Raw genomic sequence first — 144,179 nt, 5'->3', positions numbered from 1 at the left:
ATTAGATGTCAAATAATAGCTAAATACTTAATGAAATTTTAAAAGTTAGCATTAAAATTACACAGAAGCTTTATAAAATGCTCAAAAGAAACATGAATGTAGGTCAAAGGAATGGAAGTAGTCTTACTAGGTTGCTGGATGTTAGGATGAAAGTCTATACTGCTTTTCCACTTCTTTCATGGATAGAAAAGCCATTAACAGATTTGGTAAAGGACATAAAAAATTCACCTTTTCCTTTATCTAACACACATGTGGAGACGAGAGAGAGAGATGAGAGAGGAGAGAGAAATAGATAGGATAGATAGAGAGAGACAGAGACAGAGACAGAGAGACAGAGAGAGAGCCTTAAAGACTTAAAGAAAGATGAACTACTTCTGGCACAGGAGTGAGAATAATTTACTTTTCTATAGTGAAGAATGGAGAATTCTCACACTCACTGGGTTTACTAAAAGCCACTGCTCTGGTAAAATGACAGAGATTAATTTCTCAGAAGATATAGGGTAATTTTAGAAGATGAAATAGTCAAATGAAATTAAGAAAATGCTTGAACCAGTAGACATAGTATCAAGATTGATAGCTGATAAAATATTTAGCTTGCCTACAGATAAGTCAGTAGTGATAGTATAAGCTAAGCAAACAAAGAAAAAGCAGTAATAAAAATACAATTTAATTGCTAAGAATTTCAAAAAATAAAAATAGCCAAAGTTACAAATAATGTTAAATATCAAATATATTTTACTTAGAAAACAAAGATACCTAGATCTAACATATTCAAACTTTTTTAATAAAACATATAAAAAATCTTGAAAGTACCCACAGGAAATAAAGAAAATTTTTATAAAATGAGGAAAAAGACGATAACTCTATGATTAAAATGCTTCCTTATTGGCATAAGCAGAACCTTTGGTTTCTCTTCATATGCGAAGAGAACCAGGCAGCCCTTCTGTTTGAAGGTCCCAAGTGAAGGAAAATAATATAAAATAAAAAATCTTAAATCAAGTGTTCTTACAGAAAAGTCTATCAAAGATTCTAAGTGCAATCAATTTAAGAAGTTAGTAAAATGATAAAACAATAAGGATAATTTTTATATTATTAAGAAAAGGGACAGAGCTATAATATCACAATTTAATTTGAGGTCAAAATAGCAAGCAAAATAAAAATACTTTTAGCAGACAAAAGCAGATTTAATTTATTGCTAGGAGACAGTGCTAAATGTAATAAAATATTATTTTTTGAGGCAGTAAAAATATAACTTTTCTAGAAATTTATATTTATAGAAAGGAATTAAAGATTTCAGTTATAGCAAACATGAGGATGAACAATAAATTAGTTTTCTGTTTCAAGTTTTACAAAAAAAGTTGGCAAATATTTTGCCCAAAACAAGGAAGAACATAATGAGAAGAAGGTACAGTGTACAGAACATACAAGTAAAATTTATATGGACAATGGCAAAATAATTATGAGACTAACAATATTGATCACATTCTGTTGCATGTTTATAAAACTAATAGGAAGTAGTAAAATGTTATTTTTAAAGTAGACTATTAAATCAAAGATATCTGTGGTAAATATTAGATTAAACACTAAAATTTAAAGCAAAGGGATATAGCTATAAGTTTATTTGATAGGTAATATGAAATAATAAAAATTCTATTACCAAGGAAATAAAAGCAAAGTGAGAATTAAATTAGACAAATAAAAAATTTCAAGTTATTAAAATACAAATATAATTATAATTATATTATACATAGTATTCTAAGCAGGTAGTGTCAGATTTAAAAATCACTGAACTATAAATAATACACATAAGATAATATTTGACATCTAATATATGGAGATATAAAAAAAATAACTATACAAAGGGCCGGAGCAATAGCTCAGCGGCAGGGCAGTTGACTTGCATGCATTTGACCCTAGACGGACTTGGGTTAAATCTCTGGCATCCCATATGGTCCCCCAAAGCCAAGAGCGGTTTCTGAGCACTTAGCCAGGAGTAACCCCTGCGCTTAACCTTGTGTGCCCCCTAAATAACCTATACAAATATAGAAACAAAAAATATCATACCTTAAAAATAATATTATTCAAAGCAAAATTATGCCAAAAAGTATATAATGTTCTACTTCAGGAAAAACCGAAGGCAGAGACTGGGAGAGACAGCACAATATTTAAGTCCTTACTTGCAGTTAACCCACATTTGTTCTCAGGAAACTCATGTGATGTCCTGAACTCTGCCAGGAGTGATCTTTGAAAGTAGAAACAGAATAAGCACTTCTAAATTTTTGATCTGCTTTTGATTTGATTTTGGGTCACACACATGTCTTACTTCTGTGCTCACTCTTGGCGAAGCTCTGGGACTGTGGGATGCTGGAGATCAAGGATCAGATCCTGGTGGACTATGTGCAGAGCAAAAGTGCTAACTGCTATGGTATAGATCTGGCTCTGATTATTGAACATATAACCAGGATTACCTACAACACACAGCCCATTCCCTTTTCCCCAAATGGATAAAAGTAATAGCTAGCTGAAATGACAGTTTTTTGAAAAACGCTTCTATGTTCTATATTAAAAATATATCATAAAGTGTTTCTCAAACTGTTTTTCACATGGGCTCTGTTTGAACTATTATTATTCCTTGCTGTGATCTATTGGTTAGCCCTGTAGTTCTGTGACCTAGCCTATAGGGGGCCATATAATCTCCGTTTAAAAAAGCTAATTAAATAAATTACACTTGTACCTAAAAAATATTTCCACAAATAATACTCTAATTCTAAATAGTCTCACTAATAAATAACACAAAACATTTCAAACAAATTCTACACAAATTCCATAGATGAAACACTATGCTCTTGAGATCATAATATTCCTGATATAAGTCTAGATATAAAATATTATATAATATTTGTATTATTATTTATATATTATATAAATATTACCTCCAAATTAAAAAAGTTTAATATAACATAAATGCTATATTCTTTATGTAAATGTGTACAAAAATAACGTGGTATATAAAATGGTAACATCATAAGAAGATTAAGTTCATCTCTAGTAAACAACAGTAATTCAATATGTGAAAATTAATTTAGGTAACACTCCATATTGAGATAATATAAAAGAAATGGCAATAAAATGGCAGAATAACACATATCAAAAATAATGGAGTTATCCAAGCTTATCAAGGAATATGGTATCAAATAAATTTTTATTGTAGGTAAGAATGTCATTTTCCATAAAGCTATCTATAGAAAACATTGTTGGAATTATGTGCATGAGAAACCATTATTAACAGTATGTATTTAAACTACAAAAACTCAAATCAATAAGAAAATAAAATTAAAAAATGAATGTTTAAATAAAACAAGTTTAGTGATTTTGGGGGGAAATGTAAAAATAGAACTTTCATAGGATCCAGTATTCTTGGTATTTAAATTCAAATCACAAATACATCAATTCAAAAAGATATATGCGCATGTACTTGTACTGTATATTGTAAGAGCTGGTATATGAAAAGTACAGCAAATGAAATATCTACTTAGCCATGAATGCTAAACAAAGTTGAGGAATATATATTTAATTGAATATTATGTAACTACAAGAAAACCTTGAAATTTGCAATTAGCTGCAACACAGATGGAACTAGAAGGTGCTATATTATGTAAAGTAAGTCAGAGAAATATTTTATATTTTATATTTTATTGAAAATTAAACAAAAATATCAAATAATATTAAATCTTTGATCATAGATTATGAAACTGAGATCACCAGCAAAATGGTATAGAGAGTAGCCTAAAGACCATGGTAGAAGTTCATGGGTACATTTTTGGTGGTGGATACAGTAATTGTCCTGCAAAAGCATAAATGTTAATACTATTGTAAAGGGGCTGGAGAGATAGCATGAAGGTAAGGTACTTGCCTTGCATGCAGAAGGACGGTCGTTCGAATCCCGGCATCCCATATGATCCTCTGAGCCTGCCGGGGGCGATTTCCTGTAGAGCCAGGAATAGCCCCTTAGTGCTGCCAGATGTGACCCAAAAACCAAAAAATAAAAAATAAAAAAAAATACTATTGTAAAAGAAAAGTAATTAAAAGTAAACCAAAAAATCTTCATAAATTGCAGAAAAATCATTTGATAGAATTAAATATCCTGTGGTGATAAAAATGTAAAGTGTTATATTCATTTATGATTAATAATGGTCCCACCTAATAAAAATCTACAGTTAACATCATACTTAATACAAATCAAATAAATTTTCTTAGGATCTAAAAGATTTCCCTAGGACTGGGGACAGGTTCAGTCAGTCATGACAAAGAAAATAAAACCAACAGTTAAAGAAGAAAGAAATAAAGATATTGGGGGCTGGGCAGTGGCGCTGGAGGTAAGGTGCCTGCCTTGCCTGCGCTAGCCTAGGACGGACCGCGGTTCGATCCCCCGGCGTCCCATATGGTCCCCCAAGAAGCCAGGAGCAACTTCTGAGCACATAGCCAGGAGTAACCCCTGAGCGTCACAGGGTGTGGCCCAAAAACCAAAAAAAAAAAAAAAAGAAATAAAGATATTTATCATCCCATAATTCCCAGTGAAGCTATCAAATGTTTATATAAGTGTGATGATAAATAAAACAACAATATCAAGAGTTTTATATTTGTGAGCAGGTAGTCTCAAATGCAATTCAGTATGATCTAAAAATGTATTCCCCACATACAAATGTATGATTAATTGATACCACAAAATAGTTATAGAAATGCTAATAGAGATATGGAGAATGGTATCTTTTTATCAAATACTTTAGGGGCAATTAAAAATTCAAAGGAAAAACTAAAACAATATACAAAACATTAATCCCTACATAGTTTAATAACAAAATTTAACTCAAATTGTATGGCCCAACCCTCCTAAAATTAAATTACAAATCTACCCTTGTAAAGTCTATAAAACATTTAGAAGAAAATACAAAATAATATTCTCATGACTTTGTTTAGACTTGGTATTTAAAAAGCAGTTAAATAGGAAATTGGACATTAATAGTAAGTCATTCTTTTTTAACATAAAATTTCCTTATGTATATTATTCATTCAAAAACCAAGTGGTACCAAATCTAAGAAACAATATCCTAGCAAAAAGGGGCTCTGAAGAACTCTGTAAGGCACGATATTTTTAAAGAGCCAAGTCAGTAAGAACAATGAAGTTTCGCTGGCTCATTTTATTTTAATAGAGCAAAGAGGAATCGTGAAGTCCTGTTAAAAACTTAGTGAGTGACCAAAAGTTCATGCCTGTCTTGAAGACAGGCCAGGGGTAGAAGGAGGGAGGAAATAGGGGGACAACTGTGGTGGGGAAAGTCACACTGTTGAAAGGGGATGTGCATTTTATGGCTGAAACCCAATTATGAACATGTTTGTAACCATTGTGCTTCAATAATTTATTAAAAAAGTAAATTCTATATTAAAAAAAACACAAAAGTTGATTGGCTGACCTTATACAGAAGCTTAGTTAAGTTTCTTTGCTGACATGCTTAGCATGTACCATCTTGGGACTGATTTGGTAATTTACATATGTTGAAAGGCATTTAAATAAGGCAAATACAAATAAAACTTGTAGAAAATTATAGAAGAGCATAAATTTGAGGAACTAGCAGAGTATATTTACATTATATAGAACTCTTGCCACTCAGAGAACATAAATAGATATGCAGATAAATAAAACAAGAGCAATTTATGTAGATAAATAGAACAAGAACAATTTATGTATATATAGATAAGACCTTTGAGCAGATACTATAAAAAGATACTCTTATATATAATTTTATTAAATAAGCTGACTCTTATTCCAAGATTTTAATTATTAGTCATTAAAAAATAAATGAAAACCTCTACACACTTTGAGAATGGCTAAAGCAAATTAAAAAATAAAATTGACAGTAGCAAATGATACCAATTACAGAAAGCATTTGGAACTGTCGTATATTGCTGGCTAAAATAAAAAAAAATAGTACAGATACTCTGTAAAAATGTTTGGAAGTATCTTAAAAATATAACCATAGTTGTCATACTACCCAATAATTTCCCTTAGCCAAGTTAATAAAAATATATTTCCATGAAAAATAACTTATAAATTATTTATAAATACAAGTATTTTAGTTGCTATATTAATTTTTCATAATAACCTTATATTATTTTCTCTTTATTAGCCTGGTATTTGGGTTAATATGACAAGTTATCTCAAACTTGGTGATTTAAAAGTTTTTTTTGTTTGTCTTGGGGCAACACCCAATAGTGTTTAGGGCTTAATCATCTTTACTCAGGAGTTGCGTTGTGTTGCTTTGTGTTTAGAGACAGTGTTCAGAGACTAGATGTGTTACTGGGAATTGTACTCAGATTTAAAGGCAAATACTATATTCATCACTATGATGGAAAAATTTATTATTTTATAATTGTAGATGCCAGAAAGCCTACATATGACCACAATTGGTTCATTCTGAAGTTCTAAGGAATAATTCCTGTCACCACTGTCTCTCAGATTTGTATTGCTTTTGGCAATCCTTATAGACATTAGTCTAGTTCTTACACCCATCTTTACATGACCTTGTCCTTTGTGTCTCTGTATCTTCTCTTCTGTCTCTTATAAGAGAATTCACTATATTTAGGTAAATTTTGTGCCAGTGTCGAATTATTTTAGTCCAGTGTATTAAACTTAATTACATCTTGCAAAGAAAGTTTAAACATAAAATTCAACTTCTGAAATTGTAGGTAGAAACGGCTATTTAATTAATTTTAGTAACTTTACTTATAATAAAATTAATTTGATTATGGAAAAACCCTCAAGTGAAAAATGAGTAAATAAGTTGTGAAATATTTTTATTACTTGTCAACAAGGCAAACAATAGCATATATAATAAAAGAGATGGATCTCAAAGGCCTCATGGCAAGTGAAAAATTTCAGCTACGATTCAATTTATGCAACTTCCTGGGTAAAACTAAAAATTAGATTCAAAATCAGATATTGGTAACTCCACCCTGGATTTAGGTGTAGCTACCTGAGACCTGCCTATTTCTGGGAGGGGTCTTGGGAACCAGATATTATGTGTAACCTTACCTGCAAGACCCCTCCCATTCTGGGGAGTGTTCTTGGAATATTATATAAAGCCTTTGACCCAGGGGATTAGGGGCTCATGGTTTGGGTCTCGCCCCTTTAGGCCTTTTTGCCTTTTAGTCTTTGGCCAGCATGGAGGTCAAAGGGAAGATGGCTGACAGGAGTTAAGATGCAGGGCTAGCTAAGAATAGCAAATGCTTGAAAGGTTATGATAGAGGCCACACATGTGGTGGAAAGGGTATGAATAAAGTTGATGCTTCCTGATGCCTGCCTGTGAGTGAGTTCAATACCCATCGCTTTCCTGGACCCCAGACCCGCCGGTTGATGGGGGATGAAGCCACGTGGCAGGGGCCTAAGGACAAAGGCCTCCATCTATCACCATCCAGCACCATCGTTAACTATTTAACACAACATCTCGAGAAATGTTGTTTTTGAAAAGGGCAGTCTCAGGTAGGTACACCTAAATCCAGGGTGGAGTTACATCTCCCCCTTCTCTGAAATATAAAAGAACCTTTTGTAATTCTGACTCCACCTTTAGCCAAAGGTGGGTTAATATTTTCATGCAACAACGTAATAAAGTGCAAATTAACATACCAGCCCTTTTTAAAAATATAACATTTCTGCAAAATATACTATACACCTGTAACTTAATATTCTCTTAATGCTTTTTTACCAAGCACTATTCCAGAACTTTCATGTTCCTATACTTTTAAACTATATTGGGGGAACTTTCTGTTCCTATTAACCTTCCCTATACACAAGTACTACAGCATAAATACATAACATACATTTTAAAAACAGGCTAAGTACATTAAAATACACATAGTAAAACATTTTGCAATTGAAAATATTAACTATGAAAAACAAAACATTTAAATTATAAAGAAAATGACTTAAGACAAAGATGCAGGCGGTTAGAAATCAGATCTTTAAATGGGCTAAACTGATATTACTCCTTCTTTTTTACACTACTACCTAATTTTTTCCCATTACCAACACCAATTGTGAAATTCCTTCACCTAAAACCAAATATCCAGATGATTAATTTGTCCCATGCTGTTCTTTTGGTTTATGGTTTTATGTTTTTATGCTGTTTTATGGTTTACTTCCATAGTCCCAGGCCCCGCAGTCGGTTTGCTCGCGTTGTTGACCTTTGTGATCTGGAGGGTGGATTCCAGGCTTGCCGCTTTTCCATAGCAGAGCCGAGTCGAGCTGAGCCAAGCCAAGCCTCAGGTGTTGCCGTTTCTGGGATGATTAGGAGTTTTTTGCCACTTCTTTGCAGCAGGACGGGCACTGTTGGTTGATCACTGCTGCCACAACACAACTTGTTTGCAGCTTTTTTTCCGCAGGGCATGTGTAGATGTTGAGTTCAAACAAAAGGTCCAGTCCAAAATTTCCAAAGTCGAAATCCAAATTCAAGCCGAAGATCATTCTGAGAAAATCAGTCCGCTTGTAGAAGCTTTTTCTTTCTGAACCTTTTCCAATTAAGGCCCTCCATCAGTATCTGAAGATACTGGGTCAGCTGCATGCAAGGCAAGCACTCTACTGCTGTACTGCTGCTCTATTCCTCCTATTTGTTTTTATAGATATAGAAACATATGACTTTACCACCAACAGTGAATGAGGATTCATTGCTCGTCAAAGCGCTATAGCACAGCTTTTATTCCCTAGAATTTTTGACATGTGCCATTTTCTCTATTGTGAAGTTAAGTCTTAATGCTGTTTTTATTTGCATTTCACTAATTATGTTATTATGAGCACTTTTTTACAGTCCTATTGATCATTTGTATGTGTTCTTTAGTGACATAGTAAGACTGTTCTAGTTCTCATATTGTTGGATGATATGTAGAATATTTTTGTTGAACTAATTGAGGGCTTTTTATCTTGCATTACAGCACTTTATTTGATTTATTATGTGCAAATATTTTGTCCCATTAAATAGGGTATCTTTTTAATCATAGTTTACCTTTCTTTAGCTATGCAGAAGCTTTTTAATTTGATAAAGCCCCACTTGTTTATTTTTGCTTGTGTTGTTCATGCTTCTCTGATTATATTGTTGAAGACACCACAGATTCAAGTTTGTAAGTAGTGTGAGATAAGCTTCTAGTTTTATTTACATTCACTTTATTCAACACCATTTTTTTTTTGTTTTGATTTTGTGACACAGGTGGGGTAATTTTTGGCTCTGCAATCAGGAATCATTCCAGGAGGCTCTGGGGACCATGTGGAAAATCAGGGAATTAACCTGAGTCAGCTACATGCAAGGCAAATGCCTTACCCATTATACACTATACTATTTCTCTGGCCCCATCCAACATCACTTTTTAAGAGATTTTTCTTTGCTCCACTTTACATACTTAGTTCCTTTGTTTTAGATAAACTATTCATAAATATGGGCATTTAACTTCAGGCTCCCATTCTGTTCCTTTGGTTCATGGCTCTGACTTTGTTCCTGTATCAGGCAATTTTATCATAACTTTGTGATATAGTTCAAATTCGGGAAATGCTATGCTTCACATATTCTTTTATCTACCTATTTATGGTTGCTTTTGCTATTTTGGGAGTCTTATGTTTCCACAAGAAATTTGTTGAGCTTATTAATAACATTGTATTAAATCAATACAAAACAGGTTGGAGAAATAGTATGGTAAAGAAGCTATTTACATTGAATACAGCCAACCCAGGTTCAATACTTAGCACCTTATTTAATGCCTCAAGTCCAGCTAAGTGTTATCCCTGAGCACAAAATATCAACAAAACAGAAATCCTTTCTGATGATTTTTCTTATGCAAGTATTATTATACTAATATAAAAGAGAGTCCATAATAATCTATTAGACCTGCAGCCAATATCATCTCAATGTTAAAAAAAAAATTGAAAAAAACTACCAGCTGAGATCAGGCAAGGTGTCCTCTGTCACCATGCTTATTAAACATAGTGTGGGAAATTCTAGCCACAGTAATCAGAGGTGAAAAACATCTCAAATGGATTCCCTTAAGAAAGTTTTTCCAATTAAATAGCACCATTTGCAGATGACATTGATTTGCAGATGTACATGGAAAGCCCTAAATCAACAAAAACCTTTTAAAAATTATAAACCATTTCAGTAAGGTGCTATTTCTCAAAAATAATAAACAAAAATATTTATTGTTTCTATATGCTTTATAGACAATCCCTTTCACAATACAATAATGACAAATCAGAAAGTAAGGCACTTGTTTTGCATAATGTTGGCCTGATTTTGATCCTTGGCACCCTTTATAATCCCCTGAGCAGAGCTAGGAGTCATCCCTGAGTACAAAGCCAAGTGTAAATCCAGAATAAGTAAAAAAAAAAAAAAATAAAATAGTACCCCACAAAAACCCCCATAGGTATCAACTTTCAATGGGAAGTAAAAGACATTTGCAAATGAACAACATAAATTACTGTTAAAAGAAATAGAAAATGACACCAGGAAATGGGAATATATCTCCCATTTATGGAGCAGAATAATTCGTGTTTTCATTATAACATTCCTACCCAAAGTATTAAACATATTGTTTTTCTTTTTGTGCTTAAACAGTTAACAAAATGAACATTGTTAAGAATTGGTCTGTGAAAAATAATTAAGGTATATTAGACTGATTAATAGAAGTCTCACATCAATATGTAGTACAGGTCATCCATAGTACCAGAAATCATGAGAGTGTACATTAGAAAGAACAAGCAGAACAGCATGAAATTCAGCCAGAAATGCTTACTTACTCATACAAAGATTTTCTCAGGCATAATTGGGAGCATCACCTGTAAAAAAAACAGTAAGTACTATAAATCTAACTTAGTTATTTAATTTTTTCTTTTACATGCTGCAGATGTTGACTTTTCACTTGATTTCAGGATATAGAAGTAGCATGTGTTTTAGAAAGTCAATGTATTTATTTATTTATTTATTTATTTATTTATTTATTTATTTATTTATTTATTTGGTTTTTGCTCCACACACAGATTTTCTCAAAGATTACACTTGACCTGTGGTCAGGTATAATTACTGGCAGTGATCAAGGGAACACATAGAGTAATCAAATCAGGGTTTCCCACTGCAAGGTAAGTGTCTTAACCCCTGTACTATTTATCTAGCCTTAGAAAAGCAATGTCTTTAGATTTACATATTTGCAAACTTGAGTGTAGATTCAATTAGAATTAGAATTCAATTCAAATTAGAATTTGCTAAATCTCAGATCTTAGTCAAATTTCCTGTTATTTGAGACTATAGAAATGCATAAGATAGATCTATAATATTTTTATATATTTTGTAGAATTAAAATCACTTTCCCTAGAGTTCCCTAACCTTATTCAAAGAACAATTTGTATAATATTTATGTTATATAGAATATTTCACTTTTTGGTGAAGTGGGACTTGGGTCATACCCTGGGAACTTCATGGAATACTCTGTGCTCAGGGATCACTTCTGGCAAATTTAGGGGGATCATAAAGAGTACTGAGGGTTGAAACCAGATCAGGAAAGTGCAAGGAAAGCACTCTACAAGCTGATCTATAGTCCCATCTCCAAAGAAGCATTTCTTGAACTCTCTGAATGCCCTATTCTTTTATTTTATTCAGTCATTCATCTGTGTTGCAGCATGTGTCAGAATTTTCTTTCTAATGTAATTTTCAACTTTAAAGTCTATATATATATTCAGTTTTTGGGCTAGATTACTGTTTGTTAGTTTCATTTTTTTAATAATATATTTAGTTAATTAAGCACCATGGTTGCAAATATGTTTGTCGTTGTGTTTCAGTAATGAAAAAGAACACCCCCTTCACCAGTGTAAAATTCCCACCACCAATGTCCCCCATAGTAGTGAGTGAGAAAAGTAGAATGCCTGTCTTGAATATAAGCAGAAGGTGAGGGGAGAGGTGAGACAGGGAGCATTGGTGGTGAATAGGTTATTCTTAAATCTATGTAGTTTAATATCTTAGCATTATGATATGCACAGACTACAAATTCAGATTTGAAGAACAAAATTTAATCTTAGTTAGTTGAAGTACTATATTTAAAATACTATTAATTATAGAGTTTCCAACTATGGATGAATGAATCAAGAAATTTTAGAATACACAATAGTGTATTATACAGTGTAAGATAGGACAAGATCGTTCAATTTGCCACAACTTCAATGGGAGTCTAGAGTATTAAGTTGAACAAAATAAGTGCTAAATGAAAGGATAGATCCAGAACTGTTTCATATCTGCTACCTGGCCAAAGACAATAGAACTGGAGCTAGTCCCAATAACTTACTTGGTATGTTTTTTTTTTGGAAGTGAGGGTGTGGGATTGGAAACAGAGAGGCATTTGGCACCATGGTAGAGGGAAGTAACACACTGATGATGGGTGTGGTGCATGCTTGAAACTTTTATTAACAGTTTATAAATCCCAATAGCCTTATCAATAAGGATAAAAATTATAAAAGAATTTTGAGTACAAAAAAGTAACAGGATTTAATTTCTACTCTGTTCAATTACTATATCCACCACAAATTTGTTTCACTCCATTGTTGTATCAGTGTCCCCTCCAACACATTACAGCCACCTCTGTTAACTCAGTTCTGCAAATACTTCTTAAATTCTGTTGTCTTTGAATAGTTATTTGTTATTACCATCTATTGCTTTATATTCAACACATGAAATTTAATTCTGTATACTTCCCTATAATTCTATCTCACTTCAAATTGTATAATATTAAGTTCCAGCCCAGAAACAAATTGCAATATTTACTTTTATTACATATATTTAGTATTTTATTGGGTACACCAAAGAAGCATCTGAATTTGATGTACTTTAATTTGTTTAACTGTGCCTTAATTCACTGAGAAAATACCAGTGAGTTATTATGATGCCTCTAAATTCAGTATCTATCACAAAGCCTTTTGCTTTGTTTTTCTCAATATTATTCTTATTATACGTATACTTTACTCTACCAAATTTCTTTTTCAACTTCTAACAGATTTAAATTCTACTCTCAGTTATTCAATCATTTTAGTAAAGTTGTTATTTGTTACCATCGTTGCAGTTTGTCAAATGCCACCAAGTAGTGTATGAGGAGGCTTTGATCGAGAGTTTTCTCAGAGAACATGTTATAGAAACACGTTCATAAATTAACCTCCTAGCAACACTTATTTTTACACCTGATACTGTCTATAAACAAGAGAACGCTCTAGTACATATTGGAAAATTTTTGGTACTTCTTTGTTCTGACAGCTTGTCAAGTCTTTCCAGATGGGTTCCACAAATGCTTCTATTCTACTGATTCTGTATATTTCTGTTCTACAGTTCCTATGACACATCGCTACAGATGTCTAAGAATTAGCCCACTATACTCTATATTAACAATACAGAGTCTTGGGATCAAAGATCTAATGCAGTGTTAAGGTGTTAGCCTCTTGCAAGAGGCTAACTCTGGTTTGAATTCCAGTCCAGTATAGGATATAGTCACTCTAGTACTGCCAGGAATTAGCCCTCAGTGCCAGGTGGAAAGTCTTGAGATTTGTTAAGTGTGACTCAGAGATTAATAAACAAACAAACAGTTTTGTGAACTAGAATAACTAATCAGGAAACTGATATGCAGAAAGGTTTTCTTATAATTGTTGGTCATTGCTAAATTAGTTCCAGGAAAATATAATCAGCTCCTCATTAAAGGTCTGTATGTTGTTTCCACAATGGAGCTTTTATTCCATGTGACCAGTAAATACAAAGGCCCAAAGGACTATATCTGCTGGAACTCCTCTTCTTTTTTTATGATTCAGGAGTTGATTTTGTGATACAACATATGAATTAGTTCAAAGAAGCTTATTTCGTCATTGGATAGATAATTGTAGACTGCATAATAAATAGTTCATTGTAAATTTGGTTTGTATGTGCGTAACCTGGCTTGGTATTTGTAGAAAGATTCAGTCTTGAGTCTCTACTTACTCTCTCACAAGCATAAAATTCACTGCCAACTTTGTTCTTGGGACTTTCCATAAGACATATGCCTAAAAATCAAAGTGCATATTGTAAGTAATTATGCAATGACTTTAAGTGTATGTGTTCTTTTATAATGTTTCTGTTTTTTTAGAATAGAAGCATAGTAATAAAATCAAACTTATATAAAAGCTCTATTATTAAATTTTGAGAAGTCTACAATCATTTTACAGAAATGCAGAAGTAGGTAAATGTCCCATCAGCAGTGTATGAGAGTTTCTTTTTTGCTTCATCTCCATCAATACTTATTTATTTCAGACTTTAATATAAATTGTTCTTGTGGGATTATAATCTCATTGTTGTTATAATTTGAATACTCTGTTAATCAGTTGTAAAAATTTTTCCATATGACATGGGCTACATTGTCTCATCTTTGAAGAAAGTCTATTTATCACCTTTCCCTATTTTTGATAGTATTGTTATAAATTGTGCTATTATTGTTTTGTTATTGCTTTTGTTGAACTTTGAGTGTGCTTTAGATATCTTTAAATAATCAATAAAGAAATTGTGGTACTCGTACACAGTGGAATACTACTCATCTATGGAAAAAGTAAACATCTTTTTTTTATAATAATATCTTTATTTAAACATCTTGATTACAAATATGATTGTGATTAGGTTTCAGTCATGTAAAGAACACCCCCCTTAACCAGTGCAACATTCCCACTACCAATGTCCCAAATCTCCCTCCATTCCACCCACCCCCACCTGTACTCCAGACAGGCTTTCCAGTTCCCTCATTCATTCACATGATTATGGTAGTTGTCTGTGTAGTTATTTCTATAACTGCACTCACCACTCTTTGTGGTGAGCTTCATGAAGTGAGCTGGAAGTTCCAGCCCTCCCCTCTCGTCTCTGAGGATCGTTGCAAAATGATTTTTATTTTTCTTAGAACCCATAGATGAGTGAGACTATTCTGCATCTATCTCTCTCCCTCTGACTTATTTCACTCAGCATAATAGATTCCATGTACATCCATGTATAGAAAAATTTCATGACTTCATCTCTCCTGACAGCTGCATAATATTCCATTGTGTATATGCACCACAGTTTCTTTAGCCATTCATCTGTTTAAGGGCATAACTAAAAATCTTTCAATATCTTTTGTGATGGAAGTGGAGGTAAGCCTTACTAAGTGAATTGAGGCATTTTTCATTATGCACAATAATTTAATGACAATAAGCTGATATTCATGTTCACTGAATTTAACTACTCACTTATTTTGAAATATCAATATCATGTCTTACTCTTTATAAGCAATATAAAGACCAACCTACATGTACATACTACCACCATTTTATCACCTCTTTCTGTCTTGCAAAAACTTAAGTCTTTCCTTATCAAAATAAATTGCATTGTTAATTATTAGCTTTATCACGTGTGTTTATTATATGTTCAAAACTACTCTATATCTTTTTTTATTTTATTATTAAATGGCCAAATCAGTTAAAATTTAAATCAAGGTGAACCTGTTTAAAAGATTGTACCTAACTGAAAAAGTAAAACTTCACTTCATCTCCCTATAAATACCCAGTTCAAGAGAAAGTATGTGGTGGCAGGTAACCAGATAGTTTGTTAATGAACATGCAACCTTTCCCTCTTTTTTTGGACCACCTTTATCGATGCTCAATGTTACTCCTGGTTCTGCAAAAAAGGACCACTCTTGATGTTTCTTGAAGGACCATATGAGATGCCAGAGATTAAACTTGAATTAGTTGGTGCAAGGCAAATTTCTTCCCCATTGCACTATGTCTCTTGTCCTCATATCCTTTCTTTTAAAACATTATTTTATACTTCTTTTTCTTTCATACCACTTCCACCTTCACTGAAAGTGAATCCATTCCTCCTTTGATTTTTATCACAGGATCTCCTTTCTACTCTTTCTGTTTCTATTTCTAAACCCTATAAACACTTCTCTATATAGAGCTCTTTAAAATATCTATAAATCATGCAGGACCTTCCCCCCAATTTTCTCTAATGGTTCTTTACTTGATTCAGTTAAAAGTTTATGTCAAAAGACCCATATCTCTTTTCCCTCCCCAATAACATTCTTAATTCACATACCATTTCCTTATCTCTCTTCATGTCTTCAACTCATGCCAGTTTCTTTGATGTTCCTACATATCCCATTACATTCCACTAACTGGCACATTTCATTATTTCTGTTTACCATGTTATTCTTTCAGATACTCTATGTCTTTGTTTTTCTTTTGCTTCAAATAAAATAACTGTTCAGAAACTTGTCATAGATGTTCTTTCTCAGTTTACATAAACATAGCCACTACATTCTCTTATGTGTCTCAACTTTTTTTCACGAAATTCATTAACATCTAACCTATAATGGAATTATTTACATATAGTTTACTATAGATCATAAAATTCCTACTTGATGAGAGTAAAACATTTGCTTTATAAAAATTTTTATAAGTGGAACAACTTGTTAAAAATTTTATTTGTAGAAAGAATTCTATTATAATAAAAATAATAAAATGGGGCTAGAGATATAGCACAGCAGTAGGGCGTTTTCCTTACATGCTGGCTGACTGAAGACGAACCTGAAGTTGATTTCAGACATTCCATATGGTCCCCTAAACCAGGAGTGATTTCTGAGTGCAGAGCCAGGAGTAACCTGAGCACCACCGGGGATGACCCATAAACAAACAAACAAAAAAAAACTTTTTTAAAATTAAATTAAAATATAAAGGAGAAAGGAAGAAGCTAAAAAGAAAGGAAGGAAGGAAGCTAGCAGTGATTAAAAAATTTATTTACAGGCTTGAAGCAATAGCACAGCGGTAAGGCATTTGCCTTGCAAGCAGCCAACACAGGACGGATCCCTGTTTGATTCCTGGCATCCCATATGGCCTCCCTAACCTGCCAGGAGAGAATTCTGAGCGTAGAGCCAGGAGTAACCCCTGAGCACTACTAAGTGTGGCCTAAACCTCCCTCCCAAATCTTCACAACAATGATCTGTGTTTTATATCAAAAAGACTGGAAACAGTCAATATTGGCAGGGTTAAAATATGAACCTTTAGTCACTGTTGCTGGGAATGTCATCTGGTTCATATTTTCTGGAAAGAGTTTTGGATATTTACTTAAAATATGTAAGAATAAATTCCCATAAAACCTAGTGATATCACTCTTGACATTTATACCCTAAAAACAAAAACATGATTTCAAATGATAATTGCACACCTATGTTTGTTAAGGTGCTTAATAAAATATCCAGAATTTGAAAGTAATCCAAATTTTCATCTATAAATGAATGAATCAAGAAATCACATATATATGTATATGTATATATATGTATATGTATATGTATATATACATATATATAGTGGAATATCATGAAACTTTTACAAAAGATGAAATTGGGGCTGGAATGATAGCATAGCGGTAGGGCATTTGTCTTGCACACAGTTGAACCAGGATGACCCAAGTTCAATCCTCGGCATTCATATGGTCCCTCAAGCCTGCCAGGAGCAATTTCTGAGTGATTTCTGAGTGCAGAGCCAGGAGTAACCCCTGAGCGCTACTAGGTGTGGCCCTAAAAACAAACAAAAAAAAAAATGAAATTGAGCAGTATACTACAATTTGGATGGAACTGGAGCGTATTCTCTATTAAGCAAAACAGGTCAGAAGGAAGATAAATACTAGATGATCTCACTCATCTTTGGGATATAATAATCAAAATAAGAAAAAAGAAAAAACACTAGGTATTGTAATTATTAAATTATTATCAACACCAATTTTCAAATACTGTAAGGAGATAATGAAAGAAACCAGATTAGAAGATTTGGAAACTAAGAGTCTAGGATACTTTAGTTATGGTGGGATATGGTAATTTTGCATGTTATTACTATGTCTAAACCACAAAGCTGTGTTTACCTGAAAGGAAGGCATTGAGTGGTAGAGGCCCTCAGTCATTGGTGGGGTCTGGACACTCTGGTTCTAGGTGTGATGTGGAAAATGTATGCATATAGTTGTTCATTAGCATTATTGTAAATATCAGTATCTCAATAAAAATGGAGGAAAAGATCTTTCAATATATTAAGATCATAAATATATTCTCCATTTTAGTGCCCAGAATACAAGAGCCACCCACTGAGTGGGAGAAACTATTCCCCCAATACCCATCAGATAAGGGTTTAATATCCAAAATATACAAGGCACTGACAAAACTTTACAAGAAAAAATCATCTAACCCCATAAAAAAATGGGAAGAAGAACTGAACAGACACTTTGACAAAAAAGAAATACAAATAGCTAAAAGGCACATGAAAAAATGCTCCACATCACTAATCATCAGGGAGATGCAAATCAAAACAACTATGAGGTACCATCTCATGCCACAGAGATTGGCGCACATAACAAAGTTTGAGAACAAGAAGTGCTGGCGGGGATGTGGAGATAAAGGAACTCTTATTCACTGCTGGTGGGAATGCCATCTAGTCCAACCTTTGTGGAAAGCAATATGGAGATTTCTCCAAAAGCTGGAAGTTGAGCTCCCATATGATCCAGCTATACCACTCCTAGGTATATATCCTAAGAACACAAAAATACAAAAATCCCTTCCTCATACCTATATTAATTGCAGCATTGTTTACAATAGCCAGACTCTGAAAGCAGCCTAGATGTCCCTCAATAGATGAATGGCTAAAGAAACTATGGTACATATATACAATGGAATAATATGCAGCCGTCAGAAGAGATGAAGTCATGAAATTTTTCATACATGAATGTACTGTATTTTCCGGCATATAAGATGACTTTTGAAACAAAAAAAAAAGTCAACCAAAAATCGGAGGTCATTTTATATGCCAAGTATATCCCGAAAAATGTTTCAATATGCCGCTAAAGGAAACAAACCAAAAAAAAAAAAAAAAAATCAAGCTGCAGAGTTTCCAAATCTCTTTCTTGGGGGCTCCCAAACAGTACTCAGGAGATCTGGGGGACACTTCTGGCAAAAACCAGCTAGCCGTGTTGGTGGTTCAGTGCTAGGGTCTGAGGATGGGGTGTTCATGTAGTGGGGGAGATTAACTGACGCCAGCAGGGAATTGCCAGAAAAGGTGCCTATGATAAGGGTCCAATCACTGCAAGGCTGCTCGGAGCGCTTCTCTAATTCAGCCAATCCAAGCAGGCTTTTTATGCATGCAAATTAGACAATGTTTTGGACCTGAAACTGTAAAAAGTCTGCTCAGATTGGCCAAAGTCAGAGATGAAGTCTATTACAGTATAACCTTTGAACCTTTGCTTGTTGTGATTGGCTCACTGTGGTATATACAGTTGCAGCACAGGAACGGTCAGTCTGATACAGCGAATATAGGCTGAAACCTATGTTTTAATTGCAAAATTAGGGGGTTGTCTTATATGCCCAGTCGTTTTATATGCTGGAAAATACGGTATATGGAATCTATTATGCTGAGTGAAATAAGTCAGAGGGAGAGAGATAAACACAGAATGGTCTCAATCATCTATGGGTTTTGAGAAAAATGAAAAATATTTGTGTAATGATTCTCAGAGACAAAATAGAGGAGGTCTGGATGGTCCAGCTCCCGATATGAAGCTCACCACAGAGATTGTTGGGTGCAGTCACAGAAATAATTACATTGAGAATTATCATAAAATGACTGGATGAGGGAAGTAGAAAGCCTGTCTAGAGTACAGGCTGGTGTTAGGTGGGGATGAGGGATGCTTGGAATTTTGGTGACGGGAATGTTTCATTCATTCATTCATTCATTCATTCATTCATTCATTCATATATATATATATATATATATATATATATATATATATGGTCATGTTAACCAAAATAAGAAAATATATATTCTCCATTTTACTAATATTTCATTTATAATCTTAAGTTTAAAAACTACAAATGAGGCAAAAGCTGGCTCCCTGTGTGTGACACCAGGCGGGGAAAATCCGCGAAAGTACACCGGCCCAGTGGGGCTCAGCTGTGAAAGACTGTGAGTGTGACCTGTCTATGTCTGTCTACTGTCCTCTTGCGTGAAACTCTTGCGAGTGGGGCAAAAAGAGGCTCAGAGGAGCACGGCCGCTCCGCTTCGCTACGCGGCCGTGCACTCTTTCTAAGGAAAGAACTCCATTGCAACAAGAAGGAAAAATCACACTAAGAACGGCGCTATATCACAGAAGCAAACATTTCTCTCTGGACTGTCTTCTCTGTTGCATGCTCGGGCCTAAGATTTGACCCAGTGTGAGGCTTCATCCACGGAGGACTCCCCTCCCTTAGAGGCAAGTCAGCCCATCCAGAAAGGGAGGAGCCAGGGAGTGTGCTGCCTACATCATATAGACAATGAATACCACCACAACACGTAGAAAAACCCACAATACAAGTGTGACAATGGGGAAACAACGCAGGCCAGCATCAGACATAGAGAATGAAGATGACAACTCTGAGGCCCAGATAATGACTGAACAACTAATCAACCTCTCAGATAAGGACTTTAGACTAGCAATATGGAAGGTGCTCAACAGACTCCAAGAAACCATGGATCGAGTTGAACAGAACACTAATAAGAACCAAGAAAATATGAAGGCAGAAATGACAAAACTCCAAACTGAAATAACATGTCAACTAACAGGACTGAAAAAGTCAGTAAACGAAGTGAATGACAAAATGGATAAGCTCTGGGACAGGGTATCAGAAGCTGAGAATAGACTTGGTGCTGTGGAAGATGAGATACATAACAATTCCATACAGCAGGAGAGATTGGACAAAAAACTTAAAGCAAATGAGCAGACAATGGAAAAATTAGTCAAAGAATGGGAACAGACGAAAATAGAAGTCTATGATAAGATCAACAGAAACAACTTAAGAATCATTGGAGTCCCAGAGACCCAGGAAGAAAATTTCCAGGAAGAATCAATGGTCAAGAATATCATTAAAGAGAAACTTCCAGAGCTAAAGAATATATGTGATCAAATCCTGCATGCCCGAAGAGTACCAACCAAAAGAGACCCCAGAAAAACCACCCCAAGACACATCCTAGTCACAATGACAAATCCCACAGATAGAGACAGAATTCTGAAAACAGCAAGATCAAAAGGGGAAATCATGTTCAAGCAAGCTTCCCTGAGATTTACAGCAGACCTGTCACCAGAAACACTCAATGCCAGAAAGCAGTGGTGGGATATTGTGACAAGACTGAATGAAATGAATGCTTCACCCAGAATACTATACCCAGCAAAACTCACTTTCCGGTTTGATGGAAGAATACATGGTTTCACAGACAAAAAACAGCTCAGAAACTTCACAGACACAAAACCAGTCTTAAGAGAAAAAACTGAAAGACCTAATCTAAGACAAGACTACCCAAAAGACACACCAAATTTTGAAATAAAGATGGCGTTAAATCCCAGGACAATTCTTTCTCTCAACGTCAATGGACTAAATGCACCAGTTAAGAGACACAGAGTGGCTAAATGGATCAAAAAACTCAATCCAACCTTCTGCTGCCTACAAGAAACGCACCTGAATAGTCAGAACAAACATAGACTCAAAATAAAAGGCTGGAGAAAAGTTATCCAAGCAAACAACACCCATAAAAAAGCTGAAGTGGCCATACTAATATCAGATAATGCAAACTTTATACTCAGGAAGGTTGTAAGGGACAAAGACGGACATTTTATATTAATCAAGGGGTACGTAGAGCAGGAAGAATTCACTCTCCTAAACATATATGCACCGAATGAGGGGCCAGCAAAATATTTAGTACAACTGTTGACAAATCTGAAAAATAATATCAATAACAACACAATAATTGTGGGGGACCTTAACACGGCTTTGTCAACACTGGACAGGTCAACCAGACTGAAGCCCAACAAGAATATACTAGACCTGAGGAGAGAAATGGAAGAAAGAGGCCTAGTGGATATATATAGGACACTCCATCCCCAGAAACCTGGATACACATTCTTCTCCAATGTACATGGGACATTCTCCAGGACAGACTACATGCTGGCACATAAAACATACCTCCATAAGATCAAGAGGATAGAAATTTTGCAGACTACCTTCGCTGACCACAAGGCTCTGAAATTATTTGTGAACTCCAAAGGGACTCAGAAGAAACACTTTAACACCTGGAAGTTAAACAGCCTCATGCTCAATAACCAGTGGGTCCGAGATGAAATCAAGGAGGAAATAAAAAGGTTCCTGGAAACAAATGGCAATCAAGACACAAACTCTCAGAACTTATGGGACACAGCAAAAGCAGTACTGAGAGGAAAATTTATAGCTTTGCAAGCACACATCAGGAAGGAAGAAGGAGCTTACCTGAGTAGCTTAATGACACAGCTAATAGAACTAGAAAATGCTCAACAAAAGGACCCAAGAATAGGAAGACAGAAGGAAATAACAAAGCTGAGAGCAGAAATCAACGAAGTGGAAACTCAAAAAACAATCCGAAAGATCAACGAAAGCAGAAGTTGGTTCTTTGAAAAAATAAACAAGATTGATAGACCACTGGCAAACCTAACAAAGAAAGAGAGAGAGAGAAACTTGATAACTTGTATCAGGAATGAAAAAGGAGAGATCACTACTGATATGACAGAGATTCAAAGGGTAATCAGAAACTACTTTGAAAAACTCTACGCCACTAAAAATGAGAACCTGGAAGAAATGGATAAATTCTTGGACTCTTATAATCTTCCACGGTTGAAGGAAGAGGATGTAGCATATCTAAACACCCCCATCACCATTGATGAAATTAAAACAGTAATCAAATGTCTGCCGAAAAACAAAAGCCCAGGTCCAGATGGATTCACTAATGAATTCTATCAAACTTTCCAAGAGGAACTACTGCCAATCTTGGCAAGACTCTTTCATGAAATTGAACAAACAGAAACACTTCCAAATAGCTTTTATGAAGCCAACATCACCTTGATACCTAAACCAGACAGAGACGCTACCAAAAAAGAAAATTACAGACCAATATCACTGATGAATGCAGATGCAAAGATCCTCAACAAAATCCTGGCAAATAGGATTCAATGCCTCGTTAAGAAGATCATCCACTACGATCAAGTAGGTTTCATCCCAGGAATGCAAGGCTGGTTTAACATCCGTAAATCTATCAACATAATACACAACATCAATAACAAGAAAAATAAAAACCACATGATCATATCAATAGATGCAGAGAAAGCATTTGATAAGGTCCAACACCCATTCTTGATCAAAACTCTCAGCAAGATGGGAATGGAGGGAACCTTTCTCAATATAGTGAAGGCCATCTACCACAAGCCAGTGGCAAATATTATCCTCAATGGAGAAAAACTGAAAGCCTTCCCTCTAAATTCTGGCACAAGACAAGGCTGTCCTCTCTCACCACTCCTATTCAACATAGCACTGGAAGCACTTGCTATAGCGATTAGGCAAGAAAAGGATATCAAGGGAATCCAGATAGGAAAGGAAGAAGTCAAGCTCTCACTGTTTGCAGATGACATGATACTCTACTTAGAAAACCCTAAAGACTCTATCAAAAAGCTTCTAGAAACAATAGACTCATATAGCAAGGTGGCAGGCTACAAAATTAACACACAAAAATCAATGGCCTTTCTATATACCAATAGTAATAAGGATGAAATGGACATTAAGAAAACAACCCCATTCACAATAGTACCACAGAAACTCAAATATCTTGGAATCAACTTGACTAAATATGTGAAGGACCTATACAAAGAAAACTATAAAACTCTGCTCCAAGAAATAAGAGAGGACACACGGAAATGGAAACACATACCCTGCTCATGGATTGGCAGGATTAACATCATCAAAATGTCAATACTCCCCAAGGCATTATACAGATTTAATGCCATCCCTCTAAAGATACCCATGACATTCTTCAAAGAAGTGGATCAGACACTTTTGAAATTCATTTGGAACAATAAACACCCTCGAATAGCTAAAGCAATCATTGGGAAAAAGAATATGGGAGGAATTACTTTTCCCAACTTTAAACTGTACTACAAAGCAACAGTTATCAAAACAGCATGGTATTGGAATAAGGATAGGTCCTCAGATCAGTGGAATAGGCTTGAATACTCAGAAAATGTTCCCCAGAGATACAACCATCTAATTTTTGATAAAGGAGCAGGAAATCCTAAATGGAGCAGGGAAAGCCTCTTCAACAAGTGGTGTTGGCACAATTGGATAGCCACTTGCAAAAAATTAAACTTAGACCCCCAGCTAACATCATGTACAAAGGTAAAATCCAAATGGATTAAAGACCTCGATATCAGCCCCAAAACCATAAGATATATAGAACAGCACATAGGCAAAACACTACAGGACATTACAGGCATCTTCAAGGAGGAAACTGCACTCTCCAAGCAAGTGAAAGCAGAGATTAACAGATGGGAATATATTAAGCTGAGAAGCTTCTGCACCTCAAAGGAAATAGTGCCCAGGATACAAGAGCCACCCACTGAGTGGGAGAAACTATTCACCCAATACCCATCAGATAAGGGGCTAATCTCCAAAATATACAAGGCACTGACAGAACTTTACAAGAAAAAAACATCTAACCCCATCAAAAAATGGGGAGAAGAAATGAACAGACACTTTGACAAAGAAGAAATAGGCATGGCCAAAAGACACATGAAAAAATGTTCCACATCACTAATCATCAGGGAGATGCAAATCAAAACAACGATGAGATACCACCTCACACCCCAGAGAATGGCACACATCACAAAGAATGAGAATAAACAGTGTTGGCGGGGATGTGGAGAGAAAGGAACTCTTATCCACTGCTGGTGGGAATGCTGTCTAGTTCAACCTTTATGGAAAGCGATATGGAGATTCCTCCAAAAACTGGAAATCGAGCTCCCATACGATCCAGCTATACCACTCCTAGGAATATACCCTAGGAACACAAAAATACAATACAAAAACCCCTTCCTTACACCTATATTCATTGCAGCTCTATTTACCATAGCAAGACTCTGGAAACAACCAAGATGCCCTTCAACAGACGAATGGCTAAAGAAACTGTGGTACATATACACAATGGAATATTATGCAGCTGTCAGGAGAGATGAAGTCATGAAATTTTCCTATACATGGATGTACATGGAATCTATTATGCTGAGTGAAATAAGTCAGAGAGAGAGAGAAAAACGCAGAATGGTCTCACTCATCTATGGGTTTTAAGAAAAATGAAAGACACCCTTGTAATAATAATTTTCAGACACAAAAGAGAAAAGAGCTGGAAGTTCCAGCTCACCTCAGGAAGCTCACCACAAAGAGTGATGAGTTTAGTTAGAGAAATAACTACATTTTGAACTGTCCTATTATTGAGAATGTATGAGGGAAATGTAGAGCCTGTTTAGGGTACAGGCGGGGGTTGGGTGGGGAGGAGGGAGATTTGGGACTTGGGTGATGGGAATGTTGCACTGGTGATGGGTGGTGTTCCTTTTATGACTGAAACCCAAACACAATCATGTATGTAATCAAGGTGTTTAAATAAAAAAAAATTATGCATTAAAAAAAAAAACTACAAATGAAAAAAATAATGTTTTTTCACATAGAATACTATTATTCTGTGTAATGGTATATATAATTTAAGACTTAATTATTAAAATATTTATTAAAATATTTAAAATTGTATATGTACATAGAAAATAAGAAAATGTGCAAAATGCATATCAGAGCCATTCCAGAAGGTAATAATGATGAAAGGGTTTTTTTGAAGGAGTGGGTAGCTTTACTTTTTGTTTATGTTATTTTCTTCAAAGTAACAATCATTATTTATACCTGTGAAAAATGTTAGTATATGTGCTGCCAAAGCTAGCATGTCTGCCTGTGAAAAATTATAAACAAAACAAAGCCCTTAAGAGAAATGAGGGATATGAGCAAAAAAAAAAAAAAATCTGGATACCTTAGCAGTACTTCAAGTACAGCTCCATATCTGTAGTTTGGGCAAACCCATTAAGAGAAACAGCATGCATTCAGTAGTGGCCTGACTGAGATCCAACTACAAAAGAAACAGCATTCTGGTCTTCAAACAAGATATATATTTTTTCAGGGAAAGCTACTGAGTCTGCATTTGGAAAGTAACACAATCTCAGCCTATATATGTGTCTATTTCTGCTGGAACACAAAGTAAAAAAGAACTAGTCCCGCTTCCTAGGGTAAAGCCTTGGGCCTAAGTAGATTCCCCTCTGCACTGTAAATCCTCTACTCACAGAGATGTTGCAAGGATACTGAACAAAATTTATTAACTGCAACACAAAGTTAGCGTTTCTTATCCTCTCTTTCTCTCTGCTGGCTCTGGACTTTCAAATATAACCTTTTTAATTTACACATTTAAAGAAATATCTATAGAATTTGGAGGTCTTTAACTTTATAGGAAAAGGTGGAGATTTTTGAAGTAGTTCTGTTTCTAAACAACTAAAATCATAAATTTATTATTTAGTTAAATTTAGGCTTATTTACATTTAGATATCAAAGTCTGTTTCCTTTTCCATAAAGTAAGTGGTTTTGTGAGTGTTGAATATATTAAAAATATAACATGTAAAACAAGAGTATATTTTAAAATTCCTTATATTGGTTATTCTCTTTGTGAAAGCAGCCTTTCTCGACAGCCAGTACTTCTTTCTGGCTTACAGGATCAAAAAGAATACTTAAGTACCTTGGGAATTTACCCTACAGCCTTTTCTGCATAAGCATAGATCAATTTTTATGTGAATAGCAAATTTCTCATATAATTGAATCTCGAATATCAATTTCATGTCTTTGTGTGTGAGTGTGTGAGTGTGTGTGTGTGTGTGTGTGTGTGTGTGTGTTGTGTGTAAACCCATGCATGCGCGGGCTTATTCATCGCCATCTTTGATTGTGGCTATCTAATTTTTTTATGTATGAAATGAACTGCTTTAGAAAAAAAAAACCCACATCACAGCCAGCACTATTATTTCTGCTCTTTGACATAGGCCAGTCTCACTCATATAAAGTGACATCGCACTATAATTTTGATTTCATTTCTCTGACAAAAGGAACATTTATACACTGCTCATGGGGATTTCACCTCAGTTTCCATGAAAATCAGTGTAGAGACCTCAAAATTTTAAGGATTGATTTACTATGCCATTTCTTTCTTTTGTTTTTTTTTTTTTTTTTATTTTCTTTGCCGGTGGTATCGCTGAAGATCACTGAAGATACTATTCAAGTCCAAATTTAGAGCATTCTAACTATATTTTTTACAATGTACTTTAAAGTTTCTGTTCGTATCTCTAGGACTTTGACCCATGGTGAATTGACATTTCTGTAAGGTGTGAAATGTGGATCTCACTTAAATTTTATACTTGCAGTTTTCTATCTAATTTTCCCAGCATTTGCTGAAGAGGCTACCTTTATCCCATTTCATATTTTCTGCTCCCTCATCAAAAATCATCTATCTATTTGGAATTTTGTCCTTGGTTATTTAATTCTGACCCACTGATCAGAGGGCCTATCTTTTTTGTAGTATCCAGCAGTTTTTATCTTTATAGCTTAAAAATACAGTTTCAAATTAAATTTCAAATTTCAAATTTCAAAAGAAATTTCCTTTTCAATATTTTGAAATTTTGGATGTTCGTGGCCTTTTGATTTTATACAAACTTTATTATTGATCTTTATAGACCATTTAAGAATGTTATGTAAATTTGGGCCTAAATTTCTAAATTGCTTTAAATCTATATAAAAGTTTAAGTAGGATAGTCATAGTCGTGATTCTTCCAAGTCATAGCCATGGAATATTTTTTATTTCCTAAGATCTTCTATCACTTAAAAGATTTAAAATTACCCCATAGTATAGATTTCCTATATCTTTTGTTGGTTTCTAAATACTTGATGTTTTTTGGATATTGTTTTAAATAGATTAAACCTCTTGATCTATTTCTCTTCTGATTTATTTTTAGTTTATAAAAGTGCAACTGAGTTTTGTATAATAACTTTGTAAATAGTTACTTTATTTTAGTTTATTGATTCTAGGAATTATTTGATAAATTCTGTAGGATCTTTTATGCTTATCATAGAATTATTTGCAAATAGTAATTCTTTTCTAATTTGAATCACTTTGATTTGTTTATCTTGCCTGATTGCTATAGTCAGGACTTCTAATACTTTCTATATTATATACAAGTAGAGATTGTGTACATCCTTGCCTTGTGTCTGATCTAAGAGGAAAATGTTTCAGTTTCTCACTGTTAAGGATGATACTGGCTGTGGGTTTGTTTTAGATGGTCCTAATTATTATGAGAAAAATTCTATCCATTCCTATTCTGTTGAGAAATTTTTATCATGAATTTACATTGGATCTTGTCAAATGCTTCATCTGTACAATTGATATGATCATATGGTTCTTATGTTTTATTTTACTGAAGTGGTATAGTGTGTTTATTAATTTACATATGTTGAAGTATCTTTGCATCCCTGGGATAAAACCCACTTGTTCAAAGTATTTGATATTTTTTAAATGTTTTTGGTTTCTGTTAGCTTAGATTTTGTTATGGGTTTTTGCATTGAGGTTCTTTGGGGAGAAAGCTCTGAAAATATTTTTTCTGGAAGTGTTTCTGTTTGGGAATAAATGTAATATTACTTGTATAGAAGGTATTAGAAAAGAGTCCTGTGGTTTTTATATTTCAGAAGATATTAATAAATAAAGGTAGTAAGTTTATGAAGGTTGATAGAACACACCAGTAAACCCATATGAACTAGGACATTTTTTCTTGGGGTATTCTCATTTACTGTTTCTATTTTCTTAATTGTGATTGGTCTCTTTAGACTTTTTCCTCCCCCCTTATTCAACTTTGAAAGATTACATGACTAGAATCTATCTATTGTTCTCGGTTTTCTAGCTTAAAAGCAAATTAAAAGATAGTTAAATAAATGGTATAAATATTTGCATTCAATACTTCAAGATATATAAAGTATCTAATACATACCAACAAAAACAAATTTTAAAAGTACTATCAAAAATAGAAAGAGGAATTAACAGACACTTCTCAGAAAAAAATAAGCAGATATCAAACAGACACAAAAAAAGGTCCTCAGGACCACTTACTGTCAAAAATTAAGTCAACAATTAAATATCTCATACCAATGAGAATGACACATTTCAGTGGTAGGAAGGGATGTGGTGGAAAATTAACACTCATCACTGATTGTTGGAAGGTCTGCTTCAATACCTGTGTAAAATATCATGAAGAGTTCTCAGTAAACTAGATATTATTATCCAATTATCTTTTATTTTCTTCATATCTCATAAATAAGTGAGAATTGTCTATGTCTATCAATCTCCCTCTGACTCATTCCATTCAGCATAAAATTCTCTAACTAAAATTCCCCAGTATAAACCTAGTAAAATATTGACAAATTTATAAATTTTGAGTCTAGGTCTGCAAGGTAAACTGACTAATGTTTATGGTATGCGTTTTTTACGAATGTTGATTAACCTTTTAAAGCTGTATTTCCCACAGTGGATGCTATCAAACCCTAATTGGGTAATTTGGAGGATTTTCGAAAGTTTCAGGAAGGTGGTAAGTGGTAGTAGTCTCTGCAACTAAGGAGCATGCCTGTTTGTTGATTAAAGGTTAGTAGGTTACTATCAGTTATTTAATGCTTTACCTACAAACTGCAATAAACTAAATTTGTTTGGAAACCCCTGAGGTAAGGATGATAAAACAGTGTAAAAACTTAAAACAATATTCAACTTTCCCACCCACCATGAACAAGGATTCCTTTTTCTACCTATCATGTCAACACTGTGTTTTGATCTATGTCATTGTTGTGAAATGATATTTTGTTGGCTTCTCTTTGTATGTTTTCCAGTTGCAAAAGTGATAGAATATTTTTCATTTGCTTACTGGTCTTAAATGTCTGCTTTAAGAAATGGCCTCTCAAACTGATGTTGAGCCTCTAGAAGGACTCCACCCATTTTCAGCTTATTTGATTTTTACCCCATTTTATTGCTTTTCTTTTTTTCAAACAGAACCACATCACTTGAACCATCTAGTTCCGCCTTTCAAATCGAGGGGGGAATAATGGAGGGTACCAGGACCAACCAGATATAAGATCACTAAGTAGTAAGCTATACACAGAGGGGACCACTTATACTAGCATCTGGGGGGGTATGAGTAGGGGATATGGGATGCAAGCTGGGAACGGGGGTGGAGGGAGAACAACTTTGATGGTGGGAATTTCCATGATTCAGTGTTAATATGTACCTAAAATATTACTGTGAACGACATGTAATCCACTTTCATCAAAATAAAAATTATATAAAAAAAGAAATGATCTATTCATCTCTTCTCACCATTTGTTAATGGTTGCATTGTTGTTGTTCTTGGTACTTTTTACAATGTTATATATTTTAAATATTAACCCTTTGTCAAAGAAGTAGTGGACAGATGGTCTACAGAATTGAGATAAATAAAAGTGTAAATAGAGGGGTCTTTGTGACACTTGTGGAGGGAAGCGGTGACTGGTGGCGAGTGTGGAACAATGTATGCATGTAATTATTAACATTATTTAACCTTATTGTAAGTCTTGTACTTCAATAAAAATAAAAAACAACAAACAGCATCTTTTAAAATAATATTGTATCAAAAAATAGAAAAAACAAGTAGTACTTTAAAATGCCATATTAAAATTAACTCATGTTGGGGCCGGGCAGTGGCGCTAGAGGTAAGGTGCCTGCCTTGTTTGTGCTAGCCTTGGACAGACCATGGTCGATCCCCCAGCGACCCATATGGTCCCCCAAGCCAGGAGCAACTTCTGAGCGCATAGCCAGGAGTAACCCCTGAGCGTCACCGGGTGTGGCCCAAAAAACAATAAATGAATAAATAAATAAATTTAACTCATGTCCAACAATCCTGGATATCTCATATTTTTATTCTACTAATTAAATATATCAACCTAGTTTTGTAATTAAAATAGATGAATTGAGGGATGGAGAGATAATACAGAGAGTAACTTTCTTGCTTGCACATGCCTGAGTTGGATTTAATCATTAGCATCTGATATATTCCAAAATATTGCAGGAGTAATTTGAGCACAAAGCCAGGCGGGTACTGCCAAGTGTGGCCCAAGAGCATGAAAACAAAGGTATTACATGAACTGGATATTTCCAGGTTAAAATGCAAGAGTTATATTTATTATTATTAGAATTCTAGTCTACACCAAGTTTACCTCAAACATTTTGGTAGCATCTTTTATTGCTGTACATTTAAAACAAACCAATAACATTTTATTTATCTTCAAAATTGTGCTTACAGAATTGATAATATATTCTAACCCTAACTGAAAATAAAGACGACATTAATTTTAACAATGTTATGCACAATAAGTTTTATAGGAACCTTCAGGTTTCATCTTAAAAATAGACAAAATTATTCTCAGAAAAAAAAAATTTTCCACCTAGGTTTATTTTCAAGGCAATAAACTATAGGAAGATGGAAGAGACTAAAATTTGAATTTAATATATTTTCCAATTGAAAGTGACATTGCATCACCTGGCATCATGTTTCTGGCATCTGTCAGATGCCAGAATTTCTTCATATATTAACTCCCCATCTCCCTTAATAAACTTTAGAAGACTGTCCATAGGGTATATGCGATGGTTGTGAGTGTATATTGGAGAGATAATCATAAGTTGCTGTATTCAGCACTATTTTAAAACAGCCCTATGGAAATGGGAATTTATACAACTATTCTGAACATTCTTTTTAGGCTGTTCTAAAATTTTGCTTAGTTTTTGATTCAGAAATTTTGCTCCTTGGACTCATTCTGAGAAAATAACCATTTATATGCATAAAATTCATCTTTGTTTATTTACTTAAAGACACTTTATTGATAATAAAATAAAAATACCTTTTTTGGGTGTGTGACTTGTTTCTGTTTTCTTCTGTTTCCACCCCCAAATGCACTGGCAATATAATGAAGCACCACTTTTTTCCTGCAAAGGCACACTAAACAAAGGGGAAATCTTACATATATAAACAAGCTCTTATCTACTAGGGATAAGGACTCATACTTATTTACAATACAGGGACATCTCCCACCTTGAAAATATGTCATGTGGACTCAATTTAGACCCCAGGTGATTAGACATCGACCGTCCAGCCTTGAACCCTGGATCCCAGACATAGATACGACACAGTTCTTCACGACAGCTACAGGAACCAAATCCCATCTGGGACATCCTTAATACTGCTTGGACAACAACATGTGCCAGCTCTAATATGATATCCTGACAACGAGGAAATTGGGAACAACTGGACCTAAGAGCAGGTTATCCTACCTCATCAGTTAACGATAAGACAAAATCAGAAGACTTGTCACCTGTGCAAAAGCCAAGATCGCGATCTATAGATGACTGGCTGATAGAACCATGACCGGGCAGTATGTATCCTGGGACCAATAAAAAAGCCCTAGTCTAGGGTTTGTTCTAAGACCTGCATAGCAACCATGATCTCTAATTCCAGAGATCTGACTGAGGCAATTGCAAATGAATGGGTCTTCTGAAAACGTAACGAAAGACGCTATCCCAGGCTCCATCCTAGTTTCAGCGCAAGGACCAAGACCACTAATCACAGAAGACAGATTAAAATGACACTGAGGAAACAGAACTTCTAGAATCACAAAGAAAGACTTCATCATAAGTTTTACTCCTGTGCATAGACCGAGATCTCTAGATACAGAGGTCTGATTTTATCACTCAGAATGGAGCAGAAGTCTTCCATACACCACAAAAACACCAAGGGGAGAGTAAATGAACTTGAAAGGAGTTTATAGTTAATCCCATGACAATATATTCCAAGGGTGGAGAAACCCTGTATCTCCTAGGCCAAGGGAATTCCTTTTCGAATGACCCCAATATTTACTGTGCCTATGCAGGAGGGGAAAAAAAGGAGAAAGAGACAAAAAGTGCAAAATAATCTTTTTTTAAATTTATTTTTCTAGTTTTTGTAGATTTTTTTTGTTTTGGTGTGGATATTGAAGTTGTTGTCATCATTATTAATTTTATATTTACTTTTTCTTTCTTCTTTTCTTCCTTTTTGCGCTGTCATGTTTTTTTATTTCAAGACCATGGCAAGTATGTGGTGCTTATCTTTATTGCTGTAGTGCTCACTGGATATTTTATTTGATACTTCTTTTTGTACTGTTGTGGTGTTTTACCTTCTTTTTCCCCTTCGTCTCTCAAATCGAGGATGAGAGCCTCTAGAAGGACTCCCCCCATTTTCGGCGTATTTGATTTTTACCCCATTTTATTACTTTTCTCTTCCTCAAACAAAACCACATAACTTGAACTATCTAGTCCCGCCTCCCAATTAGAGGGGGAAATAATGGAGATACCAAGACCAAACAGTTATAATATCACTAAATAGTAAGCTAGACACAGAGGGGACCAATCATTCAAACAGCCCTGGGGTTGAGGGTGGAAGATATGGGAGGCAGGATCGGAACGGAGGTGGAGGGAGGACAATTCGGTGATGGGAATTCTAGTATTAGTGGTTGAATTAAAAAATCACTGAATATGGCAACACAATATAATTTACCTTGAATGCTTATAGCCTATAAAATATTTAATGAATAATATATAATTAGTAGTAAATTATTAAGAGAAAATGTTAGATTTTAAAACATCATGTTCAAGGCAAATATATTTAGGCATATAAAAATCTGGTTACTTGGTACATATACACAATGGAATATTATGCAGCCGTCAGGAAAGATGAAGTTATGAAATGTTCATATATGTACATGGAATCTATTATCCTGAGTGAAATAAGTCAGAGGGAGAGAGAAAAACAGAATAGTCTTACTCATCTATGGGTTTTAAGAAAAATAAAAGACATTATTGTAATAATGCCCAAGGACAATAGAGATGAAGGCTAGAATGACTGGCTCACTATATGAAGCTCACCACAAAGAGTGGTGAGTGTAGTTAGAGAAATAACTACACTTACAACTATCATAACAATGTCAATGAGTGAGAGAAGTGAAAAGCCTGTCCCAAATACAGACTGGGGGTGGGGAGTAAGGAGGGGAATGGGGCATTGGTGGAGGGAATGTTGCACTGGTGAAGGGGGGTTCTTTATATGACTGACCTACAATCATGTTTGTAATCAAGGTGTTTAAATACTACAGATAGATGCTTTTTTTGGTTCCCGTGTTTACAAGTCTGAAAACAATATTTTTAACAGCAGATAATCAGGAAAAAGACAAATTATATTATATAAATAAAATAATTTGGGGCTGGAGAGATGGCATGGAGGTAAGGCCTTTGCCTTGCATGCAAAAGGTTGGTGGTTCGAATCCAAGCATCCCATATGGTCCCCTGCGCCTGCCAGGAACGAGTTCTGAGCATAGAGCCAGTATTGACTCATGAACGCTGCAGGGTGTGACCCAAAAACCAAAAAATATATAAATAAATAAATAAATAATTTATATTTTATATATTTAAATAACTATACATAAAGAAATAACTGAACCCTCTAGATCATTGAATCAATCAATTTGGAGATGATATTACAAAATATCAATTGGAACAATAATTCAGGAAAAACGCAGAAAGCAGAAAAACAATTCAATACATCTATGTTCACTGTGTGCTAATGTTTTTTGTTGTTGTTGTTGTTTTTTGGTTTTTGGGCCACACCCGGCGATGCTCAAGGATTACTCCTGGCTATCTGCTCAGAAATAGCTCCTGGCAGGCACAGGGGGGACCATATGGGAACCGGGATTCGAACCAACCACCTTAGGTCCTGGGCCGGGTGCTTGCAAGGCAAACGCCGCTGTGCTATTTCTCCGGGCCCGCTAATGTTTTGTTTTGTTTTGTTTTGTTTTTTAAGTAGATCTTTCAGGACTATTCATAGTGCAGAATTCTTCAGGGGTCTCAAACTCGCAGCTCGCGAGCCGTTTGTGGCCCTCCATAAAATATTTTGTGGCCCTGTCCTAGAGGAATCTTTTTTTGTTTTGTTTTGTTTTTAGTTGTTTGGGTCACACACCCCCAATATTCAAGGCTTACTACTGACTTTGCACTCAAGGATTACCCCGACTTTGCCTCCTGCGGCCCCCAGGTAAATTGAGTTTGAGACCCCTGAATAGATATCTTATTTGTTATTGTTGTCCTGTTAAATTTTTACAAGAATGAGAAATAGTAAATACTACTATTATCATCTCAATTTACAGAATTAAACACAGCAGAAGTGCAGAGACGATACGAGTATACATCTCACCCTATAATCAGAACTCCAATATCATAACTTCACATGATAGAATATTTTTCCTCTCTGCTAAAACTTTCAGGCAAGCATCCATATTTTTTATAGAGCAAGTTTATTATCTGGTGCCCAGAATACATTTATATGTTTACCCTTTCATTCTCAATATCAGATTATAATTTTGCAGTTCAGAAGTTGATGTGCCATTTTCCCAAACCAAGTTTACATTTCAGTGGAAAGGGTAAGTCATGTTTTCTTTGAAGAAAAAACTGAGCCATTTCACACATAATTTTTGTTCATTTTATATTGTCATAATTTGATCACTTTAATACCTACCTTTAAAGAAGATGGGAAAATATAGCATTTATTTTAGGATTAAAGAACCTCTCTGAAAATATACTTTTAGAATCAGATGTACCTCAGTTGTAGAGCATTTTCATGCATTAATGTGACCCTGGATCTTAAAAATCACATCATTATCACCATTCCTCTTCCCCTTCACATACAATAGGTAAGTTGTATTGAAAGAAAGAAAATTATTAGGTCATACCTAAGTCCTTTTTAGCTACGGAAACCAAAACATCACAGAATGCGAAACTTATTTTAAAAAGTAAAAACATTTCTCATTGTTTTGGAAATACTGTCAGATTCAATGTCCTTTGAGTCCCTTATTTATTGACAGCTCTCTTTTCACTGTAACCACACAGGACAGAAGGGGCAAGGGAAGTGTTTCAGACTTCTTTATAAACATAGAAATTCCACTAAAAAGATGTCTGCCGATGTGACCTAATAATCTCTCAAAGTCTTTACTTTGAATTATATTGTATTAGGAATTAAGATTTCAACATATAAATTTTGAAGAGTCACAGATATTCAGACCATATCAATAGAAATAAGCAATCTTGCTATTAAGAAGTTAAGCAGATTATTTCTAACACATAGATATTATGTAATAAAACTGGAATTTTCATATAGACAGTGTAATTTCAGAACTAAAAAACTCTACCTACAGTTCTCTTAAATTATTTCTCAAGCATTACCAATTCAATCAAATGGGCTTGATGATACAGCATTTAGTAGGTATTTAATAAGATTTGCAGCAATGTATTTCAATATTCCTTTACTATGCAATTTTCAGCAATTTTGCATTATCACTTTCTTCCTGTAACTTTTACTCTCACCAATATTTACCAGGCACCAATTCATCTGCAATCCTTTCAATTTTTGATATATTATACTCATTTGCCATTCCTTTTTCATTGCACTTCATCTGCCATTCCTTTTCCATTGCATAACCATGCTGAAAACAATGCTGAATTTATGAATTCCAATTCACAGAAGAAATTTATATTTTTTATATTTATACTTTTGTTGCAAATATTGTTACAGAAATTGCAAAAAAATATTTAAAATTTTAAGTCTTTTTTTTTTTTTTTTTTTTTGGTTTTTGGGCCACACCCGTTTGACGCTCAGGGGTTACTCCTGGCTATGTGCTCAGAAATCGCCCCTGGCTTGGGGGGACCATATGGGACGCCGGGGGATCGAACCGCGGTCCGTTCCTTGGCTAGCGCTTGTAAGGCAGACACCTTTATGATTTTTATGCAAAGGTTAGAATTAAATATTCTTTCTGTAAGTATTTATTTTATCTACTATATGGTGTTTTATATAATATTTCTTTAACTTATAGCATTATTTCAAATAAACTAGCATTTGTATTACAGATTATTTAATTATGACACTTTGTGACGTAATAATCTGTTCACTTTTTAAGTATGGCAGAGACATCTAGAAATTAATTGTTGATTTCATTGTTTTCTATTCATATTCCACTTTTCAATGTAATTTTCAAATTTTGGTCATCTTACTGTGATTGAAATGTTGTAAGCCTAATATACAAGATTCACTTAAATGTATTCCCCAAACTACATTGTATTATAACCATATGTATAATAATAAATCAAGTTGGATTGACACATGCCGTATCATCAAGCCCATTTGACTGAACTGGTAATGCTTGAGAAATAATTTAAGAGAACTATAGGTAGAGTGTTTTAGTTCTGATATTATACTGCCTATATGAAAATTCCAGTTTTATTATATAATGTGTTAGAAATAATCTGCTTAACTTCTTAATAGCAGATTGCTTATTTCTATTGCTATCTGTGACTCTTCAAAATCTATATGTTGAAATCTTAATTCCTAATACAATAGCATTCAAAGTAAAGATTTTGAGAGATTATTAGGTCACACATTGACACATTAAACAGAAATTTAACTTCTGTTCATAGAAAAAGAAATCCCATAGAGTCAACTGGCTAATATCAAATTCTGTTTTAACTGAGAAGCAACCCTTCACCATGTTAAGTCATGGACATTTTGGAAATCTTTATGCCTGCCATTTCTGTATCTTACCCAAATTATTTTATTTTGCCATTCCTCAACTATTGTCTCTAATTCATTCCTTATTCTTTACTTTTATTTTTAGTACTGTATAGGCACAGTTTTTTTCCTGGTGCTTAAAGATTTTTATTAAAAAGGAAAAAGAACATCACTGATACCAGCTTCAAGATGCACCAAATTTAGTGGGAACCACACAGGAAAAGAAACTTCAGAAAGGACATGCAATGGTTTCAGACTTTGAGTCTCTGGAACTGTAAGACAGTAATGCCTCTTCTTTTCAGCCATCTATGGCAGGGTTCTTTTGTATGATTATGTTTGGAAATTATTACAATATCCCAAGTTTATTAGAATTGTCACTTACTGATCTATAGTTTTTAATTAAATAATTTTTATTTTGACCAAAGTGGATTAAAAATCTTTCACAGTAATATTTTAGGTACATAGTGATATTGAATCATGGGCATTCCCACTCTTTTAAGGAAACTTCTTTTTAAAAAGTGGATCATAGCTTCTCTACTGCACTATACTACTTTTCTTAGTTAGCCAGATATGGCATTTATCTACCCTCTGGACCCTAGTGTGCCACTGTGGACTGAACATGCCCTCCTTGACCTGATATTGTGTCCCAGATACATGAGGGAAATGAGAAACCAGAGTTCTGTCTTCTGAAGCATCCTCTTCTTCCCCAAGACCAAAATTGCCAGACCTGAGGTCTATCTACCCGTTAAACATATAACTCTGAAGACTCATTAGTTCTTTGTTAAAATATTGCTATATATATCTCTTATTTGGGGGAAATTAGTGCACAATCTCAAAACTTAGTTAATAGTTGGCAATTTTCTTGACATACTCAAATAACTCTGCATGGTAGAGCAAATAACTTGAAAAGCAGATGTATTACTTGTATCATTTGTTACAAACAATTCAATAGGTCAGTCTAATCAAATAAACAGGAATCTAAAATTTTATTATTAACACACACAAAACTCAAAGTAAAAAAAAAAAAAACAACTAGGGAGCTCTATTGCAGGTACAAAAAAGGGAGAAAACCACAGAAAAGATAGACAAAATGCTTGTGCCTGATCAATGACGACGTAAATGATGACTTAAAATCAACATCATTGCTTTGACACCTAAAATTAAGAACATATTCACCAGTAAAATAAGTCTATGAATAGAGGAGATTCAACTAACTCAAAAGTCCTATAAAAAATCAAGCTCAAAAGAATGAGGCCTCCTCTCCTCTCCGTCCTTCCCTCAGTCTCTTTTGGGGTTTCACTGCCTTCACTTTTGCCTGCCCTTTGGGGCCAGCCAGAATTCCTGGCAGATTGGATCTAGAACTTCTTTCAACAGCCTGAAAAATCCAGCACTCCAAAACACTAAAGGCAAAGTTCAATGGGGAAACTAAAGAGGACATCAAATGTGGGGAATATGGAGATAATCCTGGCAAATCTCCAAGTCCTCCCAAAAGCCTGAACCTTATAGATGAGGACCTAAAATCAACACTTAATGGTTTAGCAATGGAAATCAAAGAGTCACTGACTTGTGAAATTAAGAAATCTATAGATGGGCCCGGAGAGATAGCACAGCGGCGTTTGTCTTGCAAGCAGCCCATCCAGGACCAAAGGTGGTTGGTTCGAATCCCGGTGTCCCATATGGTCCCCCGTGCCTGCCAGTAACTATTTCTGAGCAGACAGCCAGGAGTAACCCCTGAGCACCGCCGGGTGTGACACAAAAACAAAAACAAAGAAATCTATAGATGAATAATTCAACCAACTCAAAGAAGAACTCTTTCAAAAGATGGGAGAATCTATACAAATGGAAATGAGGGAACTAAAAGGCATGTTAGCAAGCCATAATAGTAGAACTACATGAATGAAGAATCGCATAGACTTACTTGAAGACAAATTACAAGCCAGTTGGGATAAATAAGTCAAAAATACAAGAAGAGACATAACCCTGAAAGAAAATGGAAGGGACTTAATGAACAAAGATAGGAGAAATAATCTTTGAATTATAGGAATCCCAGAAGAAGAAAAATGAGAAAGGGGAAGAACAAGTTGTGAGGGAGATAATAGCAGAGAACTTATCCATCCTTGAGAAAGAGGTTTCTCTACAAATACAAGAGGTAAAAGAGTGCCAAACAAAATAAACCATAGCACAACAGCACAAAAACATTTGGTAATCCAAATGCCAAAAAACAAAAACAAAAAGCAGAAAAACAACCAAAGAGAAAGAGATCAACTCTCTAAAGCAGTAAGGGAGAAAAATAAATGCCTCAAGTAAAGGAAACTGCACAAGAATCAAACCAGATATTCCATTTGAAACAATCCATACAAGAATTGGATGACATATTCAAACTTACTGAAAGAAACTTTCAACCTGGAGTCCACTATCAGCAAAACTCTCATTTATATGGAAGAGAAGGTTAAAAACATTCTCAGACCAAAAACGAAAAAAGACTTAGCATATTTGTGCTAACCAAACTAATCCTAAATGAGCTACTCAAAGAGCAATTATACAAACCAGATTCCAACAACCCTGCCAATATAATGACACAATAGCCCTTTCTATCAATAGTTTCCTAAAATGTCAATGGATTAAACTCTCCCATCAAGAACTAATTTAACTGTTTAGTTTGAGCAGGTGTCCAATCAACTGATCTTTATAGATATCTATAATAATATTCTAATGCTTTTATCTACAAAACATGCACAATGCATTTGGAAGCATTTGGACTTCTACTACAATCCTCACTATAAGTAGTTTTAATGTCTTAATTTTACTATATCTATAATAACTCCTTGATCTTTTTGGTCTACAAATGGTAATTGGAAATATAGTTTGGTCAGCCCAGTTCCACATCACAATTATATACTATAATATACTCAGAAGACAGGGCTCATTATGATAATGTCACAACAAAAATTCTAACCTATTTATTTTCTACTTGATTATGCCTTTTAATATAATCTAATATTTATGTCCACAGATAGCAGTGGAATATTCTATTACATGCCATGAACTCCTGTTTCAGAGCTCATCCAGTGAATATGTTGTTTAAATCTGTTTTCAATTGTAGGTATTTTACCATTATACCATAATGTACATAATTTTATATTGCTTTTAGAAAAGAAAACTCGATAATCAAGAACTGCTAGACAATATTTCATGGTGTAGATTGCTCTTACAGTACTTATTACCATATCACTTGATTTTCTAGACTTAAAAATTATGATTGTTTTTAAGAATGCTCTATACACAATCTAAACCACTAAGAATTTCTTCAGTAAAGTTTTCCCTCACCAATCATGATGGGCCTAAATAATGGAAAACCTTTCCATCTGACTTGCCAGCTTTATATTTTTTAACCATTCTGTCTGATTTCACCTGGGTCAGCTTTTCAACTGTAACCCATGGATCAGTCCTCAGTATCTGTCCATGTGTGTACATGAGTGAATGTGTTGGCCATCTTAATGTCTAATATCTATATAATGTCTATGTTACATATTGTCCTTTCCCTTGTCCTATATAACCCCTCACACCCCATTTGCTTATCACCTTTCAAATTATTTTCTAGACTTTCACCCCCCCACCAGTTATTACTCCCCATTATCTCTGTTTACCCTCAGTCACTAACTCCTCATGAAGCAGAACATTCCCTCCACCCTAGTCAGCTGCAAATCTACTCCCAAAGAATCAGTAGCAGCAGTGTATCAGCTTCTTCTCAGGCTGCTGCTACTGATTTGGTCTCGGCAACCCCTTTTCCCCACCTCCCTTCACTGTGGACTTTTGCTTACTACAAGATTTGCTTTCTGAAAAGCCCCCAGCTTAAGGGCATTATATGTGACTTCTGGGAGTCATTTTTTAGACTCCACAAGACCAAATCACAGGCTGAAGCTGTGCTCCGGATTTTACCTGTGTCCCCCCCACCCCCGCTCTGGTCTATTTCAAAAGACTTAAAGGGGACATGTTTTACTAAAATTGGAACTATACAGAGAAGATTAGCATGGCCCCTGCACAAGGATGATACACAAATTCGTGAAGCGTTCTATATTAAAATAAAAAAAGAACATGTATATTGCCTTCGAATATTTCTTTAGATGTATTTTTAATAGGTATAACCTTTATTGAATATCTTCTTATGTAGCAGCAGTTTCCCCCATTTGGGGGGTCTTTTTAGTAAGGAATTCTAGTAGATAAGTTTCTCTAGTGTTTAGATTTCATGTTAAAACCAGGTTATGGGGATGGTTGGGCTTGTTACCTCTGCCTCCATATGTACTGGTGGCATTGTTCCTTTTTGCATTGGCACATTAAAATGGAGAAATATTATGTATGCAAATAAATTCTTATCAACAGAGATAGGAACACAAATTTTGTACTGCAATGGGGCCTTACACCCTGATCACCTGTCATAGTGACTTGACTTAGGCTTCAGAAAATCGGTCATTGACCATTCACCCCTGAATCTTAGATACTATCTATGGGAACAAATGTGTTTTTTACACCATCGCCAGGAATCAAAATTCTACCAGGGAAGACTCTACTGTTGCCCTGGCATCAATTTATCCCAGAAGGGTTATTATGACACCTTGACGACTTTGTAACAGCAACCACCTATATTCAGGGCAGGGCTCTCTGCATTGCCACCTAATGTTGAGATGAAACTAGAAGACACTCCTTCTCACCCTGACTTCAATATAGGATCTGTATAGAACCCAGGATCTCTAACTACAGAAACCTGACAGCAACAACAGTGATTTTAAAGAACTTTTACTGAGACCACAGAGAAAGACTTTGGGGTTGAACAACTTAGTATGGCTGGAGACTGGAGTTGGTCTTATGCCAGAATACTTCATGAATAAAGTCTCCCTGTTTTTAGGCCAAAGGTTTTTTCTTTCTATTTCTCCCATATTTTGCTGTGCTTATGCAAACAACAACTGGCACACACACCTTTTTTATTGTATTTTTGTTATTTCTTATCTTTAAAAAAAAGAGAGCTTACAAAACTTTCTACAATTGTATTAATGACTTAATTGCAGATACAATAATTTTCACAAATATCCTTACTGCTAAACTTTTTCTTTTTTCTTCTCTTCTGTTTTACTTTTTTCATTTTTCTCTCTATTTTCTTTGTACTTTTGAACAACTTTGGCTTCCATCATCTTGAAACAAATGTATTATGATTAGTTATGTAAACTATGTGGCATATTTTCTTTCCATAAAAATAATTAAGAAATTTTAAAAAGTGCTATCAAAAGATCTAAACCATGAAAACCCTAAAAATGCCTAAGAAAACTTGAAGAAGACATTAGGAAATGCTCATGGATTGGAAGAATCATTGTTGCCAAAATGACCCAAACCAATATAAACCTACCTAAACCACTAGATAATTACTATCCAAATTCTGACAGTATTCTTTAAGGAATTATAATAGTCAATTATAAAGTTTGTGTAGAACCATAAAAGGCCAAAAGGTACTTAAAAAGAAGAAACTGGGACATATATGCTGTACCACATTGGCATTATCTTTGATCCTAAAAATATTTTACTTCACTTACTACAATGACTTTTCAGTAATAGTGATTGAGAATTATTCCATCTACTTGTCATTGCAAAGTGATTGTGTCCCCCATAAACTGTCTGTAGTTCCATGTCCAAACTCTGTAGTTGAGTACTCTAGAACTCTTCTCTGTAGTTCCAGTGCTATTTATATCTAAACAACATATTTCTGAATACAGTTAACTTATGTCCTCTCATTTTATTTTCTTTGCCACAAAGAATAATTAAGTTTCACTTTTCTTAAAATGAACCACCCTTTTATGTTTTCAAAAATTCCATTTTATGCTCCTTTTAAGAGATTCTGACTACACATTAGTTTGTACTTCCACATTTTTTTAAATTTTCTATTCTTCTGTGTTCTTTGATTACTTTCAATAATCTCTCTAAGTAAATCTGTTTCCTGAATCAATTAACCATAACAATGCCCCTAAATCTGCCATTTTAACAGGTGGAACCTGGGCCTCTGATTAGAAAACTGTGACCAGAAAGCATGAATACTGACAAAAAAATTCTGTCAGAGCAGTGTACAGATGGACATTATTTTCTATCATCCTGCTTCTTCATCTAAAAATTGTTAAATTACCTCTACTATGGTGATATTGCTTATTAAACAATTATTTTTAGAAAATATATAAACCTGAGTTATAAATATCATAATAATATATCAACATTTATTATTATAAAAAAAATCCCACACCATCCTTTTTCCCAAGAAAATACCAAATTTAAAAAGCAAGAACCCTTGACTTTTATTCTTCATGTTTCCATGACAACAATCAGTGAAAAGATGAAATTAGCATATATTAGCATCATGAATTTTAGAGGAAAATTTGACATGTGACCTATTTAATGCACTATACATAAAAACTTGCTCAAAGAAGTTACTTGATAGCTGTTTAATTAAGGAATTCAATGAATACAAATTAAGAGATATTATACATCTGTCATAGGTCTTTCTTGAAATAGTAGTTCAGAAAAAAATAAACCCCATGTATTCTGATATAAGTAATAGCAATTCTTTGGTATTTGACCTTTAAAACATTCTAATATGATTTCTTTTAGATTTCTTATAAGTTTGTTTATGCTTTAAAACTTAATCTGGGAATCTAAAATCTTGAATCACATAAATTTTAAATTATTGTTTGTGAGTACAATTCCAGTGAGTATATTATATTTAACAATATTCTACTCTATATCATGATTAATGTCCAAAAATCAATCAAATGTAACCAAAAAGACCCATTTTATTGAAAAAATTTCATAATCGCTTCAATGAAGTTAAGTCGTGCATGTTTGCTCCCCTATTTCTTTTGAGAAATACTTTGACATAGTCCACCTGACTTTCTGTACTAGAATTTTTCTTGTTATTTTATTTTCCCATATTGTAAAATTATCTAATGATAGAGATATCAAAAATTCAAACATATTTTTGAGATAAAGAGACTAATCATAAATTAAATTAATGCAAATGTTAGTATTAATATCTGAGAAAAGTAATGTATTCAGAAGTGACAAATAACTAGATATAATAAAATAAAAATAATAGTAGGTACTAACAGAATCCTAATATTCTTTTGTTTGTTTGTTTGTTTTGGGGTCACACCTGGCAGTGCTCAGGGGTTATTTCTGGCTCCAGGCTCAGAAATTGCTCCTGGCAGGCACAAGGGACCATATGAGGCGCCGGGATTCGAACCGATGACCTCCTGCATGAAAGGCAAACACCTTACCTCCATGCTATCTCTCCTGCCCCAGAATCCTAATATTCTTAATTATGAAATATATCCATAAATGCATTCCATACTTGGGTTAAACTCATACATTGAGGAAACAATATAACATCACTTTGATTCTCCATTATTTTCATGCCTTTTTTGTTCATAGGTTTAATATTTGTATGCATACCATATATGACATTCCTTGTAAAATATTCCATCTTTTTAAAAAATATTTTTGTTTAAGCACCGTGATTACAAACGTTTGTATTTGGGTTTTCTTTTATATTTTATTACATTTGTGAATTTTATTGCAAAAGACTCACTACAAACAATTTTATAGCATTTATCATACCTAAAAGAAAACCCATGTAATTTTTTTGTGTGTGTGTGTCACACCCGGCAGCGCTCAGGGGTTACTCCTGGCTCTAGGCTCAGAAATCGCCCCTGACAGGTAAAGGGGACCATATGGGATTCCAGGATTCGAACCACCGTCCTTCTGCATGGAAGGCAAACACCTTACCTCCATGCTATCTTGCTGGCCCCATGTATTTTTAAGTTAGTCCTAATATTGTCAAGCTTAAACAACTAATTTACCTTCTGTCTGTAGATTTGCCATGGACTCATTTTTAACATTTTAACTTTTCCTATAAAACCTATCACTTTTATCTGCTATATTTATTTTTACCACCTCAACTTAATAAATAACTGGGCTGACAGAATAAAATAAAAACCATCAAATGTTTATCAAGCTTTAGGAATTATGCTAAGCATTTTGCATATATTGTCTACTGACAAAAGTAATATCCCTCATTGTAGTTAAGAAAACTTCTTATTTGTAATTGTCATGTAAAACCTATAAGCATTTCCTGGTCTATATTAACAGTATTTTCTTTTCCAGAAATCTAGAGGAGCATAGTTTATTAGAATAATTAGGTACAGAATATTAGAATTAATTCTTATTTTGCTGTGTGAACTTTAGAAAATTATTAATTATCTCTGTACTTTAATTGTTTTATATATAAAACAAAATAAGTATTTTATATTGGACTAATGAAGACATTAAGTGAATGATAAAGGTATGCTTATATATCAGTGCATGTCCAATAGCATATGATGTATAAATAACAGTTGATGTTTCACTCGCAGAATGTGACTGTTGGATGATAGAATTGACCAAGAACTAAAAAATGGTGGAAAGAGATTGATAATACCTACAAAGACTGATAGAAGCTACTAATTTGTGGAAATTGTGCTGGTCTTTAAGGATATAAAATATTACCAGATGAATAAAAGACAAAAAGAAGGAAGAGCTAGCTGGTTTAATATGGCCATATACCAGTATTCTATGAAACAAATGGTAGCAACAGATATTCTGTTTCCTTAAGCATTTCTTAAGCTGCAGTCTCTGAATTCACAATGTTCAAAATATATATCTTTTTAATTTATCTCTTGAAACATGGTAAATAATTTAGCTATTTTAGTTTCCTATAGCACCTAAGGTCTGTAACATGTATAGTAGCTAAAATTTGTGTCCAATTAATCATTTGCTTCTCAATAGCATGTTGGGACTTTTTCTACTAAATTTATCTACTAAGGTATTTGGAATATAATATTTGTTCAATACATATTTGTTGAAGGATTGAGATTACTGGGGAATGACAAGACCTCTTACTCTTCAGAAAAACAACCTTAGGCCTTAGCATTGAACCACTAGCCTATATCGTGAAGAACTACTGGGAATAACTCCATGTCCTCTAAGCACAGCTTGGAAGCTCTTACCAGAATAAAATGATATAATTCTAATATTTTCTTAAATATATTTCAGAAATAAGTCTTAAGATTTGTAGATGAATATCACAGTGAAAAAGGTTACAATAATAAGAAACTTTCAATATTTTTAGACATAGGAAAACAGTATTTTTTAAAGTTTTATTTTTCACTTATATGTATACATCTATGTATATATATTACATGTATGAGAGACTGCTACAGCTTGAATCTGAGTGGGCTAACAGAAAGTACATACAGGAGACATAAAACTCAGCATTTTCCTATACTTTTTCAATAAAACCAACACAAGGTAAGGGACAGTAAGAGCCACAACTCTGTCTATTGAACTTTAAAGTTGTTTATGAGACAACTCTTAGTGCTGTTGAGACTACAGGTCATTTCTGAGGAATTACTATTTCTTCTTTATAGAACATATTAATATATAGACAAAGACACCAAGAATAAAGCAAAATCCAATGCTTAACTTAAGAGCTAGTCTCTTCTTATGACCTTTTTCTTTAAGATCTGAGACTTTAGCTAATTCAAAAAATCAAATAACAAAATAGGTTCTGGCCTTATAGAATTCTCTTCATCTACAGGACAGAATTTTGTAACAGACTAATATTTAAAACATGTAAACATTGTGCTGATGTTGAAGAAAACATAAGAAGAATATTTTCTATTTCTTTCTCTTTTGTGATACATACAGCATAGATTTTTGGCTTGTCTTGTGTATCTATCTTGGCATTTGTCCAAGATGATAAAACTGAGGCACATTTCATGAGATAGTGGAATTATTTCTAACATCTGCTATCAAAGGAGCCCACTAGGATTTAGCACAGCCGGAACAGCTGACAACCTTGGGCGATGTGAGATGGGGCTTCACAATATCCGGCTCAATAGACTCCATTAGATCACACTCGTTTGCAAGTATATGTTTCACCAGGCATCTGGAGGCTTCATCGATATTTATATTTTCCTAGAGAAAAAATAAAGAACTTTAATTACTCAATATTAATTTAATTACTCAATATTAAAATTAATCCTGGAGCATATATATATATATACATGCACACATATAGTGAAGGAGCAGTCTGACAACTGAATGAATTATTCCTCCATATACACTACCCATTCTACTCATTCTTCTCTCTTACTCCTTCAAGAAATTTTATATTTCAATCCTTCACAAACATAAGAATATCTTCTTTCTCACTTAAGATAAGTAGTGATTGGTAGGCTCTTTTAGTAAAGATTCTTCTTTAATTTGAGCTAAAACAGAGTTTTCTTAATTTTCACATTATTTTTGTGTGCTGCAAGACGACATTGTAGAAGAAATGTAAGAATTCAATGCAACTTAGGTTATTAATTGCCCTCTGCTACCTACTACCTTTATGACCTTGTTAAGAGACAAATAATAAGACATATCTTACAGAGTTCATTAGTGGTTTTATAAGTATTTCTGTCTTCCTTTTGATCTTTCTATGGTCAATGAAATGAGATCAAATGTAGCTCACTTTGTAAAACAAACAGTCAGAGTAAAAGCTTAATAAATCATGCTCTATTTTTCTTTACCTCTGAAATCATAACATAGAAATAGCTAATCCTCTATTAATGCAGACGAAGAGGACGAAATATACCATGTTGATCCATATCATGAATAAAAAATATCATCTTGCTGTATTTCACTTTGGGAGGGAAGTATATTTGAGTCGCTCAAAGCTTTGCTTAGGTATAGAACAACCCTGAAAGTGCACAGGGGAACATAAGAGATGCCAAAAGGTTGGCTGCATGCAAGGCAAGCTCCTTACCCTCTAAACAAACTTTCTGGACATGCTATTTTAAGACAATTATATTTTGGGTTGCTTACCACTGTGACATTGCATAAAAGTATACAGATGAACACATATTTAAGAAAAGAATTTTAATCAGGAGAATGGAACAAATTTTAATATGAAGAAAATATTTATTTATTAAATACTCTGCTTATTCAGTTACCATAAAATTGCCTTTTCTCTGTAAATTATGCTACTGGGAGAACAAAATACGAGCAAGTATACTAAGTGACAAATTTCAGTGAGTATTTTAGCACAATTTGTAGAGCTGGATTTCCTCATATTTGATCAAATAGAAAAAAATCTTCATATAAAATTATTTTATCATACAGTCTTATTGTATGATCTTAAGTGTAGCTGCCCAACTTGAGTCTTGTATTCAAAGTTGTTTGTATGTATGAAAGTTGTAAACATACACAGCATATTATGTATACATAATGTACAAATTAACATTGTATATATACATTGTATATACATGTATATATACATATATATGTACCTATATACTCGAGTATAAGCCTAGTTTTTCAGCATAAAATTTGTGCCAGAAGACCTGAACTGGGCTTATGCTCGAGGTCATAAAGGTTATTTGATTCGGTGCACTGCACCTAATCAAACACACATAGTCTCCAGTCATCTTCTGTCATCTGCTGGAGGGGGCAGTGCTTCAGCTCAGTCCACAAGTTGTCACGCATGCAACATAGATGTTTCCATTATTAACGGAAGCACACACCAGATGTGACTATTGGCTTTCCTGGTGCAGTGCCTGATTTTCTCCCAAGAAATATTTCAGTCCGAAGGCCCATTGGAGAAGTCAATCATAACCCCTGCATGGATTACTGGCTATATTCCTGTTATATTCATGACATGCGATGACATTATATATCTCTTTTATTTGGATTTGTCTCCCTTGCAAAACTACAGAAATATGGCCTCAGTCATTATGCAGTCAAAAGAAATTTCAGTACCAAAGTAAGCTGCTAAAGTTCCCTGCTGGCTAAGTATATTTGCAACTCAAAGATTTGAGTTTAGCCTGTTGTCAGCTACCTGCCTTTCTGTCAGCCTATTTACTTCCTAAGGCCAAGTCAAAACATAGCATCTTCAAGATGCTAAGTCTTCTCTTCTTGTCTTTGAGCACCACAGCAGGATGACTTTGCCTCAGGGACTTTCCTGTCACTTTAAATACCTGCTAACAAACAGGTTTGGCCAGTGTAGAACTAGGCTATTTTACTAGGTATAATTCTGTACCCCTTTCATAAGTTTTATCTCTTTCTATTACCAGATCATAGGAAGTGGGTCTTAGCCCCTAGCTAGAAAACTTTTCCCTCAGGTTAAGGATATTTTTTATTAGGAAGAAAACCAGGATTCCTACAATCCCTTCATTTACATCAGTAATGACACCTAGGGCCAGGAACTACTTTGATATGTAAGAAATCAGCCTTCCTTTTAACCTCTGGCTCCTAATTGAAACCTATTCAATTCTAAGGTTACAAACCACCTAAAGCTATGTGTATTTGTTTTAAGATCAAACAATGTACATTGATAGTTCCCATTCTTTGAAAGAAAACAAATGTGGAAATTCCTTTCATGATATGACTGTCTCTTTACCCTTTATATACTCCCTTGCCTAAAAACTAAATTTGTCGCCAGAAATGTGTTGACCCCCACATACACTGTGTGTGGTATCATTATTTCATATTTCATATTCGTCTGTTTGTGTATACATTTTCCTCTCGTGAAAGGACTTTGTCTCACTAGGATTGCTGAGATGCAAGATGCCTACAGCAACAAGTCCCGGCTAGGCTGAAGAGGTAAGCGGTTGAAATGAACTGGATGCCACTAAACTATTTAACCCACAATATTCAATGGTACATTTAATTAAGTGAAAAAACCATTTAAGGCAGTAAAGTCGTGTAAATAAATGTTTATAAATCCCAAATACTTATAATCAGGGGTTTTGGAATATAGGGATTCAGGATTTTAACCATTTGTTTACAATGCTTTACTGTCTTAAATGGTTTATTCACTTTATTAAAGTTGCCATTGAATACTGTCCGGTCCGAGGATTCCAAATTCTGCTCCGTCTCGGAGAAATGAAGGGAAACCAACTCAAGCAAACGCTTAGGTGGATTCTTTTATTCTGGTACCAGGGTCTACAGCCTCCTCCCACAGAGCAAAGCCAGAAAGACCTCGTGCTACGGCTGGTTACCCCTTATATAAGATGGGAAATGGGAGGAGAAGGAAGTAGAATGATGCACTTCCTTGAGGGCTGGGTTTCCACCATGGTAACACAGATCATTGGGTGAGGTAGGGGTAGAGGCGGGACTTCCGCCACAGTAACGCAAACCATTGGTGAGGTAGGGTTTCCGGCTCGATAGCGCGGATCATTGGGTGAGATAGGAGTAGAGGCGGGACTTCCGCCACAGTAACGCAAACCATTGGTGAGGTAGGGTTTCCGGCTCGATAGCGCGGATCATTGGGTAAAACCTAAGTAAAACCCGGCATGGATCTAAGTAAAACCCGGCATGGATCTAAGTAAAACCCGGCATGGATCTAAGTAAAACCCGGCATGGATCTTATTCCTTTTCATCTCCCCACTTCTTGTAGTAAAAACTTCTAATCCTAGAAGTTAATGTGGTCAGGGGCCTCCACTTCCTGATTAAAATTATCTGCCTGAGCTAATTCTTGATATTGTTGACGTAATACCATAAGTTTAACGTCCCCAACCTGGGCTCGTATGAACGCAGTGATCCGATTGATTATGCATGGACCAATGGCTACCAGAAGTAAAAGGCTCAGGAGGGGTCCCAGTAGGGGCATTAGATAGGGGAGAATCCCACCCCATAAGGACCATAAGGGACCATCTAATAGCTCTTTTCTTCTTTGGGCAAGCTCCTCTTGATGGTGTCTGATCCTGTCTCGCACTATTCCTGACTTGTTAGTATAGAAACAACATTTTTCTTGCAAGGCCACACAAAGCCCTCCTTGCTCTGCCAGGATCAAATCTAACCCCCGCCTATTTTGTAATACCACTTCAGCCACGGAGTCAAGCTGGTCCTGCACATCATTAATGGAACTATATACTGTGTCCACATCTGAAATTAATTTTTGCGAGAGTTTGTCATATTTGTCTATTGATATGGCTAGTCCTGCGCTTCCGGTTGCTAGTCCACCCGCTACCCCTAGCCCTACCAGTAGGGGCAGGAACATTATAGCTCGTCGAGACCGTCGGGTGCCGCCTAAGAGATCTATGCTAGGCAAGGGGATGGACTCTGTCCCCGGAATGATGTCAATGTTGGGGAGCACTAATGCTGGGACGCATATTCCGGTCCAGTTCTGGGGAAAAAGAGAGTAAGCCAAATTTCCACCACATATCCATGCCCGTCCCGGAGGTAAACACCCTGGGCTAGAGGGAGCAGGTAGGACTTCTGAACACTGAGTAGCCCCTGCCTGACCCAGGTCTATAGATTCGGTGCTGTTATGCGAATAGCAAACAGATGATTCAAAGCTATAGGGGACTACCTTAAAGGGTTTGACATAGGTACAGCTAGAAGAAGCAAAGGTTAGATTACCTAGTTGGACAGGGATAGCCAAAGGCCAATTTTCCCCCATTCTCATACAAAGCCAACAATCAGCAGCTAGAGTAGGGTTAGAGAGATTAAGAAGTTTGTGAGTTTCTTCTAGGATGCCATGAGTATTTGGATCTAACTTCTCAGCAGGCATCCGGGGTCGGAGGGAGGGGTGCCGAGGCCACTTAGGCATTTTAGTCTCCACTTCCTTTGTAGCCCAGTCTATGGCCTTTTTTTCTCTTTCCTGGTCTGTTGGCCCTCCACCATCCGAGATGTGAATGGGTGCCTTTAGGGGCCAGCAGACCAAGTCTCCCACTTCAGCCATGCAACTTGCGACTCCATAGGGAGATCTATGCCTACTAACTGTCCATTTCCCTCCTATGCTCCCCTTGTAAGTTTCAGTGAGTCTGGCCACCAGATATGCCCGGTTATTTTTGGTACACTCTCGATACTCCCGATAGCACCGGGAGTGAACTTGAGTAAGCTCCACACATCGAGCAGGGCACTTCCCCCCCGAAGAGGGAGGCAAGGGTTGAGGTTTTTCTCTACACACCCATTCTGATTTTTCCCCCACTTGGGAAGAAGTAGGGGACTGGAGGTAAGCAATTCTAGTTCCACAGTCTACTGCTCGAGTGTACAGGAGCCTACTGTTGAGTTGATAGCCTCCCACACAGTCACAGGGGTTTCCAAATAGTTTTTTTACCAGTTCTTCTGGGCTTATGGACTCATCGAGTCCTCCTTCAGCCAGTGCCAGGAGGAGCATTGTTAGAGTCAGAGGGCATATCAGGGCTAGAGTGTGTTCGCCGGACTCGAATCTTGAGAGGATTCTCGGTGCGCTCCACTTTCCACTCATTACGGTTGAGGTCAGCAGGGGCAGGTTTCAGATGGGAGGCGTGAACCCAGGAAGCAATGCCGTCCACCTTAACAGCAGTAGGGGTGGTCAGAAGGACGACATAAGGTCCCTTCCACCGAGGCTCCAGTGTCTGCGAGCGATGCCGTCTCACCAGGACCTGGTCTCCCGGCTTGAAGGGATGTGGCACCGTCAATTCTCCGGGTTCATATGCCTGTCTGAGTTCTTTCCAGACTTGGCTTTGTAGGGCAGCGATGGCGGCCAGCCGAGCTGCTAAGGGAGTGGAGGTGGAAGAGAAAACATCATAAGGCTCAAAAAGCATTCGCACCGGGGGGGGAGCACCATACAACACTTCAAAAGGAGTTAGTTTACACAAAGAGGGCAAAGGGGTATTCCTAGCCCTGAAGAGGGCAGAAGGTAGGAGGGTAGTCCAGTCCCCTATGCCAGTCTCTAGAGATAATTTGGTTAAAGTCTCCTTAATAGATCTGTTCATTCTTTCTACCTGCCCTGAGCTCTGCGGGCGATACGAACAGTGTAATTTCCAATTTATGCCCAGGGTCTTGGCTAATCCCTGACTTACCTGGGCCACAAAAGCTGGTCCGTTGTCTGACCCAATTACCTGAGGAAGTCCAAACCTGGGGAAGATGTCATCTAATATCTTCTTAGCCACCACCTGGGCTGTTTCCTTCTTGCATGGGTAGGCTTCCACCCAACCTGAAAATGTATCTACAAAGACTAGCAAATACTTTAGTCCATATTTGGCAGGCTTGATTTCAGTGAAATCAATCTCCCAATGTTGGCCTGGTCTCTCCCCTCTCAGTCTCTTTCCGGTTCCCATTTTAGTAGGATAGGCATTTACCAGTTGACAGGGTTGGCAGGACCTTACAATTTTTTCGGCCATTTCCTTTAGCCTCTCTGGTTTTGGTACCCGAGGCCATTCCTTAATTAACTCCATCATTTTTCTGGCCCCCAAGTGGGTGAGTTGGTGAAGAGTTTTCAGATACTGATTTACCTCTGGTTCTTCAGAAAGGGAGTCTACAGTTGTTGACACTGGTGGGAGGTTGTCAGGTTCAGTAACAATAAGTGCAGGGATCTCCTTCATGCGGGATGCTGCTGCCTTTGCTGCTTCATCAGCTCTTCTGTTTCCGGACGCGACGGTTTCCTTTCCCGTTTGATGACCTGGACAGTGAACTATCGCCAGTTCTTTGGGTAGGAGAAGAGCAGATAAAAGACGCAATATCTCTTCTTTGTGTTTAATTTCCTTTCCTGCAGATGTCAGGAGTCCCCTCCTTTGGTAGATAGCGCCATGGACATGGGCAGTTCCGAAAGCATATCTGCTATCTGTGTAGATGGTTGCCCTTTTTCCTGCTGCCATTTCTAGTGCTCTGGTAAGGGCTATCAACTCAGCTCGCTGAGCAGAGGTCCCCTCTTTCAGGCATTTGGACCAGATAACGTCATGGTCACTCACCACTGCAGCCCCAGCTCGTCTCTCTCCATCTTGGAGAAAACTACTCCCATCTGTGTACCATATGACATCAGGGTTCTTTAATGGCTGGTCCTGTAGGTCCCTTCTCAGCCCACTCTCTTCGGCCAGCAAATCCTGGCAGTTATGCAACACTGGTGTCTCTGACTCTTCAGGGAGCAGGGTGGCCGGGTTGAGAATCACAGGTAGGCCGATAGTTATTCTGCCTTTGTCTAGAAGGATGCTCTGATAGTGGGTAATACGGGCATTTGAGAGCCAACGGTCGGGGGGCTGTCGAATTATACTTTCCAGAGCATGAGGGGCTATTATAGTCAGCTTTTGTCCCAAGGAAATTTTATCTGCATCCTTTACCAGAAGTGCAGCTGCGGCTATTGCTCTCAAACATTTAGGCCACCCACTGGCCACTGGGTCTAGTTTCTTTGATAGATAGGCAACCGGCCTTTTCCACGGACCCAGCGTCTGTGTCAGCACTCCCCTTGCCATTCCCCCTTTCTCTTCTAGATATAAGGTAAAAGGCCTGCTAGCATCAGGGAGGGCCAGGGCTGGGGCTGTGAGCAGAGCTGTTTTGATAGAGTCAAACGCCCTTTGGCATTCATGGGTCCACTCAAACTTGGCATCCCCTTTTGTGAGGGGGTACAGTGGGGCTGCCAAGTTGGCGAAACCAGGGATCCAGAGGCGGCAGAAACCTGCCGTCCCCAGAAACTCACGTAACTGCCGGCGAGTAGTAGGTGCAGGGATCTGTGCCACGACCTTCTTCCGGGCCTCCGTCAGCCATCGCTTTCCCCCTCGTAGCATGTATCCCAGAAACGTCACCTCTCTCTGGCACAGCTGCGCCTTCTTAGCTGATGCTCTATACCCTAGCCGAGCAAGTTCCTTCAGCAGGTCATGGGTGGCCTGCTTGCAATCTTCTTCAGTTTTTCCTGCAAGTAAAATATCGTCCACATACTGGAGCAGGGTTACCTGGGGGTGCTGGCTGCGGAAGAGACTTAAGTCTTGGTGCAAGGCCTCATCAAAGATGGTAGGGGAGTTCTTAAATCCCTGAGGCAATCTGGTCCAGGTTAGTTGGCCTGAAATTCCTGCCTCAGGATCACTCCACTCAAAAGCAAATAAGGGTTGACTGGCTGGATGTAGAGACAGGCAAAAGAAAGCGTCTTTTAAGTCCAATACACTATACCATACTCTTTCAGGACTTAGGGTGCTGAGGAGATTGTATGGGTTTGGCACAGTGGGATGGATGACTTCCACCTGACTGTTAACTGCCCTTAGGTCCTGTACTGGCCGATAGTCCCCAGTTCCAGGCTTCTTAACTGGGAGTAATGGAGTATTCCAGGCTGACTGACATTTTACTAAGACCCCTTGTTGGAGAAGTTTCCGGATATGAGGAGTTATGCCTTTCTTCGCTTCCTGACTCATGGGGTACTGCCTAACTCTCACAGGGACAGCAGTAGTTTTTAACTCTACCACTACTGGAGCCTGTAAGGTAGACAACCCCAGTCCAGCAGTTTCGGCCCAAGCTTCTGGAACTAGTCTTAACCAAAAGTCGGTGTCTTGGCTTTCAACTGGCAAGGGGTCATCTGTAAACAGTCTATATTCATCCTCAGCCCTGATGGTCAGGACGGAGGTGGTAAGTGGTTGAACACTGGGATTAAGAAAAGCAATTTCTGGACCAGTTTCTTCAAAGGTTATCTGGGCTCTGAGTTTGGTTAGCAAGTCTCGTCCCATTAGAGGTGAGGGGCAGTTTGGTATGACCAGGAAAGAATGCTTGATTTCTCCTTTCCCCAAGTCCATAGTCCGGGAAGTAGTCCAGGAACGATAGCTACTTCCATTTGCTCCTTGTACTAAGGATTGCTTACTAGAGAGGGGTCCCAAAGGTTTCTTTAGGACCGAGTATACTGCCCCTGTGTCAAGTTCAAAGTCTATGGGAGTCCCCTCCACCTTAAATTTAGCCCTGAGCTCCCGGAGGGGGTTGGAGCCCTGACCCCCCTATTCAGATTCAAGGGCCAGGGTCCTTGAAGGTTGCGGGGATCGTGGGGGTTGGGTGCCACGAGGGGATCGTGGGGGTTGGGTGCATTCCCGAGCCCAGTGTCCCCTCTGGCGGCAGCGAGCGCATTGGTCCTTGTCCAGGGGTCGGCGTCTTCGTGGGCCCAGGTCCCTACCTTTCTGACCTGTGCTAGATCTGTCTACTGCTACTGCCAAGACCCTTGCCAGTTCCTTATTCCTTCTTCTGTCCTTCCGTTCTTCCCTCCTCTCTCTCTCTTCTCTCTCTTTCTCCTCTGCTTCTTTCCTTTCCCTGTCTCTCTTTTCCTGCCACTCTCTTCTTTCCTTTTCTAGTCGCTCCTCTCTTTCTTCCTTTGTTTCTCTCTTACTGAACACTTTCTCAGCCTCCTTTACTAGGTCTTGTAAAGTCTTTCCCTGGATATCCTCCAGCCTCTGGAGTTTCTTTCTAATATCTGCTGCTGACTGTCCTACAAAAGCCATAATGACTGAAGCCTGATGAGTTTCAGAGGTTGGATCGAAAGGAGTGTACCTCCTATATGATTCCATCAGCCTTTCTAGGAAAACCCCGGGAGGCTCATCGGGTCCCTGTATTACCTCTTTTACCTTGGCTAGGTTTGTGGGCTTTCTAGCCGCTTCCCGGAGACCTCTCATGAGAGTCTGGCGATAGGTGGACAGATTCCCCCTACCTTCATATGTGTTGGGGTCCCAATCCGGTCTCCGCAAGGGGAAAGAGTCATCAATAACATCAGGTCTGGTTGTCACCAAGCCATCTAGTCCTATCACATTTTTCCGGGCTGCTGCCAAAATGCGGTCCTGTTCTTCAGTAGTGAACAGGGTACGAAGCAGCTGCTGGCAGTCGTCCCAAGTAGGCTGGTGGGTGTTCATCAGAGAATCTAAAAGATTAATTAACCTAGTGGGGTCTTCAGAGAAAGAGGGATGGTTAAGCTTCCAGTTATAAAGGTCAGACGTGGCGAAGGGCCAATACTGGAGGGCAGGCATCTCCCCTCCCCTCCCATCGTCCATCATGGGCCCTACTGGCCTCAGCGGCATGATTGGCAAAGCTCCAAATGTCGAATCTTTTTGCCTGCTGCGGGTTCCCGCAGCTGGCCCTGCTCGCTGGCTCTCATCCGGCAAGGACTCTGGGGATGATGGAGGCAAGCAAGTTGCTCTTCCCCCTGCCCCCTGGAGCACGTGAGAAGCTGCTCCTTCCACAGCCCCCTGCAGCACGTGGGAAGCTGCTCCTCCCCCAGCCCCCTGGAGCACGTGGGAAGCTGTTCCTCCCCCAGCCCCCTGCAGCACATGGGAAGCTGTTCCTCCCCCAGCCCCCTGCAGCACGTGGGAAGCGGCTCCTCCCCCAGCCCCCTGCAGCACGTGGGAAGCTGCTCCTCCCTCTCCCCCCTGCAGCACGTGGGAAGCTGCTCCTCCCCCTTCTCCCTGCAGCACATGGGAAGCGGCTCCTCCCCCAGCCCCCTGCAGCACGTGGGAAGCTGCTCCTCCCCCAGCCCCCTGCAGCACGTGGGAAGCTGCTCCTCCCCCAGCCCCCTGCAGCACGTGGGAAGGCTGGGAAGCTAAGGAGAGATTTAATGGGGAACGGGGTTCTGCAGTCGCCTCCCCTGCTGGAGCAGAAGGGGTGCGAGCAGATGGGTTGTAAGGGGGGGGTTCAAAGAGAAGTAGGTCCGTAGTGTCAGGGTAAATGCGGGGCACAGCTCGCTCCTCTTTAGGCTGTGACTCCGATCCCCTTTTCTCCTTCATGGGTAGGATCGTAGGCTCCAAAAGCGGCTGTAAAGAAGAAGGTTTAGGGGGGGGGAGGAATGGCCGCACCCAGTCAGGGGGACTGGTACAGAGGTCCTCCCACATGAGAATGTAGGGTTCTTGATCAGGATGTCCATGCGGCCCCGGTCGGTACACGATGTCTCTCACTCTGCGAACTAAGGAAATATAAAAAGACCCCCCCTTTGGCCATCCAACTTGAAAGGCTGGCCACTCAGCAGCACAGCATGTCTGCCACTTGCCCCTTTTCACGGCTAGGGAACGATTTTGTGCACGAGTCCTCACTTCTGACCAGTGGTCCAGAGTGAGGGACAAAGGAGTAGTCTGCTTCTGTCCCATAATGAGAACAGTAAATCAAAGGAGTTGATGAGGAAAAGATTTGGGGGGGGGGTAAAGGAGGTGAGGATAGAAGAGTTCAAAGAATTTAAGCCAACACACGTCTACAGAACCTACACACTTACACGACACAACTACAATGGAACAAGACAGAACAGAGGAGCAAAACTCAAAAACAGAAACCTCTAATTAATAGAAATAAGGTTCACCACAGCAGCCTGGGGAACGTCTTCCCCGCTGCAAACTCGAACTCCTGGGGGCCCTCCAGGGTCGTGACCTATAGTTTCTGAACTCGTCAATTCACTACCACCCGGTATCCACTTCGAGTGGGGACTCTCAGGTCCTCGGTCACCCTACCATTTCCCTACTTCCATTTTTGATGCACATCCAGTCACAACAACATAAAGTATACTGCCAATTTCTACCCGAAACAAGTTACAACCGACAACATAAGATACAGTGCTAGCTTCTACTCACAACAAGTTACAACCAACAACACAAGATACAAGATACAGTGCTAGCTTCTACTCACAACAAGTTACAACCAACAACACACAACAACACAAGCTACATTAATTAGAACCCACCGAGTGGTCCGTTCACTACCCCCGCTCCGGGCAGATCTGGTATCTCCTGGCTGGCTCGCCAAAATGTCCGGTCCGAGGATTCCAAATTCTGCTCCGTCTCGGAGAAATGAAGGGAAACCAACTCAAGCAAACGCTTAGGTGGATTCTTTTATTCTGGTACCAGGGTCTACAGCCTCCTCCCACAGAGCAAAGCCAGAAAGACCTCGTGCTACGGCTGGTTACCCCTTATATAAGATGGGAAATGGGAGGAGAAGGAAGTAGAATGATGCACTTCCTTGAGGGCTGGGTTTCCACCATGGTAACACAGATCATTGGGTGAGGTAGGGGTAGAGGCGGGACTTCCGCCACAGTAACGCAAACCATTGGTGAGGTAGGGTTTCCGGCTCGATAGCGCGGATCATTGGGTGAGATAGGAGTAGAGGCGGGACTTCCGCCACAGTAACGCAAACCATTGGTGAGGTAGGGTTTCCGGCTCGATAGCGCGGATCATTGGGTAAAACCTAAGTAAAACCCGGCATGGATCTAAGTAAAACCCGGCATGGATCTAAGTAAAACCCGGCATGGATCTAAGTAAAACCCGGCATGGATCTTATTCCTTTTCAATACTATGGGTTAATGTGGTTTATGTTAATGGTATTCAGTATATCAAAAATCATGTATTGTAAGCAATCGTGTATTTATTTATTGATTCCTCAATTATTGTAATTGTTTTGGGTATATATTTTTATTTTTGAAATTTACCAGTGGCTATTGCATTTTCCACCTCAGTTTATACTCAAGTAACTAAATTTTCCCAGTCTTTACTGTAAAATTATGGGGTCAGCTTATACTTGAGTTGGCTTATACTCAAGAGCATGCGGTATGTGTGTGTGTGTATATATATATATATACACAAATATATATATATATATATATGTGTGTGTGTGTGTGTGTGTATGTATATATACACACACAAATACATACATATGGTGGTTTGGGGCCATGCCTGGTGGTGCTCAGGATTTAATTCTGACTCTGTACTCAGAAATTACTCCTGCTGGGCTTGGGGGAATGATATTGGATGCCGGAGTTCAAATTCAATTTGGCCATGTGCAAAGCAAGTATCCTTCCACTGTACAATCTCCAGCCCCATTATACTTTTTATTATTGCTGAAATCATATGGGAAATGGAAAAGGTAATAATGGTTTATAAATGGTATCTTATCTATAGATAATGACACTAGATGTGTAATTATTGATTAACATGTTCCTCACACTTCAAGCCTGAGTTCCTTTTTAAAGCTTAAATTTAAGTGTCAGAAAGTAGCCTGATCATTTTTCTTCCATCTAAAAAAATTCTTTTTTTTTTTTTTTTTTTTTGGTTTTTGGGCCACACCTGGTGATGCTCAGGGTTTACTCCTAGCTATGCACTCAGAAATTGCTCCTGGCTTAGGGGACCACATGGGATGCCAGGGAATAAAACTGCGGTCTGTCCTGGGTCAGCCATGTGCAAAGCAAAGGCCATACCACTGTGCCACTGCTCTGGCCCCATCTATAAAATTCTTGATGAACACTTCCGATGACTCTTAAGTCTAAATCACTAGGTAAATTTATGATTATGGTTATGTTTATTTATGATGGTACTATTTGTGTTGATACAGATGCTTACTTATATCCCTGAAACACTTTCCTCATCTATGAATTGTACTGAAAATAACTCTAATCTAATAAAAATAATTGCTTATATTTACCAGGTTAGAGGGTTAATAATATATTATATGCTGTGTATATTTTAAGTATAAAATATTTAATCAGTATGGTTATGATTTTGTTCTTTATGTTTTTGTTCTTGTTCTTATGTTGAGAGTGAGAATAGTTTATTTTTCTGTCAACTTAAATGTTTACTTCACACTCTAGTCCATAGAGAACACTGTATTTTCTCTGCCTGCTGAGCATGTTACTATGACTTGAATCATTGTCTTTGTATGGCATTTATTCTGGTTTTGTTTCTGTTTATTGTTGTTGTTGTGTTTGGGCTACACCTGGTTGTGCTTAAGGGAAGACATGAATTGAACCCAGGTTGGTTGTGCAGAGCAAGTACCCTATCAGATAAATCTCACACCGCCCATTAACATTTCTTCTTTCATTTTCTCTTTCTTGTGAGTCCATGATTACATTCGAACTGCTGAATCACATAATGCCAGTGCATGACTCTATGGAACAGACCCAGTTTATCTATTTATGCTGAAATCTAGTTATTGGCTTTGTTATGTTAGTAACCTCTTCTAGGATTTGGATTGTCTATAAGTAATGTGGAGACAAGTAACCTCATCCAACTTTTCAGACCTCTCACAAGATCCAACATATATTTATCTCAATACAAAGGCCTACAGTGGATGATTTTAATTCGTCAGCCCTGACATTTTTTTGTTTTATTTCTTGGGCGGTGGCACAGTGCTAAGGGCTTATGCCTATTTTTCACTCTAGGATCACTCCTAGAACTGTTCAGGGGATCAGATAGGGTACAGGTACTCAAACTCATAACAGGACATTTGTCTTACCTGCTGTACTATCAGCCCTATCATTTTTAAAGTAATGCTTTGATTCTCATTTGCTATTATTTGTAAATTGGGAGTGTATACAGCAGAATTCCACTCCAAATACTAGGTATAAAACATCTTTATTTTATATTTATTTCAAGAGAATAAAAATTAAGTTTTGAGAGATTAAAAACTGCCTGGTGAAGCAAGTGGTTTGGAAGGCCCAAATCAAAACGAAGTCAGGCTTAAGTTATTTTCCTTCGTCAATGTTGTAAAGATCAAATGCAGTAACATATAAAAGTTCATACCTACTAGTACCAATTATTAATAAATAAAAATTAATCACTTTCTCTTTCATGCATTTGAAAAAATACATCTATGAAATAGGAAAATCTAGTTTACATATTAACCAGGATCTATCTAAATTAATTTTGCCAGTAATAGTTTTAAACCTCCTACTCATAGATTAATCTGACAGTTGAGTAGAGTTTCTTTTCATTAATGAGAAAATTGACGAAACTACTGAGAGTGAAATAGCCTTTTAAAAAAATCAATTAAAAGTCATAATGATTATGAGATAAACAAGAGTCTCCAAACAGAAGTCTAGCAGGATGGTTTTAGTCAAAGATAAGATGATGTTGATTATAATATTTTTGGACATTAGAACATTGGGGAAGAAAGCATATATTGCATCAATGTTCTCTATATACCAAACATAATAATCTAAATACAATACTTTTTTGTTTTGTTTTGGTTTTGGGTCACACCCTGTGATACTCAGAGTTTACTCCTAGCTATGCACTCAGAAATCGCTCCTGGCTTGGAGGACCACATGGGACTCTGGTGGATAAAACCTCAATCCGTCCTAGGCTAGTGCGGGCAAGGCAGATGTTTTACAGCTTATGCCACCACTCCAGTCCCCTAAATACAATACTTTAATGATAAGAAAGGCACTTCAATGTATATTTATTTCTGTACTTTGTAGGAAGGAAATAGACTAAGAAAGTCTAACTGCCTGCACAATAAAAAATACAGACCAGATGTGAACCCAGAGAAAACAGTATATAATGATATTTACCACAATATTTACCTATGACAACTACCAAAAAACAGGCAAAGTGCTTTTAAAACACAACTGGAATTGTGTTTTGTTTTTATTTTTGGGCCACATCCAGTGATGCTCAGTGGTTACTCCTGGCTATGCGCTCAGAAATCTCTCCTGGCTTGGGGAATCATGTGGGATGATGGGACTGGGTCAGCTGCATGCAAGGCAAACTCCTTATTGCTGTGCCATAGCTACAGCCCCTAAAATTTTGTTTTAAATCCAGTTGAATTTAAATTCAAACCCTAATCGCAGTCTTGCCAAGGTATTTATACCAATAGATGAATAACATACAGCACATTTGCTTTCAGAATTGTAATGATAGAAACATACAATTGAAGCTTTGAGAAATGTTGATAAATGTAGATTATTTATAAATAATTGTATAGAGGTCCTCAAAAAATAAAAATAAATAGTTATATATAACATAATTTTCCTTTTTTTTTACAGTCTGTTCAAATATCACAAGAAAATCCTAACCATGCCTAATAGAATTACAGATTCAAACCCCTTTAAGCAATTGTATTGCAATATAAATACCTAGCTCATTTACCATTCAAGTAACTCAAAATCAAGTTCAGATTTTATAGATAACTATGAAGAAACAAAACTGATGGCTTAAATATAAAGTACTACCTAGAAATTATTTTGAATATATTATAGAAAAATTTTATAACATCTCCAGAAATAACTTCTGCTATAAAGGGAATTTATATAGTTTATGATTAACAAACCACATATATACTTAGACTGAATCTCATATCTTACACATTTGTAGTATAACAAATAATCTATTGTGATGATTGCTTTATTTGGTGGATTCTTATATTTGTACCTCTACTCCGAATCTAATTTAATACAGTAAAATCTTATAAAAAAAAACCTTTAAAATTTACAATCAAATTTTAGTAAAAATTGACAGTAACTATTATGATTATTATTTATTTACTTCATTGTTGATTGGTAGTTCACATTCACTCTTCATAAAATCTATTCAAGAGCTAAAAGTCTTCTGTTTGCTTTTCTTTGTTTTGTGTTTTGTGTGTGTGTGTGTGTGTGTGTGTATGTGTGTGCGCACGCGCGTGTGTGTGCGCATGCGAGCACACTTGCTAGGTTAAGGTTAACTTATGGATCTGCACTAAGAAATCACTCCAGAGGGGCTTGGAGGACTGGTATATGAAATAACAGAAATGAAACCTGGGTCTACTACAAGCAAGTTATGCATCATATCTGTTGTACTACCATTCTAGCTCATATTTTGAAGTCATATATAATGATAAAGAAAGTTTAACCTTTAGCAAGTGAAGTAACTTTCAAAGAGCAAAACAAGACTTTGGTAAATCTCTCATTCTAAGCAAGACTTTAATTTGTCTTCTATCTCCAACAGCGCTATATAAAAATAAAAATAATTACCTATAAATATAAAATATTGACTCAAAATACAATGGATATTAAAATAACTCAATTTCTAATCAATAGTTTGCAACTCTGGCAACATTGTCACACTGAGTTAAGAAATTATTACTAAAATCCTCTTTCTACACATGGATTTGACTAATCTTGGATATGTAATGTGTGGGTGTTATTTAAAATATTCTTTACTTATTTAAAATGTGCACCTAGGTTTTAGAAGCATTCATAAAATTTAAAAATATATATTTAAAGCTACATCATTTTATTTTAGTTGTGAATATTCTGGCAATACAATTTAGTAATTTTTAAGCTATGGTATTTCTTATTTCTCTATAGGAATCATATAGATCTCATTAGCAGAGGTCATGGATATATAAGTATGTATCCTTATATATCCATCCATCCATCTATCTATCTATCCATCTATCTAGAGATCCATGTTATGTTTTGGTTTTGAACCACATCCAATGATGTTCAAGATTCTCAAAATGCTCTTGACTGTCTCAAGAATTATTTTTGGCATTGCTCAGAGGACCTTATGGGATTGCTGGGGAATGAACCTAGGTTGCTCAATGCAAGACAAGCACCATATCAGTGTGTTCCAGCCCCACTTGTTCATGTTTTAATTTGCTCCTCAGAACATCTGTCTGGTGACAAATTATTTAATCTCTCACTCCCAGTGCCAGAGAGCAAAACATTTCTAGCAGAAAAACCTTTATATCTGCCTTGTTAGAACTGGCAAAGAATTTATCCTTTCCTAATCTTTTCAAATACATCAACCTCAAACAACACACCAACTGTATCAGAGGCTCTGAGGTTAGGGCACTAAATTCCTCAGCACTGTGAAATTTTAATTAGTGCAGATGGCCTATACAGGAAAATAACATCACTGCAAGAAGTCAGACAGAAAAGAGGGGAGTATGTTAATTCTCCCTTTAAGAGTCACCATTTGTTTACTGAGCACATATGTAAAAATAGAATTTCTAACTCTCATATATTTTTATTCACAACTCAAATGGGAGCAAGCAGAGTATGCATTTTTGGTGTTCACAGCACTACTGTACTCTGTCTTCTTTAACATTAATCCCCTTTTCCTCAGAAAACTGTTTCCTACTACCACACTGAATTTCTATTTAGATTGCTCCAAATGGATCTCTATTTCACAGAGGACTATTTGGAGGACATCTTTTGCTCTTTTAAAATTGTTTCAGGGCCGGAGTGACAGCACAGCGATAGGATGTTTGCCTTGCATGTGGCCAACCTGGAACAGACCTGGGTTAGATCCTGGAATCCCATATGGTCTCCCGAGCCTGCCAGAGCTATTTCCTAGTGCAAAACCAGGAGTGGCCCCTGAGCATTGCCAGGTGTGCCCTTATTATTATTATTATTATTATTATTATTATTATTATTATTATTATTATTATAGCTACATAGACAGCACAGTGATTAAGGTACTTGTCTTATATGAGGCCATTCTTTTGCACCACATATAGTCTCCTAAATGCAACAAAGAGTGATTCCTGAGCATGGGCAATCAGTAAGACAGGAAGAAAACTAAGTGAGTAAAAGACCATGATCTGAAAAAGATTGAGGATTTACCAGTATAGAATACATTGTTTTTTTTAATGACGCATACCTGAGACATATTTATAATGCAGTGCTATATAATAAATTACTTCAATTAACATCTCCAACTTAATAGCTACATGAACTTAAGCAAAATACTAATTTTTATTAGTTTTCACATATGATAGTGATAAGACCATAACCTACTAGAATATTGAAGATTAGACATATATCTGTGGCAAAATAATATTTGGGTAACATTTTATTAGTATATATTAGTATATTTATTTAATATAAAGAGAATATCCAATTTTACTAATGAATTTTTGTTTCAATTTTCTATTTTCTTTGTTTGGAGCCATATCTGGCAGTACTCAGAGGTTACTTCTGGATTGCATGCAGGAATTACTCCAGCAGTGCTTGGGGTATCATATGGGACGCCAAGGATAAAACCATGGTCGTCTCCATGCAAAGCAAATACCCTACCCACTGTACTATCACTCTGGCCAATGTTATCTTTTTTAATATCTTATTGAAACCATTGTGATTTACAAAGTTCTTCATCATTGGGTTTCAGAGACAATATTTCAGAGCCAATCCTACCACTTCTTTCCAATGTTGACTTCTTTCCACCAATATTCCCAGAGTCCATTCCATGCCACCACCCCTACCCCAATCCTACCAGCATAATAGATCCATTTTAAGTTTTAATTGTTAAAGCTTAGGTCTCATGATTTCATTGTTTTTTCTTACTTTGACTTGAGTATTTAGGTCTGTCTTTTTTTAACACCAACAATACACCTGAAATTTCTTAGCTCCTTACCCCATCCTTTCTTATTTGTGTTTCTTTCCTCCTTCACTCAATTTCTTTTTTTCTCCTCAGTATACTCTGGGGCCTAAATTGTTCTTGATAGCCCACATTTAAACCATGCATCTCTTTATGTACTTACTCTAAATACCTCATAAGTGATAACATTTTATATTTAACCTTCTTCTTATGGTTCTCTTTATTATCTCTTCTCTTCTGGCTCTTCATATTTTCCAGTACCATCCATGTTGTAGCAAATTGCATGATTGTATCATTCCTTACAGCTATGTAGTATTCTATTGTATATATATGAAGTTATGCAATGAATATTGCTGTCAATACATCTTTCATGGTAAGTGTTTTTCTGTTCAGAGGTTAGACACCAAAGGAATTATTGCTGGGTCATATGGTAAATTATTTCTGAGATTACTGAAAACCCTCCATACCTTTTTTCATAGGTGTTAGACTAGGCACATTTCTACTAGTAGTGAATAAGAATTCTGTTTTTATCACATCTCTGTCAACACAAATTGTACCCAGTATTTTTGATAGGTACCATTATCCCTGATGGAAGTTGATATCTCATTATTGTCTTGACTTGGATTTCCCTAATGATAAAGGATGATGAGCATTTTTTCCTGTGCCTGTTGATTTTACTTGGAGAAGTGTTAGTTCATTTCCTCTCCCCATTTTTTGGTTGGGCTTTTTTAGATTTTGTGGGGTTAACCTTTGTGAGTACTATATATCAGACCTTTATGTGATGTGTTGAATGAATTTTTTTATTTTACTCAAATGGCTTTTAATTTTAGCCCATGTTTCTTTTGCCATACAGAAACATTTAGTTTGATGTAGTCCCATTTATTCAGATTTGATTCTATAGACCTGCCATTGGCATGCTTTCCTTTTAGAGTTCTTTGAGGTCTAAGTCTTGGCATGTTCTGCCTCAGTTTTCCTCAGTTAACATTATCTATTCAGGTCTAATTTCAAGGACTTTGGTCCACTTTGATTTGATTTTTGTGTGAAGTGTGAGATGTGCATCATCTTTAATTTCTTACACTTTATTCCCCAATTGTTCAAACACCATTTATTAAAGATACTGTATTTATTTTATTTAAAATCTTGGCTCCTTTGTCAAAGATTAATTGACCAGATACTTGGGGATATGTCACTGGAAATTCTATTTTGATCCACTGAAGTCTGTCTTTGTTCTAGTACCATGCTGTTTTGGTCACTATGGCTTTGTAATAGAGCTTCAAGTTAGGTATAAGATAACTCCCAATTTCTTGCTTTTCAATATGGGTTTGGCTATCCTCAGTCTTTTATGGTTACACACAAACTTTAAGTTGATTGTTCTAAGTCTTGAATAATGTTATCTGAATTTGGATAGGGATTGCATTGTATGTATATAGTAGTTGAGGTAAGATGGTCATTTCAGATAAAAATGTCCATTTTTCTCCACTCTTATTCAACATAGTATTAGAAGTCTTAGCAATAGCAATCAGTCAAGAGTAGAAAATCAAAGGAATCCAAATTAAAAATAGGAAGTCAAACTATCTCTATTTGAAGATGACATAATGATATACATCAAAAACCTTAGAGTCCACAAAAATGCTCCAAGAAACAATAAACTAATATAGTAAAGTGGTCAGCTATGTCAATACACAAAATACAATTGAATTTCTTTGTAGAAATAATGATTCAGAGAGAAAGAGATCAAAGAATTTCTATCCCATTAAAATAGTTTCCAAAACCATCAGGTATCTAGGAATCAATCTAGGTTGAGATGAGAGACCAATATCACAAAAACTTCAAGATACTTAAAAATGAACTTAAAGAAGACTTAAGGAAATTTTGGTAAAATATTTCATGCTAATGGGTTGGATAAACTAATATTATCAGGATATCATTTTTTAGATAACACTGTCATGAACTCAGTTAATTCTTTAGAGATAGTTTTAAACTTTTGTTTTTTTTCAAAAAGCATGAATCTAAGAACTAAGTGTAAGAGTGAATATGTTTTTTTTTTTTTTTTTTTTTTAAATTTTTTTTTTTTTTTTTTTGTGGTTTTTGGGTCACACCCGGCAGTGCTCAGGGGTTATTCCTGGCTCCAGGCTCAGAAATTGCTCCTGGCAGGCACGGGAGGACCATATATGGGACGCCGGGATTCGAACCGATGACCTCCTGCATGAGAGGCAAACGCCTTACCTCCATGCTATCTCTCCGGCCCAAGAGTGAATATGTTAATAAAACTAAATAAATTCATCTTTTGGACTTTGTAGTTCATGGTTTTGGCTCATCTGTAAACCCTAGTTTGCCAAATTCAACCGAAATCCTGACATATAACTCCCAAATTTCACAGTTATATAGCAATAATTATTAGCCTGACAACATTCCTGGGCCATCATTTAACATGTGCTATATAATTTTCTTTTTAATAATGTGTACTAACACTATCTCTTTCTTCATTATTCAAAGTTGCAATAGCAAAGAATAATGATACAACAGGCATTGCAGAGAATAAAATGGTAGAGCTCTTGCCTTGTATGCAGACAAGACAGTCCTGCTAGGTCTAATCCCTGAGTGCAGAGCCAGGAGTAAGTCTTGATACCTTCTAGGTGGGACTCCCCCTCACCAAAGGAAAGAAAAAAAATCAAAGATACAACAAATTGAAGTGGTTATTTTCACCAAAATTATGTAACTATTCAATAAAATTATTATTCTGTAATAATTATTGAGTACTTTCTATGTAACAGTCGAATCATCTGTGGTTTGACTATTATACATCATTTATCTTCTTTTTTCATAAATTTGGTTATTCTATGCCCTCTATAAGGGTATCTATATTGTATTCATAGTTGTGTAACAAAATCATGATTATTTTAAAACTGTGATCAATTTTGGAGTCCCAATGACTTAATTTTATTCCTAAACTCCAAAAATCAGAAAGGAAATAAAGCACATCTATAAATATTTCACATACTGGAAAATAGAATTATATAAAGAAAAATGAAAACTATATATACTTCTCACTCTTAGTTACAGAAGATTGAGTCTAAATAAAAATAATGATATAGAACAGACCAAAATTCTAACTCTATGATGGGGACTTTGTAATACAATGAAGAAGAGAGAAGAAAAAGGTCTAAGAAAAACCAGTCTGATTACAAGAACTTCTGAGGAAAAGGATTAAAAATAACATGCACATAAGATAAAAGGAAAGGAGAAATAAACTCAGAAGAGATTTGTGCTGCTCTGAATTCATTCCTATTGATTCCAAAAGCTCAACTGAAATCTTAAGGCAAGCCTGGAGAAAGTGCTAAAGTCAGAAAAAGATACTTGGGGGTTATTTAAAGAAATGGTACTTTCAAGTAGGAATAAACATTATTGAAGAATAGGCATGAAGTTCTCAGAAAACAGATAACGTGAACATAATAGAACTAATTTACTTCTGTACAGCACCTTTCATTACCTCCTGTGGACAATGTATTTATAAATTAGGTACAAAGTAAAACTCATAATTAAAAAAAGTGTTTGGTCCACACTTGGTGATGTTAAAGGGTTAGTTACTCTTGACTCTGCTCTCAGGTGCTCATGGGTCAGTATGAAAGGTGGGGATTGCACCCAGATTGGCCACAAGCAAGTTGAGCACCATACCTGCTGCACAATCTCTTAAGCCTCTAAAATGTATATAAATTTTCTTAGTTCAGACATGAGAACAATTATCTAGTTTCTAACATATGAAACCAAAACAACTGCTTAGAACTAAGTTCCATTTTAGAAGTTTAAATGCAGTCATAAAAGTAATATATAGCAAATTTTGTTAGAAAACATAATTATAAAATATCAAAATATGAACATAATGGCCATGTTGACCTTACTATATAATCATGTTTAAATCTGTATGAAAATAGAATTTATTAAAATATTCATTGCTTTTATACAAGTAATTATACTAAGAATAAATCTAATAAAATAATCTTAGGTCAAAGAGACAACACAATAAGTAAAGCACATTGCCATGCACATGTCTGACACTCAGGTTAAATCTACAGTACCACATGTACTTTCCCAGCACTACCAAGAATGTTCCCTAAGCACTGAACCAGGAGTTAATGTCAGGTATGATCAGTGTCAGGTGACCCCTGAATTAAATAAAATCACCTTAAATATATATAACAATGTATGTAAGTATAAAAGCAAGCATTGGGATTTTCAACTATGAAAACAATAAGAAAGTGGATTAAATCTAGTGGGCATCTTTATGGTGGAATATTATTTTTGGTTTTTGGGGGGTTTTGGGCCACACTCGGTGATGCTCAGGAGTTACTCCTGGCTATGCACTCAAAAATTGCTCCTGGCTTGTTAGACAATAGAGGATACCAAGGGATCGAACCGAGGTTGGTCCTAGGTTAGCAGGGGCAAGGCAAACACCCTACTGCTAGCGCCATCACTACGGCCCCTATTCTAGAACATTATTCAATTGTAAAAACTACATTAACACAAATATTGACATAAAAAGCTGTATGTGATATGATGCAATTAAATATATTAATATTAAGCAGCATTAATATTCAACTAGAGAATTAGTGCAAGTACTAAGGTGCTTGTCTTGCATGCAGCTGATTCTGGTTCAAATCCCTGAAATCACAAATGGCCCTTCAGCCATTTTTACAGGGATGACTAAGCACAGATACAGACATGGGTTTTGACCACCACAAGGTTTTGCCCAATCTTCTCCCCCAAATCAGAAAAAATAATTAATGATGATAAATAGAAAGTTACATATAACTTTTTCATTAGAAACTTCAATTTTATTTATTTATTGATTTAAACATGTACGTTTACTTTGTCCCTCGAGCCCCCAGATTGTAGTACATCATAATATTTCTTACACAAAGCAATCCAAAGCCAAAAAATTTATGAAACTCCCTTAACATCAAAAGCTGTAGTATTGTTGACACAATTGATCATAATACAATAATTCATTAAGAATGAGTCAAAGGAGCACAGCAAAGACTGTGTTAGTGTGGAAATTGTTTGCATAGGTCCAGCAAAATATAGGGGACATAGAAAGAAAAAGACTTGGCCTAAAATCAAGAAGACCTTACCCCTGAAGTTTTCTGGCCTAAGACCAACTCTAGGCTTCAGGCATATTAAGTTGTCCAACCCAAGTCATTGTGTGTATGCCAATACACTTTTATTTTTTCACACAGTCACTGTTGTTTGTGTCAGGTTTCTGTAGCCAATGATCTCGGAATATGTCCATATCCTATATAAGAGTCAGGATGATGCAGAGCTCCCTTTCGTTTCACTCACAATTAGAGGGTGATTCAGAGAGCTCAGTCTTTAAAGCAGGTTGTTATTGTTGTTAAGTTCTCTGGGTAAAACTTCAATTTATTAAACCACATAAGATTTATCTTTCTTCAATTGATATTTTTAATTAATACCTTGAATACCTACACAGTATGCATGACTGCCTATTTCTTTATAACAGAATTCTCATTATGTATATTTATCCAAGAACTGATTTCTCTGGCTCCATGTGGCTCCTCACAAGTATAATTAATTATTTACTATTGAAATATGAACAGAACTGGGTGTGGTATCTCACAAAATTATTGCTTCCTCAACTTTTAAAGAAATGGGGAAGACAGAGTCAGTTGCTAAGGGCCTTTTGCCTTTAATATTTCCAGAATACTTGTTTTTCCTAGAAACCAGTAAGGCAGGCAGAAGTCTAGATCCATAAGATACCATCTTTCTGGGGGTGTGACTACTATATGTAGATAAAATCTCTGATCAAAACGGATAGTCATTTCTGAATTAGATTAGCTTATATAAAACTATGATAGCAGACTAAGATAATTCCTTCTGATATTACAAAAATTAGACTGAGACCTCAGAGTAAATGCAGAAAAGAGTGAATTTTCACCTTTCTAGGGCATCACTTAATATAGATGGGTATAATGATAACTGCAATAGTTTTATTTTACTTTTAATATAATTTTTATTTCTATTTTATTGCCAAAAATGGAGATGGAGAAGCCAAGAATATACTTTGTATTAGTTAACATGTGTGAGGTTGGGGCCAGAGTGGTGGCACAAGCAGTAGGGTGTTTGCCTTGTATGCACTAACCTAGGACGAACCACAGTTTGATCCCCGGGGAATTCCATATGGTCCCCCAAGCCAGGAGTGATTTCTGAGCTCATAGTCAGGAGTAACCCTGAGCATCACCGAGTTTAGCCCCAAAACAAAAAATCAAAACAAACAACAAACAAAACATGTGTGAGGCACTAAATTCAATTCCTGGTCATACAAAACAGAACAAAGAAAGAAATCAAGACTAATTTCCCACCTCTTCCTTTCAGTCCTTGGTAGCAAAAAGAAACTATAATTATAGATGGAAAGTCACTATAAATTTCAAATTATTAATAACTTAATGTATATTCCAATAAGTATACATGTATTCCAAATTATATATTTTATGACCTTTTGTACATGTGTTAACAATTTAATTCAGAAGTTAAATTCACATATTAATCATAATTCTTTATCAAATAAAATGTGAATGTAGGCAGCATTTATAATATCTCTGTTCAAAAATGTTTGGTGTACTGTCAACAGATTTGATAACTCCACTTCAACAAAAAGGGCAGGTTATAGATTATTCCATTAGGGGAATATAATGCAAAAGGTTCTCAATACAGGAAAGAGTTTCTTAACAAATACAAAAAATGCTTAGAAAAGAGTAAAAAATCATTCTAATATGATATTTGCAAAAGATAAATAAGAAAGGAGACCTTAGAAACTTTTTCTAATACAAATGCTAGCATTTATTTTTAACAAAATCAAAGTGGACTTTCAATGATGAAATATGTCAGCCCTTTTATGATCTAAAAATTGTTTTCATAATTGCTCTTAAATTTTGATTTAAATGTCTTTAACAAGTTTAAAACTTAGTGCTAAATACACTCAAGATCATATACTAGATACCTCTGACCAATGTTATATACTTTAACTTAAATGAAAGTAAGTATATAAGAGAAGATAATCATGTTATCATCTTACTTTCCTACTCTGATTTTTTAAACTCTCATAAATATAGCGAATTCTTCAAGATTTAATGAGGTAGAGATAGACATAGAGAGATAAGAGATAGGAGAGAGAAAAGGCTGTGCATTTGGGCTTTTCTATGTCAATATCTTCCCACTTTGTTACTGAAAAGAATGGCATAAAAATAAGATACAAGGCTTAGTTAATTAAGACTTACCTTATTTGGACTTTAAATTGCAAAGGGCCCAATACATTCTAGTCTTAGTTCCCTTGCAAAATACTTTTGAGTTCAACTTTTACTACTTCTTTCTGTGATCTTATTTGATCATATAAATATGACTAAGATCAGTTTTGGTCCTCTTATCTGCAGCTTGGCTTTTTTCTTTGAATTCCGAAATCATATATACTATATACATAAAAATGTTGCTCCCCAATGTCTTCTAGATTTAACATATAAACCTGAGTTTTGATATCCTTTTCCACTGACCCCTCACAGTTCAAGAATTGAAACGATTCTTTTATGTCTTTCAAATTTAATCTTTGGACTTTTTGTTGAGGTCAAAACTATGGAGCCATAATAAGTTTCTTTTTTTCCTAAACTTTTTCAAATTTTCAGGAAATTCTGTAACAAAATTGGCTCAATAGACTGGAGTACACATATTGTATGCTGAAGACCTGTGTTCCATCCCTGAAATCAAGTAGTTTGTTGAACATTGCCAGAAAAGATCCTTGAGCAAAGACATCCACAACCCCTAGAAAATGTCCCCAGAACCATATATTAATATAACTCATAGTCTTCCATAGTTAAAAAGAGGCAATCATTGTCAAAGACCTTAAACTAGTAACTAAGTAATAATAGATGTGTCCTCAGAATTAAAATAATGAGAAGAAATTACAAGAAAAGAAAGGGAAGAAAAAAAGAAAGAAGGAAGGAAATAAAGGAAAAGAAGGAAGGAAGGAAGGAAGGAAGGAAGGAAGGAAGGAAGGAAGGAAGGAAGGAAGGAAGGAAGGAAGGAAGGAAGGAAGGAAGGAAGGAAGGAAGGAAGGAAGGAAGGAAGGAAGGATGAGAAAGGAAAGAAAGAAAGAAAGAAAGAAAGAAAGAAAGAAAGAAAGAAAGAAAGAAAGAAAGAAAGAAAGAAAGAAAGAAAGAAAGAAAGAAAGAAAGAAAGAAAGAAAGAAAGAAAGAAAGAAAGAAAGAAAGAAAGAAAGAGAAAAAAGGAAGGAAGAGAAAAAAGGAAGGAAGGAATAGAAAGAGAAAAATGTATGGGTAATTCTAGGTTCCTCTTGGCTGGTATTCTCCATGTTTGGAAATTAAATGACTTGCCTAATGCTTCACAAAGAGTACAAATAGAAAATTTCAAGTCACTAGGAATTACAAAAGTTGTCAAGAGAGAACTTCCTTCCCCTCGAGCATCCTTTAGTTAGCAATTTTTTTTATTTATTTTGGTGGAGGGGCAAATGATGACTCCAGTTCATTTAGTGCTAGAAAATAGATTAATTCTTGATTTTTTTCTGATTGAGTTGTCTACAGTATTCCTCCAACAATCTTAATCACTTCAGAGTTTCCCTGGATATGTCAGTAAACCTCAGCCTGTAACAATACCCTAGCATGTTAGGTCAGTGCACTGGCTGAGGAAGAGCAGCTGCTGGCTGCTTTTCACTTTTTTTCTAATGGGATATTGATTTCCCACCAATCCCAACAGGTTTGCCAAGAAATCATTACCACACTAGTAAGTGAAACAGACTGAGATGAAACAGAAGAACATGGGAGAGCAAAGCTGTTGCCCACAAATCTTAGGGTATTTCAAAGATGGCAAATGAGAAGCATAAAAGAAGATTAAGAAGCAGGAAAACAAGAAAAAAATCAATAATGAAAAAAATAAAGCAACACAGGAAAGGAGAAAGCAAGCATTTCTCAGTAATGAGACCCTCCTAAAACAAGAAATCAACCTTTCCAAGAATGTTTTGGCAGTGAAAATGAAGTCTTAGTCTATTGTCTATATTTTATTTTAATTTGTGTTTATTCTTGAAGCCATGCCTGATATTGCTTAGTCCTTGTTCCTGGCTCTGCACTCAGTGATTTATTCTGGCTGGGTTTGGAGGACCATATGGGGTGGGGTGTATCAAATCTGGGTCAAATATTTGCAAGGCAAGTGTCTTGCTCACTATACTAATTGTGCAGCCCTGCCTATTTTTTTGATTTGTTTGTTTTGGGTCACGCCCTGCAGCACTCAGGATTACTTTTAGCTCTGTGCTCAGAAATCACTCCTGGTGATGTTTGGGGGACCCTTTGAGATGCCAGAGATTGATTTCTCAATCTGCTGCATGCAAGGCAAATACCCTACCTGCTGTGCCTGCCTATCTTTTAAGATAGAAAGTTGGTATAAGAAGAAAACAGTCTGATAATATCAAACTTGAGTTTGACACTTATTGTGCGACTTTAAGCAAATTACTTAAATTATGCTGCACTTTATCTCATGAAAAGAACAGTAAAAATAACTATTTTGGAGAAGCACACATAGTTGTAGGTCATATCAAACAATATTCTGCATGCAAAGTGTACACTTTACCCACTAAACTATATTTTTGGCCCTATGACTCTAGTTTTAATGGAAGCTTTACTGGGTACATTTATATGCTCAAATTGAGTAAAAAATAGAAAGCTAGTGAGATGTCAATATTCATTGCATTGCTATCTTCCAGCCAGCATGCAGGCTTATTTCCTAATCTAACAAAACTCTGAACAAGCCATTTTTTAAAAAAGCAAACTATTTCAATTCAACTATACAAAAATAAAATAATAAGCAAATTTGCATGAACATTAAACTACTTCCAAACAGGAGACTCAAAATTTTTTTTTTTTGTATAGGGAATGTGAGACTGAAAGAAAAAAGTTTGAAAATATAGCATTTGGACACTTCCTTCCACTCAAAAGATGCTGGAATTTTTATCCCAAAAAGGAAAGAAGAATTATGTAGAGAAAAGACCTGCAACAGCTGACATTTAAGAGTATTTGGTGGCTTCCAACCTAAAGCAAAACTCACTAATCAACATAGCCAATGGACACAGAGCTTACTTTACTACTTATCACTACTTTTTGTTTTTCAGTCACTTAACTCCTGTACTCTCTCTGGCTCCAGAATGTTTTTAGATAGTATTTTTAGATAGTATTTCATAAAAAAGCAAGCAAATAAAGCCAGAGCAGTGGTGCAAGTAGTAAGGTGTCTGCCTTGCCCATGCTAGCCTAGCAGTTTGAGCCCCCGGCTTCTCAGATGGTCCCCCAAGCCAGGAGATATTCTGAATGCATTGCCAGGAGTAACCCCTGAGCGTCACCAGGTGTGACCCCCAAACAAAAACAAAACAAACAAAATCCAAAATAACATCCAGAGAAAACAATTAAATTGTAATTGGCTATTACAACCTGAAAATCAATTCATAAGTAATAAATACCTGAATAAATGGAACCTTTTCAAACTACATTCCATATGAACTCAAAGCATTACTTCTTTTAGTGGTCTTACTTAAATAAATGCTCTTTCAAGGATCAGCGAATATTTTAGGGGGTAATTAAACAAAAAGTGGGCTAAAAATACCTCTGGAAATAAATAATCCAAGAAACAGAGGAACAAAGCTTAAGAGAACTGTTATCTTTAGGAATAAAATAATCTTTTTTATTTTTATTTTATTTTATTTTTATTTTTATCTTTTTTGCTTTTTGAGGACCACACCGTGTTATGACACTGAACTTCTCAGGGCTTACTGGAACTGAATCTGCCCTCAATGATCATTCTTGGCAGTGGTTGACTGACCTATCATGCAGTCAGTCTCATCTATATGCAGGGTAAATGCCTTAATTCTGTACTATCTCTCCAGTCATGAAGCAATTATTTTAATGAAGAACCAAGATATTATGAAAAAGAAAGATAAAGAAAAAAATTTCTTCAAAGTTAAAAGGTTAACTTACAATAAAAGTGTAAAATTAAGGGCTGAAGTAGTAGTACATTAGCTATTACATTATCCCCAAACATTACCAAGTATAATCCTTGAGCACAAAACAAGGAGTATGTCTTGAGCACTGCCACTTGTTGCCCAATTTTGCACTCCTCCACCTCCAAAATAGAACATTAAGTAAAAATAATGCAAAGAATAAAATGCTGAGAATATGAAAAAAAAAAAAGAGAGAGCTGAGTAATTTTGTAGATTTAAGTCAGGAGCATACACCAAACCAGGAAATCCATAAAGAGCAAAGAAAAGAAAGAAGGTAAAAACAATAAAATATATATTTAATAACATGCAATGCTGTAGATCAAAACAGTATACAAAGGGCCCAAAACAAAAATGAATAAAGATTTACACAGAGCATAAAAATGTGACATCAGGAAATAATTGGAGGGAATAAGTGGTCAAGTCATGCTAGAAAGTCAGGAAAGTACTTCATGATGGTTTTGTAAGCTAAGCAAGGAGGGTTTTTGTAAGATGTGATCTGGATCTGATTATAGAGATATATTTTTCATAGACAAACAGACAGACCTACCCTCTCTGGATCACCGTGAGGCTTCTAAATAATATGTCACCATTTTCAGAAAAGTTTGTGAATTACATTCAATTATTTTGCGTTTGAAAGAATTATTTGGGTTATATACAGGTAGATATTCAGAGAGATAAGTAACTCTGAAGTTGATGAAATAAAATGTAGCTAAATACAGATCCATCTAAAAGCTGATTCCATAAGCAGTATAGTGTCTTGGTTTAAGGAACTTGGTCTACTAGTGAAGGCTAAAAAGCATGGTCAATCATGTTCACCCAACTACATCTGTCAATGTTTTCATTCATAAAGCAATTGAGACCAGACACCAAGAATCTGTTTTCCTAAGACTTTAATCCTAAGGCTTTTATATACTTCATCTATGGATTAGAATAAGTTCAGAAAATATATTTTTGTAGCATCCCTCTCCAAATTCTGAAATATGGGCACAGAGGTCCTTTTCCTTCAAAGATTTTAAAGAATTTTGTATTATGAGAATTTTTGAGCAAAAATATTTGAAACTTTACAAAGGTTTCTAACTTTCCTTATGTCTATTACCTATTCCCCTTCTTAATACAAGAAAGTGCAACAGTTTTTCTGAACTTTCTGATCTTTAAGGTAGAGTTTATATCTCTTTCTCAGTCTCAATATTATTCTTCATAAATTTTTTTCCAGCTTTCATGTTTTTATTCCAAATTATTGAGAAGTAAACTTCATGGACAATATTGCTCAATTTAGAAGAGATATTTAACAAAGAAGGTATGATAGCTTGCACCTTGGACCCAAGCAATTTTTAAAATCTCAGAGAATTTTATCAAAGTTACCCATTATGTTTTCCTCACTATACAATTATACCTCAACAAAAAATTTCTAAATTCCAAATAGACCTTTTTCTTCAACTTATCTAGCACATTTTTCTAATGATCACCTAGGAAAGAATTTAAACAAGAAGCAGCATGGGCTAATTATATTCTACAGCTCATACAACAGTGGACACAATTGCCTGAGAAGTTTCAGAACTTGTGTAGAATTTTTGCATGAATATATGTAATTTTAAATTTATTTTATAGATACTAAGCAGTTGATTACACTGATAACACCCAACTATTTCATGAGTAATTATTACCATTTCAAGAGAATAATTAGCATTTATTCTTAGTAAATTTATACTTCATTAGTAATATTTTATATTCCTATTTTAATATAAGAAAATGAGCCTCATCAAGATCCAAAAACTTATCTAAAACCATATAACTTCATGTCAAAGCACTATTCTAACACGTTACCTGACAACACACACTCATCATGTCTGATGAAAACCTCCCAATGTATCTTAGGGCTCTATTCTGCTTTAGAAATTAATGATAGGGTCTGGGTGTATCTGTTTTTCCGGGTACAGAAGAACTAGTCCTTTAGACATTTTATTCTCTGATTCATTTTTCCTGGCAGTGACTGTGGATTAGAAGAGAGGTCTAATGGCACTGGTATGAGGAATCTAATACACATGCGTAGGACTTAAGCTATACTGCTGAAATTTTATATGGTTGCAATCTTATGCAAATAAACAACAAAAAAATAAACAGAAAGGCAGGAGGAGGACATATAGAGAAGGAGGAAGTGATAAAGAAGAAGAAAGAGAGAGAGAAGGAGGAGGAGGAAAAAGAAGAGTAAAAGAAAAGAAGGAAGCCAATGGAAGTAAAAGAAAAGAGAAGCCTACAGTGTTCAGAAGGCTGACTACTCTCATCTATTTAAATAACTTCAAAAGACATCAGCGATTCTCAACACACACTGTCTTTTAGTGCAAGGGCTAGTCTGAGGACTGAATAATGCTAGGAACCCTGCAGTGCTAGGGATTATGCTGACTCAAACTGGTGTCAGCTACAAGCAAAATATGTCCCTTAACTTCTATTCTACCTCTCTGTCTCTGGTTCTGGAAGTTTGTAAAGGTAAAGCTTGCTATTCATCACTCAGAGATATTTAGAACTCAAAGAGGTAAATACTGGAAAGGGGAGATACATCTCAATAAAATATGGTAAATAGAGAAGTCACAACTCTGTAATTTGCAAGCCCTGTCCCTTAGCATGACTTCTTCAATCAGATATTCTTTTGTAGGCTTTCAAAGTCTAAACCAGGGGTCTCAAACTCGCAGCCCGTGGGCCGTTTGCGGCCCTCCGCACAACAATTTGTGGCCCGCAGCAGGCCTTCAAATATCGCAGTATTCACGAGTATTTACTTAAGAATAATCGCAATAAAAATCGCATTAGTAAGAAAAAATCATATTAAACATTCGCATACCCCGAGCAGTTCCATATGGGGTATGCAAATGTTTAATGCTTTTTTTGCGATTTTTTTTCTTACTAATGCGATTTTTTATTGCGAATATTCAGTAAGCAAAATCCCTTATGTGGCCCTGGCCTCACCCCGACTTTGCCTCCTGCGGCCCCCAGGTAAATTGAGTTTGAGACCCCTGGCCTAAACCAAATCTAAGCAGTTTCATGTAACTGTGCAATATTAAAAGAAAGAACTATTTTTTCTTAATGAACAAATATAGTTAAGTAGCGGGGACCTATAAAATATACTACCAGATATTTTTCAACTTTACTATTAATATTTTGTACCAAATACTCTTTGTTATGAGCAGAAGATAGCAGGGTGTGTTCTTTTAATCTAGGATACTTAGCATGTCAAACCCTTCTCAGTTGAGGTAACACCTCCCCCTACAAGTTAAGACAAATAATTACCTATTTCTATACATTTTTAAATTAGCTCATTGAGAAATACAAATTAAATTATCTTGAAATAATTTTAAAATATTACTGTGCCTAGTGTTTGAACATATAAGTGTTTTTATTAGAGCCATGCAATTTTTCCTGATTTTATTTGAAAGAACCCTGATGAATAGGCCTGGTTTCAGGAGTTCTAAGAGTTAAAAGACATTTAAAATATGTGCTTTGAGGGCCCGGAGAGATAGCACAGCAGTGTTTGCCTTGCAAGCAGCCAATCCAGGACCAAAAGTGGTTGGTTCGAATCCCGGTGTCCCATATGGTCCCCCGTGCCTGCCAGGAGCTATTTCTGAGCAGACAGCCAGGAGTAACCCCTGAGCACCGCCGGGTGTGGCCCCCCCAAAAAATGTGCTTTGAGGGGCCGGAGAGATAGCATGGAGGTAAGGTGTTTGCCTTGCTTACAGAAGGTCGGTGGTTCGAATCTCGGCATCCCATATGGTCCCCCAAGTCTGCTAGGAGCAATTTCTGAGCATAGAGCCAGGAGGAACCCCTGAGCACTGCCGTGTGTGACTCAAAAACCAAAAAAAAAAAAAATGTGCTTTGAGCCTACTGATGATTGAATTCTACTATGAAGGCCACAGTTTTATATTTTAAGTATAATACATGTAGTTGAACTTTGTGTAAATGAACTATGACAGATATTATGATGGACAAAAGGCAACATAATGAGAAAGATTGGTGGCTGGCAATCATTCAAATAAAAATATATGTGATAAAAGCCCCCTCCTATTTCAGTTTAAACAGCTTTAGATAAATTGTTTTGCCTAATCACATATCTTAAAAGACTTATTTATTTACATTGTGTATCTCTCATTAGACTTGAAATTACTAGAGATCAGGGATCATATTTAATAACCAATGAGTCCCTGATAAACCATGCATGCTGTTTAATCAACAGTGACCACTAAGAAGGCCATGTTGAAAACACCATAACATAAACAAATGTGAAGGTTGGTGAAATAAGCTATACTATTAGTGCATGTGACCTGAAATCCCTATTTACTATGCTTCAAATATAAGAACCTTATTATTTATCATCTTCAAATTAAACTTCAGAAATTACAATAATGGTAGTACTGCAAAAAACTGTTTCAAGAATGTGTCAAATCATATAAATCTAATAGGCCAGTATGTAGATAAAGAAAAGATACTGTTTTCTAAGACCTCAGAGGAAGACATTAAAGACTAAAGGTATAATAGCCTTTGCAAATCACAGGGCCTCAAGAGCAACTACTCAATTTTGTATTTTGATGTAAAAATCATAGATAGTAAATTAAAAAATAAATATGTCTACATTCTGCTAAAACTTTCCTTATAAAATAGAATAAAAAGTTAATTTGGTCTGCAGGTTATAATTTTTTGCCCTTCATTTCATGGTGTCTTAATTTGATTAAAGAACTATAATTAAGAGAAGATTCTTGACTTATTATTTTGACAAGAATTTATTCCTTGGAATGTTGAGTTTTTGCTGATCTTTGATGTAGATGGTAATAGGATGACTAGAGATAGATTATTACAACTGAACAAATATAAGACGGGAAGCACTTGATCTCTAAAAGATAAATGTGATTTTCATTTTCATCCCATTTCAACATATGCATGTGTGTTATATAGAATAGCTTGACTGTTGATTACTATACTATAATTTAGTCCTCTAAAGATCTATTTCTACTTTCTTGCAATGTCTTAATTATAATTAGATCTCAGATTCAGTAAATTATAAAAATATGCCTAAAAACCCTCTTGAGAACTAATTAACAAATGTAAAATTTAAAATGCTACTATTTATATTCCTTTTAAAATCATTTTAATTGTTTAAATTTTATTTTATTTATTTTAATAGATGAATTCTTTAATTGTATCACCATGAGGTATAATTAAATAGTATTACTATACACACTATATATAGATACACAGTTGTAAGTTGTTCATGATTTAGTTTCAACTATACAATATACAAAACCCTTCACTAGTATACATTTCCTGCCAACAATGTCGACAATTTCTCTGGTGCCCCCCCCCCATTTTCTCCCCTGCCCGCCTCTGTGACAGATACATTTTTTCTTTCTCCTCTCTTCATTTTTTTCCTTTTAAACTTCCTCTATGATCTGACACAAGCAGAGGTTGCCTTCTCTCACTTCATCTATTCAATATAATACTGGAATATTTGGCACAACAATTAGGCAAGAAATAGATATCAAAGGCATTCCCATAGAAAAGGAAATCTCACTATGTGCAGATGACATACTATTAATTTATATTGAATCTTAAGTAGGTAAGTAGTTAGAATTTGAGACTTGCACTTAAGCTAGTTTCAATTTCAAGAGGTTATTATAACTTTTCAATTAGGAAATCAATATATTGCCAATAGCTAGCGCCACAGAGATAGTACAGTAGGTAGGAAAATGGCCTCAATAGTAGCCATTTTGAACTCCAGCACCCCAAGAAGTACCTTGAACATAGCCAGTAGTTATGCCTGAGTACAGAGTTAGAAGTAATCCCTAAATATAGGTTTGCCCCCCATGACCCAAAATGGAGAAAGCCAAAGTTTCATTCAAAGGAAACAACCTATAGAAGTATATTTTTAAATATATTTTAAGTAACATTACAGAATATCATAAACACTAATGTTGTGAGCCAAACCTGTTCGCAAGACGCCAGCGCCTGCAAACAGATCCTTCGTGGAGTTTCGGGAAAAAATCCACGGGGAGAGAGTGGGTACACGGACGGCAAACGACGGAAATATATTGTAGAAATGAATGAAACCACACAGATAGTATGGGGACTCAACTTTATCAAGGAACGAGAGACAATTTTATTTTTTGAGCTAGCTGTTTTTAAAGGTTAGAGACTTGGAAGGCAGATGCAAATTCTAGGCATCAAAGAAACTGGGAAAAGAATGAAGGACTCTAGCTTAAATTAGCATATAAAAGAGTTGAAACTGAAGGTGAAAAAGCCAGCTTGTTTTGGGTTCGCTTGTTTTGGGTAAAACAGAAGGAAAAGGTAATTTTCAGGTGGAATGTTTCAGAGTTTTGGGGAAACACTGAAAATTACAGAGGAAAACTGAAAATTGCTTCGTTTTGAGTAAACAGAGAAAACAGAGAAAAACTGAAAATTGCTTCACTCATGAGCTAAGTGTTAGGAAAAACCTGAATTTAGGCGCCAAGGTAGCAAAAATTACAGGGAGCTATTAAATGGGAGATTTTTGGCTGTTTGATTGCTGTTCTAGTTATAAAGAATTTACTAAGGCCTGATTTCTAATAAAGGTTTAAAATAAAGAGAAAAATAGTTACAGCCCTTATGAAATTATGTCCAAATAATCCATGCAAAGTGTCAAGTGATTTTGACTGCTCTAAGCGGGCCTTTTTGGCAGATAATTTCTTTTTTCAGGAGAGCACTACACTTTCGTGTGTGCCTCTCCTGAGTGGGGTGTAGCACACTAACTTTAAGAATTTGGATATATATAATAGTAGCCATTATGAGACCTGAGGACTGATGTAGATAGGAAGGTAGGAAGGTTCATAGGAACTCCTGACTTCTTATAAAAGTGACAATATAAATTGTCAATATAAATAGGAATACTTATATAATATATACAATATAAAAATAAACTACAAATCACAAGCCAGGCATAAGGTTCATGTCTCTAGAGCAACAGGTTGAAACTAGTAATGTAGCTGGAAATGTGGATGATGATCACATAATTATACATCACCTGATTCTCATATATCTTCAGGAAGAATTCAAATAAACATGGTTGAAAATGGGAAAAAAATATGCAGGTTAAAATCAAGTGAAGCTTAATTTGAGACTTTTTCTTTTCCATTATCTGATTTTAATAATAAAATTGATGTGCAAAATTAAAGATACGTTTAATTTTTAAAATTCCTCTCTAAGTTAAAGATGGGGGTAAATTATGTTCTCGAAACAACACAATGCAAACTCTTCTTGAAAATTTACTTCCCCAAAAAGGAAGAACAAGAGAAGACATGTTTCTACAGAGTGAGATCAGATGCAAAGAAAGCTGGTAAAACTGGTCTTAAGGATGAACTTTTCTGCATACTGCAAGTTTCAGCTGTGGAGATGGCCTAGAATATGGCGAACACACAAAATATTTTTGTAGATGGATATAAAAGAGGTAATAATTCAGACAAGTAGAAGTTTTGAAGATAAAAAAGGGAAATCAGGTATTTATCACTAATTTATAGCTAATTATGTTATTCATGAGATGTTAGCTGTTGACTGATTCGAGTCACTTTTTGACAGAAATATCTTTATGAGAAAGGTTCCTAGAATCCAGATGTAATCAAAGAACCAGGGCCAGAGAGACAGCACAGTGGTGGGGCATTTGCCTTGCATGCAGCTGATTGGAACAGACAGTGGTTCAAATCCTGGCATCCCATATGGTCCCCTGTATTTGCCAGGAGCGACTTCTGAGCACAAAGTCAGGAATAATTCTTGAGCACTGCCAGGTGTGACCCCCCCCAAAAAAAAAAACCCAAACAACCAGATGTAATCAAAGAACCAAATAGTTGCTGTCTCCAGTCACTTCATTATAGCTTCAAGTAGACACTCTGAGATGAGTCTTTAGTTTTGTAAATGCTATAATACCAATCAGGGATCTTTAAGTAGACATTTATTGAACAGCTTGATATTCTGGTTTATCAATGCTTCAATATTGTCTCTGAGTTTGTTGATACTAACTCTGAATCCTAACGTGGAATCAGCAAGTCATTTTTATTAATAAGAAAGGTGGGGCCAGAGTGGTGGCGCACTGGTAGGGAGCTTGCAGTTTGATCTCCTGCTATCCTATATGGTCCCACAAGCCAGGAGCAATTTTTGAGCGCATAGCCAGGAATAACCCCTGAGCATCACCGGGTGTGCCCCCCCCCAATAAAGGTGCTTTCTATAGCATACTTGGAGAAAGGAGAAATGAATGTGGGTACAATCATTGGAGTCATTTTTAATCTATTAGTAATTCTGCGTACTTCAGACTTATGAAAAATCCTAACCCTTTCTCTACACACAGATGTCTTTCAATTTTATAATACTTGCAGAAACTGAGAGAATTTAAAATGTAGCATAGAAATATAACAAGTCCATCTGCCATTTAGCAGTTTGATACTACAGTGGTTGAGCAAAGAACTCAAGAAAAAAATATCTAGGCACATGGAAATGTAACTCCAGTGGGCTGAGTAGATGACTTGTGAATCATGTAGAATTATGACACTGAAATTTAGTGTGTGAATAAGAAATAAGGAAATAATGGAGCTAAAAAATAAAAATAAAAATAAAAAACAAAAGCAAAAAACATTTCAATGACAGTCAAGAATTAAAAAAAAAAAGAATCACAAGAAACATGAAAAAATAAACAGTTTAAAAGGAAAAAGTATTAGAAGTGGAACACCCCAAGAAAAAATATAAATAAGAATTTTTTTTATTTTTGGGCCATACCCGGTGATGCTCAGGGATTTCTCCTGGTTATGCACTCAGAAATCTCTCCTGGCTTGGGGACCATATGGAATGCTGGGGGTAGAACCACAGTCCATCCTAGACTAGTGAGGGTAGGGCAGACGCCTTATTGCTTATGCCACCACTCCGGCCCATAAATAAGAATTAAAAAAATAATAGCCTCCATTAAAAGGTGAGATTTAGACATTGGACTCTTTAAGAAATGACTGAAACTAAAAAAATATCACAACTATAACAGCAAAGGAATCACCATCTCTCTCTCCATCTCCATCTTTTCCCAGAACATGAAAGTGCTTAAATCCTGCTATTATTTACATATTAGTGATATTCACAGATCAGGATTTCCCTCAATCTCTAAACCCACTGCCCTGAAGAGTTGACAAGTCAATGGCCTTGTCATTTTTCAAGGATACAATAGTAATAGAGTCACTTTGTTTTCAGACTTTGTTCCCTCATTCCTAGTCTCCATCCTAGTTCCTAGACAAACTCTCTAACACCAATTAATCTGAAGGTCATCTTCAATGTTTGTTTCAAGTTAAATATTCAAATCACTTTATAACAATATGCAAAAATATGACAATAAAGCCTAACTGTTAATTCCATAAATAAATTATGCCTATTTTATTCACAGCTTAATCCCAAATAATACAGTGACAGTATGTTTATGTACTGAATGAGTATTTATAATCCAGAATAGCAAAAAAAATTGTCATATAAACTGTTTTTAGAAAGCAATGCTAATGATGCAAAGTATAAATGTGTATGTATATGTACAAAACATTACAATTATATATACTGCATCGTGGCTTTTATGAATGCTTAGGGATTCAAGAGCTATTATTACTGATAATTAGCAAGATTAAACAATGCAATGTTCTGGTAGGTAGTGGTCAAAGGCCTCCATGGCTATGCCTGGTGGTACCTAGGTGATGCCAAGTGGTTCTTTGGTTCAAACCTGGGCAACTATAACAACGTCATGAACTGGGAAGCCAAATTTCTATCCTTAAAAATATGTTTATATTATACTTATCTAAGTGTAGATAATTCACAAGCATAAATATCAGTAACATATTTTCTGAGGGAGAAAATATTTATGAGAATTTCTTTTCTCCTTGATACAAGGATTTAAAAATAAAAGCAAAAGACTATAGAGCCAAAAATTTGACAAATGAGATAGAACAAAATGTAAAAGAAAGAAAAATATGTTCGAGTCGAATACACCATCCATTCAATGTTGTTTCACTATAATGTGAATAAGACATACAATCTTAGAGATTTAATAAAATTGTTACTATTTGAAAATCTGCTTTTCTAATGTGTGATTACATTAAAGTGGAAAATTTTAATAATGAATTGACAATATTGAGTGAGCACTATTACATCATCATCCAGTTACATGGAATTCTTCTTAGTCCTTATCCAATCCTGGGCTTATGTCCTGCTCTACTTCTGATACAAAGAAAAGGCAGCATTGACAACCAAACTATATTCAACACAGGGTACTTTCAGTCTAATTCTTTATCCCACTATTTAAATATTGCCAATGTGGCAGTTCAGCATTACTATTGTTGCTTCATTTCTAAAGCAAAAAAAAATTCCTCTTTACTGAAAGACATATTAAGTATTAATATAATAAACACATAAAATTAAAATGTCATTTGATATCAGACAAATTCTCTCATTTATTCTAAGATCACACAAACCCATCTATGTTATTTCAAGGATCAGATAAGACAATATGTGTAGGATATGCTTAATACATATTGCTTGTAATGACAGTAAATAGGATTGCATATAAATTGCTTTGACCCTTTAGTAATATTCATCTTAATGTGTGGATAACCATTTCTGTCCTACCATTCATTCTCCTAAGATGAAAAAAAGCTTAAAAAGTCTAGGGAGTATAAATAACTACATAAAAACAGTATTACATTTTAATGATTATGTTGAGATTTTCATTTATTTGTGAAATTTTTATATATACTTATCTTCTAAGATCAATTTACCTTTGCTGATGTTTCAAACCATCCTACAAAACCATTTTCCTTGCAGAACTGATCCATCTTGAGTCCATTGTTTATGAGCATGTCCTTCCCCTGGTCACATTTGTTGGCCAACAAAACTACAGAAACTGGTTTTCCATTAGGAAGACTTAATTTTGAGTCTAAATCATTTTTCCACTTTGTTACTGCTTCAAATGTAGCTGGCCTGGTGACATCAAAAACAATAAATGCGCCCATAGCTTCTCGGTAATAAACTCTTGTCATATTTCCAAATCGTTCTTGACCTACCAACAGAAAAAAAAGAAAAATAAAATTATTATGATTGTAAGATTTAATCATATGTTAGAAAGTTATGAGGCTTCCAGTATGAGCAGAACACTCATTAAAACTTTGTTACTAATCTGTAAATAATGATTTAAATACATATTCTTGAAGCTTTTATCTATGTCTTTGAATGGAAAAAATTTATTTAAAATAAACAAATAAAAACAGAGATGTGACTTAAAAGAAAGAGAAACATAGGATGTAATTTATATGTTGTATTTAGAATAAATTCATCAGGCAATCAATGGTTTAATGACAGGATGCTTGGATTACTCTCAGCCCCCAACTATAGAGAGAAGAAAAGAAATAGAGTGGAGGGCAGAGTGAGAAAGACAGATGAGAAATAAGTGGGTACAAAGGTCAAGTAGATTCAGGCACATCAGTGGTGTTAAGAGAGAACAGAAATAAATATTCAAATCACACAGTCAAAAACACTGAGATCCAAACTTTAACAACCAAACTAAAAATGTGTCTGTACAGGTGAAAAGTTGGCAATGAGAGTTTGCTGGAGTAAAGCTGACTCCGGTGGTGTGATTGGTGATGGAACATTGAAAAACTCAACTATGTGTTTAAAACTCAACTGTGAATAATTTTGTAAGTTATGGTGCTTTAATAAAAAAGTAAATTTTTAAAAAAGACAATAGGAATATGGCTTACTACTAGAGTGACTGCCTTGTGGGCATGATGCCACAAAGCAGATACTGAGCACCATCCCACACAAATGAGTGAAATTCCTGGCAGCAACACCGTTGCTGTCACCGGAAGCACAACGAGTGTGTGACCTCCAAGACTTCACAACAGAAGCCTACAGAGCTGCATAAACTGATGCTCAGGGATTAGAAGGTTCCAGGACTCAAACCCTATCAGACCCATACTAGACTAGCTACAGTTTAAGCACTCAGTAACGAGATGTGACTGGTAGCCACTATCATCAACAATTATATATGCTTCCATTGTTTTAATCATTTCAACTATGATCATTCAAGTATGAAAGCCCTGTCATAATAGAATTTATAACTCAGTATAAAAACTATAAACATTATAGACAAATAAATGTGTTATGTTATAAAGTATCCACAACTTAAATTAAGGTAGTAATAATAGCATAAATGTGATTTACATAAATGATTAGGAGGAACATTATTGTCCTCATTTTCAAGTTAGAAATTTAGATTGGCTAAGTGACAAGCTCCAATTATACAATTGAGAGTTAGAATACAGATGTGAGTTGTTTGAATCCAAATTCTATATTCGATTTCTAACACTAAACACTCTCAACTACCAGTTATGTAATCTCTCTCTTCCAGCTTTATACACAATCATGTACATTATGGGTTTATGCAGACTCTATTCAACTCAACAAGAGAATATTGATTGGCTATCTACTGTAACCATGTAGGTCTCTAGCTACAGTCCAGGAATACAGCACTGAATTAAATTGCTTCTACCAAAAAGTAATCCAGAATCTACTGGAAAGAAAAGACCACTTCCCATAAACACACACACACACACACACACACACACACACACACACACACACACACACACACACATGTAAGGACTAGATTTTTAAATATAATATAATTATTTATTGTAATCTTAATTTTTAAAGTGAATTCTGGCAAGTTTCTTGCCACCTTGCATTTAGTTTATTATTTGTAGAATGGCAATAAAGATGAAATAAATAAAAGTAAATTACTAAACAAAATACCTTTTAACATTGGAACTTCATTTTTTTCTGTCTTTTCTACAGCCCTTTAAAACGTATGAAAGAAAATAGAACAGGACTCCAACAGTTATGACAAAAAAATTACAAATGTCTGGTCTCATGAAATGTTATAAATCATGTTGAGGAAGGGCATGCTTTTCATGTGGAAGCCCATATTTAACACCCAGCAGCACCTAGTCCACTAAGCACCACACCTTAGTTTAATCCCCCCACAAAAATATTGCTTCTGCTATTCTCTACCAGTAGTTGCTAAATACAAAAGTTCACTATGACTCAGTTCATATTTTTGAAAGCAAAATTCTTATGTGTTTATGAAGACTGAAATTTTATTCTGATTTGATAATTAATTTATGAGTCCTATAGTTACATAAATTAAGAAAAGTAAATATACATTAAGAAGAATAAAATTTTGAAACTAGAACAGGACCAAGATATACAGTTTAATATACCTCAAATACCATATGTAATCCATGTGGAGGGCAAGATTCTGTGATGGTGAACTTAAATTCAAGTTCGGAAAGTTTTTAAGAGGAAACTTTGGTCATAGTACTATAAATGCTATAAATTGTAAGATGTGATTCAGAAACTCATAGAAAAATGAATAAAATATAAGTTAAGAATGTCTGTTAGAGGGGCTGGAGCACTGGTGCAAAAGGGAAGGCATCTATCTGCCTTGCGCGCACTAGCCTAGGACATACCCTGGTTCGATCCCCCAGCGTCCCATAGCCAGGATTGATTTCTGAGCGCATAGCCAGGAGTGGCCCCTGAGCATCACCGGGTGTGGCCAAAAAAATCAAAATAAAATAAAATAAAGAATGCCTGTTAGAGTCCAAGCATGACCAAGGTACTTAGGAGGCTGCCTATGAGAACACTCTAGGAAATGAGGCAAAGGCATTGGAACAGGTTTCCTTGAGTGATATAGGCCTGGAACATATGGCCTACAGACCCCAAGATAAGCTGCAATGTGCACAGGCATTCTTACCAGCTGTACCCTGTATCTGCATGTTGTCTCCTTGTGACAGGCAAACTAACATATCTTGTTTCAGTTTCTCCACAACCTTCATGATTAATTCCCCTTTTACCTCATGGCTAAATCCCTTTTTGATTAATCACTTAGACCTAGTCATGTAGACTTACCTATGTAGATCAAGCCAGTAGAATATAAAAGGCAGAAATAACCCAAATAAAATTGCTATTGACTATTAGCCAGTAGTCTAAGCTATTAACAGTAATCAGTCAGAAGTCTGTCTCAGGCTCAGTGCATTAGGTACTTGATAACAATGGTCAGTACAAATGCCTTTTGGTGTGTGAACCTGTCTGTTCCAACACATAGCAAGAAAGTAAGTGATGCCAGTATCAACACATGATGATCCTACAATATTTCTTAGGTTGGTTATATTACAGAAGCCTTTCTTTTAATTCCCCATGGTCATTCAGTCAATAAAAGTATAATATTCTTCATATGATATATAACCTACAAATGAACTTTCATTTTTTAATGACTATTAGCATTATTTTCCTTTCTAGATTATTGAAAACAGTGACCCCTTTAATACAGCATAGGATGGCTATGACATTTCAAAAATAAAGAGCATAAATAAAGCCTTCTGTGATTTTTCCTGATACTGAAGGTCTTCAGGCCTTTTTAGGCTGTCTTATGATCTCTTCTAATCAGATGACGGGCAGAGTCATGTGTTATTCAACAATTTGCTTGTTGAGAAGATTTCCTCGTAGAGGAAAATAGACCAAGAAGAAATATTCTACATTTTAAGTATATGTAAAAGATCATGTTTTGAACTGCAAAAAAATGTAGTCAAGAGGTGTATATCTTCAGGGATTTCAGAAAGGAAAGAGAGAGTGTACAAACACACACATACACACACTACACCCATACACACACATCCACATGTAATATCAGAATATACTAAAAAAAAGATTTCTAGAAAGAAAATTAACTTTGTATCTTAGATCAGTGGAGTAGCAGATTTGGAAAGTTTGTATTATCATTTCAGTAAGAGGACATGTTCAGACTAAAGCATTGTTAAGAATCAAATTTATCCTTTACTTATTTTTTTTTTTGCCAGCTGATAGTACATTCTGCTCTTGTTGTCAGTTTTATGTATTTTTTTCTCAAAGAAATGAGAACCATGTGACTCTGAGTAAATATGCACAGGTAAAATGAAGCTCAGACACTGGTGGTGAGTTTGGTTATTTGCAACTTTTTATATCTGCAGCTTATTTTTACAATGTTATAAATTATGGTGTTTACATTCAAATTAATTCACCACTGGAATTCTAATACTATTTAAGCATGTGTTCTACCCACATTATTAACTAATATAGCTTATGCTATATTGTATTTTGTGTTTTAAATCAATATTTCTGTCCTAAGGAAGTTCAAAGCCAAGTATTACAGAGAATGCATATACTAAAAAAGACGCAGTTCACCAAATATGACCCAGTTCTCTTAGTCCTTAAACATATATCCTAAATTCATGTAGAAGTAGTTTGTGACTCTGCTTCCATATCAATGGTTATTAAATGAGACAGCAATCAATTGAATGAGAAATGTTAACAGCAGCACCTATTTTGATAAACTCATTGCAAAAGGAACTCAATGATAAGAAGAAAAGACCCAAACGTTTTGTTTTGTTTTGTCTTTTTTTTTTTTTTTTTTTTTTTTTGGTATGAGGAGCATATAGTGCTGATCTTTCTCCTGGCTGTGCATCAAAATTACTCCTGGAAGTGGTCAGGGGACTATATGGGATGCTGATTACAGCACCCATGTCAGCTGCATGCAAGGCAAGTGCAATATCTACTTGTTCTATCTCTCTGGCTCTAAAAAGTCCTAGTCTAGAAATTGCAAAGAGATAATACAGTAGCCTAAGTAAAATACTTTGTTTAATTAAATCACCACTAAACTTCTTGAATCAGTTTTGGGCAAAGGTACTTCGAGTACTGAGATTCTCTGAGATGTAATTTTGTCATCTGTAAAATGACGTTGATTACAGTAGTCTATGAGATTCCTTCCTGTTCTCATGCTTCCTGGCCCTTTGCAATCACCATTAAATCAACATTTAATCTTTGTCCCAATTGCCAGGCATGTTCTTCTGGTGTCATGAAATCAGCTAAAATACACACAAATAACCCAATCTGTATTTAATCATTATTTCACTTGGTAATTAGAACTCAATGAATGCTGTGACTGTACATAACATGTCTACATAGACATAAAAACAACTAGAGGAACCATCTTCATTTTCTGTTAACCAACTTTCCTCTTTTACCTAAGAATAGTCACTTCACTATTCTGGTTTTAGTTCCCTTCATTGAAAAAATATACTTGATTCAATGTTCTAATACAAATGTATTTTAGACTCTGACAATACCCTCTAATTAATTTCCACCATTTTCAGACATCAAATTTTCCACTTCCTTTTTTCCTGTGTTCCCTCACCCCAGTTCACAGCATCATTGTCAATAATGCCATGATTCCTTAAAGTGGCCTTCCAACTCTTTTATTACCATATAGAGTACTTCCAACAATTCACCTACAGTTCTATTACAACAGTTGTCTGACAAATCCTTAACTGGGGGGCTTTCAGTAACTCAGTTTTTTTTATTTGATTTTGCTTTTGGTCCACAACAATGATGCTCAGGAGTTATTCTTGGTTCTTCATTTAGGAATTACTCCTAGTGTGATTGGGGGTTTGGAATGCTAGAATCAAACCCAAGGTGTCCATGTTCAAGACAAATTCCGTATTTGCTGTACTATCACTCTGGCCTGTTATTTTAACTACTTCTCCCATTTAAAGATAAATATAAACATAGATTTTATACTGTTGGAAATATAAATTGGAATGTAATTTGAAATAAATTAAATAAAATAACTGTCTCAGTATAGCACCCAGGGTAGGGAGAGAGAGGTAGAAATTAAGTATTCTTTTATTTCCAGCAAGCAGTCTGAAGTCTGCCACTGCCCAGAGAATGAGGGACAGACATATAGCAGACAGCATCTCACTGTTGCTTTATCTTTTCCCATGGAATGGCAGGAGCTGCTCCAGTCTCTACTCTGCCCCCCCCCCAAAGAAATTGTCAGAACTTTTCTTTTTATACTTGAGGCAAATGTTGCAGTGGAACATGTCCAGGGGGCATATCCAGATCCTACTACCATTACAGAGGGTGTCATCACCCTTTAAAGGTATATTAACTAATTAATTCCCTTAAATACATCAACATCTCAGAGATATCTGTACTCCTTATTTGTGACATTATTCACATTAGCCGATCCATGACTACAACTCACATTACTACCAAGAGATAATCTGACAAAAATGGGGCTATATACATATAGTGTCATACATATACAACAGAATATTATTTAAAAATATTTTTATTTGGCAATATGAGACCATTGCACTAAGAAAAATAAGTTGGAGAAAGAAACATACTGTATGATTTCCTTATATGAGGAATGTATAAAAGGCTGACCAGAGAAATATAATAGAATAGTAGTTTCTATAAGTTGGATGGTGAAGAATATTAGTGGATATTAGAGTACACAAATTTCTAAATGATTGAATTACAGTAAACTAAGTATGATTGACTTTAGTTAATATAATAATTATAGATTTAAATATACAACATATTATATTAGTAAATCTTAAATGTCTACTACACAGATGGTAATTAAGTGGTGATGGAAGAGTTAACCTTTTGTGGCAATCATTTTTCACAATCATTTTAATTGTATTAAAGAACAAATTAACAATTTTAAGTCGCACAAATTACAACTTAAATTATAATTCAAGTATAGTAACTAAGTCTTGAGACGAAATCATCAAAAGTACTTGAAAATGCCTATTCTATAGCTGCACTCCTTAGAGATCAGCATGTTATCAATACATGGAACCCAAGAAACCATTTCTTCAACACTCCCTAGGTAATGTTTTAAAGCCTCTGTTTTTATAAAAATCTATTTATAACATCATTATTTTCTAGAGTTTAGCTCGTCTATGACTCTTAGGTAGGTGCTTTTAAGTAAATAATAGTTTATTAACATTGTAATACATATATGTACATGTGAAATCATCATTAATAGTATTGTAACTCAAAGTACCTCAATAAAAAATGGTTTTAAAATGTGATATAGTTCTATGAAAATATACCCTCGGGCTCCAACTTACCTATCCAACTTTTCTGTCACTTTTTTCAAAGTGCATTATGACCAGGACAATAGGGATGTACTATGATTACTCATGTTGCAAACCCCAGTTCAATCCTTGACAACAAATATGGTCTTTGTAGTAGACAGGCATGATCCCTGAGCAAAGAGTCAAAATTAAGCCTTGAGGGAACCAGAGCGGTAGCGCAGTAGGGCGTTTGACTTGCACGCGCTAACCTAGAAAGGACCACAGTTCAATCTCCGGTGTACCATATAGTTCACCAAGCCAGGGGCGATTTCTGAGTGCATAGCCAGGAGTAACCCCTGAGCGTCACCAGGTGTGGCCCAAAACAAAAACACAAAACAAAAAGATTAAGTCTTGAATATCACCAGATATACCTCCCAAAGACAAACGAAACAAAACAAAAAATTGATCATAGCCAAGTTACATTGACCTACTTATTCCTACAATATATCTTTGTATTTTTTTTTGCCCTTTCAAATGTCTGAACCCAAGCCTAAATTTCATTGCCATCTCTTCTCTTGTTCTGTTCAGTTCAAGCTTATAATCTTATAGTCATCACACATTTTTCAATTTTAACATTTTGAACCATTGTATCATCTGTAACCAATGTTGTAAGACTCCATTTCCATGGTCCTATAGGATATTATTTTATACTATACTATAATATACACACTTAACATAGTTTTTTGATACCATGGCATTGTAGAGACATAAAGCACAGTCTGGCCATTTTTTAATATTTTATATATTCTAATTCTATTTCTCAAAATTTTGGATCTAATACCACATAAAATAAACTAAAGTTAGGTTATTTTTCAATATATAATACAATACCATTTTCTGTTCACAAATTAGCACTGCATAGTAATGGAATTACTCTGTGTGCTACTTCATTTTCAATTCATAGATGTTTATTGAAGAAAAATTAACAATATTTTAAGAAAGTAAGCATGTATCTGTTCCAAAAAGTTTTATACAGGAGTTTTTATATATTCCCTTAAGAAATAACAACTCATTCCATTTATGTATTATTATAAAATCACTATTTTTAATAATGTTTCTATTTTGAGCTACATATATTTTTGGTGCCATTATACAATCAGTAGATCTAAAAGAGCCAATAATATATGCTATTTATTTCAGCCAAGATATGAAGCAACTCAAATGCCCAACTACAGATAAATGTGGTATATATTTACATTCAAATCCTATGCAGCTCTAAGAAAGAATAAAATCAGGCAATTTACTGTGATATGGGTGGAACTAGAGAATACTATGATGAAGTCAATAGGAAGAAATGTAATGGATACAATTTATCTCTCTCATATGTGGGACTTAAAAATATAGTAAAGTAGCAACAAAGGACCAAAGGACACAATGGGAGAGTTGACTCACAGAACAGAGTTTGCCTGTGTTGGGAAGGTGGGAAAATGAAGAAAGGGCACAGGAGACATTGGGGCGGGAGGTGGGTAGACTGGTAATGCAGGTGTGAATTGGAATATATGTATATGTAAAATCATCATTAATAGTATTGTAACTCAAAGTGCCTCAATAAAAAAAGGTTTTAAAATGTGATATATTTCTATGAAAACCAAGAAGATAAACTAAACAGGCTTATGGTTCCTACTCAATTATAAGGGGAAAAATAGTTTTCCAATTGTTGAGATAGTCATAAACTGACATATTAGTGACAGGTTGGTTATGAAACTCAAGGAATTCCACTGACTAGGATTACAATCAAGCTACATTCCATAAACACAATTGTCTCAAGTTCCTAATTAAAAAAGTTTTGAAGGTTCTTGTGGATAAACTTTTTATCTTCTCTCTACCTTGATTCAACCAACTAGTGACAGAAAAATACCAATTAATTACACTTTTTAAAAAAATAATCTAAATTATATTCTGGAATATAATCAATTATAAAATTCCCTTACATTAGGTGTTTCATTATAGTCAGAACCAAGTTTCTATTGTCCTATGTTAATCTCTATATTCTGTACATGGTAGGTATTGGCTGAGATCTCCTTACTTCATGAAGAAAAAGCTTCTTATCTTCTCCTAGTGGATATTTAAGACTTACCAAGTCTGTGAAAATCATTATCTCACATAACTAGCATTTATGACTTCATTTTTACTCCTAAAATAATTGTATCTAGGCTTGATTTATACATATCATTCATTTAATACAATATTTGGAGTATCTATTATTTTTAGGCACTGTTCTTTTAACTAGAAAAAAGTTATTTTCTCATATAAATCTTAAATTACATTGGAGATTAAAAGTAAACATAAGAAGAGGGACAGAGAGATTATACAGAAAGTTAAGTATTTGCCTTCCATTTGGCTGATTCAAATTCAATTTTGACCACAAATATAAATATTTCCAGAATTTATCATTGAGTACAAGAGTCAGGTATAATCACTGAACACTAATGGGTATGGCCTAAAACAGAAACAAAACACAATTAAGTAGCATAAATATAGTACATAACTACATTAACTAGTAAAACTATTATAGACAGAGCCTGGGAGAGAGTGCAGAGGTTAAAGTAGTTACTTTGCGTATTATCAACCTTATTAAATCTCTGGATGTACAAAAGATTCCACCATACTATACAATCTGACTTCTGAAGTTTTGGATCCTTTTCTGACTACATGATCCATGATCAATTCTTTCCATCTCTCTCATTCAACACTTCAGATTGTATCACTATCTTACCCACTGAACAAGTTCTAACTACCTTACTTTTACTGAAGTAGCTACACCCAACATTGCTGAGTCATGAAAGGGAGCTGGATGGACTCTCCTGATGATAAGTTACTAATAGTTCAATGTTGGACTATGCATGGAGGTGGTTAGTTAGCTAGGATAGTGCCCAATGTGGTGTTAGATATCATGTGTTGCTAGAGTTCTTACACATGCTTTGACACATCCCCATACCCTGTCCTATTTAGTATGTGCTGCAAACGTCTGCAATAACTTGTCCCCAGTCACACTGCAGACTCCTAAGTCTGTAGAAGTACTCAATTATACTCACCTAAGTTTTCACAACACATTTATTCTTAGTGTATGTTCATAGAAGACTTACGAAACAGAATGGAACTGGAAATACAAGTACTCTTTGTGCAATGTTTTAACAATTAATATTGATTTTTTTTTTAGTTGTGAGGATAGGAATGAACTTAATAAAGCAGAATCACTGACCCAAGTCATTGAATTTTTGCCTCCCAAACTCCTGCTCATTCTTAATAGCCATCATGTAAATTCCAAATTTGGAGCCACTGGAGTTATTTATTATGTTACTTTAGTTCTCCCATAAATAATGCTTCTCTTTTCAGCTTATTGTTACCTTTCATCTCTTATAGACAAATATTTTTTGACCATTCAAAAACTTCCACTTACAAGGTGCTTTCTCTTTCTCTAATACTTTGCTTACTTTAAAGTAATTGATTAAAATAATATAACAAGTAACTTGTGCAAATCTACAAAAGGTAATAAAGGATACCATAAAAATATAAATTAAGGATCCTAAAGAACACAATGCGGAAAATACATTCCCACTCCTATATTCACTACAACACCACATACAATAGCCAAAATATAAAAACAATTCACAAATAATCATAAAAGAAAGAAAAAACAGGAGAATATCTCTTTAGTACAGTGGGGGATAAATTAGAGAAGGGAACACTAAGGTTGAGGGTTGGAGAGAAATTGGGCACATTATGGAGTAGTGGACACTGGTGAAGGGAGTGATATTGGAACAATGTATGCCTGAAACTCAATTATATAAATTTGTGTACCTTGTAATTCATGGTGATTTAATCTAAAAAAGATAAAAATAATTTACTCTAATATAAAAGGGAAATGCACCAATGGAGGTAAAGCTAACTTACATTGTATGAAACAGGGAGGTAACTATTTCCCTTAAAAGGAATTCATGCATTGCCTAGTAGTCTTGATACCTCAAAGTTTCAACTTTAGTTTTAAAGGCTTCCTCCTTTTACTATGGGTGCAGCCTTCATGACCCAAAGGAGAACAGCATCAGAGACCTAAGCATTAAAATTACTGGCTGGTCCAAGTGTCACCAACTGTGTTTTCCAAGCCACCAAGCAATGGTCTTCCTCAAAAAAAATAAAAAAATAAATAAAGGAAAGTGAAAATAGACTTCAAAGAATAAATTCCTAACTTAAGCCTTCACAGAGGAGTTACCATTTCATATAGATAATAAACATAAGTAGATTATGTTAGGTATGCTAGAATGTGTTACTGTGAAGGCAATTAAGGAACAAGAAGAGTTGGACCAAAGACACAGAGGTAGTAGTAACATGGAACTTGAAAAAGAAATAGCGAGAAGCTCAAATTGTCATAGTTTGATCTTCATAATAGACAATAAAGAGTATTGAAAATACTATTGTAGGATCCAGGTTAAAAGTACAGTGAGAGGACAATTGTCTTATAGATAAACAACTGGAGCTCAATACCTGACGACAACACAAGTAGTTCCCTGTGCACTATCAGGAGTGATCCATGAGCATGAATTGAGGAGCACATTTTGAGCACTACTAGGTATGAGCACAAATTCAAAAGAGAAAGAGGAGAAAGTAAATAAGAAGGAGAAGAAAATATATTATTTGAATCACTACATGAAAGACTTTGGGTCTGGAATATATCCAACACCATACATCCATCCTTCCTTTATCACATGAACTCCCTCCCACAGAACTGGATATCTACTTAATTCAATTGTCCAGTTATACAATATTTGACATGCACAAAAGTTTTCATTGTTCTAAATAAGTATTTTTATTCTTTAAACATCATAGCCAATAAACCAGAAAAGGTTGATTTCTGATTCCAATTTTGCCATTGCTAGTCAATAAGCCTGAAAAACAAAAGCTACTTCCCTTTCAGAACCTGTATTTTATCCACAAAATGAGGATTTTATTGATTGATCTCCCAAAGTTTCAACTAAGTAAAAATTATCCATCAAGAAGTTATTATTTCATCTAATGCATCAGAAAGTTACAGGCACATATTTGAATTTTTTCCTCAAAATAAATGACATTTCACTCTAAATTAGAGAAACTTATAAAGATAAATGATCATTTTTTAAAAAATTCACTCTCTGGGGCTGGAGCAATAGCACAGTGATAAGGCGTTTGCCTTGCATGCAGCCGATTCAGGATGGATGGTGGTTCAAATCCTGGCATCCAGGAGGCCTGCCAGAAGCAATTTCTGAGCAGAGCCAGGAGTAACCCTGAGCACCACCGCCCAGTGTGATTCCCCCCCCAAAAAAAATCACTCTCCAGTTCTTAGAGTGCAAAATAAAGTAGATTCTCACTTTATTTAACTGTACCTCATAAATCACCATCATACTTATCAATTCTAAAAGCATATACATTTTGTATTATAAGTATAAAATATTAGAAAGTCTTATTTTAGGCATCACCACAATTAGAGTACCAAGTTCATTTTTGTTATATTGATGATATTTTTAGATCAAACACATATACTAGAATTAAGGTGATGGTGAAATAATTAACTAAAAGCATTTTATTGAACATTTACGCAACTAGTAACTGTCGATCTCTCCTTCTAGTGGACAGTTTCCACCTTTTGAAGCTTCCTCCACATCTAGAAGTGACCAATAGGATCCATCTCTGGTGTGTTATATGAAAGAAAAGTCTTCTGAGAAACTTGAGAGGGGCTGAGTGCTTTCCATTTAAATGCTTTGCATTTAGAAGAAATAAATTCAATCCCCAAATCCCTGAACACTGTCCCAAGTGTCTCTGACATCTCTCTCCTCTCCTCCCTTGATGACTTTAGTAGTAGTAGAATATAATTTTTAAAGGGTTTTAGAAGTGTCTTAAAATATTAGCATGATGGATATGGAAATGTAAACAGAACTAAATTCGGCAATCATGATTTTGCTATAGCAAATAAATAAGTAGATAAAATATGTATGTGATGTCTAGGTAATTCTCTGTGGAGAAATTTATTGCATTGTTTCAATGTTAAGTATAGTTGTTGTAAATATCTTGTGGAAAGAAAAGCTATATGTTATTATAGGTAAATAATGTGTACACTGAGCAAAAATAGCAACTATTCAAAATCGGGTGAGGGATGCGTAGGCAAAGTGCCTCACTTTTAAATTGTCAGGCAATGTTAGAATCTTCATCTGTCAATGATGTACTAAACTGTTCTGGCATATTTCATCATCTTATATGGGAATATCACATAACAACTTGGCCTGAGAATGCTAGGTTGTTTGAATGAAGGAAGGACAGAGAGGAAGAGCTCTTATATGCATGGTTTCTTCAGCAAATAAGTATGTTAAATGCACTGTGTGAGAGGCACTGTGCCAGGCAAAAGGAAAAAATAAAAGGATTAAGGGTTAAATAAATCTTGATTCCTGACCTAAAGGAGTTCATATCCTAAAGGTGCATTACAACACAATGGCAAACAAACCACTGTAAGAAAGTATAAAGTGTATTAATACAAGTGATTTCAAAATATGTTTGGAATGCAAAAGGGATCCTGTTCATGGCATCTGGTGACTTACTGATATTAGATTTTGGGCATGAGGACCAACCTCAGAGCTAATGTGTTACTTTCTGTTCTCTTACTTCATACCAGTTTACTTCTAGTGACTTCAGGGTTGCACAGCTTGAGAGAGAATTTTTCATTCATTTTTTTAAATTTTGTTTCTTTTCCTTGAGGCTCTCATAATTCTAAAATCTAAACTCTATGGAGAAAACTAAAAACCTCCTTATTACCTTGACTTTATATGAGCTTAATTTTTACACTTTCACTTGCTAGTTGGGCATCACCTTTATTTATTGATTTAATTTGTTTTAGGGTTACACCAGGCAGTCCTGGCTCTGCACTCAGAAATCACTTTCGTTGAGCTTGAAGGACCAAACTCAGATTGGCTCAGTGGAAGGTAAGCACCTTAACCATTCGACTACATTTCTGACCTCTAGGCATCATTTTTATAATCCCTGTAGATGTTACAAGATCTATATGACACAGAAAAGTTTTACAAAATTATTTTTAATTAGAAATATGAACTCATCATAGCAGAACTGGAATACACAAATGAAAACAGTAATATCAACAATGAAGAAATATAAACAAAAATCTATACCCACCTCTCTTAATGAGAAGTATTAAAGGATAATATATTTAAGGTTAATTATCTCTCCTCACACATTTTATATATTATCTTTTTCACTTAGGTGAAATTATCATTTTTCTTCTGCTTTGTTTCTCAAGTCATCAAACTCCAAATCAGATCATGATTATGCTTTTTTTTTTTACCATAGTTTACTTCAGATATACAAGCATTGATACTACTTATTTATCCTTCTATCATAAATATCTAGCCTACTATTTTGTCTCAACATATGTGCATCAAAATTTAGCATCATCTCATATCACTTTGGTGAGTTCTGGCTGCCTGCAGATTGCATATATCTAATAAGAATTAAAGTGTGGATGAAGTAAAAGGAAGGCAGATTTCAAGTCATAGAACTGTTGATAGAGGAGTTTGATGGTCCAAGAAAAAAAGTGAAGAGTCCATGAGGTCCAAGAGAGAGGGGGCGAGGGAGGAGAGAAGAAAGAAGTCAGAGGCACATGAAACACTACTCAGGGACCTGGGGATCGAATCTATTTTTCCTAAATGCAAAGCATTCAGCCCTGTCCTTGATATCACATTTAGTCAAGGTATTAGAGAGGGGATCTTTGCTTAGTTATTCTTGCTTTATAAATGTCAATAGGGCCTTATTTGTCCAGTGAATAGTTATGATATGGGAAACATATATGCTATAGTTATTTCTGATAACCACAAAGTTCCTTTTGGGGCTTATGTAATGGAACTTAAATACAAGTGATGAAACTCATTGACTCCACTGGACATGTCCTTGCTGACTTATCTAATCCTCTGAAAGTCAGGTCTACTCACCTTGACTATGTTATCAGTCTTTAATAAAGTACAAAGATAAATAAGTTTAATTTTGGGGCAAACAGGTTATGATTTGAAGTAACTTAGTTGAGTGGGCAGCCAAAGTCAAATTTCATATCAACTCCCTTCTCATGGTGTTACTAATGGAACAAAAAACAGTCCAGTAATGTGCTCCAATCATCCATCTCTGTAGGACTTCTTCCCCCTAACCAGCTTTGCCTGCTGCTCAACTTCTAACTCAGCCTACGGGCCTTTAGGGAGGAGGCTACTAAAGACAGTTTACAATGTGTATCAAATCTTCAGAAAATATCAGTTCCCTTGAGATGTTGCATGCCCAATATCTACAGAATTCATCTTCCAAGGCATTCTTACTTATACAGCTTTTTTTTGACTATAGACTCCATGGCAACTCTAGGTAAAAACCATACCTAAAAGGAATTAGAAGTGCCTTTTATAAACTTAGAAAGTTTAAAAGTAAAATTCCTTATGAGAGTATATTGCAATATGGTAAATCTGAAATATGTGCCAGAAGTTTTGGAAAATAATATATGTGCAATACAGAAGAAAGACATTTACATCCTATCATTCTAATCTTGCATTTACATCCTCAAAACACACACACACAAAAAAAAAACTATTAACTTGTGTAACACACCACTGCAAAAATCCTGAATCTCTACTGCTCATTGTTTTTTTATTTATTGGAGAAAATTTTATTTTTTTATTTACAGATAAGTAAATTGAGACAAACTGAGATTAAGGAATTTAGAAAATTTACCTAAGATATTCTGGAATATATGGAATCAACAGAAATTCAATAGAAACACTGGACACTTAGATATAGGCTCTTATTCACTGTGTCCTTCCAATTTTTTGGTTACATTGGACTCTGATGTAACATCAACATTAAATAAATAACAAACTTGAGGTTATATTAAATGTATGATTTTACTTGCATTTGACACAAAAGTCCAAATGATAGATATATCTGTTTTCAATTGGTAAACTAAACCAGAGTCTTGCAGACTTCTTTACAGCCAGAACATACAGTAACACATTATATAGACTCTGAATTTTTTACACAACATTCACACACACACACCAAAGCCCACTTGACAATATCTGGTGTCATCTTTCAATCTTTGATAAAACCTATGCTACTAAAGCCACTAAAGATGACTCCAATTGCCTCAAGTTTGATGATACCTAGTTTGGAAGTTCCCAGTAACAAAAATGTCCTCTCAAAAAATTTTCCATATTTGTATTGATTCAAGAATAATAAAGTGTTTCATCAAGTATATCAGATAAAATTAATGTTTTATAATGTTTCTTTATAAGAAAAGAGAGTTTAGGCCCAGCATAAATAAAGCTTCTTGGGGCCACTCACAATGAAAGAGATATGAAATAACACTGTTAGAACTAGTTCAAAGAGATTATTAAAAGGAATTTAACACCCATAAGATGGACAGTAGAAGCTGTCAATATCTAATCATTTTTTACTTCTTTAATTTCATTTGAGACAGTAGAAGCTGTCAATATCTAATCATTCTTTACTTCTTTAATTTCATTTGAGACACTGGTACTTGCAGTAATATTCATGGTACCGTATTTCAACACCAAATCCTCCACTATAGTATCTGCTTCTCTTCACCAATCCCAGTAGTCCATCCTATTTGTCTACCACACTCTGTGTCCTTGGTCCTTGGTAAACTCAATTCTATACAATAGTCGTCGGGTTTTGTTATATTTGCTCATTTTATTCCCTTACTGTTTCTTTATAACACACCTAGACGAAAGATCATTCTGTATCTGTCTCTTTCCTTCTTACTAACACACAATGGAACACCACTCAGTTAGAAGATGAAGTCATGCAGTTTGCCTCCAGATGAATAGAGCTAGAAGGTGCAGTCCTGAGTGAAATCAATCCTTTGTAAAATTGATATAGGATCCACACCACGTAATGCTGTAGGTTAGTAGGGTGAGGGCATTCTGTCCCAGGAATCAAAGCCAGGCTCCAATAAAAGCCCGGCATGTGAACTCATGTAACTTGACTCAACCCAATGATGAGAATACTGAGCAGCAGAACCAGGATCTGTAATGAGGGGCTTAAATATATCCAGGTTACAAGAACTCAGTTCTGGAGTCCATGTGTTGAACTCTCCTCATTTGCCTGGAAATAACTCCATATAAGTCTCAGAGACAAATTCTGATTTCAAGCATTCTATAGTCTCTCTTTCCATGTCTCTCAGTGAAAAGTTAAAAATCAAGTCAAAAGAGTTGGCTAATGGCACAGACCATTAAATACAAGTAGCCCCTGACAAAATATGTGGGGATGGGAGTGGAGCAGGACAGAAAGGGAGGTTATTATTGGCACGTCGCCTCTGCATACAGAAAGGTCTCTGGATTCCTCAAATTTACTAGGGGTTGGGGAGGAGGGTCTCCGACGTTAGCATAAACTAAGTAAATGCTTTTAAGAATTGATTGGCTGTAGCCTGGAACTGTAGGCTTTCCTGCAGTTCTCAGACCCAGGGCTTGTCCAGGGTGCCCCAGATACAGATAAACTGACCAGACAGTAGCTTGTTCCCGCCCGGAAAAGGAGCTGAAACCACGAACCAAAGGCCTCTCCAGACCATCCTATAAGTCCCAAAGGGAGGACGCGCCCAAAGTAAGAGTCCAGAGGAGGGTAAGGAAGGAGTTAAAGCAAAGTTCCCAGAGCACCGAAGAATGACTGGAAAGTTTCATCGAGAGTCAAACTTGTTTTTTTACTGCTTTGAATCAAGTTTCTCCTGCGGTGAAGCAAAACCGGAGATCGGGGACGCACTTGACTGTGGCACCGCTGCCCCACACTTGGAACCGGGTTCGCCAGTCCCGCCCGATAGAGGTTCGGATCCCGAGCCCTCCCGTCCACTAACTAACCTGCGATGTCCCAGAGCTGCAGACGCACGACTGTCTCGGGGTCCCAGTGCAGCACCTTGAGCGCGAAGTCCACGCCAATGGTGGCCCGGTAGTGCGAGGAAAAGTTTTGGTGCACGTAGCGCTTGATGATGCTGGTTTTGCCCACGCCCAGGTCGCCAATTACTAGCAGCTTGTACAGGTGCTCCTTGAGCGGGGCCTGCATGGTGGAGGCGGGCGCGGGGTTAGGGGTGCGAGGCAGAGGAAGCTCAGCCAGGCCCGCGTGGAGACAGACTCCAGCAACTCCAGGGCAGGCGTCTGGGCAGAGAAGGCGGCGAGCGTGGGCCAAGGGGCGGAACTATGCGCGCCCGCAGAAACGCCCCACTCAAGCCCGGTGCAATTCTGTCCTGCCAGCCCAGCGCTTGCAGGAGGCCTGGGAGAAGGGGCGGGGACTGGAGCTCTTGCCCTGGGAGGGAAGAAGGGGTAGATTGCTCTGTCCAACAACCTTCTTTCTCCCTTCTGTGTGATCCTGGCTGTATGAAAGTGTAAATTTTATTTGCTGTGTTTTGCATAGAAAGAACCCCTTGTTGATATTATTATTATTATTTATTATTATTATTATTATTGTAAATCTGATGGACATTTCTAGTTGACCTCAGTGACAACTACTAGGACACAGGGCCCCTGTGGTCACTCCTGCCTCTACCTCACACTGCAGAATAAGAAGCTGGCACAGGTAGAGGAGAAGATAACTTTTGGAGGCAGTACATGGGTTGGTGATGCCTTCCCAGGTTTTAGAGATGAGACTAGACAGGTCACTTGAGGTGCTTTCTCTTGAATGATAATGATCAGACCCCACTGCAGTCTCCAGTTTTATCCAGGCTTTCATCCCTATTCAAGTGACATTAAAGGGAGACTGTTGGGTTGAGAGAGAGAGAGAGAGAGAGAGAGAGAGAGAGAGAGAGAGAGAGAGAGAGAGAGAGAGAGAATAGAGGGATTTTAATCACCCTTTCTTTTCTCTTTATTTTTAATACAGTTGGTATTTGACCACCAGTTCTAAGCTTTCCCAAAACATGGCCACACCAAGGTTAAAACTGGGATTTAAGTATTGAATTGATACTGGTTTAGTGTTCCATTATCTTCCTATTTCCCTATGGTACTGTATATTCACAAGATGTCTCACCAATGGCAGAGTGATATACATATATGAATGAGGCCCATCACCTCTTTGCTTAATGTATGTACAATGCAGGTATAGAAAGGATGAAATCCTGATGGCCAAGCACCTCAATTCTAACTGCTGGAACATGAACCAGTATGCTCTGCATATGCTGTTGTACAGGTGTAAAAATTTATTAGTATTTTAAGCACCCAGTCATAATTTTAGTAATAACACCCAGCAAGTTTTACATCTATGCCAACTATTTCAACAGTCTTAGAAAGAGATGCCATTTTTTTTTCTCATTTTACTAATGATAAAGCAAGGTCTAGGTATTTTAATTGGTGCACTCAGGATCAAACTGGCAATAAAGAAAGAGGCAAATTCATGAGACCTGGGAGATTGTGGTTAGTCCCAAATATAGCCATTAGTGGCACTTTTTCACCAAAGGTGGCCCTAATATTTTTTGCCTCTTTTTGAGGGAAGGGTACATTAAATAAACTCAAATCAAGGTCAGCATTACCTCTTGTACTACTTCTTTGGCTCTAAATTAATGATTTTATGTAAAATTAAAGCCTAAGTTTTTCAATTGTCAAAGTTTTTTATTATTATTATTCTTTCTCTCGACCGATGTATATTAATGCAAAGATTCCTAGATTTAAAAACTTTACTTTCATTTGAGCAAAGACAGATGAGGCAAACAAAAAATAAATAAGCACAATTTTTCATATGCTGGTTGGTGTTAGAATAAGAAAATGAGGATATGGCGAGAGAGAAAAAGAGAAAAAGAGAGAATGAGAGTGTCATGTTGATCTAGAAGATGAGCATTCTGTGCTAAATAAAATGAGTTGTTTAATGCCCAAACATGTTGGCAATTGAGCAATGCTGAGATTATCTTATTTCACTATTTCAATTACATTATGAGAAATTAAATTTTTGTAGATGGAAAATATAAACACAGAAGCTTTCACAAAATATAGACAAATCAAGTTCTACAATTGGGATTTATCAAGAGTCCTGAAACAGAGGGTATCTGGCTTAGCAGCATTTTGGCTTTCTGTCTTCCTTTGGCATTGCATGTCCTACTCTTTGTTTTAACAAACCTTCACAAGCAGTACCATAGATACTTGAGCAGAATGCTTTATTTCACCTCTCAGAACCTGTTTTTGCATCAACATGAGAATAATTATACATATTTTAGTCATCTAGAATATTTGAAATAACAATAAATTGTAGAGTCTATATCAGATTTGAATAAATAGGAAATGTTTCAGCAATTTTTATAGCATGTGGAATGGGAGCATGATAAAAAAAAAAACTAAAAAAACTCATCACCCTTAACTTCCTGAATCTCTAGAAATAAGTTTGTTGGGTTTTTTTGTTTTGTTTTGTTTTTGTTTTTAGCAAAAAGCTAAGGGTGGAAGAAACCAGGAAGAGGTAAAATTCTGTGAGCAAACTAGGGTTTGGTATTATACTGATCCAAATTCTTCACAAGCCCCAACCTGCTTCCAGCCAGCTCCAAGCTGAGTCATCCTCACACTTACCTGTCTCCCCCTCACATCAAAAGTATATAGGAATTTCAGATGTTTAAATTCACTGTCAGACAGACTGGCCACAATTCCAGTTTGTTAAATTTGTGAGGCCTATAGCTTATAAGTTTGAAAAAAGTACTTTCAAAGCAAAATAAGACAAACTTTAGAATAAATCATGGTGATATTTCCCTAGCTTCTCAGAGGAAGAGAATGTATTTGTCAGGGACAGTGACACACCATAGTAGCCAAGCAGAAAATATGTGATTTTCTTCTAGAACCATTCATCTTCATAATGAGATAAAATTGCTCTAGGTTTATAATGTTTAAATCATTTTTACTAAATTAGTTTGATGAACACAAAGTACAGGGTACAATTACATCTCTTCTAAGAGAATTCTCAGTCTCTGAATGTGAATAATTCAGGAGAAATAAGGCAGGGATTTGGTAATTAGTAATTTGGTTTTTAGGATATTTAAGAATATTTCTGATGCTATACTATCTATATCTAAGGTATTCAAGACATACTCTGGAAGTTCTAATTATCCAGAATGGCACAATTGCACAATAAGTAAAATTTGTATCGTTCTGTTCTCTATTTGTCCTTCATTTAGAATATTTAGCTGTGGAAAAGACATTTTAAAGCCAAGTTGACAGTGTAGTTCTTTTCTGGTGTCATGAATTTTCTTTCCTTGGCTGCTATACATTTTTCACCAAAGAAAAGACTCTACAAGCACATTTTTGGATGTAAAACTTTTCTGGAACCCTTTGAACTTCTCTTCTGTTAGATCTAGGATACAAACAAGAAGTCAGTTAGCTGAGGATAGACTATAAATGAGATTCAGGCATTGCATCTTTAGATGAAAAATGCATTGCAAAAAAAAAGGGCCTTGTTTTGTCACCTGTTCCTTATCTGGGTTCAATGACTTGCTCCTATAGTTCCCCTGGGAGATTTTGTTCTTCTGACTTCCACATTAAACAACTAGTATAGTCTTTGCTGAAGGGCAGAAGGGATAGGCCCCAAGGAAAGAGTAGGAGTTGGTATTTAGAGATGAAGCTTCACTAAAGGAACAGATGGTGAATTGAAAACAGAAGGGAAAAGTGAAAGATTGGGACTATCTCGGTCCCTCCTGAGATCTCAGAAGAGCATCTTTGTATTTTGTGACTTTAGCTCTCAGGAGAGTCAGAGAATAACTGTTCCTGAATTGGACAATCATTTGTCATGAAAGGCAGCCAAAGACCTGATAGGAACTCCCAATCCTTTACAACATGTATGTTTATTCTTTATGTGTAAGTTTAATTTCGATCTACATTTTTTACTTGGCACATTGAAAAGACCTTTTATGACTTTAAAAATAAAAATATATCCTAATGTAAACATACATTTATCTCCGACACATTAGGTCTCCCCAGACAAATATGTATATTTAAACTTACAAGCCCACCCTCCTTACAAAAGGCTCTTCTTTCTAGAGTAGTATTGAGCCAAGAAAAACTATTTCCTGTCATATCTCTCAAAATAGCTCTGGCACTGGAATCCTATTACCCTTAAATGACTAAAACACAGCACAGCTACTCCTAAAGAGAAGATGTGAGCTTGGTGATGCAAATATATAAAAGTCATATGAGACCATAAAGAATGATGATCCAGAATTCTATAAGTGCTAAATGTGTTTAACTCTCCATTCCATGCCATCTGATGTGGCACTTATATGCAGGCACATATTAAAGAGAAAATACTTAAATGCTGGAATATGGTTACTTGAACATAAATTGGGAATTCTTTGCATCCCTCTCAAGGCTGATCTAGGAGAATCTTTGATTCTTAATTGTTTCTTTGAAAACCTATTAAAACAATTGCAAAACAAAATTCCAAATACTCTTTTAAAAGGTCATTGTTAAATCTTCTCAGTGTTAACAACAATGACCTGCTTACTGAACAGGGCTTTGTGCATTGCCCTTTAATTGTGAGTGGAAATTAGAGGAAGCCCCGCACCATCCTGACTTCAATGTAGGATATACAGGTTCCAGGATCTTTAATACAGAAACATGATACCAACAACAGAGACTGTGTGAAAAATAAAACTAGTGGCACTACAGACAATGACTGGATTGGACAAACTAGTTTTCCTGGAGCCTAGAGTTGGTCTTATGTCAGGAAACTTCAGCAGTAGGGTCTCCTTGTATTTAGGCCAAGTCTTTTCCTTCCCATGTCCGCCATATTTAGGTGGGTCTATGCAAACATAATTGCCACTCTAACACCATTTTTACTGTGCTCCTTTAACTAACTCTAAACCTTAAAAATAAAACCACTTAAACTTTTGAGGTTAACTTAAACTAATATGCATGTGCATGGAAATGTAAAAGACTACTATGCCTTCAAGTTTAAGAAGTTACATAAATTTTATGGCTTTAGATTGCTTGGTGTACCGCTAAGAAATGTTATAATGTACTATAATCTGGGACTTGAAGGACAAAGTAATTGTACATGGGTTTGGTTTTATTTTTCTCAATGTTCCTTGACTGTAAGATCAAACTTAAAAGGTGTCAGCAGGGGGATTTCTTCTGAGAACTCTGTTTTTGGATGATTGTCCTTCCACTGTAACTTTACCTTGTCCTCTTTCTTTGCATCATTGTTCACATAATTAAAAATAAATTTAAAAAATTTTAAAAAGATAAGGTCATGATTTGGGCCAGAGCAATAGTACTAAATAAAATAGGTTAATATTCTGCTATGTAGGAAAATAGCCAGTAAAGGAGGAAGGCAGAACTCTATATTTTAATTTTATATTTTAAATTTCACAATCCAGTTGTATGGTCTCAGTAAAGAAATTAAAATCCTCTAAACTTGTCTTCTTATATGTAAATAAGGATAATAATATCCATCACCTAACATTGTTAGCAAGTCAAAAGGAAAGAATGTTGTAAAGTGCTCAACATAGCATTTGGCTAGGAATATACATTGAAAAGAAACTGTTAAATTATCAGAAATCTACTAATGATTTACTTTTGCACCCTATAGTCTTGTTCTAATTGCCTTTTGGTGCATTTCTATCAGGTTTCCTGGAAGACATTTTAAATGCAACATGTGAAAAACTGAATTCATTATCTACCCACACAGAAGTGTTTCTTTTCCTGTATTCCTAGTTTTAGTCAGTGGTTGCACCCTCTTGGATGTCCACTGAACCTAAATACTAACATCAGGCTAACTCCTGCATTCAATTTCACAATCTCTTTGATTCTATCTTGAAAAAAATTTCTGATAATTCAGTAAAATTTTTTCTATATCATAAAATTATCATAGACCATCATGGCAAATATTAATGTTATTGTGGGAAAAAAAGAATTTTTAGGCATCATATAAAAAGTAGAATTATAAAATGTATATGAGTACACATATATTAAAAGTCAACAGAAGCTGGAGGGAAATGAACTCTGGTGTATGGATGGATATTGGAACACTGTATGACTGAAACTCAACAATCAACAACTTTTTTAACTCTGTATCTTATGGTGATTTTTCTTTTTTTAATTTTTATCATGGTAATTTAAAGGTTTTTTATTAAAAAAAACCACCAGAAGTAAAATAAATGGTAATGTGGAATGGTAGAGGGAATATGCAGTCTTTATGATAGATCAAAAAGGAACATATTTTGTATAAGTTTAAATATTTTATAATTTTTTTTCAAAACAGAGATTGGTGCAACAGCACAGAAGATAAAGTGAAAGTTTTACATGCAGATGATATAGGTTCAAATTAGGCACCTCATGTAGTATCCAAGGGTCTGATCCCTGAGTGAAGAGCCACTGCATGTGTGACCTCCCAAATTTTTTCAAAACATTCAGCTGTATTAAAAACATCACATACAGGGGGCAGAGAGGTAGCATGGAGGTAAGGCATTTTCCTTGCATGCAGAAGGTCGGTGGTTCGAATCCTGGCATCCCATATGGTCCCTTGAGCCTGCCAGGAGTGATTTCTGAGCAAAAAGTAACCCCTGAGCGCTGTTGGGTGTGACCCAGAAAAAAAACACATACAAAAATAAAAACCAAAGATATGAAAACATTTGCTAATATAAATCAAAAGTAAAGAAAAATGAAATACTTCTCATTTATAAAACACTCAGGTTAAATTTTATCATTAAAAATACCCAATATTAACCAGGATACAAAGATATATCTACTATCATATGATGCTTGTGGTACTATTTTGGGAGAAAATTGATTATATGTATCCAAATTATAGCCTTAAAACTGTGTGCTCTAGGGCCAGAGCAGTGATGCATCAGTAGGGTTTCTGCCTTGCATGCAGCTGACCTAAGATGGACTGTCGTTTGATCCCCCCCCCCACATCCCTTATGGTCCCACAAGCTGGGAGCAATTTCTGAGTGCATAACCAGAAATAAACCCTGAGCATCAACGGGTGTTGCCCAGAACAAAACCAACAAAAATAAAAGTGTGTTCTAGTTTAAAGATACAATGCAGAAAAGCCTCTGCATCCCTAAATTCATCACAGCACTATTCACAATAGCCAGAATCTGGAAACAACTCAAATGCCCAAGAATAGATGATTGGATAAGAAAAAAACTTGGTACATCTATGCAATGGAATATTATGCAACTATTACAAAAATGAAGTCATGAAATTTACTTATAAATAGATGTATGTTGAGATTATTATGCTGAGCAAAATGAGACATAAGGAGAAAGAATGATCTACTACTTTGTGTGATGGGATATAAAAATATAGTATAGTAATAATAAGTTATGTATGTAGTATATAATATATAGTAATAATATAATAATATAGTAATAATATTATTGGATATTAGACTAGAGATATTAGACAGTAGAGAGGAGGGCCAGAAGAATCAGTCCATGGTAAGAAGTTGCCACCAATAGTAGGAGAGTGCACTTAAGGCAGATAAGAGACCACTATGACAATGATAGTTGGAATTGATCACTTTGGAAAAGAACTGGGTATTTAAAGAAGAAAATAGTTATAGGCAAGACATCTCTTCAGTAACATTATTGCTAAACACAAGTCTAAAAGGAAAAAAATTGAAGAGAGACAGAGAGAGAACACCAATAAAAGAGAAGAAAAATGTGTGCCCTAGGACAGGTAAATGGAAGGTAGAAGGAATATTGAGATCATTGATGGAGGGAAATGTATACTCATGAAGGGTGGTATACAGTTTATGGCTTAAACTCATTCATGAACAAATTTGCAATTGTTATAAAAAGCAAACGAAATTGTATTATGAACAACCTGTGAACAGTGTTTAAATAAAGTAATTAAAATTTTAAAAACGTGTGTGCTTGACTAAATAATTCTATTTGTAGGAACTTATGATTTAAAGTTTTAAAAGAAATTTGAATATAGTTTACTTTATGAATGCATATTATAGTTTTACTAGCATAGGAATAAAGAAACTTTCCAAATACACATACGGGTAATTATGTAATGATCATGGTAATTATAATTATGTAATGATGCTTAAAGAAATAGTGACCTGAAAAGTTGTGAAAAGTATCTCCACCATCATTTTTTAAATGGAAAAGTAATTATAAGATGTAATGCTCATTCCGCCCCTGCAGACGCTGCCACCGGTTCTGTGCCATAGTCAAGCCTACCATGTTCTTTGATATCGTGGTCGATGGCACACCCCTGGGCAGCGCATCTTTAGAGCTGTTTGCCGACAAAGTTCCAAATACAGCAGAGAATTTCCGTGCATTGAGCACTTATGAGAAAAGATTTGATTACAAAGGTTCCTGTTTCCACAGAATTATCCCAGCATTTATGTGCCAGGGCAGGGCCTTCACTTGTCACAATGGCACAGGCGGCAAGTCTATCTATGGAGAGAAGTTTGATGATGAGAACTTCATCCTGAAGCACATGGGGCCTGGCATCCTCTCCATGGCCAACCCTGGCCCCAACACCAATGGCTCCCAGTTCTTTATCTGCATTGCCAAGACTGAGTGGCTGGATGGTAAACACATGGTGAAGGTGGACATGAACATTGTATGTAGAGGCTATGGATCCCTTTGGGTCCAGGAATGGCAATACCAAGATCACCATCTCCGACTGTGGACAAGTCTAAGGCCCAGGTTCTCTGTTTTCACCCTACCAGACCCTCAGGAGTCTGGTTTGCCCATCGCCCATGTACTGGAATGCCCTCTGGCCTCTGTGTGCACCTTCAGTTCCCTAGTCCTTACCCTGTCCCATCTTGCTGGATTGCAGAGTTGTTTATTATTATGAAATAAAAATTACATAATAAAAAAGATGTAATGCTCAGTTTTGCATGTTATTTAGCTTAGCATAAAATATTATTTCACATACATAAATGTACTCATATGTATACATTCATATAGCCATAAGGTATAAAATTACATATTAATATGTTATCAGAAATTATCTTGAATGATAGCATGCTATTTTTATTACATATTCCAATGTTTTCTTTTTCTATTTGATTTTTATAAGGACACTTTATATGTCAAAAGAATTCTGGACATTAGTGTTGGAAAATATGCACTGGTGAAGAGCTTAGTGTTGGAACATTGTATGACTGAAACTCAATCATAAACTACCTTATAACTGAATAGCTCACGGTTATTCAATTAAAACTATATTAGTAAAATAAAGAATACAATAACTTTAAGAATGTTGATAACCTCACTGAATAGATCTTATGGAAACCCAACCATCTTATTCCTAGATTAACTTATTTCCCAGGATTTTTTAACAAGCATCACAGTTAACACTTTCTGTATTTTTCTGTCCTTCTCTCCCTGATTTCACTAAACTCGCCAACACTGAGATGTTTGTATTTTCAAGGGATAGATACCAGGACAAAGGGATTTGAGACTCTAGGCAGCCAAAGCTTGGGCTTGATCACTGACTTGAGAAACCATTCCCTAAAGCTCCCTATGCTTGAAAAAATTAGGGTGTCTTTTTTTCATAGCCTTCAAAAGCCTTTTTTGTTTGTTTTTTCGGGCCACACCCATTTGATGCTCAGGGGTTACTATCAAGTACATATATTTATATACACACACGTGTATTAAGTATGTATATGTATATATACAAGTATATATCAAATACATATATGTATATATATATAGTTTCAAGACACCTCATCACCTCCCTTCCACAGTAAAATATTTAAATAATACCAGAATTATAAGATGCTTCGAGATTTATCCTTTAGGGCCAGAGAGATAGCACAGAGGTAGGGTGTTTGCCTTGCAAGCAGCCAACCCAGGACCAACAGTGGTTCAAATCCTGGCATCACATATGGTTCCCCGTGCTTGCCAGGAGTGATTTGTGAGCAGAGTAACCCCTGAGTGCTGCTGGATGTGGCCCCAAAACAAACAAACAAACAAAATATTTGTCTTCTGTAAACAATAATTCATGCATTTAATGAAAGAAAAAATATATGTACTTTGTATAGTAGTTATTGCTTCTTAATTTGAAGCATCTCAGGTTAACAGTATGAATTAAATTGGTTTTTATTTTGTGTGTATTTTTTAAACTGTTCCTCCTATAAATACTCCATTTTCCTCTGCTGGCCATCACAGTTTTTACAAAATCTCAAGTGGTACTTCTTTGTTAATTACAGAGCAATATTCCGCAGATTTCTTTATTCATTCCTCTGATGAGTTTTCACGCTGTTCCCTATTTGAGCTATTATGAATAATGTGACTATAAATAGAGAGATGTAAACCTCTTCCTGAATTAGCATTTTCATCTAATTTGAATCATTTTTCCCTGCCACATTTGGATCATATTCTGAGTGGATCATATAATATTCCCATATTCTTAAAATAAATACTTATGCCATATTCTAAGTTACATTTCTTTACCAATTTATTTGTCTTTCTACAGTGATCTAAGGTTTTGTTAACTCTCTTTCACTGCCAATATTTATTGTTTCCAGTTTTTATTTGGAGGGTATTGATCCATACTTTGCAGTCAGGACTTACTCCTGACTCTGTGCTCACGGGTCACAACTAATTGTGACCTTATGTAATGATGGAGATAAAGCATGGGTTGGCTTTGTTCAAAACAAAACCTGTTTAATTCAGTTTGCCCTGTTACATATTATTCCTAACTTTCTAGTAAAGTACTTTATCATATTAATTCTTTCCACTTAGGACAATTCTAAATTTTCATTAAATTTTTCCAAAGTCATTTTTAAAAGACTTTACTGGGAATCTCACTGTAAGCGTCTCTACTTTTATCGCAATCAAGGCCTCTACTGTATAAAACCCAGAATTTTAGCTTCTCGTGTACATCTACCTATCTATCTGTATGTATCTATATTTATCTATCTATCTATCCATCTATCTATCTATCTATATTATATATAGATATATGTCTGGCTTGCTTCTAGTTCTTGAAGATACCTGAAATGCTAAACACATAATTATATAGCCCTTTCTTGCCCTCCTTAGAAATGGGTAATAACTGAAGATTAAAGGGACTTTCCATTTCACCCAAGACTAAGATGATCAAAAATATCTAATCACAGAGGTAACTTTATTGCCACCTGGGTTCAAAGTGAGGTGAAATGCAAAGAGAAGTCTTGGAAGATTGAGTTATGCATCAATACAAATGCTGTTTGCAAATTAGATAGTATTGCCTAACAATTCCTTTACAAAGACATTAGTAGAAGTTGAAAATGCAGGATTTGGAACATTACTTAAGCATTACAGATATGTTTATAATTATAAGCCCCTGCAAAGGAAGTAATCATCACTTTGCTGATAGCAGGAAACAGTAGATTCCTGGGATACACTAAACTGGAAGCTCAATACTAATTTTCAACTATGTATTAATGACTTAAATTTACACTGAAAATGACAAATAATTGATCTAGTCTCAAATATGTATCTCTTTTCAAGTGTGATTTAATCATTTGTTCTCTCTATATTCATATTTTATACCACCATGATATCATGAATATTATTCACCTTAATATATAGAAATTCAGTAGATAAATGACTATGAAATTTTTGAAAATAAAGAGAACACTATACAAAAGTTAAATATCTTTCTTATTACTTCTATTAACCATATTATCAAATTAAAATAACTCCTCTATAAGAATGAATACTAATGATTTCTATATAACTAATGAAATGTGATAGGTTAAATGAACTCTATTATATATGCTACTTAAAAAAACTAAAATAATTAAACTTCTGGGCAGGAGTGATAGCATAGCAGTAGGGTGTTTGCTTTGCACGTGGCTGATCCAGGAAGGCTCCCAAACCAGGAGCTATTTATGAGCGCATAGTCATGAGTAACCCCTGAGCATCACCAGATGTAGCCCAAAAACAAAAACAAAACAAAACAAAAACCCAAATAATTCAACTTTTAAGAAAGTATATCTAAATATTCTTAACTTGATATTAATCATTTTACCCCTTTGTAACTCGTATGCCTTAGGTCAGCCAGAAGGTGAGACACAAATACAGAATGACCCTTCTATTACATGGAATATAAAGAAGGACAATAAGGGAATAAAAAATGATTAAAGTTAACACACTCTGAGAACTCACCTACGGGATTGAACCTACTATTATGGAGGTTTGAGGTATGTAATCTGAGGTCCTTGAACCAATGTTTGAAGAAAGTAGTAACTCAGGTTGTATTAATGGAACCCGATCATTAACAGTTTTATAAATATCATTAACTAGAATAAAATTTTAAAACATATGAAAGCCTGAACAAGGAGAAAATGGCGGCAGGGGTCCAATTGGCAGGGGGTGAGGTGGTGGGGACAAAGCCCAAAATGGAAAGGAGTGTGGCATGTCCTGAGCACTGAGTGGCAGCCAGGCTCTGGGCCCACAGGGTGAAGGAGAATGACCTACTCCAAATAAAAAGAAAAAAAAAAAACATAAAATGTGGAGGAAATTACTCTGATCCATATGCGATCTGACTAAAAGATACAGAGTTTATATAATAAACATTACCTTCTCACACAAAATGGCAGTCACGTAAGGACCTGGTTAAAAGAAAATGTTGCTGAGGTGACATATGTGGAACTCTTAATGGACGCTGAAGGAAAGTTAAGGGGGTATGCATTGATAAGTTCAAGAGAGAAGAGAGTTGAGTCAAAGAGATAGCATAGCGGTAGAGCATTTGCCTTGCATGTGGCTGACCCAGGATGGACCTGGGTTTGATTTCCGGAATTGTTTTTGATGGAGATTTTTTTTCAAAATTATGAAAATTTTCCAATCAGTAGAGCTTAATATCTCATAAAATATATTTAAATTTACCTATCTTGCTTCCTTTCTTTCATTCATAATATAAAATGCTTTGTCACATAGTTGATCATAATACATTTGTTTCCAAGTAAGTGGGAGTGAAATTGTTAAAAAGAAAAAAGAAAAGAAAAGAGAAAGAAATGGAAAAGAATAAGAAAAAATAAAACTTTCAAGAAGAAGAAAATTCATGAAAAGTGTTGTATCTCACAATTAGGTCTTTAAGTCATTGTCAGAAGTTTTAAAAAATGCTTGTTGCTAATCATTCTGTTAGACTTTTGTTTCTAAACATTAAGTAGCTTAAGATTCACATAAGCATATAAATTAGTGTGTTCCTATAAGAGTAACAGTATAGATTGCCTTTGTGGCACGAGTACAGGAATCCCAGCACAATTTCTAATACTGCAACTTTTGTGGGGCATATTTTTGGCTACCAGGGATTCCAGAAGTATAAGAAGGTAGAACAGAGTGCCTGTACCACCTCCAAAAATTTTCTGAAGATATCAGTCCAAAAAACTGGCAAAAGAGGAGTTTTGGTATTGGTGTTTCTGCAAAGAATCTGTAGAGCAGTGGTGAAGAAGAGTCACTGTTGAAGTGGTGATTGTGGGTGATTTATGCAGCAGGAATGGTTTCAGCAGGACAGGGGACTTGGCTTCCCCTTTCACACCAAGATTGCCAGCTTTCAACTGCACAGACTGTGTACCCATAATTTTTTATGACATGCTTTACATTTCTTTTTAAGGACAGAGTGAGTCACTTGCAGACATAGGACTGCATTTGTGGACTTGGTTTTCTACCTTTCACTTTGTTTTATTTCCTGTTTAATTTTTATTATTTAAAAATATTTATCTATATACTTTTATAATGCAATTTATAATATAGTTAATGATGATCTCATAAAAACATTATTTCAATAATACACAAACCACCAGAGTACTTATTTCCCTTCAACAAGGTTCCAAAGGTCCCTCCCATTCAATCCCCTACACCTTCCTCAAGTAAACTCAATTTTATGGAGTAATTCTTTGTTGTCTTTCAGCTCTCTATTTTTGGTCATTTGTTGCCAAATGTCAACAAATATATTAAAATCTCACTTATGAGAGCTTAATTCTGTATCTATTTTCTTCCTTCTGACAGAACTTCATTCAGCAAGATGCCCATAAGTTCTACCCATGTCACAGAAAATTATGTGATTTTGTATTTTCTTGCATTTCCATAGTATTATATAGTATCTAAATACCACATCTTCTTAATTTATTCTTCTGTAGTCAGAAATTATAGTTCCTATATCTTGGTTATTTTCATGCATCTATCCTTTTGAATTGATTTTTGTGTATCTTTTAGTTTTTAATTTGAATTTATTTTGATGAGGAAATGCTTTTTAAATCGATGTACTTCAATTTATTTAATTTTTCTTTTGTTGTCTTTGCTTCTGTGTTCATCTTATTAAGAAACCTCTAAGATCCATTTCCTAGAGGGTACTTCCTATGCTGTCTTCAATATATATATGGATTCAGATATTAATAAATCCCCTTTAAAATTTACTGTTACAAATGGTATGAGTTATGTGACAATTTATTTACATGTTAATCATATAGTTTTCTAGACACAATTTGTTTAATCAGTGTTTTTCTTTACACCACTTCATAACATAACTCATTTGATCAATTTCCCATGAATCTGGGGATTAATTTGAGACTATCAATTCTGTTCCATTTACCTGAAGATCTTTCTTCAGTTCATTTTCATTCAGTTTTGAGTATTATAGCTTTGTAATACAATTTGAAGTTAGGAAATGCACAATTTCACATCTTATTTTTCTTTCTTAGAATTGTCTTGCTATTTGGGGAGCATTATGGTTCATACAAATTTTGGTTGAATTTGTTCAGTCTTTGAAGAAATTCATTGTAATTTTATTTTTTTCCCTCTGGATATTTTTAATATATAAAAAAAACCCTTCAAAGTGCAACATTCCCATCACCAATATCCCAAGTGTCCCTCCTCCCCACCCCACACCGACCTGTACTCTTGACAGGCTTTCTACTTCCCTCATTCAGTCACATTTTGTTATGATAGTTCTCAGGGTAATTATTTCTGTGACTGCACCCAACAATCTCTGTGGTGAGCTTCATATCAGGAACTGGACCCTCCAGTCCTCCTCTATTTTGTCTCTGAAAATCATTACACAAATGTTTTTCATTTTTCTCAAAACCCATAGATGAGTGAGACCATTCTGTGTTTATCTCTCTCCTCTGACTTATTTCCCTCAGCATAATAGATTCCATATACATCCATGTATAGGAAAATTTCATGACTTCATCTCTTCTGACGACTGCACAATATTCCATTGTATATACGTACTATAGTTTCTTTAGCCATTCATCTATTGAGGAGCATTTAGGCTGTTTCCAGCTATTGTAAACAACGCTGCAATAAATATAGGTGTGAGAAAGAGATTTTTGTATTGTATTGTGTTCCTAGGATATATCATTTACCTTCATTTAGTATTTGTGTTCTTTATTGATATCTTATTCATTTATTTGTACACATATAAGAATGGGTTATTTAAGTCTGCCACTGCTATAATGCTGACATTGATGTATCGACTCAGGTTTATTAGTAATTCCTTTATAAACTTTGCTTACCCTTTATTTAGTCTATATATGTTTGTGGAAGCTAAATCTTGAATCAGTGACTCCTTAACCAATATAATGTCTCCATCTTTTTATATCCTTTATATGTAAACTATCTCTTTTCAACTCACCTCAATAGAGTTTTTTCAGGAACAACATCATTAGCAAAAATTTAATTTTTCTTTAATTTTAACATATTTTACATGATGTGATATAAGAAATGCTAAGTTACAAAATAATATTTCACTTGTTGGTATCATCTTTTCAACTCACAAACAGTGGTTCTCAGGATCTATTACTGTCTCTGTGCTCAGGATTCAAACTGGGATCAAAGGGATATAAGGTATGTGCATTAAATCCTGTACTATCGTTTTGGCCCCATTTAATTTTTAAAAGTATATAAAGTGTATGTTTTCTTTTCAAGAGGAAGTAGGAAATATAAATAGTCTTCCTGATCTATATAAATTATATTTCATGTATTTGGGAATTTATCCAGAATGCAAATTTCACAAAAAGTCAATGTAGTCTTTGAATATAATTTTTAGCACATGCAAATTTTCTACATCTAATTATACTTAGCACTTTTTATCTTGAGTGCATCAAAGCATTTCACACATTTTAATAAAGATTCAAAGTTTTTTTAATTAAAGATTTAATTTGGGGTGATATTCAACAAAGAAAATCTACAAAAATATACTCTGTAAAAGGCTACATAGTTGCAGGCTCAATTTTTGGAACACTGAATTGCTCTATATCAAGAAAATAGATAGTATGTGTAACAAATAGCAAATGGAGTCAAATCCTTTTTTATCTCAGTGTTACCTGTGATAAATATCAAAATAAATACAAGGACTAATATTTATGGAGTAAGATAAATTATATATATTTACAATCTTTACTAAATATATTTTTTTCAGTTTTCTATCAAAATATTTCACTTAATTTTTTTTTCTTATTTTGGGGGCCTTTCAATGTAAAATCTATAAGGACAATATTTTCTATAGATGGCAAAGGTCATCACTTCTGTTTGGGGGAGGGGGTTGGTGACCCGGTGACACTTAGGGGTTACTCCTGGTTCTGCACTCAGAAATCACTCCTGGCTTGGAAGACCATATGGGATGATGGGTATCAAACAGAGGTCCATCCTGGATCAGATACATGCAGGGCAAATGTTGTGCTATTGCTCCAGCCCTGACTTGTTACTTTTTGAGTCAAAATAAGAAATTATTCACACAGTACAGTAAAGATGAAAAGTACAGAAAAGATAGTAAGTACTAAGGCATAAGGAATATGTTAGGGGACTGGGGCCTAGTTCAGTGGCCAAGGTATCTCCTTTGTAAGCATGAGGTCATGAGTTTGATCTTGGGCCTGTATCATTATTGAGCATATCTTTGCAGCTCTCCTATTTGTAACCTAAAGTTTTGTTATTCTCGGTGCCCTAAGGTATCTTTTATTCAAAAGTACTTCTGGCAAAACCACAGTCATGTGTTTACAAGTACCAAACCTACAGGGTGTTGTTCTCAGAAAGTACTACATTTAAAATGGTGCAAATATCTTATGAGCATTTATGTGATCCCACTGCATTGCTTTCTGGCAAGCACTATTCTAGAATGTGTAAACTCACAACTAATAGATTATGACTTCCATTAAGACATCAGTAATGCTAATGCAGGAGAGCTTATTCAGTTACCAGACTGCTGGGGCCACACCTTTTTCAGGCAATGAGCACCCAAATGGGACTTGCCAGAATGAGAAAATGCATATTAAGGTAAGAAGGTCCATATCTAAGGCAGATGAGAACCCTATTCTCTGTCAAGTTAATTTATATATTAACTATAGACCAGTTAGTTTTATATATGAGTTAGTTTTTATATAAGTTAGTTTTCCCAAACTACTCTGACACCACCATTGAGATATTTGCTAGAATTGTTGCTAAGGAATAGAGTTTAGATTTTGATGGTTTATATTATCCTTAATGGGCCTTTATTTCAGTTCTGGAGCTTCTCATATCTCCCAAAAGGGTTACTTTCCTTTCCTCACCAAAAGCCACATGTGCACCTAGAATTCTACATCTCAAAGTTTTTTTTAAAACTCCTGTAATGGGTCTTTTTTGTCAAATTTCTTAATGTCTTAGAGCTGGTTTACTAACAATGTTTTTTCAGATTAAAGATTATTTTAAGACATAGTTTAGCTAGGTAACCATTTTAAATTAGAAACAGTAGATAATATATAGATTCCAAAATTTTGGGCCTCATGATATTGAAAAAAATGACTGCTTCTATACTTCATACAAGAAATGTCGCTCTCCTTCCTGGGAGCCAGGAGTCTAGCAGGAGGAGGTTTGGCAGGCCCCCGCCATGCCGGAGGCCTGCTTGACCAGGCCTAGTGGGGGTGCGGGACTTGGGTAACCCCAGCACCCCTCTACCGCCTTGCTCCAGATCTCCAGGGCTTCCCCGGGCCACATGCCTGGCCAAGCTGGTGAGTTGGGTCCCTTGGTGGAGCTTGAAGGTACCCTAGGCCTTCACCCATTATCCATGAAGCTCCTTAGGGAGGGTCTGGGTGGGGCTCTGAACTTCTGGTCTCCCAGCTTCTTGAAGGATCTCTCCTTCCTGGGAGCCGGGAGTCTAGCAGGAGGAGGTTTGGCAGGCCCCCGCCATGCCTGAGGCCTGCTTGACCAGGCCTAGTGGGGGTGCGGGACTTGGGTCACCCCAGCACCCCTCTACCGCCTTGCTCCAGATCTCCAGGGCTTCCCCGGGCCACATGCCTGGCCAAGCTGGTGAGTTGGGTCCCTTGGTGGAGCTTGAAGGTACCCTAGGCCTTCGCCCATTATCCATGAAGCTCCTTAGGGAGGGTCTGGGTGGGGCTCTGAACTTCTGGTCTCCCAGCTTCTTGAAGGATCTCTCCTTCCTGGGAGCTGGGAGTCTAGCAGGAGGAGGTTTGGCTGGCACTGGTAATCTCTGTCCAGTCTATATTTTCAAAATATAGCCCCCGCGCGAACAAGAAACATTAATAGTACTCTCACAAGAAACATTAATAGTACTCTCACAAGAAACATTAATAGTACCCTCACAAGAAACATTAATAGTACTCTCACAAGAAACATTTATAGTACTCTCACAAGAAACATTAATAGTACTCACTATCATTGACTTATGTTTTTATATATGCAGAATGTCCATCTTGTACTCTGCCCTTTTGCATACCCCTTCATAAGTTCATATTTCTCTTTAACTTCTTTAACTCCTATCATCATTACTCCTTTTTTACCCTTTCTAACTTAAGTACTGTTGAGTCCTAAGTCACAGACCAAAGTGGTGCCCTGGAGTTAACACCCACCCAACTATTTTAAAAGGCATAAAAAGGACACATATCTTTTCAACATTTTATGGGTGTTTTCTTTGATGGCTATAACTTTTGCTGAATACTTTCTTTTTTTTTTTTTTTGGTTTTTGGGCCACACCCGGTAACGCTCAGGGGTTACTCCTGGCTATGCGCTCAGAAGTTGCTCCTGGCTTGGGGGACCATATGGGACACCGGGGGATCGAACCGCGGTCCGTCCAAGGCTACTGCAGGCAAGGCAGGCGCACCTTACCTTTAGCGCCACCGCCCGGCCCCTGAATACTTTCTTATACAGTGATGATCCCCCCCCCATGTATTTTATCTTCTATTTGTGAACTGCTCAATATGGAATTTGGTGTGAAAGAATCCCTCAGTTTAATACTTATGTTTGAACCAAGTCATGGGTCTTGTTGGAAATGTTCTTATGCCCCCATATATCTGATAGCACCACGTGGCTTTATATCTTGTTTGCGTAGGCACACTAACATAGGAAAATACTATACATACCAATAAGTTCTTATCTAATAGAAATGGGAACACACAAATCTTGTAGTGCAATGAGACCTTACACCCTGAACATTGACATAAAGACCTGGCACAGGCCTCAGAAGAATGGGCATTCTCCATTTACCCCTTGATCTACAGAAGACATTTACAAAACATCCAAGGTTGTATATAACATCACCCGGAAGCATTCCTGTACCAGGGAAGACCCTACAGCTGCTCTGACATCGATATACTCAAAAGAGACACCCCTTAACACTGAGAAGACAACAAGAACAATGACCTGCTTACTGGACAGGGCTTGCTGTATTGCCCCTTAATGGTGAGGTTTGTCTATAACATCACCTGGAAGCAATCCTCTACCACGGAAGACCCTACCACTGCTCAGACATCGTCCTGCTCAAAAGAGACTTCCCTTAACACTGAGAAGACTTAACAACAACAACCTGCTTACAGGACAGGGCTTCCTGCATTGCCCTTTCATGGTGAGGTGAAACGAGAAGGCACTCCACATCATGACTTCAATGTAGTACATGCAGATTCCAGAATCTTTAATGCAGAAACATGATACCAACAACAGAGATTGTGTGATAAGTGTGTTGGCGCTATGGAGAATGTCTTGGATCAAACGATAACTTGCCTGAGGCCTAGAGCTGGTCTTATGCCAGGAAACTTCAGGGATAGGATCTCTCTGTATTTAGGCCAAGGTTATTCCTTTCCATGCTTCTCATATTTTGGTGGGCCTATGCAAACAACAATTGCCACTATAACACCGTTTTTACTGTGCTCCTTTGACTCTAATCCTTAAAACGCACCCACTTAAAATTTGAGGTTAACTTAAGCTAATATGCATGTACATGGAAATGAAAAAATACTATGCCTCTAATGTTTAAGGAGTTATGTAAGTTTGATGGCTTTAGATTGCCTTGTGTGCTGTTAAGAAATATTATAATATGCTACAATCTGGGAACTTGAGGGACAAAGTAATTGCACATGGATTCTGTTTTATTTATCTTTCTTTGGCTGAAAGTTCAAAGTTAAGATATCAGCAAGGGGACTTCTTCTGATAATTATGTTATGGGTGATTGTCCTTCCACTGTAACTTTACCTTATCCTCTTTCTTTGCATCTTTTGTTCTCATAATTCAAAATAAAAAAATTATAAAAAAAAAGAAATGTCAAATTTAGCGAAACCTTTGAAGAGCCACAGCTCATAATTTCCTACTACCTATTACTATAATCAGAATATATCATATTAAATCAAATAAGTCTACTAATTTTTGTGGAGACTGTATTTATAGAAATCCACTGGAGTAGAGTCATAATTTGGTAGCAGAATGTATGCTTCACTTGAGCCACCACTACCACTATCTACCTTAAAACAAACAAACAAACAAGCAAAAAGTCATAAAAAACACTGATCACTCAAGCCTTAAACATGCTCAAGCCTCAAAATTTCATCAACTGATAAATATATAAATTAATACCACATCTGAATAAAAAAAATCAAGTACTACCCAATGACACTTTAGCTGCCATTATGGAAAGTAATGGAGGGTAATTAATAGAGAAACATTAATTAGTGAAGTCAGGACATGTGGTAAAACGAAGAAGACAAGAAAAAGAAGAAATGTCTTTATGAAGAAAAATAAATTACTAAGAAATTATTTCTATGCATTGTGTGAAAAGAGCCTAGCAGTGTCTGTGTAGCAGGATAATGATCATGGCTATAGAGCATTGAGTTTAATGAAATATCATTCTTTGCCTGTATGCTTTAACTGTAGTTTTCTCATTCCTTTTTCAGTACTTGGTGGATAGACAAGGGTGATAAATCAAATAAATGTTTTTCTTTGAATCCTCTTAAATCATTAAAAATGACAATCAAAGTTGTTTAAAAAATGAGTATCATAAGTACAAAATAATTGATTCCCTCAAAATATAAACAATGTCTTTGATTTTGTGGTAGAAAAAGTAAAATAGATGTGTATAGCCCATCACCCATAAAAGTACAATTTAGCAGAAACTGGTCTGATGTTCACCAAAAACCATTTCCTTTTTGGCTAGAAATATATTTTTACTATTATTTTCCAGTCAGATGGGACATATGCCTGATATCTGATAGGGAATTTTTGTAGACCTGAGTAATCACTTTTAGATTTGATTCACAAAAGTAATCCACATGTGATGTTTCATGCACTCTATTTCCATTGCTTGATGTAGAAAAGCATCAAGACATTGGAAAATATGTTGAGGAGGAAATACAAACTATAAAAGGCTTCTTGGCATTCTGCTACTTATTAAGAAGTGGTAAAATGCATCATATTTAGCTTTCTTTTTTTCTGTATGAAATAATTTTTCTCAAGGCCAAAATTAAATTTTATTATTTTAGTGACAAAATCTACATGAAATGAATTACCTTAATATTATAATATAGTCCCATGAACTTGGGCAGACTAATTAACAATATAAGCCTCCCCTAAAAATACTGATCACAGTAGTTTCCCATATTTTAATCCAATTTTCGACTCTTAGAAACCACTAAAGTTAAAGCAGTTCTTTCAAGCAGCATCATTTCTTGCTAAGCTCTACTGGTGCCTTATATGTCTTGGATATTAGTCCCTTAACTTATGTGTGTGTGTTGGGGGGGAGGGGTGAATAGTTTCTCCCATTCTGTAGGCAGTCTTTGTATTCTAGTTACCATTCCCTTTGAAATACAATACCTTCTCACTTTAATGTAGTCCTACTTGTTGATTTTTGCTTCCACTTGCTTGCACAGTGGTGTTTCATCCTTAAAGAAGCCTTTAGCTTCAACAGAGGGGAAAAAAATCCAAATCCATCAATTTGGAAGTCGTGGCCTAAAACTTTTGCTGCTTGTCTTTCTGCACTTCCACCTGGGGCTGGGCTCATTCAGGAAGCTGCAGTACCTTCTCTGGTCTAGTAAGAATTTTGGAAGAGCTTCTGAAGTGTGTACTACCCTGCTTTATAGCCAGGTCTGGCTGAAATTCTTGGGAGGATCAGTCCCTTATCCAACATTGGTGTTGTGGGCAGCCAATCTCTCTGATGCCTTTGAAAATATCAGGAAATAGTCAAAGAATCCAGATTGCAGCCAGGTTGATAACAGTGCCAATTCACATAATGTGAAACTGATTAAAGAAAGCCTGATTCAAAACGGAGTCAGTTATCTTGAAAAGAAGGGACCTTGACCACCTACTTCTTATTGAAAGAATTAATGAAATAATGAAATAATCAATTAATGAAATAATTAATAATGGTTATTAAATGATATTAAATAATCAATATTAAATAATTGAATAATAATTACTAAATAATGACTAATGAAATAATTAATTAGTTGGGCAAATATTTGAGAAAGAACATTTTAAAACATCCAGCACAGCACTGGATAGTGATGTGTCTGTGAGGTACAATAAATAGTACTATAACAGTCTTTTATAGAGAGAGTTTATAGGATATGACTCACAGAAAAGAATTAGACAAGCCCAGCAGACCTCCTCAACTCAAAAATGAGGGTCTAGGGGCAACAAGGTAGCTTCAATTACCAAGATAGGTTGACATAAAAGAAAGGTTGAATTCCCAGAGATAGAACAGAGCTCAGTCACTTCACTAGAATTGATCTGATTTTTGCATGCAGCTAATAATGGTTTCATACCCTGAATACCACCAGGGGTCATGCCTGAGCACAAAGTCAGGAACATCCCCTGAAAGCCACAAATAACTTTTTTTTTTAATGGAAGAGATATTTTGATTTGAAAAATGCAAATTAAAAAAAGCAATGACAATTCTACTGACAAACCAAGATGACCCTGCCTCCAAACCCATCCAGGTACATTATGAGATCTCTTCCCCCATTTTCAGCTTAAGCTAAGACAGCCCATCTCTACATCTCCTAACCATAGAGACCTATAGTTTGCCCTTTGCCCCAAGATAATACAATTGGACAGCCCAAAATTAATCCAGCCTCCTATCCCAATCAGTTTGAAGTGGCTTCAGAGGCACTCTGATACTCCAAATAGAACTGACACATTGTTGATATTACAACTTTACTCCATCAACTTTACTAACTCTCAGGCTGGTGGTAATGGAGATTTCTTAATTATCTTCCAGAATAAGTCCATAGTAACACTAGTAATGTAGAAGTAACTAGAAATACACTTGCCTTTCTATGAAAATGCCGTTCAAGGGTCATGAAATAGAACAATTGACCAAAAGCAGTAGTCCCGTAATTTAAAATAACAGTGGCAGGATCAGCATTCAGATCTGATCAAATCTGAAGCTCATCTGTCAGCACCTACAAAACTTGAAAGAAAATTGAGAAACAAATAAAATTCACCTCCCTTATCAAGGAACTCATATATCAATACTCCATGCAACGGAAGTGTAAATTAAGCAATCACAGTGAGAGAAATTTAATCAGCTCAAGAAAGAATGGATTCTGAGTATCAAAATGTTCATACAAATGGAATTGGAAGAGTTGAAGAATAGAGTAGCAAGCTTCAGCATAAAGAAAACTGCTTCAGTGACATTTGAGACAAAAATACTAGTCATCAACAAATGCATTAATTAAAAAAGAGAAATAAAAGAATAACAAAGGATGTGAGATTCTTGATGAATAAAACCAAGAGGGATAATCTCCAAATTATTGGAAGAGAAGAAGAGGAAGAGACACTGGAGGACAAAATAATAAGTAAAAACTTCCCTAGATTTATTAAATTAAAAAATTTTTTGTTTGTTTTTTTGTTTTGTTTTGTTTTTGGGCCACACCCGGCGGTGTCAGGGGTTACTCCTGGCTGTCTGCTCAGAAATAGCTCCTGGCAGGCACGGGGGACCATATGGGACACCAGGATTCGAACCAACCACCTTAGGTCCTGGATTGGCTGCTTGCAAGGCAAATGCCTCTGTGCTATCTCTCCGGGCCCTAATTAAATAATTTCTTTATTTAAGCAATGTGGTAACAAAAATGTTGGTAGTTGGTATACTAAATGTGAACCACCCTCACCATTGTAACTTTCCCACCACTAATGTTCCCATCTCCATCTTCCCACCCCATGTTTGTCTTTGGGACAGGCATTCTATTAGTCACTGTCACTATCGTTGTCGTGGTAGTTGTTGGTGTTGTTAATTCTCTAACTGTACTCACCACACTTTGTAGTAAGTTTCATAGCATGCGTAGATTTTTCAGCCCTCATCTCTATTGTCTCTGGGTATTATTACCAAACTCTTTGTTTTTCTTAAATTCCACAGATGTATGAGACTATTCTATGTCAATATCTTTCCCTCTGAGTCATTAAACTAGCAAATTAGTCTCCATGTCCATCCATGTATAGGCAATTTTTATTACTTAATTTTTCTTAAAAGCTACATAGTATTCCATTGTGTAGATGTACCACTCTTTAGCCACTTATTTGCTGTCAGGCATTTATTGTTGTTTCCATATTCTGACTATTGTAAATAACACTGCAATGAACATAGGAGTGCAGAGAGAATTTTTATATTGTTTTTGTGTTCCTAGTGTATATCCCTAGGAGTGGTTTTGCTAGATCATATGGGAGCTCAATTTCTAGTTGTTGTTTTTTTTTTTTGAAGAATATTTGTATTGTTTTTGAGAAAGACTGGACTAGTCAGCATTCCCACTAGTAGCAAAAGAGCATTTTATTCTTGCCACATACACACCATTCTTTGTGATATGTGCCAGACTCTGTGCTGTGAAATGTCATTGTTGTTTTGATTTACATCCCCCTGATGATAAGTGATGTGGATTTATTCTTTAAAGAAATGTCTGCTCATTTATTCTCATTTTTTTTTATGGGGTTAGATATTTTTCTTGTTAAGTTCTGTCTGTAACTTGTATATCTTAGATATTAGTCCCTTATCTGATGGGTATTGGGTGAATAGTTTCTCCCAAGTAGCGTATGGCTTTTGTATTCTAGTCACCGCTCCTTTGAAAAGCAGAAGTTTCTCTGCTTAATGTACTTCCATTTGTTTGAACTGTAGTGTTTCCTATTTAAAGACACTTTTGTCTCAATGTTATGGAGCATTTTGCCTGTTTTATTTTATATTCCTTATAGCTTTGGTCTGATTGCAAGGTCATCAATCCATTTGATTTGACCTTTTACATGGTGATAGAGGTCTAATTTTGCTTTTTTACATATGGCTGACCAGTTGTCCCAATACCACTTATTGAAAAGGCTATTTTTTTGGGTGCGGAGAGATAGCACAGTGGCGTTTGCCTTGCAAGCAGCCGATCCAGGACCAAAGGTGGTTGGTTCGAATCCCGGTGTCCCATATGGTCCCCCGTGCCTGCCAGGAGCTATTTCTGAGCAGACAGCCAGGAGTAACCCCTGAAGCACCGCCGGGTGAGGGCCCCCCCCCCAAAAAAGAAAAGGCTATTTTTGTTTCATTTTGCATTTCTTGACCCTTTATCAAAGATTAGTTGACTATATGACTGGGAACATTATCTGAATGCTCAAGTCTATTCCATTGATCTGTGTCTGTCTTTATTTCCATACCATGATGTTTTAATTGTAATATTTTGTAGTACAATTTAAAATCAAGGATATTATGCCTCCCATTTTCTTTTTCCTAATGGTTGCTTTAGATATATGTGGGCATTTGTATTTCCAAATAAATTTTTATGAGTGTGTGATCCACTTCTATGAAGAATGTAATGGGTATCCTTAGAGAGATTGCATTAAATCTGTATAATGCTTTGGGCATATTTCCATTTTAATGATATTAATCCTCCTAATTCATGAACAAGTTATATGTTTCCATTTCTCATGTCTTATATTATTACTTGAGCCAGGGTTTTTTGTAGCTTTTTTTGTATAGATCCTTCACCTCTTTAGTTGACTCCAAGGTATTTGAGTTTGTGTGGCACTAATGTGAATGGGATTACTTTTTTAATGTCCATTTCTTCTCTATCATTATTTGTGTATAAAAAGGCCATTGATTTTTTTGTCTTAATGTTGTTCTTTGCCACTTTGCTATATGAATCTATAGTTTCTAGAGGCTTTTTGGTAGTCTTTAAGGATTTCAGGGGCCCAAGCGGTGGTGCAAGCAGTAGGTCATTTGCCTTGCACACAACTGACCTAGGACAGATTGCAGTTCAATACCCTGGTGTCCCAAATGGTCCCCCAAACAAGGAGCAATTTCTGAGTGCATATCCAGGAGTAACCCCTGAGGATCACTCAGTGTGTCCCAAAAAACAAAAACAAAAACAAAACAAAAAGAATTTCTAAATATAGTATTATGTCATCTGCAAACAGTGAGAGCTTGAGTTCATTTTCTATCTGGATCTCTTTGATACCTTTTTGTTGTTATTGCTGTTGTTTTGTTGTTTTTGTTTTTTTAATACTTTAATTAAACACCTTGATTACAAACATGATTGTAGTTGGGTTTCAGTAATGTAAAGAACAACCCCCTTCACCAGTGCGACATTCCCATCACCAATGTCCCAAATCTTTCTCCTCCCTACCCCTTACCCATATGTACTCTAGACAGGCTTCCTACTTCCCTCATTCATTCACATTGTTATGATAATTCTCAATGTAGTTATTTCTCTATCTGCACTGATCACTCTTTGTGGTGAGTTTCATGTAGTGAGCTGGAACTTCCATCCCTCCTCTCTTTTGTCTCTGAAAATTATTGTAAGAATGTCTTATTTTTATTAAAATCCATAAATGAGTATTATGTCATCTGCAAACAGTGTGAACTTGAGTTCATTTCATATCTGAATCTATTTTATATCTTTTTCCTGTAAATCCAGTACTATGTTGAATAGAAATGAAGAGGTAGGGAAGTCTTATCTTAAGCTATATTTTAGTGGAAAGTCTCAAAGTTTTTCCCCATTGAGTATAATATTTGCCATTGATTGTGGTAATTGGCTCTTGATTATATTATAAAAAAGTTCCTTCAATTCCCATCTTGTGAGTTTATTTTAATCTTGAATTGGTATTTATTGATATGATTGTATGGTTTTAATTTTTCTGTTTTTTAATATGATACATTACATTGATTGATTTGCATATGTTAAACTATCCTTGCATTCCTGGAATGAAGCCTAATTGGTCATGGTGTAAGACCTTCTTGATGAGGCACTAAATTTTATTTTTTAGGGTTTTGTTGATGATCTTTTCATCTGTGTTCATCAGGGGTATTGACATGTGGTTCTCTATTTTGTGATATCTTTGTCTTATTTTGGTATCGAGTTATAAAATCTTCGAAAAAAAATGTATCTGGTAGTGTTTCTGTTTCTTCAGTTTCCTAGAAAAGCCTGAAAAGTATTAGTAGTAGGTCCTCTTGAAAGGTTTAAAAAGAATTCACTAGTAAATCCATCTGGGCCTGGGCTTTAATTTGGGTGGATAATTTTGATTAGCATTAATTTTCTCAATAGTTATGGGTATGTTTAGATATGCTAGATGATCTTAATTTAACCATGGAAGGTTGTAAGAGTCCAAGAATTTATTCATCTTTTCCAGGTTTTCTTGGCATGGACTTTGTCATAGTAGTCTCTGATTACCCTTTTAATTTTTGTGGTATTTGTAGTAATCTCGCCCTTTCCATTTTGAATTTAGTTTCTTAAATTTATCTCTTACTGTGAGGTTTACAAGTGGTTTATTCTTGTTTTTTTTTAAAGAAACAACTCTTTTACTGAACTTTCAGAATATTTTTTTTGTATTTTCAATTCATGAATTTTTGCTCTACGCTTTACTATTTTTTTTCATCTGCTTATTTTTTGGTTTATTTTATTGATCACTTTCAAATTTTATAAGCTGTGCCATTAAGTTATTTATGTAGACTCATTTAGACTTCCTGATTAGTGTTTGCATGACTATAAATTTTCCTCTTACTAATGTTTTTGCTTTCTTCCACAAATTCTGATCATTTGTTCTTTGTTCTCATTTGTAATCTTTTTTTCTCTTTAATTTCATCTCTGATCCACTGGTTTTTTAGTAGTAAAATGTTTAATTTTCAGGTGTTAAAGGTTTTACTCAGTGTATATTTGTAATTCACTTCTTTTTTATATATATTTTTCTTTAAACACCTTGATTACATACATGATTGTGTTTGGGTTTCAGTCATGTGTTGTGTATGTAAACATTTTATGGGATTATAAATTTTAAATGATTCATCTAAACAGTTGCCGGCTATTACATTTTAAAGTGCTTTTAGTTGACTCAGATGAATTCTTTTTTTCTTTTGCTTTATTTTGGATCCTTTCCAACAAAATTTTTTTGGTATGGGTGAGTCTTATGGCCATATTTTTTGTGAAGTCTGTATGTGTATGTCTTGTTCAGTGTCTGTTTTGCATATTTTGTATATAGTTCCCTTTTTCCTAATTTTATCTTTCCCAATTTAGTCTTTCTTATCCTTCCTTCTTAGTCCTTAACATTTAATTTTCAGGATTCCTTTTAAATGTGCAACTCATCTCCTTCACCCACAACTACAAGCCTCCTGATCTCAGCCTGAGGAAGAAATCCATGACTGTTGGAGTTTTGTACCATGCTTGCTGCAAACTTGTTGGAAATTAAGCCACCTGGAATTTGTGTCACAATGTAACCCCAGAAAAAAAGATCCATGAATAAGACCCACAATCTCTGGATCCCAGTTAAACTCTGCTATCTGAATCTCTGGTTTTCCATCCACATACACAGTGTAATTTTTGACCATTTCTACAATGGCTACCCCAAGATTGCACCGATTCCAACAGTAATGCAGAAGCCCAACCAACTCACGATGGCTTCAACCCGCTTTTCCAGACCCATAAAATGTCTTTTGCAGGTCTTTTTGGAGTTCCAGACCGCTCATCTTTACAGATTGGTATTGGACTTTGTAGAAATTTCACCTTTTGTATTTTTCTTATAATTGTAATCCTTAGAATTTATATTTGGTACTACACTTCTTTTGATTATTGCAATTAGTGTTTTTCTATTTTAGTTTTTAATCTTAGGAATTGATATTTGTGTTTGTGTAGCACTATTGTCAATGGGGTTGTTTTCTTAATGTTCATTTCTTCCTTATTACTATTGGTATAAAGAAAGGTCATTGATTTTTGTGTGTTAATTTTGTAGCCTGCCACCTTGCTATATGAGTCTATTGTTTCTAGCAGCTTTTTGGTAGACTCTTTAGGGTTTTCTAAGTAGAGTATCCTGTCATCTGCAAACAGCACGAGCTTGACTTCTTCCTTTCCTATCTGGATTCCCTTGATATCTTTCTCTTGCCTAATTACTGTAGCAAGTACTTCCAGTGTTATGTTGAATAGGAGTGGTGAGAGAGGACAGCCTTGTCTTGTGCCAAAATTTAGAGGGAAGGCTTTTAGTTTTTTTTTCCATTGAGGATAATAATTGCCACTGGCTTGTGGTAGATGGCCTTAACTATATTGAGAAAGGTTCTTTCATTCCCATTTTGCTGAGAGTTTTGATCAAGAATGGGTGTTGGACCTTATCAAATGCTTTCTCTACATCTATTGATATGATCATGTGATTTCTATTTTTCTTGTTGTTGATGTTGTGTATTATGTTGATAGATTTACGGATGTTAAACCTACTTGATGAAACCTACTTGATCGTAGTGGATGATCTTAATGAGGCATTGATTCCTATTTGCCAGGATTTTGTTGAGGATCTTTGCATCAGCATTCATCAGCGATATTGGTCTGTAATTTTCTTTTTTCGTTGCATCTCTGTCTAGTTTACGTATCAAGGTGCTGTTGGCTTCATAAAAGCTATTTGGAAGTGTTTTCGTTTTTTCAATTTCATGAAAGAGTCTTGCCAGTATTGGTAGTAGTTCCTCTTGGAAAATTTGAAAGAATTCATTAGTGAATCCATCTGGGCCTGGGCTTTTGTTTTGGGGCAGACATGTGAAAACTGTTTTAATTTTATCAATAGTGATGGAGGTGTTTATATATGCTACATCCTCTTCATTCAACCCTGGAAGATTATAACAGTCCAAGAATTTATCCATTTCTTCCAGGTTCTCATTTTTAGTGGCATAGAGTTTCTCAAAGTAGTTTCTGATTACCCTTTGAATATCTGCCATATCAGTAGTGATCTCTCCTTTTTCATTCCTAATACGAGTTGTCAAGTTTCTCTCTCTCTTTCTTTGTTAGGTTTGCCAGTGATCTATCAATCATGTTAATTTTTTCAAAGAACCAATTTCTGCTTTTGTTGATCTTTCGGATTATTTTTTGGGTTTCCACTTTGTTGATTTCTCCTCTCAGCTTTGTTATTTCCTTCTGTCTCCCTGTTGTTGGGTCCTTTTTTTTTGAGCACTTTCTAGTTCAATGAGCTGTGTCATTAAGCTACTCACATAGGCCCCTTCTTCTTTCCTGATGTGTGCTTGCAAAGCTAAAAATCTTTTCTCTCAGTACTGCTTTTGCTGTGTCCCATAAGTTCTGATAGTTTGTGTCTTTATTATCATTTGTTTCCAGGAAAGTTTTGATTTCCTCTTTGATTTTATCTCAGACCCACTGGTTATTTAGTATAAGGCTGTTTAACTTCCAGGTGTTAAAGTTTTTCTTCTGTGTCCCTTTGGAATTCACATGTAATTTCAAGAGCCTTGTGGTCAGCGAAGGTATCCTGCAAAATTTCTATCCTCTTGATATTTTGGAGGTATGTTTTATGTGCCAGCATAAATGAGAATGTCTCATGTACAATGGAGAAAAATGTGTATCCATGTTTCTGGGGATGGAGTGTCCTATATATATCTACTAGGCCTCTTCCATTTCTCTTCTCAGGTCTAGTATATTCTTGTTGGGTTTCAGTCTGGTTGACCTATCCAGTGTTGACAAAGCCATGTTTGATCTTTTTGATCTTGCTGCTTTCAGAATTATGTCTCTATCTCTGGGATTCATCATGTTACTAGGATGTGTCTTGGGGTATTTTTTTCTGGGGTCTCTTTTGGTTGGTACTCTTCAGGAATGCAGGTATGATCACATATATTATTTAGCTCTGGAATTTTCTCTTTAATGATGTTCTTGACTGTTGATTCTTCCTGGAAATTTTCTTCCTGGGTCTCTGGGACTCCAATAATTCTTAAGTTGTTTCTGTTGAGCTTATCATAGATCTATTTTCATCTGTTCCCATTCTTTGACTAATTTTTCTATTGTCTGTTCATTTGCTTTAAGTTTTTTTCCCAATCTCTCCTGCTGTATGGAGTTATTTATCTCATCTTCCACAGCACCAATTTTATTCTCAGCTTCTGTTACCCTGTTGGAGAGCTTATCCATTTTGTCATTTAATTCATTTACAGAGTTTTTCAGGCCTGTTATTTGACCTGTTATTTCAGTTTGGAGTTTTGTGATTTCTGTCTTCGTATTTTTTTGGTTCTTATTAGTGTTCTGTTCAACTCAATCCATGGTTTCTTTGAGTTCTTTGAGCATCTTCCATATTTCTTGTCTAAACTCCTTATCTGAGAGGTTCATTAGTTGGTTGGTTGTTTCTGGTCATCAGAATTGTCATCTTCATTCTCTATGTCTGATGCTGGCCTGCGTTGTTTCCCCATTGTCACACTTGTATTGTGGGTTTTTCTACGTGTTGTGGTGGTATTCATTGGCTAAATGATGTACGTGGCCATGCTCCTCTGGCTACGCCCTTTTTGGGTGGGTCGACTTGCCTCCAAGGAAGGGGAGTCTTCTGTGGATGAAGCCTCACACAGGATCAAATCTTAGGCCCGAGCATGCAGCAGAGAAGATAGTCTAGGGAGAAATGCTGGGCTTCAGTGATCCAGCACATTCTTAGTGTGATTTTTTTTCTTCTTGTTGCAGTGGCATTCTTTCCTTAGAAAGAGCTCATGGCCAGGAAGCGGAGCAGCCATGCTCTTCTGGAGCCTCTGAGAGAGTGAATTTTCTGGGCCCTTTTTGGCTCACTCTCAAGAGTTTAGGAGACAGGACAGGAGACAAACACACACAGGCAGCACTCACTGTTTCTCACAGTCAGGCCCCACTGGGTAGGCGTAGATAAGTAGATTTTCCAAGCGTGACATCACAAATAGGGGACCTGCCCTCTGCAAAGTACTGCTTATAGTGGTTTTCAAGTTTGGAAGCAGTTCCTTGGTGTTCCGGCCCTTGAATGAGCCTCTGGGAGAGCGGACTTTCTGGACCCTTTTCGACCCACTCCCAAGAGGTTCAGGAGACAGAACAGGAGACAAACACACACAGGCAGCACTCACTGTTTCTCACAGTCAGGCCCCACTGGGTAGGCATAGATTCGTAGATTTTCCCAGCCTGACGTCACAAATAGGGGACCTGCCCTCTGCAAAGTACTGCTTATAGTGGTTTTCACATTTGGAAGCAGTTCCTTGGTGTTCCAGCCCTTGAATGAGCCTCTGGGAGAGCAAATTTTCTGGGCCCTTTTTGTCCCACTCCCAAGTGGTTAAGGAGACAGGACAGGAGACATACACACACAGGCAGCACTCACAGTTTCTCCGTAATTCACTTCTAATTTTAGTGCATTATTATATGATAAGATAGTTCATACAATTTTTTTACCCTCTTGATTTTATGGAGGTATGTTTTATGGGCCAGCATGTGGTCTGTCCTGGAGAATCACCTATGTGCATTGGAGAAGAATGTGTATCCAGTTTTCTGGGGAGGAAAGCCATATATATGTATATATGTATGTATATATAGTTGTATAAATTTATATACAACTATATATACATACATATATATTTCTACTAAGCCATTTTCTTCCATTATTCCCTTCAGAGCCTGTATATTCTTGTTAGCTTTTAGACTAATTGATCTGAGTTACAGAGTAGTATTGAAGTCTAATACTTTTATTGTGTTGCTATTGATGTCTTTCTTCAAATATGTCAATTATATTTTTAATATTTTGCTTGTCCCTCAAGTTGCATATATGTTTAGGAGTGTGTTTTTTCTTGATTGTTAAAAAATGTCCATTTTTCTATTTTTATTTTTTTTGGTTTTTGGGTCACACCTGGCAGCGTTCAGGGGTTACTCCTGGCTCTATGCTCAGAAATCACCCTGACATATGAGATGCCGGGATTCGAACCACCGTTCTTCTGCATAAAAGGTTCCTTACCTCCATGCTATCTCTCCGACCCCCCTTTTTTGTCCATCTCCATTCTTTTTAACTTTTTTAAGTCTAGAATCTGCATCATCTAATATTAATATGGCCACTCCAGCCTGTGGAAAGGAGTTGTTTGCTGGGATAATTTTTCTCCAACCTTCAACTTTGAGTCAGTTTGTTCTGATTATTTGGATGTGTTTCTTGTAGACAGAAAAATGTTAGTTTCTTCTTTTTGATTATTTTACCACTCTGTGTCTCTTAAATGGTGTGTTTAATACACTGACTTTGAGAGAAATAATAGACATGGGATTTATTGTTATCTTTTTTTTAAGGAGTTTGGAGTGTCTGTTGGACTGACTGTCTTATCTTAAGGTAGAACTTTCAGTTAGTCTTTTTTAGGCTGCTTTTGAATTTGTAAAGTTTCTGAGCTGTTGTTTATCCATAATGCTATTTATCCTTCAATCAAACCTGAATGTAATTCTGGCTGAGTGAAGTCCTCTTGGCAAAACATTTATTTCATTGTCTCAATATATCCCACCACTGCCTCAGACCTTGAGGTTTCTTGCTACAAATCTGTAAGTCTGAAGGATGCTCCTTTAAATGTAATTTACCTTTTTGATCTTGCTGCTTTAAGTATTCTAACCCTCTCTATGTCATAGTGAATAGAATGTGTCCTTGGATTCTGTTCTTTGGATATCTTTTGGCTGTTACTCTTTGGGAATGCAAAAATTGGTTGCATATAGTCTTATATCTCTTGAAGTTTCTCAGCAATGATGTCCTTGACTATTGATTTTTCATAGGGTTTTTTTCCCCTGGTTCTCTGGAACTCCAATGATTCTTATGTTATTTCTGATGAGTTTATCAAAGACTCCTATTTTTATCTGTTTATATTCTTTGAGGATTTTTTCCATTGCCTGACCACTGAGTTTAAAGTTCTTTTCCATCCTATTCTATTGTGTGGAGTTGTTATGCGTTTATCTTCCCATTCACTGATTCTTTCTTCAGCCACTGTCACTCTGTTGGATAGGCTTTCCAGTGAGATTGTTATTTTACCTACCAAGTTTTTCAGTCCTGATATTTCAATTTGAAGTTTTTTCATTTCTGTTTCTATATGTTGTTGAGTCTTGGTTGTAGCTCATTCAGTTCATTCTATGCTTTTACTGAGTTGTATGAACATACTCTGTATTTCTTCTCTAAAGTATTTATTGGAGAGATTGAATAGATGATTTGTAATTTTTGGATCATCAGAATTACCATCTTCATTCTCTAAGCATGGCAGAGACACACTGTTGCCCCATTTTTATGGTTGAAATGTAGTGTATTCTACATGCCATACTAGGACTAATTGGACTACTGGGAGAAGTGCTGTAGCAGAGCTGAGCAAAGTGGGAACTTCTCTGTCTCTATCATTGATGTTGGGGGTTTACTTATATGATGAAATTTTTCTGGAAGCCAAGCACCAAGAAGAACCCTTTTCTTTCTGTGTCCTTGATGGTGGGAGTCCACTTACCTGGCGACACTAACTGGCACTCAACATGAAACAGATTTCTCTTTCTGTCTCTGTCCTTGATAAAGTGGGTTCACTTATGAGGTGAGGTTTTCTGAGCACCCAGTACTAAGCAGATTTATTTTACTGATTATGTCCTTGATTGTGAGGGTCTTCTTATTGGGCAACGTTTTCTAGGTGCTAGGTGTCAAGGAGATTCCCCTTTTTTCTCAGTCTTTGATGGCATGGACCACTTGCCTGGCAAAATATTCTAGGCCTCAAGTACAAAGCAGATACTATTTTTGATTCTGTCCTTGATGGTGGTGACCACTTATCAGTAAAATCTTCTGGGACTCTGGAGCCAAGGAAATTCCCCTTTTTGTCTCTGTCCTTGATGAGCCAAATCCATAATGGTGGTCCACTTACCTGGCAAGTTGCTCTAGGTGCCCTGTGCAATGCAGATTCCCCTTTCTGTATCTGTGTTTGATTACAAGGATTTGCTTTCCTGGTGAGGGTCTCTGGGAGCCATGTGGCAATCATTCTTCTTTCTTTCTTTTTGATGATGGAGGTCCACTTACCTGGTGACACTTTCTAGTCACCCAGAGCCAAGCAGCTTTCCCTTTCTATCTCTATCCTTTGTTGATGGGGATTGCTTACCTGGTAAGACTTTCTGCAAGCCTGACACCAATCAGTTACCCCTTTGTTTCTTCTTGATGGCAGGTTTCTGCTTACTTAGCAAGGATTTCAAGGAAGCCTGCACCAAAGAGAATTCCCTTATGTCTCTGTCCTTGGCAGAGGTCCTCTTACATGGAGATGCATTCTTGGTACCTTGGCGAACAGATTTTCCTTCCTGTCTCTTTCCTTGAGTGCTCAGGTCCATTTACCTGGCTAGGTTTTCTGGATACTCAGCACCAAGCTTATTACCCTTTCAGTCTCTGTTTGATGGAGGGTATCAACTTAACTGGTGACAATTTCTGGGTTCCAGGTACCACACAGATTCACTTTTCTGAATCTGTGCCTGATGACAAGACTGTTAGACTTATGAGTCTCTGGTCATTCGGAGACAAGAAGATAACTTTTCTATCTCTGTCCTTGATGATGGTGAGGCTTTCTGGGTATCATGTATCTCTATCCCTTCTGTCTCTGTCCTTGTTGGCAGAGTTTCACTTACTGTGAGGCTTTCTAGGCACCCGTGGCCATGCAGAATCTTTTTTCTTTTCCTGTCCCTAAAGGCTGGTGTCCTCTAACCTAGCAAGGCTTTTTTGGGCCCTGGATCCAAACCAATTCACCTTTCTATCTCTGTATTGATGGTGAGATTCCACTTACTTGGAGACACTTTATAGGCACTTGGCACCAAGCATATCCCATTTCTGATTCTTTTCTTGATGGCAGGATCTGCTTACCTGGAGAAGCTTTCTGGGTAACGAGCTCCAACCTGATTCCCCTTTCTGTCTCTACTTAGCAGGAATACACTTAAGAATTTCTGTGTGCCCAGCACCAAGCTGATATCCATTTCTTTCTCTGTCCTTGATGGCAGGCTATCTGGTGAGACTTTCAGATCATCTGGTTCCAAGCAGATTCCTCTTTCTGTCTCTGTAGTTATGATAGAGGGTGCTTACCTTTCAAGGCATTCTGGGCATCTAGTGCCAAGAAAACTCCATTTTCTCTCTGTTTTTGATAGCAGGGTTTCGCTTACCTAGCAAAGTTTTTTGGGCCCCAGCATCCAGAAGATTTTCATTTTGTCACTTCAACTGAAGATAGGGTCTGCTTCTTAGTGAAGATTTATGGGTTTCTGGAGACAAGCAGATTCCTATTTTTATCTTTGTCCATGATGACAGGTGTCACCTTGCCTGGAAAATCTTTCTGGGATCCCCTATCTTTGTCCTTGATGATGGGGTCCTTTTACCTGGTGAGGTAAAATCACTGATATTGCAAAGCTTCTGTGTGCCAGGTGTCAAGCAGATTCATTTTCTATATCGGTCCTTGATGGTGGTAGTCTGCTTATCTAGCAAAGATTTCTGGGCACTTGAAGCCAAGCGAAGTTCAACTTTTTGCCTGTCATTGATGAAGGAGGTTCACTAACCAGGTGATACTTTCTGGACTCCATGAACCAACCATTCCCTTTCTGTACCTTGATGACAGGGGTCTGCTTAACTGTGAGGCTTTCTGGGACCCAGGTTGTCTTTGATGACAGGGCCTTGTTTAACTGAAGACAGCTAATGAACACCCAGAACAAAGGAGATTCCTGTTTCTGTCACTTTCTTTGATGACAGGGACTCACTTATCTTACAAGTTTTTCTGTGTGTCTGCACCAAGAAGATTCCCTTTTCTGTCTCTGTCCTTCATGACTAGTGACCTCTTTTCTAATGAGGCTTTCTACTTGCCTGTCCCCAAACTTACTCCCTTTTCTCTTTCTGCCCCTTATGAGGATTTCTGATTTTCCAACACCACGAAGATTCCCCTTTTTGTCTCTGTACTTGATGGCAGGAGTCCACTTACCTGGTGATGTTTTCCTATATCCTGGCACTAAGCATATTCCTTATTTGTCTCTGTACTGGATGGCAGGAGTCTGCTCACCTGGCAAGGCTTTCTGGGAGCCCAGTGCCAAACATATAACTTTTTTCTGTCAATGTCCTTGATGGCAGGGTCTGCTTAAATGCCAATACTTTCTAGGTATTATGCTC

The 144,179-nt window shown here is 36.0% G+C and overlaps 1 protein-coding gene and 2 pseudogenes across 1 annotated transcript; 2 read left to right on the top strand and 1 right to left on the bottom strand.

Annotated features, from left to right (window-relative positions):
• The first annotated feature begins 41,658 nt into the window (after positions 1 to 41,658).
• LOC126019883 (uncharacterized) lies at positions 41,659 to 41,773 on the top strand (annotated as a pseudogene).
• A 5,230-nt stretch (positions 41,774 to 47,003) lies between these two features.
• On the bottom strand, positions 47,004 to 106,793 carry RAB38 (RAB38, member RAS oncogene family). Its single transcript, XM_049781373.1, has 3 exons — positions 106,555 to 106,793; positions 88,433 to 88,713; positions 47,004 to 47,738 (listed from the first exon to the last, which is right to left on the bottom strand). Exons 1-3 carry the CDS (start codon positions 106,754 to 106,756, stop codon positions 47,586 to 47,588), a joined length of 636 nt encoding a protein of 211 aa, XP_049637330.1. The 5' UTR covers positions 106,757 to 106,793; the 3' UTR covers positions 47,004 to 47,585.
• LOC126018410 (peptidyl-prolyl cis-trans isomerase A-like) lies at positions 106,755 to 115,315 on the top strand (annotated as a pseudogene).
• The last annotated feature ends 28,864 nt before the right edge of the window (positions 115,316 to 144,179 follow it).

The sequence above is a fragment of the Suncus etruscus genome, chromosome 9 (assembly GCF_024139225.1).
Source record: "Suncus etruscus isolate mSunEtr1 chromosome 9, mSunEtr1.pri.cur, whole genome shotgun sequence".
NCBI classification, from domain to species: Eukaryota; Metazoa; Chordata; class Mammalia; order Eulipotyphla; family Soricidae; genus Suncus; species Suncus etruscus.
This window is presented reverse-complemented; position numbering and strand designations above follow the sequence as displayed.

Bases quoted from the DNA above. Each gene is read 5' to 3' on its own strand.
- RAB38 (XM_049781373.1), bottom strand. From the start codon at position 106,756: ATGCAGGCCCCGCTCAAGGAGCACCTGTACAAGCTGCTAGTAATTGGC. The intron at 88,714-106,554 runs GTTAGTTAGTGG...TTCTGTTGGTAG, and splicing joins GCAGCTCTGGGACATCGCAG to GTCAAGAACGATTTGGAAAT. The intron at 47,739-88,432 runs GTAAATTGATCT...TTTTTTCTCTAG, and splicing joins GGTTTGAAACATCAGCAAAG to GAAAATATAAATATCGATGA.